Source organism: Amblyomma mixtum, chromosome 2 (assembly GCF_055824585.1).
Source record: "Amblyomma mixtum isolate Tamu chromosome 2, ASM5582458v1, whole genome shotgun sequence".
Classification (NCBI taxonomy): domain Eukaryota; kingdom Metazoa; phylum Arthropoda; class Arachnida; order Ixodida; family Ixodidae; genus Amblyomma; species Amblyomma mixtum.
Genome location: NC_143013.1, coordinates 145,221,807 through 145,347,182, shown reverse-complemented (window position 1 = coordinate 145,347,182; position 125,376 = coordinate 145,221,807). Strand labels below are relative to the sequence as shown.

Sequence of the window (125,376 nt, the reverse complement as noted above, 5' to 3'; positions counted from 1 at the left end):
GTCCTCCCTGCTGCTATCTATGGTATGCTGAATCACTGTGGTGTTGCGATGGACTAGCACGGCCGTGAAGACGCTCGATACGCCCCCTCGATCAATCTGTGGTGGTGTAAATGTCTTAAATCCCGGTAATTTCACCGAGCCGCTAGCCTCCTGCAAAGCTATAATGTCCGGCTTACTATCCATATTTTGTATGTGAAACTGCAGGTTCCCCCCTTGCGACGGAAGCACCTGCAGTTCCACTGCCAAACCTCAATTTGCTGGCGAGGGGCCATGGTAAGGCCCTAGGTTCACTAACATCGGCTCTTGGCCGACTACGGGAGGCAATCTAACCTCTAGCATAGCATTTAGCTGTTTAAACATGTCCATTAGCTGGGTCTGGAAACCCCGCATGTCATTGGTGAAGGCGTCAAGACGCTCCTCAATGTTGCCTAGTCTAGCTTCGATCCTGTCGACCCGGCCTTCCAACCTATCCTGTCTTTCTTCCAGTTTCCCTACTCTCTCCGCAAGGGCAAGCATGTCCCTCCTAAGACGAGTGACTTTAACTACTGGCTGCGGCGTGTCCGCCGCCGAAGTTTCTGCTACTCTCTTTGCATGAGCTCCCTCATCTGCCGGAGGTGGACTTTTGACCGTCCCCCGATTCTCCACTTTCTCCACTTCCATAGCTGTATTATCGTCCACGCGGGAAGCGTTCGCCTGTGCCGCTTGCTGTGGGGCCTGGGCCAACGGCGTCTGTACCCTTTCTACTCTGCCGGTTTTAAGCGCGCGTTCCATCTCTGCTATCCTAGCTTTCATCTTTTTGATAGGAGCTACAAAGGCAGGTGCTGCAGCAAGCCGAAACTATCAAAAACTTAGTCAAAAGTTATTGACAGTGACGTCAAAATGAGGAAACAATGTGACGTCGACGCTTGACGCAAAATTCACGCTACGAGGAATGAGCCAATTACAGCAGAGCGGCGCCCCGAAGCATTTGTCTTCACGACGAGGGACCGTGTGCTAAATGTTTTCTAAAAGAGTAAAGAAATGCACAGCGATAAAAATAATTATTATTTTATTTTGCCAAAAATTATGTTAAAAGCTGAAAAGTATCATGAAAAACAAGAAGCGCAAGAAGTTAGGCTATTAAATTTGCTAGTGGGTAACCTTTGCTGCCCCGGGGGTGCGCAGACGGCGGTAAAACGTCAAGCCGCTTTGCACGGAAACAGCTCTTCCAAGCCTTGATACTGTTTTCTAACGCGGCGTCGAAAATCAAGGTACTGTGCGCTTGATCTAAGTGCGGAAACATCGACGAAACCAACTTGTTAAGGTCTGTATTGTTCGGCTTTTACGATCGAGGACAAAAGTGTCAAAGCGTGCGAACCGTTGCAGTATGTGATGTGTGGTCGTCTGTTTCTTTTTCCTCGGCCGGGAAACAGAAGACCAGCACGAAGAGCGATTTGCAGGGGAAAATAAAGTTCCTTGCCAGCATAAGCATGTTTTATTTCTATGTAGCTGTGGCACAGAGGTGATGTCGGCTGCCGAAGCTGGCATGAAAGCCGCCGGTCGCAAATAATCGCCGTGCACACAGCACCCGCCGCTGCACCGACAGCGCACTCTCACGCACACTCTCACGCACTCACGCGCACTCTCACGCAGTTCGTCGCACAGCCACTCCGCAGTTTGCTTCTCCAGTCGAAAAAGGCGTCGAAACAGCTCGTCCGGCAAGCTAAACGCGTCTTCGTATGCCCTCCTTCGCCGTTTGCCCGCGCCGGCGCAGCCGCCATCGCGACATACACCGCTGCCGCCGCCGCCATTTTCTGTCAAATACACATCGGTCAAATTTTGACCGCCTCGAAGCGGTAGAAAAAAAAAACACGTCAAATTGCGCCTGCATAATTAGGTGTGCAACGTCACCACTTCTGTCTTGTCCGTGACGTAAACGACAGCCACCCATGACGCAAGAAAGCAACATGGCCGCCGGCCACGGCCGACCAATACGAGCGCGGCTACGGCGGGGTTAATTCACACTTTTTTGAGAAGTTTTTGACAAGTTGTTGATTTGACAGTTCCGTAATACGGTACTGCTCACATCTCTCACTCTCTCTCATCACCCCACGTACCTATAAGCACGATTGAGGCGTCCACTGACTCAGGGAGCGCTTATGCGCACTTCCTTTCCTTAAAATGGTCGGAGTGTAAAACGTGGTCAACGCCGACGCCAGTCAACACAACGAACACCGACGGCCTGTGGCTTCAGCGCCGCGTTTCTGACACAACGTTGTCAATGCCAACGCATGCAGCGCACACCTGTCACTACCGCCACTTAGCTTAAAACATGGTTGAGGCGTCCACTGTTCCAAGAGGGCAGTTATGCACCTTCCGTCTAGTTCAGGTGTCCACCGAGATGCGGACACCTCGCGCTCTCCTCACGCTACGTATACATCCTGCATGGCATAGCAGAGCTAAGCCACTGCCAATTTTGTAAAAATGGCGGGGGCTTAGCTTTGGTTAAGCCTGGTAGGCTGCTAAAGCAAAAGCGCTGCGCCTCCAACTGAAGGAACGCAGTGCGCCGCGTCTACACGTCACGCGTGGTTACCGGCCGCCGCTTCGCGACGACTCAAAGCGTCTTCGGTAATTTTTTTTACATTTTGTTTTTGATGCGGTTGCGACTGAGAGAAAGAAAACATAATCTACAGCTGGTATGATGTCACAGCGGCAGTAGCGCCACAGGTGCGCGGCGCGGCGTAACTGCAGCGGGGCTATCTGAAGGAGCGAGTTGGTCGCCCATATTCCTATATTCACTCCGCTGAAGGTCAAACGCAACTGCGGCCGGATCACGCGAAGGCTTGAAAATGCGAGTAGTATTGCTTTCGCAATAAAAATACGTGTGGACTCTGCCAATGTCTCCCACGCACTCGGGAGCACAGCGTGGAATCACTCCTGAGAGGTGTGAGGACTTCTTTAATAATATCCTAAAATATCCCTTTACCGCCCACCATACCTTTTTTTTTTCTGGGAATCTATGTCAGGTTGTCAAGAATTTCCTACGGCTCTCGGTTTTTCCTCGATGCTGATGTGCTATTAGAAGATTTAACAACTAGTTCTACTCATGAAAAGCGAGGGGGGAGGGGGGCGTCAAGCCAGTGAAAAACGTTTCGACAAACGGACTTCTTTTCGCCTGGATGTTAGCACTCACCCATAGCTAAGACTGTTCCACATGACAAGGAAAGCCCAGATTGGCTTTACGGGTGCTGTGGGAAAAGAGCGATAGGGCGCTGTACTATATCTTGACAGACTTTTCCTACAATAAGTTCGTACTTTGTCCAACAAAATCATGCGCTCAAGCTTTCGATTCCTTCCGCACAGGCCCCATTACTTTGTATCCGCGAAAGCACCCGCATTTTACGTAAATGGACTCATGACAGCTTATTGTAGAAAATAAGGGCGCATATAAGCGAGGCAGTTAGATACCGGAACGACTTTCAGTGTACTTTCTTGAGCGTGTAGAAAGTGGCGCAAAAGACCAAACCTCGTATTTGGAGACGGCGGCGGTATTTCACAGGAGGCGAAACGCAAAAGGTGGCTGTGTGACGTGCCTTGCCATATGAATTCTGTGCGTGTGCTGTGCACGATAAAGAACCCCAAGTACCCAACGTATTCCCCCCCCCCCCCCCCCCCCTTTACAGCAGCGCTCATCACGTTCTGATTGCTTTGGCTCGGTAACCTGCATGCGCCAATGAATGTTCTATGAGAAGAAAGGAAATACATTCTGCTGTGAGTCCACTTGAGTGACCACAGTAAATTTTCTGCAGTGACTTCGAAGAAGACTGTTTCACCTTAGCGCATAACTGAGCACGGAAGGACTTCATAGAAAGTTTTAATTTAAAAAGCGGCTCATTCGGCTACCATCTGCGTACATGTCAGCAGTTGCCGGCAACGCATGAAACAGTTAGTTGCACGGGTATCTGACGTGAGTGCCCATTACGCTGAGGTGTAGTGACAGATCATGCTTAGAAGCTCTCTTGAGCCTACCCTTCATCATCATCATCATCATTTATTTACCCTTAAGGGCCCCAGGGGGCATTACATAAGGGGGGTGTCGAACAGTAATCAAGTCACAAAGAACAAAGAACAAAGTTGGAACATAAACTTAGACACATGTAGATACAGTTGTGAACACTTCAAAAGAAAAACAAGCGAGTAAGTAGGTAAACACATGAAAAAGAAAGAAAAAAAAGAAAAGAAAAAGAAAAAGGCCTTCAACAGGAATCATTTGGGGAATAAATCAATTAACATCTGTTTAAATTTTAGGGAATTAACTTCATTCACAACACTGTCAGGAAGGACATTCCACTCGGCTATGGCAGCTGGCAAGAACGAGGAATTGAACGCATTGGTTGAACCATGAATGCGTTGAATACTACGGCAATTAAACAAACGTCGCGATGATCTTAAAGGGGGCAAAATTAGGCTCTCACGCAGTTGGGGAAAATTATAATAAAGTTTATGAAATAGACAGAGCCTTGCTATCTTACGACGGGATGCCAAGGAAGGTAAACCAACGGAGGATTTGATATTAGTAACACTCGATATTAGTAACACTCGGCAGAATTTGTGTCTGCAATTGAGTCATTGCATGATGCTGAGGTGTTCTTTGGTTTTATGCAACAGAGATGACCTTGAACGAAAATAAAGCTGTCAATTCTGCAAATGCAATAGCGTGGCTAGGCCAGGAACAAACCTACTGTGTAACAATGCTGTGAAACGAGAGCACTGACCATTACACGACTGTGACATACGAGTTCGGGCAAGTATACAAACTTCAATGATTAACGGATAGTGATAGCTTTTATAAAACGAGATGAGTTGATCGGACGATGAACCGGACGTAATTCTTGCTTGCAGCTGCATATTTTCATCCTCGGGAGAAGCCTTTGGTGCAGCTGAAAGGACCGAAAATTCACAAAGAGATAGAAAAATAAAAACCTATCACATTGCCGCAGCGTTAAAAACTCTTCACATACATGAGACTGCTTGGTTTCGAAGAAAACTTGAATTCCGCTTTTATGTCAGTAAGGTAATATTGACTTAAGGCCACTGAAAACGCTCTACCGAAGGGATCAGTTTCGGTTTTGTGTGTGTGTGTGTGTTTCCTCCTCAACACATACACCAAAAGCTTCTCCTATGTAATAAAATAAGCAGCTGAAAGCGACAGCTCGGTCTCTTTTGTCGTGTAGAATGCCTCTCTTTTTACCAAAACTAGCGTTATTTATTACAGTATGAAGGGCGAACTACACAGTAAACATACTCCATACGTACTGAGGTTAGCAGGCTTGTAAATGCAGAGCTTCATTCCACGCACCGTGGAGAGTAGGAACTCATCACACGGCCACATTCGCTGATTATCACTTCCAGAATTTGTGTCTGCAATTGAGTCATTGCATGATGCTGAGGTGTTCTTTGGTTTTATGCGAAGCATACTACTTTAGCTACCACTTCAGCCCTTCACCTTGGTTATGCGCCTCCAAATCACGTGATACATGACGTCACACCACGTGACACGATGACGTCACGACAGTGGAGAAACGGGGGCCCACCTCGCGCCGTCGCTGTGTTTGTGCGCCTCCAAATCACGTGACACGACGTCACACCACGTGACACGATGACGTCACGACAACGACGTCACACCACGTGACACGATGACGTCACGACAGTGGAGAAACGGGGGCCCACCTCGCGCCGTCGCTCTGGTTGTGCGCCTCCAAATCACGTGATACATGACGTCACACCACGTGACTTGATGACGTCACGACAGTGGAGAAACGGGGGCCCACCTCGCGCCGTCGCTGTGGTTGTGCGCCTCCAAATTACGCGACACGATGATGCTTCGCATTCTCCAGGCTTAACCAAGTTAAGCCTCAGCCATTTTTTTGTTTTTATATTTTTATAATTTTCTTTCGATGACTGAAATTTCCTATTGTATTGTATTTTATATAATCCACTTCTGCGCCTGAATGAAAGTGCAGTGTTGTCAAATAAGAAAAAAATGAATAAACATGAATATTAACGAATAGGAATGAGTGGAATGGGAATGAGTTTTGGGAATGAATATTGAATATTAAGTTTCAAAGTTTCAAAGTTTATTTCCCATCTAACACTGCAGATGGAGGAATCGTAGAAAAAAGAGTCTACAATCCTAATTATTGACAGGGAGGCAACACAAGAGTTTATACGTTTATAAAAAACAAGCACATCAAGGAAGCACCTGAGAATACACGAAACAGCAATATGTATACATAATGAAACTTAAACCATGTTATTCAAAAATAAATTATGTAGTTCACGACGTGAAAAAGAAAACAAATCGAGGTTAATGTGGATATACCTATTTAGAAGAGATGGAAGTGTGTACTGAAGGCATTCCCTACAAAGATTTAGTCGAGGTTTTGGCACTGTCCATTCTTCGCCACGTCTTGTTGGATAGACTGATTCTGTTTTCCTTAGTTCTGCTAAATTTTAAGATTTGTTACATTTTTCCTGATTTATGTTTTAAAAGTAACACTGAGGCGATATTTATACAGATTATGTGCTTTAATAACTCTGGAATGACAAAAGAAAGCTGCACTTGGATGTCGGAACGGTAAATTATATTTCGGAGATATCTTTTTTGCATTAAATGAATACGTTCAAGGTTAGTAAATGTTGTAGTGCCCCACACCAACTGGCAATAGTTTAAATGTGAGTTGAATATTGAATTGTATACCAGCATCTTTGTTTTTGTGGGAAGTATGTATTTTAGACGGCTTATAACACCAATGATTTCAGCTATTTTTTTTCAAGATATAATTGACATGATAATCCCATGACATGCTGGCAGGAAATATAACCCCAAGGCATTTAGACTGTTCAACAATTTCTACAGCCCGGGAGTTTAATATAATATTATCGTGCGGTGGGATAACTTTATTTTTCGGCCTAAATTTGACAGCTTTGGTCTTACTCTCGTTTATTTGCATCAGATTAACTGCAGACCAGACCTCAAGAGCTTTCATTGTGGCATTACATTGTTTGATAAGTTCATGAACATTTTCACTTGAAAAAATTACGCTCGTATCGTCGACATAGATGAAAAACTTTGTATTATCGCAAATGTTGACTATCGTTTAGGTAAATCTTGAAGAGTAGAGGCCCTAGCGTACTGCCTTGGGGGACACCGCAGAAGAGTGGTTTCGGTTCAGACGTTATACCATTTATGTACACCACTTGCTGTCTAAACGTCAAATAAGAACTTTACAGTGAGAGCGCTTTTCCTCGGATACCATACTAGTGTAATTTATTTGGTAAGATTTTATGATTTACAGGGCAAAAGCCTTAATGAAGTACACAAGTATACCAATGACAATAGCTTTGTTTTCAAGCCCTGAGTCACAATCTACCAAAAAGCAAGATCTTGAAACTTTTTAATAAATTAATATAAACGCACCTGCTTTCAAGCGGGCCATGTGCTTGAGCCTCCACAGGTTGTATGCCTATCCGGCTGCGCTCGAGCGCGAGTATTATCTCCGATTCTTAAGTGCCTACTTGAAAATTTCGCTTCCTCCCCTCCGCACAGCGCCCCACGAACGCTCTTGACAACTGCGCTCATGCCAGCACATATTCTTTTACTTCAATATATTCCTGCTAATACCATTACATTTTTTTAAGTGAAGGGATGAGCGCAAAAGACAAGGAGGTGAAACGACAAACAGGCGCTGAGACGCCATTGTCTTTTTCGCTCTTTCCTTCACTCTGCTTCATTGGCCAACTAGCCGGGCAAAAAGCCCTGTTAGATTACTACATCTTAGCCCTGAGTCGCAATCTACCAGGAAGCAAGATCTTGAAACTGTTTTTCCAACAAGGTTTTTGTAATAGTGAGGGTCTTTCTGCACAAAAACAGGAGCTCCGTTGGGGCTGGAGTGCGTTGTGAACCAAAGTTCCTTGTTCATCTAATGCAGTCAGAAAGCGTTGCGCGAGGGCTTCTAAGCCTAACGATCTCGTGGGAATGGGAGTACACACTGCCTAGAACATTTCACACGTCGTCATATGCCGTATGTAGGCCTGGTATAAGATGCTGTAATACCGCATATTTCCGTGCTGCACTAATACGGCCGGAGAAAGTCCCAGATGGTGAAAAGTACTGAAGTCGTTGTCGCATCATAACTACCGAGGAAGAAGAAACCTTGTGAGATTTTGGTGCTCGGTATCTGTATTATCCAACGATTTATACTAGCGTTCTGATCACACGAGAAAATGCAAATACTGATCCCTTTCTCAAAGTATGTCAGGCTCAACAGAAGTCACAAAGGTCCGCCGCGGTGACTAATCGGTTATGATGCTTGGCTGCCGACACCTGACACTCGGACACGATCCCAGCCGCGGGGCCGCACTTGTGTGGAGGCGAATGTACTGTGCCATGTCAGCGCACGTTAAATAACGCCAAATGATCAAACTTATCAGGAAGTCTCCACTACGGAATCAGCCATACCTTGAGTCGCTTTCCAAAGTTAAACCGCAAAATAAGTTAGCACTGACAATGACGATTGGTTATGCTAACGACGGGGCACAACCCATCGAAATTGTGCAGTTAGATGTCGACCTTTTAGCGATATGAAACGTCTTCCGCAAAGACAAACGAGAAACACAAGAAATCTGAGAGGTTAACGCAGTACGTACCCGGGTTGCAAATTGTTGCCCCAGCGTGCTTTTTAACACAGATGGCAACAACTCCACGCACGTGGTGTTCAAACCATGACACCGGTATACAGCGCAGTTCATATGAGCGCTGACAGAGGCGAAGTAAAGAAACACAAATTGATAGTACAACAGAGTGAGTGCATGGGCTGTATTATAGGCATGACGCCGTTATGTTAAGGGCCAATATAAGGAGCGAATTCCCTCAAATGAAACGGGTTGCACTAGAAAGTACCAAAGAGTTTACAAATTCTGAACTGCAAGCTGTAACTAAGATAATCCTTCTTTCTTCGACGCCACGCGTATGCATGACTTCGGCATTCCGAGGAAATAGAATATATCTCCGAGCAGCACTGTTTTTTTTTGTTGTATTCCAAATCCTGATCGTCACTATTTTACCGCAAGTAGTATACACAGTGAAAGTAGTATACACAGAGCGAGCGGGACGTCCAGCCCTCCTGCGCGATGAAAGCACAGAACCTCATCACTGTCCTCTCACGGGTGCGCGCACTGCTGCGCGCCCACAGGCGTGCCTTGAGACTGTACGGGATAAAGCCCAGAGAACTGTACGCCGCAAGCTTCTCGCGACGCGGCTTTGCGAAAGCGGCACTACACCGTGTCGCATTCACTACACGCGTCGCTGCGCGAAAATCCGTGACACGCCTTTCTTTCCCCAGACATACGCGGTCGGGATGCATTCGAAGCACCATCGCGAGCTGGCGGCGCAACAATTACGTGATAAAATCTCTCGTTATAAAAACCTCTCCCCCTAACATCACTTAAGTAGCGAGGCATGTCCCTGCTCGTTATAAGCATTCCTTTGCCCGTGCCCACGGGGGTATTTATTAATCCTCTGGTTTACATTATCCTTTTGGCTTTTCGCACTGCATCCAGTATGACACCGCCGGCTGATTGACGTTAGTGATCGAGAATGCAGTCCCGTTTTCTTCCCCTTCACTGTTTCACGTCGCGACCACTTCAAGGTGCTTCCGTTTTCCCTCCAGACGGTCAGTGCGCGTTTCAAAAAATGTAGGCCACACCAGATACAGCTATAAAAGGATGTAAAAACAAGAGAAATCTCAGGAGGGAGTGTTCAGCAACGCAGCCGACTTTCTGCTGCCAAGCTTTCTTCCTCTTCTTTCTTTTCTTTTTCCCTCTGGACACTCCAATGTTGGCCCAATGGCGCGTCACGCAGAACCGAATTTGTCCTTTAATTCGTCATGACTGAAGTTCAACCTTGTAATGCGGCGATCTCTGGGCACTTTTCGGGAACTTTTCTCATGTGTGTGTAAAGCTATCAAAAACGCGGGACTAACCACAGAGCGTTACTGGGAACTATTTAGAAGATAATTAAGTTAAAATAATTATAGAATTTAGGGACTTTCTCCGCAACATGTTCCATGTAATGCTCACGCATTCAAAGCGTCGCAGATGCTTGCCGAGGCATGAATTTTGAGCGAGGGGCATTTGGAGGGGCAATTTGAGTTCTGGTGCTAGTGCACTTTTTAGTCGAGGCACCTCAACAACGAAAGAACGCGGTCGTGCCCAGCGCATAGTCACGAAGCACCAAAACATACCGAAACTCAACTGGCCAGCCGTGAAGCCATCAAGTATTGGTCTTTTTGTTGCCAACATTTACGTTATCTTTTTGCGTCTTCTTTGTGTGATAAAAGACTTCTAAGGGTTTGAAAACAAATCTTACTTCGATAGTCACACGCGTAATCACGTAGAGTCTTTTTAAAAATATACAGCCCAAGAGGTTTGCGTGCAATTCGTGTAGCGCGACTCTTAAGCGCCTTTAACAGCCGTAAGCTCGAGGGCGTTGAGGACTTAACTTCCTCTCGCCTTCTTGACATTAAGGCTCCTGAGTTTGCAAGAGGAGCCGCGCTACTCAGAAGCAGGTCCCTTTTTTAATGTTTGTGTGTTCAATCTTCAAAGCTCCAAGCGCACGGCTTTATCACCCTGTTTGCGATGCAAGACCCGACCTGATTTATCTCGATTGATCGCACCCAGACGGAGACGATATTCTATATTGAAAAACACTGTAGCGCAGCAGAAGACGAAAACACTAAGAACATAAGCAAACATCACGGGCGCTAACTTCCCACAATTTTTATTCTTGGCGAGCAGCATATCTATAACAAAGTAAAAAGAGATGTAATCATTTGTGCAGACAGTGTCGAGTACTTAGAAATGCAATTTCTTCATCGCAGAGGCAAATGGACAGCGTGCGTACAGACATGCGACCTGAACTATTTATCCTTTCAGCTTGGATTGCCTCACGCGTTATACTTTCCCTGTTATACCCTTTAACAGCAGATTGTTCAAAAAGAGGCCTGCAATTCTGTCTCGCACGATAGACTGTGATCGACTAGTGTTCCTTATCGTCCGTCTCTGACGTTAGGAAAATTGGGAAAAACTGACAGCAAATCACATGGATGAACAACTAAACATCAGAATCCGTACGTCACGTGTGAGGAAGGTGTCAACTATCAGCTTCCCTTGTCCTGTGGGAGCAACTATATCGGTCAGACAGGAAGATGCTTAAACGAGCGCCTCATTAAACTCGCAACGTCAGGAACGGACGAGGAGAACACTAGACGATCACGTTCTCTCGTGCGAGTCAAAAAATGACGTCGCTTTTCGAATACTGTTATTATAGGGAAGACCAAGGACCCGCCGCGATGGCTCAGTGGTTACGGCACTGTGCTGCAGGCCCGAAAGACGCGGGTTCGATCCCGGCCACGGCGGCTGAATTTCTTGAAGGCGAAATTCTAGAGGCCTGTGTGCTGTGCGATCTCAGTGCACGTTAAAGAACCCCAGGTGGTCGAAATTTCCGGAGCCCTTCACTACGGCGTCTCTCATCGCCTCAGTCGCTTTGGGACGTTAAACCCCAATAAACCAAACTCAACCAAGACAAAGGAAAGGATACTCGTGAGATCATCGAAGCTGAAAAGATATAGTCCAGGTCGCATGTGTGTAAGTACACCTTCCATTTTCCTGTGCGATAAAGAACTTGTATTTCTAAGTAACCGACACAGTTCGCACTAATTATAACATGTCTTATTTTCTCGCGCATGAATATGCTGCTCGTGACGAATAAAATTTGAAGCAGCGCCCGTGGGGTTCGTTTCTGTTTGTGTTTTAGTCTTCTGCTGCGCTGTAGTGTTTTTGGAGACTATGAACCAACGATGTCAGAAAGCAACACTACTGAATTATGTGATTCCAGATTGCTGTAGTTACTTGGCTCTCATTATCTGGAAAGCTCGTTGTCAGCTTTAAATTGAGCGCGACCAAGAGCCACGGGCATTCGCTTGGCCGACTGCAGAGAACGCTTGTTGCTTTCGTCACCGACGAGTCATTCAGTTCTTTGTGAACGCAGTTGTGGCCAATAAACAGTTTTTTGAAAGCCTTGTTTTGCTGCATTCTCCACTGCCAGGACTGCCGTCAACACTACGTGATATTTGGTAGAGGTGCGGTTTACTGTCAATGTACTGACTCAGCAAGGCGTTACGCCAGTGCCCTGCGTGTCTCACCGGAGAACCTGTCTCCAGATCACCGAGCCGGCTGACGTCTGCAAGGGGCGCAACCTGAGTTTCAAATACCCTGCCGGAGCGCACCCGACAGTGAAAAGAAGCAGAAACGTACACCATGAGCTCGCCACAGACTTCAACCCTGATCATGCTGCAGCGGCCCTGGATACCGCCAACTGTGAACAGCCCCCCCAGGCGAAGATCCTGAGGAATGGTAGGGTCAATTGGGACGCGTGGAATCGTTCAACAATTAGTATGATGCGACGAAAATCGGACACGTCTTTTTCTCACTAAATGCTTCAGTACGTACGTGGTATGAAAACCACGAGTATTCCCTAAAGACATGGAGCTATTGAAGAAGGAATTTTGGAATGCATCCACGAGTGTCGTGAGGAAAAAAAGAACCAACGACTCCTCAAGTCGAGGGTCCACCTACGGAACGAGCCCTCCCTCGGTTGCGCCGAAGAAACGAATGCACCTCTTTTGGCGCGCCAACCCTGAAGAAATGAAAGCTCAGTTTTTAATGCGTGGCGTCAAGGAACAAATCTCTCCCAGCCTCGTCCGCCAGCTGCCGAAAGCCGTCGAGGAATTCACGCAACAAGCCTGCGCGATCGAGAACACTCTCGACGTCTAGACTCGGTGGTACAACCGCCCTGCTCATGTCTGTGCAAATCGTTCCGACACGATGACCACGCCCAGCGTCACCTTGCGGGAATTTATCCGCGAAATCGTCCACAAGGACCGACTGCTGCCATCTTCCCCACAGCCTCAAGCAGCGACGCTCATGAATGAAGTACGAGAAGTGCAAGAGTCCTTTGGCACCGCGACTCCGACGACCACACAAACACAGGCCATGACATACGCCGCCACGGTGCGCAGCCAAACGCGTCCTCCCACTCTGTGTGCCACGAGCCCATTGCACTGCCCCAAGGATGCCAGTCGACCAACCGCCCAAGTGTGCTCCAGCCTTTGCCAAGAAAAGCCAATCTCTTAAGGGTCCCCGACCAGCGCCGGCCGTTCTGCTTCCACTGCGGTGAACGCGGCCACATCTTCGGCACTGCCCCTACAGAAATATGAGCCTACGTCGCTTTTCAATTAATGTCGTACTACCTCACCCTGGCCAACGATCAAACGAAATTGACGACTACTTGCGGCGAGAAAATTACGTGTGGTCGACCCGCCAGACCCTCGGGACCTTCACCGTCCACATTACTTTTTGCTTCGTTTGGTGGTCGCTACGCACCGGCTCTTCGCGGAAGCTCCCCGCCCTAGTAGGGGAAACAAACAAAGCGACCTTCGGAGGCGAGATTGCTGACCAGCGAAACGGCGAAGACCCTCCACCGACCAAGCCGCATGACGACGCCGTACCCACTAGGCCATCGGCGCACACGAACTTGACCATGACGCCACCGGACTTCAGAATGACACCGCCACCCAAGAAAGCCCCGAGGGCACATCCTACCCACGGTTTATATGCCGAACGAAGCCGTGACTCCGAAGCCGTGACTACGAGCAGCGCAAGAGCCAGGGCATCCAACTTAGAAGGAGCTATCGACGGCCAAAAGTCACCGCTCTAGTCGACACAAGAAACGAATGCTGGGTGATAAGCGGAACATTCGCCGCGCAACTGAGGAAAAGTCACGACTGCCTGGGAAGGCACACAAATTCGCACTGCAGGAGGACACCTATTTACGTCATCGGGATGAGGCAAAACGCGAGTGGATATGAAAAGACACACCTATTCTGCGACCTTTGTATTTCTAAAGCAATATTGCTAACGTCATATTGGAATGGATTTTCTAAATGAGACTCAGGCCATCATTGACCTTCGATCCAAGCTGATCACGGTTTCGACGAACGAAGCCGTCCCATCGATGACAGCTATGGAGCTTCATGTTGCCCTCAGTGTCCTGGAAGAACAATTGAGGGTCCCAACCCATGTTCACCATAGGTGCCTCGGATACCAAGAAAATGGAAGCTCTCATCCAAGGGAACACGGAGCTGCTTATAGAGCGAAGAGTCGGCATCGCAAAGTTGGCGTCGCACATTTCCGCAATGGACAAGGTGAAGTCCAGCTGACAAAATTCTGCGGAGAATACCGGCAAGTCAACAATGGAACGATGATTGCTTTCTTAAACTGTCCGACGTTTGCAAGGCCTTCTCCCTCTGCGATTGAGTCCCAAAAGATTCACCTAAGGATGATTACAAATCCATCTTCGTCATTAACCCAGTGCTGTCCCGGAACAGACACGACCAGATACGCAGTCTACTTCCAAGTTACAGCGGGTCCTGTCGTCATCGCCGAAGGTCCGACTAACGCAGATTGCCAAACACCTCATCATAACCGACCAGTGCGCCCGACCTCTCCTCCTAATTCCCTACTGTGTGTCATCGCGAGAAGGACAAGCCATCCGGGACCCAATGGAAAAAACGCTTCGCGGTGGCATCATCCAGCCATCAAAGAGCCCTGGGCGGCATCGGTTGTTCTGGTGAGGGAGAAAGACGGGATACTTAGATTCTGAATCGATTACAGCCGGTTGAACAAAACAACGAAGAAGGATGTCTACCCCCTCTTCCGCATCGACGACACACTGAGCCGGCTCTGCAGTGCCAAGTATTTCTCATCGATAGACCTGAACAGCGGCCACTGGCAAACTGAAATACATGGAAGAGATCGTTAGAAGACCGTATTCATAACTCCGGATGGTCTCTTCGAGTACAAAGGGATATCATTTTGTCTCTGTTGCGCACCAGCAACGTTTATAGCCAGTAAAGGATACGGCACAGGTAGGCCCGAAGTGGCAAATATGTCTCGTATATTTGGATGACGTCATATTGTCTTTACTTTGAACTTTGATGACCACCTAGAAGGATTGAAGAGTATTGGAGGCAAAAAAATCGTACGGTATGAACTTGAAAGCAGAGAAGTGCCATCTGGGCTGTGAAAAACTACTGTTTCTAGGTAACATCTTTAGCAAAGACGGAGTACGCCCAGACCCACAGAAAACAGCTGCTATCGCGCGGTTTTCAGCGAATGGCCGACAATACTGGCTTGCGCAGATTCCTCGGACTGTGCGCTTGTTACCGACGATGTGTTAAGAACTTTTCGCGCATCGCCGAGCCTCGGACCCAACTGAGGAAGACAGACGTGCCATTTCAGTGGTAATTAAGCGCAGCAAACGGAAGCTTTCAAGGGATGTTAGTGTCGTTTACAGTTTCTTCCGGTCTTTGGGCACTTTGATGAAACGCTGACGCAGAAATTCACATCGACGCAAGCAGCGTGGACCTTAGCACCATCCTCGTTCATAAAAGTGACTCTCTGGAGAAATTAATCGCGTACGCCATCCGTTCCCTGTCGAAAGCCGAGGCTAAGTTTCCGATGACCGAGAAAGAGTGCCTTGCTATCATCAGGGATACGTGTGAATTCCGCCTCAATATGAATACGAACGACCATTCAAAGGGATCAGCAGTCATCACGCTCTGTGCTCCATTCTCAATTTGAATGACCCGTCTGGCCGCCTCTCTCGATGGAGCCCGAGCCTCCAGGAATTCAAGATTACCGTTGTCTACAAATATGGAAGCAAACACACCGATGCGGACTCTTGATCTCGAGCCGTTTTCCTTTTTTTCTCTCCACCTACGGGTAGGAAAATTATTATTGCCCTTGGGCCTTTTCTTTTATCTTCAAATTGGGTTAAGCCTGTTATACGTATGTGGTGCTAGCAGGGGCGTATTATTTTTTTTAATCTTTACAAGTTGCCCCAACCTAATATATGTCTATCTCAAGCCCCTGTCGACAAGCTGTCGAAAGATGACGATGACGCATTTTTGGAGCGGATGAACACCACCGACTTCGGGCAACACCATAGCTCAGCCTGTGGTCCTACAGCGTCTTGTAAAGTGTCTAGAAGGCAAGGCTTATTCACCCCCCAGCAGCATTCAAGGGTGGTTGGTCTACTTTCTGCCTAAAAAAATGGCGTCTTCATGAGAAAGAAGTTCGCAGCACTTCCTTATCCTTCCTAACAGTTTACGCAAATGAATTCTGCAGGCTTCGCACGATGAGCCAACAGCTGGCCATCTCAAGTTTTATCGCACCCTGCGCCGCATAAAGTATTACTAGCGACGATGATATACTGGTGTCGCGAGTTATATGAAAAAAAAATACCTAGATTACCAGCAGCAAAAGACACCCCCCCCCCCCCCCCCTCACCCGACCAGTGTGATTCTTGAATTTCACTGGATGACCGTCAAGGCCCCTTCATCAGATCGGCATGGACTAGCTTCCCCCTTTTCCGAAGTCAACTTCTGGAAACAAGTGGACCTTCGTAGCCACCGTCTCGCTTACCCGCTACGCTGAGGCAAAAGCCTTGCAGAGTTGAACAGCAGCAGAGGCCCCCAAATTTTCGTGGAATGCATACCTCTGCGACACGTTCCCCTCCCCCCCCCCCTCGCGGAAGTGCTCATCACGTACAGAGGAGCAGCGTGCATACGGGACTGACGCAAGCCATCCTGCACTACAGTCAAACGAGCCACAGGAGGAAAATTCCTTACCATACACAGTCCAACGGCCCTAACTGAGCGCCGTAACAAGAACATAGCAGACATGGTTGCCATGTATGTCGACACTGAACACAAGTCTTGGGACGGCATCCTGCCTGGCGCAGTCTTCGCGCACAGCATCGCCGTGCAAAAGACCGTCCAGATGACGGCTTTCAGATTCGTCCATGGCAGGGAGGCCACGACCAAGCTCGATGCCGTGCTGCCCCAACGCTACCAAAGAAGATAACCACGATGTTGCCCCCCCCCCCCCCCCCCCTGCTGGCCTTCCTGCTCATTAGAGACCAACAGCGCACCGGTGCCTGTCGCTACACCCTGCGCCCAAGACAAGCGGAGCACAAGCCGGCTGACCATGTTAGGGTTTTGAACCCTCAATTGTCGCCGTGAACTGAGCAAAAAGCTTTTGCGCCGCTACTTCGGCCCGAATAAAAACCTTCGTCGACTTGGAGAGCTTGGCTACGAAGTAGCTCATGACAATGTGATAGCGTCTCAGCGGCGCCATGCACAGCCAGAAGTTGTGCATGTTATGCGCCTAAAGCCTCATTATGCGCGCTCGTAGACAGTGTGGTTGCATTTTTCAAATGTAGGCTTTGCACTCCCTATTTATTTTTGGCCACATTTGTTTCCATTTCATGCTTACTCTACTCTCGGTTACGGGAAAGGCAGAGATTTTTGATGCAAGAGGCGACCAAATTTATCTCGATTGATCGCACTCATGCGGAGCGCATTATACGTTGTTTCAGACTATTGTTCGACGGCGAATCAGGAAGTCTTTGCTCCTATTTTTTATCAGGCAAAATAAGGTACATACTGGCCATTACAAATAAACGTACTATTCTTCGCACCTTAAACTGTTTTTCCACATTGTCCCTAAAGCGCTCCAGACATTTGTCCCATCGCCGCACTAAATTTGAAATGCCCTTTTGACGGAATTCGTCCGGCATACTACGGAACAACCGTCGGACCGCTGTCTTGGCTTCATCGTTGCACGTGAATCGCTATTCTGCCACCAACTTGTACAGTGTACAGTGTACTGAAAACCTGGAAATCGTTAGGCGCGAGGTACAGACTGTATGATGGATGGTCCAGACTCTCCCACTCAAATGATGGGAGCTTGCCAACCGTTCTGACTACCACATGTGGCCTCGCATTGTCGTGGAGGATAACCACGTTGTCTACGTCGAGAATTCCTCGGTGCTTTCTCCTGATGGCTGCCAGCAGACGTGACTGTGTGGAGCAATAACTACCGGCATTCATGGTTGCACCTTACCAGACGCGTTCCCCCTACGTGGTCTGCCTTTCCCTGTGGATTTTGGTGTGCGTTCGTCCCTTGCTCCATATAAAGCGAATCACACTTCGTTGATTGTACGACGTTGACGTGTTAAGCACAACCGTCATATTCAACAACTGACAGCAGCGCTGTGCTTTGAAGCTACCGGTACATAAGGCTGGGCCGGCCCAAAAAAGGTCCTCCGCTGGGAGTGGATATGCTGACTTCGCATTTACAGCCGGAATTTGGCTAAAAATGAAAGGCGCAAAGAAATTCTGATTCTCCCTCGCAGTTACTTTGGTCGCCTTATCTCGAATTAGTTGCAGGCTTTAAATTAAGCGTTCCCGAGAGCGGCGGGCATTCAGTTCGACGGCCGCTGAGCATTCTGGTTGCTTTTGCTGCCACCGAGACATTCAGCTCTTTGTGAACGCAGGTGTGGCCGATAAACAGTTTCTTTTGCATGCCGTCTTTTTCTATCTTCCTCACTGCTTGCACTGCAGTGAAAATATCGTTTGTTGCGGTACTGTGAAATAAATAAGCAAATCCAACTTGTCTACAGCAGTCAATACCTAAATAATACGCTTTATTGCATTCTTGGAGTTATTCTCTAGAATACCACCTATATTTAATATTTTTACTCTGACGCTATTAAGATGCTTTCTTGTTATACGGTAAGAAAAGAAAAATGGGCATGGCATGGGACTGATTTTCTTTTCTATTTTCTGACTTCTATCACGGTAACTGAGCGGTTACTTTGGAGACTTTCTAGGTGCTTTACGAATTGTTGAGGCAGCTGAAATCTTCGAAGTTGAAACGAGGGGGTTGAAGGGCGCCTTTCACTTGAGCGACCATAAACATGGTACAGGCAGGCATTACGCCTCTGGTGGCCCAAAGCGTGCTTGCTGTCAGTTTATTTTAGCTCTCAGTGCCTCATCGCGCTTTTATGATCACACCCAGTAAAGAGAACTTTCGAAATTTTTAAGGAAAGGTTTTTGCATATAGGGTGACCTCGGTTTATGCAGTAACTGTGGACACCACCTGGCCCAGTATTCACAGGTAAATTGGTGATGTAGTCTCACGGTCCTCCAAGGGCTATTGTTGCAATATTGCTGTTATGAAGTCACAGATACAGAAGAGGATGGCAGTTAGCTGCAGGTCAAAACTTACAACAGATGCGACCACGAGAAACACTCAGAAGTAAAAATGAATGCTTGCATATATCGCACTCTTTGGACGCAGTTGAGAACACTATCACCGATAAATTTCTTGCCCATATTAATTATCTGACACACATTAGCATGTGTCAGGCTTTGACCATTTTATAGAGAAATTTCTGCGATTGCTTCCAAGCACAACGTGGCTGAGCACAACAACGTGGCTTTAGCTTTCTCCCGCGCACCTTTGCCAAATAGAGCATTTTCACCAGAAGGAATCAACCGTTACCAAGATTCTTCCACGTTTGCATGACGAAATTTTTGTAGTACTGGAGATAATGTGTTTCTGAAAAGAAATTTTTATATCAAAAGTAGATATTCGTTTGTGGCCCTAAAATGAGTTTCTCGCATTACATTAAACTAGGCGTGGCTTTAACGACAGCTTCTGTAAAACGATTCAAATGCTGGATTTCACTGCGCCGTCGCTCCGTAAGTAGTGAACAGGTTTTCTACTGCAGTGTCCACTCGCTTGAGAGACCTATTCCAAGAGCAATATTTCTGTGCTGTTTGCCCCGTCTACTCCATCACGGCGCCCATAACTTCACGGCACGACTAGAGAGTCGGAAGCTGCATAAGTTTGAAACGTTGCAAAAAAACCGAGAACACTCTCGATTCGAAACTGCGCGCACTGAAAGCGTGACTAATTCACTAAGTCGCGCAATAAACATGGTGAGTCATTATTGCTACTGTGATACAAAAATGATATTTTATGGGTCCTGAACAAGTTCACCAGCCCAGCAGGAGAACATTCATAAACACCACAAAAATATTACGTTATCACAGATTATCACCACAGGTTGAAGTCTTTCCCGTTTACTGAACATTGCTTGACGAGACTCGGCGCTATTGCGGTGCCAGCGGAGCCTTTGATAAGCAGTATTTGGGCCACAGTAACAAAACCAGACCAGAGGCTATTTACAAGGCAAGGACCATGCTGAGGCCGAGCACATGACGTAGCACAAAATGCTGGGTCACGCCGTAAGTGTACAAGTGTCGTGGTTCATTTTTAAAGGTGCTGTGTATCCACTGGTCTCTTTCGCTGCATTTCCGCCTTTGCCACAACGAACCAGTACAAGGAACGCACTCCCGACGCACGCCTGGATGAACACAAGAACTATGTAGAGGTTGTCGTATGATCCGCCGTTATCCCGGTAGAAGCCTGGAACAATAGAACAAAAAGTTGTGCAAAATTCTAATCATTTGGTGACCAGAGGCTAAACATTTTTTCGGCATCAGAGTGGGAGGAAAAAGAAGGCGGCCAATATTCATAACTGTCTATTTCTTACGCTCTCTAATGCGCTTGTAATTTACTATGAGGCGGTGAGTGGAAAGAGAAGGAAGAGAACGATTTTGCACTTTGGTCACGCATGAGGCCCCTGGTTTCACTGTTAAAACTTTTAGTATAATCTGTGATTTCCTCCTCGTACGAGTGCAGCCCTAGCGCCCATTTCGGTTTCATGGTGGATGAGGAAGGAGCCAATCCCTCGAAGCTCTCGCAGCGATGTGGCGACAGTAGCAAGTCGATATAAGACCACGGTACTTTTGACGTGTAGGAAGGACCTGCGTCCTACTCAGAGTCTCTTGTGCAACATGATATGTTGCTCTTCGATTATAATTTTTATATAGCTCCTAAGAAATCTTGGACTCTAACGCTAATCGCGTTCTGTGGAAGGGGTGTTTAGTTTTTCAACGAACGTATAAGGCAAGAGTTAATGGAAACTTCACCTTCAAATTCACTCTGAAACCGCGCAAACTCTCTCCAGTCCAAAGTGAAAGAACAACCGCGATGCGAGACGGAAGGGCAGTACTGAATATCGTCCTGCGTCGCAGTTGTCATAGCACAGGGTTCTGGAAAACTTGGTTATAGTGGAGGTGTTATATTTGTGAACGTCCCGTGCGTTTGACTTCTGTCTTTATTCGTGCTTGTTTTCTCTTCTTCATAACCGCCGAGGTTGCTCAGTGGTTATAGTGTTCGGCTGCTGACCCGAAAGAAGCGAATTCGATTCCGGCCACGGCGGTCGAATTTCGATGTAGGCGAAATTCTAGAGGCCCGTGTACTGTGCGATGTCAATGCACGTTAAAGAGCCCCAGGTGGTCGATATTTCTGGAGCCGTTCAGTACAGCATTAACCAGAGTCGCTTTGGCACGTTAAACCCCTGTAAACTTAATTTCTAACATATTTAACTTTCAATTTTCCCACTACGCCTACAAAGCCTAAAGTTGATACACGGCATACGTACTATAATTAAATCCCGTCGTTTCTTATTTTTTCCCTTAAGAGCTGATATAATTGTATTGTGCATCCATCCATTCTCATGTAATTTACGTCATGGGCTCCTGGTTTAGCACTCGAGACATGATGTCTCCAATATTTTTTTAGATGCTTACAGTTAGAGTCGCAATGGCTCGAGGATTTTACAGCCCTTACATTGCAGCCCTACTATTAGTGTTTTAACTTGGTATGCATAACTAAGGTATAGGTTTAAACACTGACTTTTATAAGCGAATTTTCAGCATTCCTTAATCCACAGGCATCCCTAAAGATTGAATAGAACATGAGTCGTACGAAGTAATTTATTACTACGCTGTCAGCGCACCAACCTTCATAAATAGCGTTTCAGTCTTCAAGCTGGTTCTGTAACATGCTACTCCTAGTGGTAAGGTTGTTAAACACCTACAGCCTCAATGCTGCTATTGATGTTCTGAATAGTTATTGTAGAATATTCATGACTTAACTATTTATTTGTAAGAAACCTGTTATGTTCTGCTATTCTCATGTGAAAACTTTTTTTCCAATACTCTACAAAGGTGGATCAATTATCTATTATGCAGTTAAAGGCTTGCATTCTTTCCATCCCTTTTTGTCATAACCTTTAGTCTATGCCTTCCTTTTCAGCGAAAATCATTGTATCCTCTGTATACATTTATTCGTAATAGCTTGTGCTAGTATATAGCAGGTTAATTCTTTCTTCCAATTTTGAAAATTGTTCAAAATTATTTTTACTATTTGGAAAAAAAAAAAAACTTTCCGCTATGCTACGCTTGCTCACAGACACCCTCATTTTCTGTTTATTATGTTCAAGAACCTGGGCTAGTGCAGTATAAGGCTGTCACTTCCTCCTGTGTGTACCTTTTGATGCCCTTTCAAAAAAAAACAAATAAAACACGCTTCTAACTTCAAACTGCTAAGTGTAAATAGCTCGATTACAGGTTCGAAACGTTCAAAACTACAGAATCTAATTACGGGCAAATGGGGAGTCTAAAGTTGATTGATTGTAAAACATTTTATTCGCCGGAAAGAACTTAGTAAGAGGCCGCGTTAAGTGGTGGAGGGTCGCAGCCCTCGACGACTTTGTCAGCCCACTCCACCGCAAAAACTTGCGTTGTGGGGTTAGAGCTAGCCAGAACGGTCTCCCATGATCGACAGGGATTACTTGTGTTCTGTTTTTCATTTCATACTATGAGCTGGTCTGTGCATAGCGTTATCGCACACGTCTTGAAAGGGATAATAAGGGTCGTGTTTCCCGCTGTCAGCGTTGGAAAGCAAGCACAGCTAAAGAGCGCCTGTGAGAGTATTTCAGGTAATTTGCTACCGATATTTTAATTTTATGTAATTTGAAAGACGTTACCATTCATTTTTTTGTTTTTTTGGTAGGAGCCAGAAATACTGCCTTATCTGCAGACATTTTAACTCACAATAGCAAAGTAATGTAGAGTGCCATCTATTGTTTAACGGCTGTAAAATGATGTTACAGAACAACGAAACATTGCTGCCTGTATGTAGCCATGCTCCCTTGGAATGAATTTATCTTAATGTAATATATTGTTACGGATACTCACTAAATGGACGTTTTGAATGCGGAATAAAAAGGGGCTACTCAAATCAAATGACGAATGAATGATTACAGAAATAAAAAATAAGTGACCTGTTCGAATTGTGGACATAATCAGGCGGCCTGAAACTTAACAATGATCTATGAATGTAAAGTTGAGAACTGACAATTCCTCATATATGAGCGTTAAGAGATCAACGCTATCAGGTTATGCCGTTAAAGCGTAGCTTAAGTTCGATTTCGCCGATCTTTGTGACCGAGCTTCGAACGGAAGCCTAAGTGCTAGCGCCCCTAATTCGCATTTGGCCTGAAATGATTGATGTTGGAAATTCTTCAAAAGTTCAACAGGCATGTTGCGTTGTAATTTGCCGCTACTCCTTACACGGTGCCATCATTTGCTATTTATTGCATTTTGTCAAAAATATCTGCTTCAAAACTGCATACCCGCTCCATGGACGTTTTCAATTCTGAATAAAAAGGGACTACTGAAAGCCTCAAGTCACGGTCTTATTACCTTTATTATTTCAACATTGTATATTAATGACCTGCCTTGTAATATCACTTCGAACATTCGCATGCATACTCACGGTTGTGCTTTACACTTATTACGACATTATTCACTCTTCAGATTATTCTCGCACTAACGAATCATTTTTTAGCTTCTGTAGGGGGTGGGAAAGTTGGCAGATGAACATTAACTTCGGCAAAGCAGCTGTCATGACATTCAGTAATAGTTCCTCTCCTTTGATTTTCGATTATTCTTTTCATAATTACCCCTTCAAAGAGTGTATGAATAGAAGTATCTAGGAAATATTTTTACCTGCAACTTATCATGATTGAAACTCGTGGACTTCATTTTTAATAGAACTCTGAAAAAGTTAGGATACCTCAGAAGGACATTTACGCAGGCTTCGAAGGAAACCCGGCTACTAATTTGTAAGTCCCTAATCCGTCCAGTTCTTGACTACCCTTGTTCTGTGTTGAAACCCTACAAGGTAACAGAGATTAAGAAAACTGGGTCCATCCAAAGGACGGCCATCCGGAGAAAATCAGTTCGCTATATATTCAATAAATATCGCAGTGATATTTCACCCTCGTCTGCCATCAAAGCATTACAAATAACTTCCCTCGCAACTCGCCGGCAACTAGATTCGTTAAAATATTTGCACTGTGTCGTTCATTTGCACTACCTACTCTCACGCAACAGGTATGTCACGAGTGCCATACCACCTTCAACAAGAAGTTATCATAATCTTAACCTCTCACCCTCCTTTGCTCACGTTAATGTTTTTAAATGCAGTTTCTTTCCGCGTACCAATGACCAGAGGAATACATTGCCCGGTCTAGTGTGTTCCGTTCAAATAGACAGATGTATGCATGCCATAGTTGATTTTTAATCTCTTTATCTACTTTTTCCAATTTGTGTAGTGTTCTCTATGTTTTCAACTGTGCTGTTTTAATTTTTGCGGTCATGTCATATAGTTTTGACTGCATCTATGAGGTTTTATATATGCCGACTCATGCGATAGCCCGTGTAGGGGCTGCAGTATGTACAAATAAATAAAAGGTAATAAATTTGAGAACCCAGAAACTTACCTATGATCTTTGGGCAGTAAAGGGCGATTGGCGCGAAGATTGCGCCAGAGAGTCCAAGACTAAGCGTGAAAAGTGCGTCCGGAAGGTAGTCCGCCAGGAGCACGATTCTCAGGTTCACAATGGCTCCAGCGACGACACTAGTGGACGCCACTGCCAGCGAGTACTCGAGCGGCGACTTGGCACACGACAGCCAAAGAAGCGATGCTGCCAGCCAGAAATAACCTAGCCTAACGAGAGTCCACCGACTCACGTACCTCTTGTCCGCGATCGCGGGCACTGCGAGTGCACCAACCAATGATGCCGCTGAATAGAGCGCGATATTCCACTCTGCTTGAGCCCGTGATGCGCCTTTGTCCAAAGCGTAGTCTACGACGGTTTCCGCGAAGATGAACAGGGCGAAGCAAGCAGCCACAGAAGACAGTATGAGGCCTGCGAATGTCGAGTCTTTGAACAGAACGAAGAGGTGTGTGAGGTCTTGGAAAAACCTTGTGCTTGCGGTGGAGGTGTGTGGTTTAAGTAGCAGATGGGGCTTTTGATAACAGAGGTTTTTACTAGCTTCTGTTTGTTCAGGCACCGACCACGAATGGCATCGTACTGTTTTCTCTCTAGGTACCCCTTTGCCATCGCAGTAATTGGAATCAGAATTCGCATCAAGGGAAGGGTTGCCTTCGAAGAGTAGAACACGTCCGGCTCTGTCACCGTCAATCCTTGACAGCACTTCTTTGCACGTACGTTCCGACGCAGTCCTAATGCAGGAAGAGCGTGTGCAGTTGAAGATGCAAATACTCTTGTGGTCATCGTGTTCGTTCCGAACTTTAAGTCCGTGGTCTGCCGCTAGCCGCTGGAGCATGTAGCAGAAAAAGGTTGTCAACGTCGATGCAACAGCCAAGATCAGCAGCGTTGCATTGAATCCCCATGTTTTGTGAACCGCGGAAAGGACGTGCACGAAGGCGAACGAAGATACTGAACAGCCGGCGCACTTGAGCCCGTTGGCTACGCCCCGATATCGGTCAAAGTAGAGCATCAGTATCCTGTCCAAAGACACCAGCACCAGGCCAACGCCGCCACCTGCATAGAACCAGATAATGGTATCTGAACATTTGGTAGTATTGTAACGATTCTTGTCTTCATCCTGTAGGCGTAAGCTGCACTAAGGAAACTTGACATGAAAGAACTTTTAGATTGAAGAGAGCTATATGAGATGAGGGAACTGGGCTGATCAAGGGTGTATGATCTTCCCTCAGGGCTTGTTATATGCGACAAATATGCGACATTAACAGGAGGTGGAATCTGCATGCTCTGAAGAATAAAAACAGCTATGATATCATTAAAGTACGCAATATTAGTAGTCGCATGTATTATGGAGACCTCAACAGGACAGTCGCACTGCCTTCTACGAAAGCACGTAAGTACACTTTTCTGGTGACATTAAATATTGCTCTTTGATACAAAACACACAACGAAAATGTGCAGAAAGGTTAGCAATATCTTTGAAGCGGCGCTCGTTTACTAGAATCAAATTAGCCGCAACAACAAAAAGAGCAAATGCGGCTCATTTTCATTTTGCTTTTCGCGATTAATCATTTCAAATAGTTACCAAAGTCTCCTCCTACAATACGAAAAAAAACAATGCACAGAGTCTTTAAGATGCAAACGGGATGGTAATAGAACACCTCTCACCGCTTATCAGTTTTCCTCCTCTTATGCATTTGATTTCCCAGGGCCAAGAACCGTTTGCAAAACATACTTTTTTATTTTACGATTTTGTCAAATTATGCAGTGAGTTTCAAGGACCTGCCTTTGCTTGTTCTCGTTTTATCGCACACAGTAAATATGCACAACGAGATGGTGATCACTGAGGATCGAGATGACTGACTAAAGGACGATCATGTAAATTATTAGGAGCATTTCAGCTAATTCAGCGATCCATAGTTGAGAAAATGAGATTTATTAGGATCATACTGGGCTGTGCTTCCCACCTGCAATGCGAACCATAATGCCATCCGGCAGACAGATTCTGCTCGAATAGTGAATAAATGACGTTTTATTTCAAGAAAGAAAAATTAAAAAACAGCACCATGAGCTGAACTTACTTTGGTAGCTTCTGTATTGAGATCGGTTTTGGCGCATGCACTAAATTGTTTCTGAGTTCAAAAAATAACGGTTTCAGTGTTGTCGTATTCGATATAAGAGCGCTCAAAGGAAACATCACGCAGTGGTAGCACAATTGTGGTAGCACCTCGCTGTGAAACGTAAAGGAACAATGGCTCTACCAGGGATTTGAGACGCCTACCGCTGGTTGCGTCGTTGAGCGGCTCCGTAAGTGGGGCCAACTCGCAGTGGAGGTATGTTGATGTTAGGTTTGTACCCACTGTATACCTATGGGGCGGCTGGCCGGCAGCCCGCGGGGAAAAGAGTCAGTGGGCAGTAATTACCGAAAGTTTTAAAACTCCTCTATGAAATCACCAGCATTTAGTTCACATATGAATGTAGAATCAATTTACGATTGTCTTTGAGGACAGATGCGATGAATAACATTTTAGCTTCAACGCTTACAGCGGTAGCTACAAAGACTATTTAGTGCCATAGTCGTTAAGGCTTGTAGGGGTGTTTTAATACTATATAGAAGCTTCTGCAAGCTTCTATAGCCCAAGCTTCTCGTCATAAGGCAATGACACTTGGTATGGCACAGGGATCAGGTGAAAGCGCACGGAAATTTTAAGCTCATTAGGATGGCGCTTAAACAACATTGTGTGGTCCGCACGTTTGACGATCACAGAATTGGCGCATGAAGTTTGTGTCGCAGAAGAGGCTCGAAGGAAAGCACATTTTGAAGGAATCTGTGCTGTATGCTTTGAAACAATGCTAATAGGTCATAACGCGTGTGCATTTGTTTTTGCGAGGATGTCTTCGCTAGTGGGCCGGTGAACTTCAGGCAGTCTTGCCACTTGAACGGGTCTCCTTTCTGCTGGCTTTGCGACAAGAAGTTTCGATAAGGGAAAAGCAGCCAGAACTAATGCATCGCTTTAAATATTTCCATGTACTAATTCCAGCCCTTAATATTGTTGCGTCTTACCGTGCACGACACCAAACGTCACGCTCATCCAGAAGACGCTATCCGCTAAGGATGCCAGTGCAAGGCCAGCCCATACCAGCAGGCTGCCAGTGACCGCAATCTCGAAGACGTCCAGCCGTTGGCCGAGAAGAGCTACAGGAAACCCTGCATGGGCACGAGGAGTACACGGAGTGTGGCATTTAAATCGGCATCGCAGTGAGACGCTCATGAAGATTTATGGCATCGATTATTAGGGAAGATGTTTAAAGGCGCCCCTGCTTCAATACGTAATGGAGAAACAAGTCTTACTCTGAGATTCACGGAGAAATTACACTCTCAATACCTTTGTACAAACGATAATTCTACTGCCACTATAGCAGCCCTCCACATTAAAGCACTACTTTATGTTATTTGCAACGACGACCTTATCCACTTTTAAATAGAGAAGAAATTTTTACCGGGATTTGGAGTTCCATTCAATGAAACCACTCCAAGCGCAGCATTTTGTTACAAGACGTGGCCGCTTTCGAGCGAGGGTCAAAACAAGTGGGGCGGAATCGGGGCGCTCTATAGTGAGACAGGGTTGAAGCAGTACAGACGTAATCACTTCTTCTCCGCCGCAGTGCGTCAAGCGCTAAAGGATGTTAAAGAGCAATGGCTCCGTGATTGTGAAAGTCACTGAGGTATAGTGCGGTTCAGAAAAAAATTTGCAGTCGCCAAATTTTGCAACCAGGTGCGCTGCGTTCGCCCGCCACCTTTCAATGGCAGTGTAATCAGGGTGGATTGTAAGTAGTTAATGCTTCGATTTTGCCTCGTGTCCTCTACTAATCGATGCAAAACGGCATAGCCCATGTGCGCCTTTATACCTGGTAAAGAATGAAGATTTTGGTTTCATCTGTTCGTTGCGCTTCCCGTCTCCATCAAGCAATTATGAAGTGCTCAGAGCTGCGTGAACACGCCTGTGAACCGTGCCTAAACGGCAAGTACAACCGGGGGGGGGGGGGGGGGGGGGATATGAAGCTCAGAAAAACTTAGGGCTAAACATGACGTTTATTTAAGCCGATTGCACGTTTTACTGCCAACGTGCACTTTCCTAAAAATTAAAGCCCTCATGTTTATATTGCAAATTCACTGTGCTTTGAATTATTTTCCCAAACGGATTTCCGTGCCCAGCAGCCTATCAGGGAGGAGATTTGAGCTCTATAAAGATATAGCCGGCGTGCGTATGCATGGAAGAGACATTGCAGAAAAGACGGCTACCACAAAGCCGACGCCTGTTTAAGTTTAAATGCCATTGAAGCCGAGGTGCCACTTCGATCAGTTAATGAATAGTTAGCGCTGAGCTTAAGGAAAAGTTGCACCGCAAATTTCGAAACACTCTTCTGATATGCTGATGAGTGTAAAATAAAATAAACACATGAGGCGTTGAGGCGAAATCAGAGCGTAGTCGTCAATAGTTACCAGTGACTTGAATGTAACTAAAAGTGCAGTAAAGCTATACGTAAGATAGGAAGGGCAGCTTTCTCCCTACAGGACCCAATCAATGCTCTCATGTGCCAGTACCGCAAATGTAAGCCTTTTCGCGCAAGACAAGCGGCACGCTGATCACAGATCTGGGAGAGGGTTATCTGAAAAATGTTCCCTGTTTTAAAGGCGCAGTGAAGAGGAATCTGAACTCGTTTCCCTAATTAAATCAAATTAACGTCCGGCTCCCGCGTTTTTTTTTAATTCTCTCCGCACAGTGGGCGGAGTCGACCAACGCGTGGAGTGCCTTTCAGCCAGCTCCGTGGAGGCTTGCCGCTCTGCCATCGGCGGAGTAATACGTAGTAGCAAATAGTCCGCGCCTGTTTTTATTTCTGCATTCTTATTTTACGGCTATATTATCAGCGAATGAAACTATGTATTCACGGATACCTAAAGAAGAAAATAAAGTGAAAGCAAAGCCCCCACGGAGCTGGCTGAAAGGCAGTCCACGCGTTGGTCGACTCCGCCCACCTTACTGGGAGAATTAAAAAAAAAAGGCGGAAACCGGACGTTAATCCGATTTAATTAAGGAAATCGGCCTCACACAGGGCAATAAGTCGCAGTTTCTAAGAATGCTCGGAACGCGTAGATGGAGTTCCCGCGGCAAAAAGACTTGTTCAGATTCCTCTTCAGTGCACCTTTAAGTTATGTAGGTTGCGCACAACGCAGCCATGAAAGGGGGGAGCGGTCGTTTTGAGGAATCCGCCGGGTGTGGTAGTGCGAATAAGGTTGAGCTAGACGACGCAATAGAAGACCTTGCTTGTGTCTGCTTCATTCAGTAATCATCTCAACCCTTTACTAAGCTCCTGGCTTTTTCTTCCAGCTACTGTATTATTTTTACGCCTACCTTCCTGTCGCTGTTATTTTCATTTTTCGTGCTTTTAGATGTCTCTCTGTTACTTCGACCATACTTTAATTCTATGGTTCTGATATCGCTCATGTTTCTATTTTTAAGGTGATACTTGATTCAGCCTTGTTATGTTTCTGTGGTCTTCTTTTTAGACTCTGACTTTCTTCAGATATCCTCCTGAGCTCCTCCTTTTCTTCAAACGTGTTTTGTTGCTCAGATACAACATTTAATCCACTCGTGATTTAGAAACCTGTCCTTGAATCCGCATTCATTTCGTCACTTTTCCCTGGGGTGAAGATTTTAAAACTTTTTTCTTAACTTTTAGACTTTTCTGGTCGGTCATATATGGTGGTCAAGTCGGCGTGCAATGCTTTCACAGCGCGGATAGCTGGAGAAAGAAATGTCATACTCATACCTGTCTGACACATATCTCATACCCGTCTGTCATGGCTCACACCTGTCTGTCAATCATGATGACTGACTGCATTTATATTCTGTTTGATTTAACTTGTAGCCACTCCCTTATGTAAGGCCTCTGGTCCTGAGGGTGGATTAATAAATATATAAATAAATTAGTTTTTGACTATTCTTTCGCACTTTCCTTCAACTTGTGATATACAAAAGAGAGATCAGTGGCTGATTAATTCCGTAGCAAAAGAATATAACAAAAACTGTTATACAGAATAATTCACTCAGATTACGGCATTACGGAACTACGTTTCAGGTATATATAATAGTACACTGGGGGCTTCTTTTCTATCAAATAACCTTACAACCTTCTCTAAACTAATTGACACGCTTACAGGGGAAATTTCTGATGCCCCACATCTCAAAATGACTATGGCCAGCGGTGCGTGAGGAGCGCAAGGATCAAAGTGTGGAACTATCTCCCACAAATTACTCTCGTATTTTAGAAATAAAACACAAAGGCAGTGAAAAAAATTTAAGATTTTTGGCGCAGGTGTTTAACCTATGAGCTTATAATAGAAGCATCGATATAAGACGTACGTGTTTTGTGCCATAATTCTTTTGGTTAAGAAATATGCGATATGTGATGTAATTGCAGTGTTGAATTTCTATTGTCGCACTTTTTCCATGTACATGTACATGTACATGTCCCCTCTATTGGGCGGGTAAGAAATTTTATGGTCTGTTTGCATTTGTAATGCTTCCAACCTAGATACAATTCGCAAGTTTTCTTCTTCCGTTTTGTTCCATGAAATGAGTATCCACTAGTGACCATGCGTGTGCAGTCTTGCGACCTTCTTAATATTTATGTGCATAGATTCCAAATTAACCTCAAGCTATGGGCCCGATCAGCTTTGTACCTATAGGAGATAGCACACAGAAGTGAGAATAAAATAGAATTGAAGTGTTCCCCTAAAAGTTCTACTTTTGCTCTTAACCTCTTGTCCGAAACTTGATCCTTTATCGCCGTTGTCTGCTTTATAAGTTTTATTCCACGGCAGTTCCTAGAGTTCTCACTCCGCCCAAAAATATGCAAATTTTGCAGCCTTCAGGTTACACAGGTATATACCACTTAAATATATTTTGCTATATACAAATGAAGAGCCGATTTAATTTGTCGACTTCTGGGAGCTTGCTCTTCATTTTGGCTTTGTCAACTGGTTTGGTTTGGTTTATTGGGGTTTAACGTCCCAAAGCAACTCAGGCTATAAGGGACGCCGTAGTGAAGGGCTCCGGAAAATTCGACCACCTGGGGTTCTTTAACGTGCGCTGACATCGCACAGTACACGGGCCTCTAGAATTTCGCCTTCATCGAAATTCGGCCGCCGCGGCCGGGATCGAACTCGCGTCTTTCGGGCCAGCAGCCGTGCGCCATAACCCCTGAGCCACCGCGGCGGTGCCTTTATGTCTACTCTCAGGGGTGATACTACAACTTTTGCCTCATCCTGTGCTAAAAATTCAGCGTGGCAAACTTGCTCAGAAGTAAGAAATGCTACGTGTGCTTTGTTGCATTTGTGTGTGTGCCAGGGATAGGTATATTTGAAGTCCAAAGGATCAGTGAAGCCGGTGGTCCGCGCCTGTACTTGTCGTTTATACTTATATGCCACTGCTTGTTGATGGTAATTTAGGGCTGCAGGTTTTTGTTTCCTCTGCTTTCGTCTGCCGCACTCAACACTATGCCCCAACACGGTTCAAGTAGCGTGGCCATGGCGGGAACGAAAGAGAACGTCGCTCGTACGCACCTCCCAAGTGCGAGAACACCTCCAGGACGCTGAGCGGCCAGGCCGCGGCTTCTCGGCTGTTTCCGGCCAGGTCTTCCCGGAAGTGGACAAAGAAGAAGCCTAAATTGCGGATGGAGACCACCGCCACCAGCGCCGTCAGGCTGGCCAAGACTGCCACGTTCCAATGGCAATCCACATTGTCACGAAAGGTTTGGTTTTCTGTTTGTATTGCGTATTCTCGATGTGCTGAGCAGCAGCTGTCGTGAGGTAGCCGTCGCCGTGAGTCATGGTTCTCATCGACAGTCCTGTTACGGCGAGAAAATTGAAATAAAATGTTACTGCATGTTACTGGATGATTCTACTTGCAGCAGTGCCTTAGTGGCGTGCTCCAGAATAAATGCTACGAAATTACGTTCTCAACGAATGGTCGCATCGCATAGAACCGGGAATTTCTTTTAACCGCATCGAAATGTAGCAAGGGCGGCGACAGTGGCGTCTCATTCCCTTTTGCTTCGCAGTAGTACGCCTGTTAAAAGTTTCGTGTCATGGCGGCTCAAATTTCTTCAGAAGACCACCTTCATGTTTCCTGAGTACGAGGACAAGACCTCGCCAGCGCGTGATTTGGGTGTGTGAGTTAGGATTTAATCACGAGACGTCACCTCGCCCACCGCGTTTTGTCCCAGCTTGTGTTAGGGTGGAGTCACCTCCTTAAAATTTAAAATAAATAAAAGTGATCCACGTGTTTTTTCGTCAAAAACTGTGAATTCAGTTGAAGCGGTAACAAAGCCACTTAGCTACGAGCCACCAATGGCTGCCTCAGGTGCCTGCCTGAGGTACACTAGGGAGTGCAGAAGTGGGCGCGCACATGGGGTGATCAATCCTGCTTCAGTAAGTGCGCCGATAGCGAACATTCTTACTCGAGAAAAGAGGGTCTCCTTCTCACAGAACTCTGAAGGGAGAGTTCTGCGTGAAGCAAAGTGCCAACCACACATAAAAGGTGTGGCGCATTACGTCGCATTAGCATACTTGTAGAGTAACACCTGCTTGTTACTCTCGGAAGTGTAGGGCCGTTTTTTTAGACTCCTGTTTAATTACAATGGTATATACGGCTCGAGCATATGTGCTCTATTTGCAGCAACCCCGTTTTGACGGCAGGAGGGGAGCACAGGTTGCGAGCTGCATTATTAGATTGCGTTCAATCGTTGATCTCGAGTCGCTGCATTGAGCATTTCCTCGGGCATTATCGGCAGCTATGAGGGGATGCCTGCGTGACGTATGTCCTTCGACCCCGTCTATTTTCCTAAGGAAACGCGGTAGTCACGTATTCCATTCGCAGCTTTGGAGGACTTCATCTCTGAGAAGACGACGCCCTCTTCTTATGACCCAGTCCCTTTTACCATTTTATTGGTCCTCTCAGAAAAGTGTAAAAAACAACATAAAATAAATATATAGAGAGAGCCCAGACCAGCAGCACTTTGCCAAGCTTAAAGAGAATTCAACAAAACTTAAAAGAAGAAAATGCTCAAAACAAAATAAAAACAATTTAAAGGGTAAAGCATAGCCGTAAAAAAACATGGAATAACCAAAACCACAACACAGTCAAAGCCAAAGTCATGGTCACAATAAGACAGTCAAAGCACAGAGGACCCGCCACGACAAAAAGCAGGGAAGTGCAAAGAACAAAAACAAAAGAAGAGAAAACCAAAGCGGTCCCTAAGAGCCGTCGGCAGTTTCTCGGCTCTGTTAGGTAAGACACACTGGCGTTCACACTCCGGTGAGCATCGCACATATCAACAATGCATCACAAAGGGCGAGAGAATAGTAGCGCTTCGTTTTTGTTTTCTGTTCCGAAAACTGTCCATAATTTCAAAGTTCCGACTGGGTTGGCCTATTTTCGTTAAAAATTCATTCGTTGAGTTTTTGCGTCCAAGTTCGGCGCCTTCTATCTGTATCCAACTATGCTTCAATTGTGGTTATTAGGCAGAGGAGATTCACAAAGCTGGCAGTTTACCTCGAGTACTCAGACGCGCTTCTTGATTTCGTACTCAGCGGTAGTTTCTGGCCGCCTGTTGATCAAAAATGATAATTGCATGAACTTCTGCCTGAAGTGTAGGGAGCCAGCCCAGAAGCCCACAGCACACAACCTAGCCTCAGGAGCAAGCAGTTCTTTGCGCACCTAGTGCTCTTCCATGCCACCTGCGTGCTTAATGGCTTGAACAACGGCGCTCTATCGGAACCATACGTGGCGGGTGTCAGGTAACAGAGCTGAGTCGAGAGAAACTATACACAGGGCGCTATCAGCCGTAAGTGCGACTCTGCCAGTGACTGCTTCTCTGCACCATGTGACGCAGCTTGCTTCCTGGGAACTGCCTGTGCTCGTTCATGAGGCGGCGCCCCCAAGATTTGCGAACAGCCCTTATCACTTCTGGACTGTGGCATGGTCAACGACAGGAAGTTCAACGCCAGTATTTAGGCACTGGTGTCCGTGGGAGCACGAGAGCAGCTTTACGGCCACAATGGCTAACAGACCGCCTTTGTTTGCCATCCAGGTGCGTAATTGCATTCCTTTGTATGCTAAGAAAAGTGACAACCGATGCGTACTGCTGCTCCCGTGCCCACGGGTGTTTTTGAGCGTGTTGATTGGATGCTTCAACAGCTGCCTTTTGCTATTGTCGGGACATGTGGAAGTAAATCCAGGTCCTTCTCACACGCGTACCAAAATAATAACCGGTGATTCGAGCAAAGACGCCTCGACCGACGAGAGTAATCCTACAGCTAATGACATATTAACACAATCGGAACAAAACATAGAAATACTTCGTATCTTGAAGGAATTGCAGACACAGTAAGTCGCGCTTTCAGCCAGTAACGAAGATATAAAGGAAACCATGGAAGAACTACGGCGCGGACAGCAGAATATTGATTTAGCCCTCGCATATATAAATTCCAGACTTACGACAGTTGAACACTCACTTGAAGCAATTGACGAAGTAAAACAGGATTTCAACTGCACTGCTCTTGATATTCGCAAACAAAATAAACTGCTGCAGGCACGAATTCATGAATTAGAAGACCAGGACTGTAGAAATAGTTTAGTGTTTCATGATATTGCCGATGACAATGACCGTGAAACATAGGACGAAACGGAAAAAAAAACTTCTAAGCGTCCTGTCAAAATACGTTGACCCAGCCCTCTCGTCGAATGACATTGATAGGGCTCACCGCTTAGGACGGTATTGTGATTCTGGATGCCGTCTGGTGATTGTGAAATTCAACAGCTTCAAAACCAGAGAGAAAATTCTGAAATGCGAAAAAGACATCAAAGATGGTTTGTAGGGTTTAACGTCTCAAAGCGACTAAGGCTATGAGAGACGCCGTAGTGGAGGGCTCCGGAAATTTCGACCACCTGGGGTTCTTTAACGTGCACTGACATCGCACAGTACACGGGCCTCGAGAATTTCTCCTCCAAAGAAATTCTAGCCGCCGCGACCGGGATCGAACCCGCGTCCTTTGGGTCAGCAGCCGAGCACCATAACCGCTGAGCCACCGCGGCGGCAAAGGCATCAAAGAAGACGACATTTAAGTGACAGATGATTACTCGTTTTACCGCACACCAAGCACGGAAAAAACTGATTGGCTTCGCCAAATCTCTGTCCGGCTCTCCATCTTTTAAGCTAAAATACAATAAATTGGTCGTGAACAACAGGTCCTGCATGTATGACCCTCTAAACGATAAAACATTTGAGACTACCGCAGAACGCACCAAGCCGATAACCCAGCACATGCCTTCGTCTCACCCCGCTGCATCTAGTCCTTGTAAATCAGCATAACTGTTACCGAGGGGCAGTGACCGTTGTGTAAACGCAGCTCAAACATCAGTGTTATTAACTAATATCCGAAGTGCCATAAAAAGACGTACAGAACTCTCCACTGCCATAAGTGCGTGTTCCACTGACATCGTCGTCCTAACTGAAACTTAGCTGCATGAATACATACGTGACTGTGAGATATTCGATTCATCTAATCAGTTCCACTTCTATCGTTGTGGCAGGAAAGATCGGCAAGGCGGTGGCGTACTAATAGCAGTCAGTAAAAAAATAGAGTCATATTCTCTTCACACCACATCTAGCATCGAAACTATATGGGTATCTCTTCAACTAGGCTACCGCAGAATAATTTTGGGCGCATGCTATCGACCGCCTAATGCATCTCCTACATTTCTTGCAGAGCTTCATGATACCATTAATGTCATCGTAACGCGTTACCCTTCGTCATCTATCTTTCTGTTGGGTGATTCTAACTTTCCGGGCATTGACTGGTCCTCGGTGCAACCATCCTCATCCTCGACACTATGCAAGGAATTCACTAATTTATGCTCACTGTTTAATCTTACCCAAATTGTTACTCAGCCTACAAGAATTACTGAAGTTACAGCAAGTACATTAGACCTTGTACTAACAACGTGCCCAGAACTGTGTTCTGAAATAACCTACATGCCCCAGTTAAGCGACCATTCGTTGCTCAATTTCTCTGTGAACATTCCCATACAAAAAACTCCGAGTCACACTAAAATAATACGCATGTATCACCGCGCTGACTTCAACAAAATTAATAATGAACTAGGTTATTTCGTGGCCACCTTTTTCGCCGAATTCGACTCGCGATCAGTGAACGAAAACTGGCTCTTATTCAAGAACAAATCTTAGATCTCACCAGCCGTTTCATACCTACTCGCGTAATATCTTATCACCTGCATGCGCCATGGTATAACACGCATCTTAAGCGCTTGTCTAACCGTAAGAAACGCTTCTTCCGATCAGCTAAAAAATCACGCACTGAACATCATTGGTCTCGTTATCGCTCTGCAGCTTACACTTACAATTTTGCGGTCAAGAACGCTAAAGCAAATTACCTGCATAGCACCATCTAGCCCAAACAGAAGTTTTGTTAAATAATTATCCCTCAACTTGCTGATAATAACTTCCTCCCAATGTATCCTGCAGTCATCCATCCTGATGGTATAGTTAAAATAATTGACAACCTTAAGATATCCTCCAGTGCTGGTGTTGATTGCATTACTAAAAGTTCCTGAAAAGTACTCAAATGTATTCATCGCTCGCCTTAACTAAAATATTTCAGCAATCATTGGAGAACGGTGAACTACCGGCTGATTGCAAGATTGTTAAGGTGGTTCCTGTGTATAAATCTGGTAATGAACACTCGCCTCTTAACTACCGGCCCATATCTATTACCAGCATTTCATGTAAAATCTTACAGCACATTCTCTTTTCACATATTGTCACTTTCCTTGAATCAAACTCGTTTTTTCATCCTTCTCAGCATGGTTTTAGGAACTCCTATTCATGCTAAACACAGCTACTCTTATTCACACACAAACTTCACACAATTTTAGAACGTCGCTGGATCGCCGACTGCATCTTCCTAGATTTCGCGAAGGCATTTCATAAGGTTTCCCATCATCTTTTCTTACTAAAACTGCGCATCGTAGGATTAGACACTGGGCGCATTTGTTTTTCAGTCCCGGACCGTCCGGCACTATTTGCGGACTCGAGTCCGGTATTTGTTTTTCTCGGGCAGCCCGAAAGCTCCGCCCACCTGCTTGCATCGCCATAGCAACGCGTTCGTTTTTAGCCGATGGCAGTCCGCGGGCTGCTTGGGGCTGCTGAGAAGGCAGCAGACGATAGCTGCGCGCCGCGCTGGCAGCCATATTAAGTTAGACTCCGTGTGCATTTTGAGTGGTTTTCGTGTCCCTGGAGGTCGATATCATGCGTTAAACCTTCGTAGTGGCCGTGGCTTGCATCGTCTGCTAGCAGATGACAGCGTCCTTGTACGGTAACCGAGGGGGAGCCCGACTCTGGCGCCGTGTTCGAAAGCAGCCTATGGCAAGTAGGTCACGTGACCATGACGCTTTTCCTGTCCGAGCGGAAGCCGAGACCTGCCAGCAAGTAGTCCGGGACTGGAAAAACAAATGCGGCCACTAACATTTTAAAATGGCTCGAAGTTTTCCTTACTCATTGTTGCCGTCAACAATATTAATTGCGCTGTTCACCCTGTTCTTTCCGGTGTTCCCCAAGGCACAGTCTTGGGGCCCCTGCTTTTAGAGCGCAGCTCTTTGGCGTCCGTTCCTGGGTTTCGCGTCGTCGTCGGCGTTGTCGTCGGCCTCGTAACCAGCTCCGCCCCCCTTTCATCCCCCCAGCGCTAGCAGCGACCGACTGATACCGCTGGATGCCGCTGACTCCGCTAGAGAGTCAAGATAACGTGACTGCATAGAACACCGTCGCCGCCATGCAGAAAGAGGAGGAAAGGGTCCCCCCCCCCCCCCCCTGTTCTTGTGTGGCGGATAGGGTGCTCTTCAGTTGCCGACGCGCCGGTTATTTCACATAGGCCCCGGCACGTCAACGAATACGTGACCACCTTCCCACGGCTAGACCTGGTTCTTAGCGCTGCGGAAGCGAGGGTATCATATTGTTTGTGTCGGCATCGGCGGCGTTGTCCCTGAAACCAACTCCGCAGCTGTGGTTGACTCACTATCGGCGTCAGCGGCATCAGTCAGTCGCTGCTATCTCTTCCCTCCTCCCTTTATCGTGTTGTCCGCTTGCTGCGCGCGCTTCTGCCCCCATCGTTTGCCGCTGGGTGTACACGCCGCCCCCCTCCCCCCTCTTCCTGCGAAAAATAAAAAAAATTCTGTGATAGCGCATACATGTGTTGCTCGATTTCTTTGCCTCAATCTATCGAAAAGGTGAAACAGCTTATTTGCTGCGCTGAAATTTCGCATTAGGAAGTAACGTAATCGTCGGTAATTTTTTGTTCTATTTATCAACAATTTACCCAGCAATCTTTCTTCTTCTGTACATCTTTTTGCCGATGACGGCGTCCTTTTTCGGGAAATAACAAATGATAACGAGAAGCACATGATCGAATCTGACCTTAACGCTATCTCATCATGGTGCAAAACTTGGAATATGACTTTGAATGCTGAAAAGTGCGAACTTATGCGCATTTCTCGTGTTAATAGCGATTTTCCCGTATATACTGTTAATGGTGTGCTACTTGATCCAGTTACAAAATATAAGTACTTCGGAATGCACATTGCCACGTTGTAGTGACGGCAGTCCAGCGGTCACGAAAACACCAACAAGACTTGGAAACGAAGCTCTTTATTTGGGCTGGCTTGCGCCCGCAAAAGAACTGAATCACTCGGCGGCGGCGTGAGCAACAAACGTGCTCGTCAGTCGTCGAACTACGAATGCATGCTGCTCGCGGCATCGTTCAATATAAAGGCGGCAAGGAAACTTCGAGATGACAGGTCGAGATCATCTAGAGTAATCTGAAAACACGTAGATGCAGCTCTTCATGGCTGTGATCATTCGAGATTAGTCCGGTCGCTTCTCGCGTCACGAACAAAAATGATAACAACCCTTTCCTGCGGCCTTGCGTGAATGAACGGACACTACACTGATACGTGGCAATATTACGTCTAACCTGAGCTGGCATGCGCACATTGAGCACATCTCTGTGACATTTTATCTGATCACTGCTTAAGTAACGATGACATAGAAATGCTGCCAGTTAGGTGTGGCGGTCAAGCTTTTTGCGTTGTTTATCGTCCCCCACATGGCAATATAGCCAATTTTTTTGGCAGCTTCGAACACGAGTTATCTTTTCTTTCTGAAAACTTCTTGGCGTGCATCGGGGGCGATTTCAACATAGATATGAGCACAAGCAGTTCAGTGCAAGAGCGCATGTTAGTCACCATACAAACAGCTGGCTTCCAAAATGAAATCCGCGGACCTACACGCGTTACCTCACATTCTTCTTTTTCTTTGGATTTACTAATCACCAATCGCGAGGATGCGTCATTTGCCGGTCGTATTGAGATAGACATTAGCGACCATCTTCCTATCTTCGTCCGTCTTCAAAAAGAACCTTCCGCAAAGACAGCCTTGAAAGTCCGTCGACAGCTACTTTCCCAAAGCCGCCTTGACCATTTCAGGAACAGTATTTCACTTGTGAATTGGGATCCTGTTTTCCAGCACACAACACCCGATGAATCATACAGTGAGCTCCTTCGGCTCTTTCTCCTATTTATAATGAGTGTTTCCCTATCGCTGAGATAAAACCTTCAAAAAAAGCACGAAAGCCATGGATGACTGCTCGCTTGGTACGACTGGTAAAAAAGAAACACAAGCTCTTCGCGACTTTCATAAAAAGTAGAGCCCCCGCAGTGTTAGCCACTTATAAGTCGCTAAGGAACCGCTTAAACAGCGAAATTAAATCATCTAGGACTGCCTACTATAATAACTTGTTTAATGCGCATCTCTCAGACCGCCCGAAAGAAAAGTGTAGACGCCTAAATATTCTGCTAAATCGAAATATCCAACATCAGGACCTCGCGAGCCTAGTTATGCATGGCAAGGAAATCGCTGGGCCGTCCCTTGCAAATGCCTTCAACCAATATTTCACTGAAGTTGGATGCAGTCAGTACAATCCAGGTATGTCTAGATTTTTGGGCAACAGGCTAGACGAATCGATGTTTCTTGAACCAACCGACGAAGCTGAGGTTTACTCGGTGTGCAAAGGTTTAAAGAACACAAGTCTTGACCCAAGTAATATTCAAAGTTTACCTGTAAAATACGTACTACCTTTGATCGTGCCATGCCTTACACATATTTACAATACCGCGCTTCGCACAGGACGTTTTCCCGCTGCTATGCAGGTGGCCAAAGTTGTGGTTATTTATAAAAAAGGTGATAAAAACGTTCTAGGAAATTACAGGCCAATATCTGTACTACCATTTTTCTCCAAGGAGCTAGAGCGAATAATGCATCGACGTTACTATAATTTCCTACAGAAGCACTGTGTAATAGCCAACTGTCAGTATGGATTCACAAAGCATAGATCAACTGAGCATGCTCTGCTTGATTAAAAAGAATACATATTAAATAACTTCGAAGCTCAACACCTCACCTTAGGCGTCTTTGTAGACTTTAGCAAAGCATTCGATACACTGAATCACGAAACTCTGTTTAAAAAACTCGACCACTACGGTATACGTGGCCACGACCACTGCCTCATTCAATCGTATTTCAGTGCTCGTCGCCAGTATGTTGCTTTAAATCACTGCTCTTCGGACTTGTTAGCAATCACAAACGGCGTGCCCCAGGGCAGCCTTCTGGGGCCGCTCCTATTCAACATATATATTAATGACGTATGCAACATCAGTAACTTAGTTAAATACATCATATATGCTGACGACACCAGTCTATTTTTGTCCTCACCTGACATCCAAGAACTAACTAGCACCGCAAATACAGTTTTGTCATCATTATCTGAGTGGCCATCTTTGAACTCATTAAAAATAAACAAACTAAAAACTAAAGCTTTATTGTTCCATCCGAAGGAGCAGCATATAGGCAGTGTGCCACCACTCTATTTCGACAACGCCCCCATTGAGCACGTGGAAACCTTCACATTACTCGGAGTGGTATTTACTTCTACTATGTCGTGGGACGCTCATGTAAGCAAAGTGTGCCTATCCCTTTCCAGATATATTGGGATAATTTCGCGGAATAAACATATTTTGCCCACCAAGACTAAGCTGAATCTGTACTATGCGTTCTTTTATTCTTATGTATCGTATTGCTTCCTTGTATGGGGACAAACCACAGCATCTAACATCCAGAAGCTTCTAGTACTGCAAAAAAGAATACCTCGCGTAATTGCTTATGTACCGTATGATGCTCCGACACGTCCTATCTACCAGCAATACAGAATGATACCCGTAACAAGAATGTTCGATTGCAGGTTTGCATCCTTCTATAAAAAAATAATAGCCGAAGACGACACATTTTTTTCTAGCATTGTGACACTTACACCACATCGGACACCGTATATGACACGACAGCGTATCATCTATTCATTACCACGATGCAGAACAAACTATGGCTTTTCCACACTAAAATACATTCTTCCCAAATACTTGAACACGCCCTTTTACGACATGTTGCTCAGCATGTCTGTCTCGGCTATTCGAAATGTGTTTGCAAGCTAGGTCCCACAGTATGCGTACCCATGTATAGAATTCTATTGCATTGAACCGTAAATGTTGTGTAAAACCTTTATTCTGTTGTGCGGAAATACTACTTGTCCATGCAAAATAAAAACAAAGTTTCCTTTCATGCATTTATTTAAAAAAAAGTTTCTTTTTATGCACGTATTTAAAAAAAATGTTTCCTTTTATGCATATATTTACATGCCTTGTCTTTCCGTGTACCTTGCGTTGTTACCAGTGTATGAAGTAACCATCATAGTCGCTACCAAACTGCCTCTTTGTAGGGGTGGCGAGGCTTGTCAAGCGGTCGTAATGACTGCTTTTTTCTTGCCGCCCTCAGTTTTTGTAAAAAAAAAGCTGAAATAAAGTGAAAAAAAAAGCTAATCGCATGCTCGGATATCTGAGACGTAACTTTCACGCAGCCCCAACTAACATCAAACTTCTACTCTATACCACACTCATGCGTTCACAACTAGAATATGCGTCATCAATCTGGGACCCTGGTGTTAGGAGTTTGATCCACCAACTGGAGATGGTACAACACAAATCAGTGCGCTTTGTTCTCCCTCACTTCCGGCGTACGTCAAGCGTAACGGTTATGAAGGCTACATTGGGGCCTAACTTCACTTGCATCACGACGCAAAATTGCACGCCTGTTCCTTTTTCACAAAATATTTCGTCATGAGTGCATTCGCTGCGAATAACTTTTTCCCCCTTCATACATTTCACGCCGCACAGATCTCATACATAAGGTAGGCATTTCTACATGCAAAACTAAAACATTCTCGGATTCTTTTATTCCTCGCACGTCATATGACTGGAACCACCTTCCTTCGTCAGTTGCCACAATTCCTGACCCTGTATTGTTTCGGGCTGCTGTTACCGCTTTTATTGAATGATATATTGTGTTTACCACTTATTCTGACTTATTTATGTTTTGACAATTTATTGTTCTCTGCTGTTTGTATTTCGGTGTTATTATGTATTACCCACTCCCCTCTGTAATGCTTTGCCCTGAGGGTAAAATAAATAAATAAACAAATAAATAAATAAATAAATAAATAATCAATAAAGGTTAATAAGGCGGGATAGCGTGTATAGCGGCACGAGCGGCTGACGGTAGAAGTTTCTATGCGTTGCGGGGAACAAATTCATCGCCGCCTGGGCACTGCTGGTTGCATAAAACGTCCCGGTAAAGCATGCTTATTCTCTATAGTCGAAGGCGTTGCGCAAGACGACTACTTCGAGGCAATTTCGACCCGCTCAGTTTCGTAGCGGCAGCGTGGAGTGGTGCTTTGCTCGCGCGTCGGCTGCGCGTCATGTCGCTGTCGTCGGATGCGCCGTGGCAGTGCGACGAGTGACGTTGTGCCACGCGTGCGGCGGGGCTGAAACATTTGAACAGCTGTTGCTTGTGTATACATTCTGCGTCGTCTACCAAGCCGCGGCGGGGGTTAATGGCGGAACATTGGCTACAGGGGCTGCTACGAAACTCTGCAGCATTTCTGTGGGTTTGAGGCACATCGCGCATGCTCAGCAGGGTTATGGAGACCACGCGCGCGTCTTCGGGTACTCTGGAATGGTGTATTGGCTGCTTTAAGCTGCGCAGCCGGATTGTATAGTGACAGCGCACGTGGTGACAACGCTTAATTAGCCAAGCTGCCTGTCATCCCTCTCCGTCTGCTAAAACGTAGTGACATCAGTCAACAGAGATACGGCGCATTTACGAGTGCCGGTGTACGTATCTTATCTTCGTACGTAGATGCGAATACGCGTCCGCCACCTCAATCGCTCTTGTAGCTCTCCCATCGTTCACCTTTCGGTAGGCCGTTAACGGTCTGCATGCCGTGCGAAGGTAGTCAGAGCGGCGAGCACCCGTTCTTAGCTCCCCGTTTATACGACATGCACCACCACAACGAATTTTCCCGTTGGTCTCGACATGGGCAATTAAAATTTGCTCAAGGCTACTGGAGGAACAATGTATTGCGCTGAGAAAACGATCATTTCGACAGTTACTGTCTTAACGGCATTACAGCAATGTTATTCTAACGCAGGGCCGCAACTTTTCGTTTTCGGTACTCAGTACTTACGAACTGCATTGAAATCGTGTCAAGTATTATCCTATCGGTTGGAAAAAGAAACAAGATCTATGGGGTCGTCTTGCTTAGCACATCAGCCGCCCATTTTTTTTCGCGTATGAAAACACTGCTCGAAAACCCACGCGCCAGTAGAAGCGCTGATCACAAGAGCGGCGTCAGGTAAGCCACTCTAATTTAATCAGGCGGCGGAAAAATCTGTCCTAAAAAAATTCAGAGACCGAGAGGCTCTTAATGCGAGCAAAATAAATCTTGATCATGAGCAATTTGGGCCAGATTTTTACAAAACATCCGTGTGATGAAGTGTATCAACGCAAAACGCACATTACCTTTCGTCCTCGCCGAGCATAGCTGCCGGTCCTCGATGCGACTGCCAGCTGTCAAGCGGAGCTGTCGGCGCGCAGTTCCTACCTACGTCAAGCGCTGCGGCATTCGGCTTGCGCTCAGGGCGCCTCCTCGCAGAGGTGGAAATAAGCGCGCTGAAGCCATCTGGCGCGTCGGTGGTATCTCGACCACAATTCTTGCAGCTGTTGCGAGTGCTGTTCTAACCGATGCGTTCACGCTTGCAGGTCGCCGCTGTTTTATTCGCTATCCGTTCGCGATGCTTGCTTTAGCTGTTCACTGTCCGCCGCATCACGGAAGTTGCTTTCATAAAATTCTAATCGCTTCAATTGAAAAGCTGCGAAGAAACAGCACGCTGTCTGACCTTTCTTTCGCTAACAACAGATGCTCTCGCTGCTTGCAACAGATACGAGCGACACGCTACATAGAAGCGCTCAATCTCTATTGTTTGAAAAAAATGCTACACTTCGCACTAAGGTTTTTTGTGCGTCATGCGTGAGCTGAAAGTTTTCGCCGCAGCATTATTGGCACCAGAGACAGACGACCCCGATTATCGTGAGGCATAATTAAAGGCGAAAGATGGAGGATTTTTTCGTCATTCTCACCAGTGTTTAATTTCATGCGCTGTTTCTTCATTTTCGACTCGTTATACGCCGGTGAAAGAGCTCGCAAACTTCACCTGACAAACGCAGCAATCTAAATAACCGTGCGGTAGTCCAGGCACAAACACGGCTCGTGTGTGAGCTTTCTACGAGTTGGCTTCCGCATTCATTGATGCGTCGTGACCGTCATAAGGAGTTCGTTCGCTAGATGAGTTTCAGGCATAAATTGCAATTGAGGCACTTTTTATCACGAGTAGTGTGGCGACATTACCGGATTATGTCGTAGGTAAGATGAGGTCAGGCTGGCGTGGGACTCGGCCTACTTAGTGGGTGAACTTGTGCGCACCAAAAATGGAACGCTCAGCGGTTGCGATTTAGTGAGGTTTTTAAGAAGTTGAAAATTTCTATTTTTTTCTGCGCCGAGGAAGTGCGGTGGGCGGAAGAAGGCTTGAAAGTCTGCTGTTGTTGCGTACGTGCTTCTCGAGGTAGCGGGTTTGGCAAGCATTCTGCGATGCTCGTATTAAGAATGGAACTCTAAATTCTTAAAATAATATTGCTATGGGTACAGGCTTCGTCGACCGCAAGCAAGGCATTGGAAGCTGGGGAGCAATATGCCCTGAGGCAATCAACATCGCATTAAAAAAAACAAAAAAACGCCAACATGAAAAGAACAAATGCATGCAAAAAATAGTCGGCCATTCGCGATGCGCAAAAAATGAAAGAACATTCAGAAATATGTTCAGCGTCGGTGGGTGCCGCGACACTTCGTCATCTACACTGGTGCTAATCTCAGTTTTTGTCTGACTTTTCTTAGTCCTGCGGTGCTGCTTTTGTGTCACGTTCCTCTTACATCTTCCGTTGCGGACGTTTTCATTGTACAAGATTCAGGCTTCAATCTTTCTTCTGTGTCTGCTTGCGATAAAGCTTTTTTACAAGTTCGATATGCTCCAGCTCCATCAAAAAGACATTTTAATGAATTTCAGGTTTCAGGTTATAGGTTTATTCTTGAATTGATGAACACAAAAGTGCAGAAACCAAGTTAGTCGAGGGGGTTTCAGTGCTGTCAGGAGGACCCGCTGTAACGAACACTTAAGACAAAGCAGAAGTTACGAAAGAAGTTACGAAAGAAGTTACCGAAACTACTATGAATTGTCTGAGAAAGTTATTGGCTGTTATTAAAGCGCCATCGGAAAAATACATCAGTCCAGAAATATATTTAGCAAATGCAAAGAATGTAACAGAGGTGATGTAGAACTAAAGCAATTGACCATTTGCAGAAGCCTGTAAGTCGTCTTCTCTGCAAGGATTGTTTTCCAACCAAAAGATCTCGAACGCAAAGGGCACACGCACAATCTTCGAGCAAATGAAAACTCCGGATGGTAGCACTCTGCTTGCAGCAGAGTCCAGTTAGGAAAAGGAGGGACTCTGTCCGTTTTCACACTGCGGTGGGGAGTGGGTTGTTCCTTGGTCTGGCCAGGTGTGCGGGAGAGGGGGAGAGGAGGGAAGGGTGGAAGTTGGAGCCACGGTGTTATTGAGATGAAAATTTTTTGAATGTTTAGTCTTAGGTACCTCACTACTGCCGGCACAGGAACAAATGCCCATTTCTTCTATTTTGCTGCCTCGCCTCTACTGCAATGATACCGAATGTATCTTGACACACTTGCTGCCTCGTTTGGCCTTCCCGAACTGAAAGATAGTGATGTCGTTGCAATGCATTGTCTCCCCTGAAAAGCTGATAAAACCCCAGGGGTAATTGTTCGCTTCGCCCAGCAATCTCTGAGGGAACGGTGGTTCGAAAAACGCAAGCAACTAAAGGAGGAGAATTCATCGACGTACCCCCTTTGCCAAAAGTAACCGAGCAACAGTTTCTTGCTTCTCAACCGTATAATGGAGCCTTTACGGCAGCCCTAAAGACCGAACGGTGCCATAATGTAAGGACAAGGTCCCCTTTCCCTGTCTCTTTCCGTCAGCATCGAGTAGCAAAGACTCCGACAATCCATAAAGTTCGACGTCATGGGCTGACACAATTCCTTGGCGCCGTGACGGTGAGCGATGGTGGAGAGGGCCGCAACGCACACAAGGCTAGGCGCTCTTCGGGGTTTCCTTCTCCCCTGTTCTGCGACGCGCGCTGGCGAGATAGCGTCCGTGCGGTGCTGTTCATGCGTCGAATTTGCGCCGAATTTTGTGAAAATGGTCCTTTTGGTGTGTTAGAACAAATGAAGCCCTAGTGCTGGCAGCACGCATGTTGAACAGGAGCAGCGGCTGCAGCACTAGCCTAATCGGTAGTCCATACATTTGAATACTGTTGGAGCTGCGCATTTGTTGCGTAAAATATTTACTTTTCGAACGCCCTGCCGTACCATAAGTACAGTGAATAGAATTCTGTAATTGCTGGCCACTGGATACATGAACGTATCAACTATTATGGGAAGAGACCGGTAATCCAGAAATGTACTTTCTCCATTGTTGTTTACTTCCTTACCTGCATATATCATGACATCGCCATGACATCGACTGGGGCTGGGCACATGTGCTGCCCACCGAAAAGACGCTACGTCCTCGCCTGCACTTGGAATAATTAATCACCCAAACTACTAGTCACACCCTAAACCGCAACGATGGAAATCTGAACCCAGTCTACGCACGCTCCCTGCGCCCTCTTTTCAAGCATATTTAAAGCCACTCAGCTGCTTGCTTCAATTCAATGTGAAGAAGGCTCCCGGACAGGAGCCGAAACGTCTTGTTTTTGTTTTTTTCTTCTGTTCGGCGTTCTTGCTTCACCGTCGACGAGGCGAGTTTTTGTCCAACTCTCGACTTCATATTGAATTGTGTTCCCGGCAGAGCCACCGATAAATTTATGTTCGCTGAAGCGCACGTGTAAGGGTGTGCCTGCGTCGACAGCAGTTTCTCTTGTACCGCGGCTAGCACATGATAGCGCATTTGGAAACGCGGGGACAGATATTTGCAGTGTTGAGGAGGACACAACTGCACTGCTGCGCTATCGGGATCACCGTGCTTACTTAGAACCGTGTTGCGGCTGCATTTCTTTTCTTGTACATTTATGTGTTGTCTTGTTAGACGGTAATAGTGGTACTGTCTCTGCTGCATGTGGTGTGCTAGTCGTCCGACGATACCATGGATCACGAACCTCCATAGGATGGAGAAGCTTTCTTCATAGCAGAAGCCTTCTTCAAAGAGGCCGGCAGCTGGCATGGCTAATAAGTTTCAGCAGGCACTTTTCTCGTTCTGCTGTTCTTCTTTCTACGTATATCTATGCAAGCAACATGTGCAAAGCCAAAGCCCGAAAATTCAAATAACTTTAACGGATACGAGATTTCCTTCGAATGCAGTGGTCATACGAAAGGTCACGAGGAAATAAGCTAGCCGCGGACGGCACATGAGGGGTTAAATATAGAGATATTGGGAGAGGCCTTTGTATTGCAGTGGGAGTCGTCATACCGAGGATGGTTATGAAGAAGGCATGAAATGCTTTGGGGATAATCGAACATATGAAACGTAAACCGAGGAATGGTAAAGCAATAGAAAAGTAAAAGCCAACAGCCCGCATTGGGCATCTGTCAAACCAGACCTTTGGGTGATGATGACGATGATGTTTCGAACCCACAGTTGGGAACTAAGGAAGTTAAGAATGAATAGAGGGACACGCCGGAATCACGTTCGCGCCAGATCGTGCTTGATAGCCGGTGTGTTAACTATTGAGAAGAGACGTAAGATCATGCTCAAGAGCACTGCGTGCTTTAGAGCAGGATCAGTACTCCGTCCCAGTGGGAAGCCATCCTGTCTAGCAAAGACCTGGACGGCCAGCTCTCTCTCTCTCTGCTCCCACATATTCCGGTGGTTATCAGCAGACATGCTTTCGAAAAACCGTTAATGGTCAACCTCCTCCTGAACAACACGTACCTTTCCTGTCACCTTTTCAAGACTGTAGTTTTCTTTTTTGCTTGAGTACAAGTGTACTCGTGTACGTAGCCATGTGCAGTATGTAAACTTCGCACTGTATAGCTTATTAGTGGTCGCGCCTTAATACGAGTGTGCGGCATAGGGAAGTTTATCCCCCCTTCTCTTGGCGTACCCTTTATGTTACCTCATACAGTTTTGGCTATTGTGGTTTTCTTATAGCCCACTTTCACCCCGCCGCGGTGGCTCAGTGGTTGCGGCTCTCGGCTCTGCTGACCCGAAAGACGCGGGTTCGATCCCGGCTGTGGCGGCTGAAATTCGATGAAGGCGAAATTATAAAGGCCCGTGTGCTGTGCGATGTCAGTGCACTTTAAGGAACCCTAGGTGGTCGAAATTTCCGAAGTCCTTCACTACGGCGTCTCTCATAGCCTGAGTTGCTTTGGGACGCTAAACAACAACAAACCAACACACTATAGCCCACGTTTTCTCTTGTGCAAATGGCTGATGAGTCCTCAGTAAACTGTACCCTTATCCTGAACTATCATTGAAGAATATTGTGTTAACAGTCGATCTAAGGAACACTTGTCCTCCCACAGAACGAAAAGTGCAATCGCGAATGACAATATACGGCTACAGTTTCGGAGACTTCAGCAGTCTTTGCTAGTGCTTTACTTTTAATGATGGAGAACCGCCGCAGTTCAAGTAGCATAATAATTTACCCGAACTAGACGAATTGTATGTAACATACAAGGGAATTTGGGCTCCACTGCTCAAGCTACACACTTCATACCTTTTCATACTTTAAAAAAAATCTTTGATCACATGTATGCCTCCTGACGATTGTAATATAGCTAATATTACCTCAATTTTTAATGATGCAGACATTACTAATACTTTGTATTTTTGACCAGGAGGCCTAACCTTAGTGTGCCATAAGCTTTTAGCCCCCATTGTATCGAAATATGTTCGCCACTTTTTAACTTGCAACAAATTTTTAATGAGTACCAATGCGGGTTTCGGGAGAGGTGCGCTTGTCAACGGTGGCTCATCTACTGGGATGCGTGCACGATATTTTTAAAATAATTGATAGTAGGGACACACAGATGTTATTTTCTTACACTTAAAAAACGTTTTCGACCAGGTTAATCACCCAGAATTTCTAATAAGGGCAAAAACTATTTTGGGACATGACTGCAGAATTCAATGGGTGGATGACTTTCGAAGCGGTCGCAGGCAGTTTGTTGGCATTAGAAAAAAGACGTCCGATTGTTGCGAAGTTTGGTGAGATGTGCCACAGAGCCCCTCTTGGACCCCTCTTATTTTCTGATAATGCAACGTATCACTATAGTGGCCGTTAGTTGGCGCTCAAGGCCGCCGGAAAGGGGTGCTATTTTTTTTCGTTTGCAAAAAAAAAAAAAATAATAACACCCCTTTCCTGCGGCCTTGAGCGCGAACGAACGGCCACTATAGTGATACGTGGCAATATATATCAATAACTTGATCCGGTATTCGCCAGTAAAAGTACGGCTATTCGCAGACGAATATACAATCTATAATAAAATCATACCCTTTACTGATCAAGTTCAGCTAATTGGTTCTTTATTCCCAATCGAGAATTGGTGTACTCAGGGGCAGATGTCCTTAAACGCGCACAAGACAGTTCGCAGGACAATTACTGACAACTTTTAACCGCTGAACTATGTACAAACTTTACAAGGCATCCTCCTTTCTCATGTATAACTAAATAAAAGCATATCGGTGCGACCATAATTTCAAAACTTTTGCTGGACAAAACATGTTGGTTACATTGCCCGAAAGATTACGCTACACCAGATGTGTCCTAAACAGGCTTTCACAGACACAAAACTGACTGTGTACAAGTGACCCGTGCTTGCGGTTTCTGGCATAAAATGGTAACGTGTACAGTAGAAACATAAACAAGGTAGTTTAACCTCTCATATGTGCAATTATCGCTTTTTTGCAGTATCATGTGCATGTTAACCCTAGACTTTGTATAACATCTCGATATCTTTTTGATTCGTTTACTCCACCTCTTATTTTTGTAAATTTATGATAAAATGTAGCTGTGGCTTCAAGTATAGCAATTGATATCTTGTATAGAATTCTTTTGTCCTGCTGTCACTCTTGCCTGCCGCCGGCTTCCAGGCCTCGTCAAGTTGTTGCTACATCTTTTTGCCTGGGAGACCGTCAACATCGTGAAATGTTGAAAATAACGGTGAATTCAACTGAATTTATGCTTGTGGAACCCTTACTTGGATACCCATGTGAAATATGGGGCCCATGCCACAAAACGTCTCTCTCTATGCCTAAGAAGGCGCAGAGGTGGGGGCAATTACGGTCCAATTTCTCCCCATTCCGACTTTTGCATTAGGTGCCCCCCCCCCCCCCCCCCTTTTATGCCAAAGCGAATTTGCGTCTGATTTTTCACAGACCAAAAGCAAAAAATACTGTCTTATGCTATCATAAGTGGTTTAGTTCACGAGAAGAAAGAGCAGTACGTAAATGAAGTAAAGCACGTTAAGTCGCAATAGAAATACCAAGTACACCCGGCCAAATATTTAGCTGGCGTGCGTGGCGGCCGCGTTTTCCGTGCTCCTGGAGCACAGGCTCACTAAGCCCGTGCTTAGTATTGAGCATTGATCAAGTTTGCTTCATCCCAAAGCGCAGGTGCGCAGAAAAAGCGGCAGTTGCGCACGCCAGCTAAAGATTTGGCCGGCTGTACTTTCAAATAGAAAGGTTTTTAAAAGACTGTTTCTAATAGACCGTTTTTCCTGTCATGCGATCCGACCGGAATAGTTTTACAAACCAGGTTGTAAACGTACGAAGTCGAGAGCAGCTTTCTACCCTTGTTTCCAGATATTTATATCAATATTGCATCTAGGTGGCATACAGTATTTTAGTGACTGTATTGGCTGTACTGACCTTGTTTTGATTGTGCTGCCTCGTGTTTACCGTATAATGCTTGTACCCGCTCCTACCAATAGTATGTAAAAAGAAATGAATGAATGAATAAATAAATAAATAAATAAAAATCTCCGAATATGTTTTTTGCCGCAAACATCGTTGTCACTCCGTCACAGCGTCACAGCCGATGTGGCAAGCGTCTGTTCACCCTCCTTAATAGACCTCTTAATTCTTTATATGTTAAACCTACAGCTGCTCTGCCGTAGGGCTAGCCACATTTTCGTTCAGTCCAAACGCAAAAAGCACCGGTGTGCTGTCTTCCGGAGCCCGCCTCTACGGCACGCCCTTCCTTCCTTCCTTCCTTCCTTCCTTCCTTCCTTCCTTCCTTCCTTCCTTCCTTCCTTCCTTCCTTCCTTCCTTCCTTCCTTCCTTCCTTCCTTCCTTCCTTCCTTCCTTCCTTCCTTCTTTCCTTTCCTTCCTTCCTTTCCTTCCTTCCTTCCTTCCTTCCTTCCTTCCTTCCTTCCTTCCTTCCTTCCTTCCTTCCTTCCTTCCTTCCTTCCTTCCTTCCTTCCTTCCTGTTATGTATACCCACAACAACAACTCGGCTTCGCATCCTGTGGCGCCACCTCTACGTGGCCACCTCACTCCTAACAAGGCTCCACAGCCAGCGCCACCTACGTAACAGCAAAACAAGCACAAATCCTGAATAAACCTCAGTTCCTTTTCTGTTCACAACTGGGCTGGTCCGTGTCGTCAGTCTCTCCGACAATAACCAAACATAACATGGTGTCAGAATAACCTAGAACCCCGTAAACAAGGCCGGTGTGTTTCTGCAACCACCTCCTCAATTCGAGCCCGGCGACAACCCGCACCAGGCATGGAAGGACCGACCCGTATGGCTCCGAAATAGCCGCAACTGGGAAAAAGCCACCGTGGTAAACGTGGGCCCAGAGCCTAGAAGGTACACTGTGAAAACAGACACCAGAGGCATCTTCGTAAGAAATCTGATCCACCTGCGACCTCGAACGGCGGAACGTCCTACTGCCCAAACTTCGCCAGAAGACTACGAGGTAATCGATTCAAGCACTCCTCAACAGAACCCAGAATATCCGGTCCTTCCTCCCCAACCACTTCAAGTACCTCCTCGCCCACCTCATACTACTCGATCAGGAAGAAGGATCAAGCCTCCTGCACGTTATCCAAGCGCAATCAGTGACTTCAGATAACCAGGATATTCCGTGTGCAACCTTCTCAATTTTCGTTAAAGAAGGGCGTGTTATGTATACCCACAACAACAACTCGGCTTCGCATCCTGTGGCGCCACCTCTACGTGAACACCTCACTCCTAACAAGGCTCCACAGCCAGCGCCACCTACGTAACAGCAAACCAAGCTCAAATCCTGAATAAACCTCAGTTCCTTTTCTGTTCACAACTGGGCTGGTCCGTGTCGTCAGTCTCTCCGACAATAACCAAACATAACACTTCCTTCCTTCCTTCCTTCCTTCCTTCCTTCCTTCCTTCCTTCCTTCCTTCCTTCCTTCCTTCCTTCCTTCCTTCCTTCCTTCCTTCCTTCCTCCCTTCCTTCCTTCCTTCCTTCCTTCTCTCCTTCTCGCTCTCGTCCTTTCTCTCTCTCTCCTTTCTTCCTTCATTTATTTCCTTTTTTCTTCTCTCTCTCTTCCTTTCTCTGTTTCTTCTTTCTTCCTTTCTTTCCTTCCTTCCTTCTTTCTTTCTTTCTTTCTTTCAATCTTTCTTTTTTCCTTTCCTCTTCCTGTTTTCTATTTTGTTCAATATTTTTAGTCTTAAGCCGAAAGCCTTTAATGGCTCATTCTCCCGTCTGTCCGGCGTTTCATCCAGCGCCTGGCGTAACTCATGGACGAGCATAGCTGCTAAAGGTGACGTCATCTATGATGGGTATCCACCGAGATATACGAGACAGATACTGCGTCATTTCCTTTCCTGAAATACAATTTCCATTTTCTTCATTACGACACCTTTTTCCATCCTTATTTCACCCCCCCCCCCCCGACACCTCTTACGACACCTCTTTCCCTTTCATCTTTCACCCCCTCTTCCCCCCCCCATCCCGGCTTCCTCTACTGTGCTGTTCGGGTGTCCACCGAGATGACAGCGAATTACTGCGCCATTTCTTCTCCTCAAAAATGCGTTGCGTTCAAAGGTAGTTTTCAACGGGCAAGGCATCGCGCCGAACGGGCGATGGCGTTCCGTGAACTCCCTGGCAGCGTTGCAACACGCTGGTGCTTTCGACTCCGGAAGGCGAAGCTTATTAATTGCTAATTAGTAATTACTTAGTACTTCGCCAGTAATCAAATGTGACGTCATTCAGTAGTGACGTCACCAGTGCCACAGAGGCAGTCAAAGTGGTGTGGAAATCGCTTTCGCCTCTACGCACTATAGACGGTCAAAATGCCCCCGAATTTTTTGTTCGCGCCCCTCCTTCACGGCGCGATCCAAGTGTCCACCGAGAATTTAGATAGCTACTGCGCCCTGTCAGTTTTCACTAGCCCTGGTTGGTAACACAATTGCTTAGGTATCAACCTTTCGACCAGGGTTGCTCTTTTTTTTTCTTTGTACCTTCCAACTGCCTTTATGCCCTGAGGTAATAAAGAACATTGCCACAAAAAGACGAAGATGCGGGCGGTGCTTCGGGATGGAGCGTGCAACATAAGCCCGAAGCAATGAAAAATATCATATTTCATCTGTAATCATGTCGTCTTGTTGCTTGGCTTGCCACGTTGCATCATTTGATGTGATGTGCTGGGGGTATCCCCAGCACATCACATCAAATGACCAAGTCGTCATCTTGGTCGCTGGAGCATCGCCGCCCTCTGCTCGAGGAGACCAGATCTATGCCTCCGGCTTAAGCCCAGCTCGACTTGACCGGAACCAACCAGTCAATTTTCCCCGCCCGTCCCCAGCCCCGCACACAAGACACTACGACCAGTTCGAGACGCGCTATTACCCGACGACTACAAGAACCAAGACGGCACACTCGCCCAGGCTGTCCGCCGAGTACATAAACCTTTACCTACGGCTCTGGACTACCGACCGCTGGACCTGAAGCTCCGGGGGCAACCGTTCATCAGATCATCTCATTCATTTTGATGGCAATCCTTTCTTGAAACTTCTATTCGATCTGGACAAACTTACCGTCACCTAACCCTTCAGTGTTAAAGGAATCAGTCACGACGTTCGCTCGGTGGCCCCGGACAATGTTACATAGAAGACGAAGAAGCGAGCAGTGGCGCGGGACGGATCGGTCGCGCTAGGCCCGCAGCGATAAAAAAAATCATAGTACATCTGTCATAATGTGGTCGTGTTCCTTGACTTGCCACGTCGCATCATTATGGTTTAAACGAGAGTTCGTTACTTCCTTATGCTTTCATGAGAGGTGTTTCGCGTAGCTTTCGCCCTCACGATTCCATTCCGCTCCGAGTGGCACTTCCGGCTTAAAACATTCTTATCCGCCGACGTGGTCGAGGGTGGGTGCTGTTAATGGTATGCTCCTGAAAGGCTAGAAACTCGTTATCGCTCAAAGCCATCTGGAAGGGCAGTTAACTTGCGTACAAGTTATCATCACTTGCGTAGGTGTTAAAAACTTACACGTTATTAAGAAATGCATGTACGATCACCACTACTACAAGCAGAGTTGTGATATGAAAGGCCAATATTCAGGAGCAAAGCAGTGATGGAGATTTATTTTTGTTTCTTTCATTTGATCGACGTACTTCATCTTCAATGTCGGAAGCAGGGCTGTTAAAGTGTTTCCGCAATTTACAACTAGAGAAAGCGTGGCCTTTCGGCTGACATTTTAGTCGAAAGTTTTGATCAGAAAGTTGCCTCTGTTTCAAATGTCTCAGTGCTGACAGTTTTATTGTTTCAGTGGGCGGGCAAACTCATCTAACTCTTGAAAACGGAATCTTCGAACCTTAGAACAGGATAAAAGAGTTTCGATTCGATGGGCTACAATTACAAGAGAACGTCCACACAGAGCGAAATTAACAGGGATCGATGGAGAAACGGAATCCACTAGTCAACGATTCGACAACAGGTTATCTTTTTTGACAGGACAATGCACTCATTATTGGCAAGAGCTAACTAGGTAGATTTTACTGCGAAAGTCACGGGACGGCAGGACTAGTGCCCTCTTGCAACTTATCTGCGTACTAATAAACTAGATTAGCAGCAAGAATCAAGTTAATTAGGGCCTTAAATACGAGGCGGAAGAGTGGGGATGGGGAGAGGTTGGGGTGGGGTCGGCTTAAAGGTGCCGAACGTTGACGTAGTAAAGATGCTATCCAGACAAGGGGAACTGCGACTGGTGGCAAGGTAAATGGGAAGTCGGGTTTACCTGACAAATATAGGTTAAAGAAATGCAGCAGAACAGCGGAGCAATTACGGGGAGAGTAAATGCAAGAAAAGGGGTAGCAGACACAAGAGGACCGGGAAAGAACTGCGCAGAAAAGCGTGCCTCCTCTCAACGAATGCCAACGAATGCCAACGAATGTGTCATCCCCTTTTTTCCTGTGTGTGTGTGTCTTTTGCGCCATTCTGAACTACAATCATGAACCAACTAGCCCCAAAGCAAGTTCTTCTGAATGCCAAAAATATTAGCAAGAAAAAATAGCGGAGGAGGTGTGCGGAGGGAACGCATTCTCGAAGAGATGATAGTTTGGGCACAGCAGATGATAAAAATAAAATAATGAAGAAGGAGAGATAACAAAAATATACGAAGCGAAGTTCTGTTATTGATGGTGTAGCGGGTTTCTCTTCTTTAATATACCTTTTACGCTGGCTGTGGCCGGCTCCAAAAACGTAAGAAAGGATTACGGCGGCGACAGTTTGTTTTGCTGACGTTTCTCCCTGTTCGTTGCGATGTTTTCATCCTGTGGAATAACGGAATAGTAATGTCTCCGAATTCTTTGTGTCTTGCATATTATCTCTTGTAATTGGGGCTGATTGGAGAATAAGTAGTTTAACTTTCTCAAAGTCAACATCACGTGAAGTAAAAGTTTATGAAACTACATTTGAAGTCCCGTCTCTCTGATGGATTGTTTCATACAGAAGTGCTGTAGCGTTACATAACATTACAAGGCACAACTAAAAGTCATCAGGTCTAAGATGAAGTCGCTGCCTGTGTTTCTAACAGAAGTCCCAATTTGCAAATATTAGGCGGTCTTGCATGTGGATCGAGAGTACCAACCTACTAACACCAGCGGTATCTTACTGAGACTAAGGAATATCACGAGATTGCTGAAGTTCGCGTTGCGCGTAGATGTGGCATTTGGTGTTTCAGAAAATATTTATCAAGTACATCGCTCTTATTAGCTTTGGCTATTATTTTCTCAGAATATTCTTTTCTTTAGGACGGGAATTATGTTCGACAGGCATTGTTTTTTCCTTCGCCGTAGTTTGTTCTAGTGTGCCATTGTGTTTATTTCATATTTTTCGGGTCAACCTAACCTCTCCTTTATCAAGCAACATGTCGCAGTGCCCCTTGCCCGGACAACAGCTTTACCATGTCCATGTTCGAAACCTAGCTACATCTCCATCCACCAACCCATCTATCACCGGTCATCGTGCTCAGAGGTAAGGTCCTATATCAGCCTTGCCAATGATGAAAGCGCTGCCTAGCCGAAGAGAAGTTCTCTTGTGGAAACTTTGGATGGCAGACTTAGGCTCTCCCTGCATCACCGAAAATTTTTATGAGAAAGCATTACACGTCCCATTAAAACAAAATCCGGTGTCCGTCGACGCCCATGGCACGAAATTCTACATTGATGTCAGCATGTTCTGTCATGACGTCAGGAGTAGACCATGAGAGAGTAACACATACAGCAAATAAAAATTAATGAAATTTTTTCCGAAGGTGCAGGGAATTGAATGAAACAAATTCAGACTGCGAGGTGAGCAGGCAACCACAAAACAGCGTTGGTTCTGGGCGAATAAAGGATAACCTAGTAATATGCGCTTCCTTACGAGTGTGTGATAATGAGTATCATTTGAAAGAAGGGAAATGTTTAATGAACCTCGCAACAGAGAATGCTTTCGCATTCGAAGCATGTAAGTTCCCCACGTAATCTTGTTTGCTGGTGTCAAGAGTCCCATCTGCCTGTCTCCTGTCTGCAAAGGGAAGCCCTGCTTTTTTTTTTTTTACGGTGAAGACATGCGGCGTTTAGGAGCTTGAATATCATGTCGACAGCGACAAATGTACGGCACTGCTGCTCCGGAAGACGATGGAGAGGAAACAATTCCTGCTGCTGGAGTGAGCGTAGACTGCGGGGCTGTTCTGATTAGTGGGAAGCAACCCCTGCTCATCATGGCTGCTCTGCATCAAAGCTCCAAGAAGCTTCGACCAATTGTTTTTTGCGGTCCATATAACGCTAATAACTTCTGAACAGAGAACATATTTGCGAAAAGCAGCCTAGCATGCCCAAGAAATAAATTACATTCATTGGTCTCTAAAGTAAGGTAGCCTAGATATTGGTGCATTAATTTCTTTAAAGCAAATGTTTTCGAGACGCTACCTGCGAGCACAACCGAGGCTTGGCGCCATGGTTGAAACATTGCGCGTTCGCACCAATTCGGAGCCTCACACAAGTAGCAAATAGAAGATGAAACCTGTGATACATGCATTTTTCGAATCCACAAATCCGTATTATATGCACTTATAGCTTGCTCTTATGTATAATTTGTGATATAATTCTCAGCCCATTTACGCGATTACATCAAACTACATGCTTCGGTCCCTAACGAAGAACATAGTTGTCCGAAATAATCAGACCATATATGCACAAGAATGACTGTGCCCACTTACCAGGATGCGTTGGGCTGCCTGAGACTCTCCAAACGTCATTATAGTTCGAAACACGGACATGGGCTGTCCTCGCAACGACCGACAATAAGGTTCGCGGCCTGCACAAGGTGCAGCGCGGGTTATTGTGGGTAGCCCACACAGCCCATTTGCCTCTGTGTTTGCAACAACAATTTCGGTGGGTTTCTAGGGTCAGGATGACTTTGAAAAAAATATAGTGCCGGATATTACGCCTTGAGGGTACAATAGGGACGTTTGGGATGTGTGTGCCTAAAACATCTACATCGGCGCCATGTGGGGGCCATGAGGGCTGGCCCCAATTGGGCTCGCCCCTTTAAAATTGGTGCGATGCCGATTTCGGAGGGGCTAACTGAGTTTAAAATCTTACGTTCGCCTTCAGTGGCTACCATATCTCACCAATATAGGACTGGTGGGGGATCTCGGTGTGTGCTACTGACATCAAGCAATGTAGGGCCAATGCGAACAGCCCCACAAAGGCTACTTGCATCGGTCCCAGATAGGAACTCTCGGGCGTGTGCGGGCAGTTCACTGGGGGCCGACTGGGGCCCGCGTTGCAAGCCCCACATTGGTCTCACCCGGGCCGATATCAGCAACCCACATTGCACCTATAGGGAGCCTCTTACTTCATTGCCCACATTGTGCAACATGGGACGGGACGCAACGTAAAAACAACACGGGCCCACAATCATCTCGCATCAGTCTCGTCTTACAATTATTCAAGGTAATAAGTGGTCGAAAATTTCACGCAAACACAGGCAGTGAAAGGACAGGACGGGGCGTAGGCTTTGGAGTCGTCAGTGCACTCGTACCTTGATGAATGGCTGTAGAGTTAGGTCAAGTTCGGAAAAAGGCCTTATGTCACTCCCATTTCGCCTGTAGATCGGCAGAAGGCTTTTGCGGAAAACTGGAACCTGACATTGCGGAGAAATGAGGGCGCTCATTCGCAGCAGTCACTTTCCCAAAACACAATGCTCAATAACGAAGACATCGATCACGCGAGGTGTATGTGTGACAAGCACCCCCGCGAGGTAGTCGCCTTGTGTCATTTGTCCCAATGAAAAGGCATTTCATATTTAAAGGGTGCAAGACGAGCATACCATGCAAATATCTCTTTTCGCAGTGCTTCGCATCCGTTCCTTGTCTTCCCTCTTTCTGTTTTCATGGGAACCACTTAAAGAAACAACTGCAACAGGCTGCGTTACGTGAAATCCCAGAAGAAAATAAAAATGAGGTTGTTCAGTTTAAAAGCCATGAGGCCCAGCTGAAAGAGGCAAGGCATGCGAGTAAACTTCCTCTTTCGGTTAAAAAAGGTGTCCAGTCCGCAAAGGAATATCGTTCGTTCCATTTAAAATGTAACCCAAATTTCAGCTACCACTTGTCTGGAAAGAATGTAGTGTGTGTTGAGCCGAGCCTGCGAAAGGTATTTTTTCTAATAGTGTGTCGTATGTTATGATAGAAAATCTGTAATCTTTTTTTTTTTTTGCCGCCTAGTTTGGTTTGGTTAATGGGGTTTAATGTCCCAAAACGACTGAGGCTACGAGAGACGCCGTAGTAAAGAGCTCCGAAAATTTCGACCACCTGGGGTTCTTTAACGTGCACTGACATCGCACAGCACACGGGCCTCTAGAATTTCGCCTTCAAGAAATTCAGCCGCCGTGGCCGGGAACGAACCCGCGTCTTTCGGGTCAGCAGCCGAGCCCCGTAACCACTGAGGCAGCGCGGCGAGGCTTTGGCACTTAGTGATGTTCAGCATAGCACAACAATTACTTTACTTCGGCGTTTTCCGACCCCATTCAAAGCTGACTTCTCACATTTTCTAGTTCTGGATAAGCTCTTGTAAACTATCGGCTGAATTGCGTGGCGCTAAAAATGCGGCTGCAGCTCCATTCTTCGGTTTGTTAGGATTTGGGATCGCGACAGGGTGCACTAATGTAAGCCGGGCCATTGAACTGCTAGGCAGTGCACATATGCCTGCACATAATGCACATAGGCATGAACATAAACATGATAACTGCAGCGCATTTTCTGTTGCGATTTACGCGTTACGCAATGTGCTGCCTGCGAAAAAATATTTCTTCATTTAACGGAAACGCAACATAAGTTTCTTATCTGATATTGGGTCTTGAGATATGCTACCCACGAGATTTTTGTCTTCATACGAAACAACAGACGCTTGTTTCCAGTTCTCGAAAAGAGAGCAGGTATTTATTGAAAAAGTTACCTAATTTATTTTAACATCGCTGTGATTCTGATTTGCTGTGCATATGAAAACCCGGGAGGAGCACGCGAAATGCTTTACAGAACTAAGACCTGCCCTCCTACTTTATCCAGCCTGCTGGTTCATTCGCCATCTCAGAGTGCAGATAATTTTCGCCTATATTTCCGCAAAGTAGCATGAAAGGTGTTCTGCGCTTCGACGTCGAGCCGATGTCGTTCACAAGCTTTCCGGTGTCTTATCCCAGAGGTTCGGGCATGAAAGGCTGGACACGAGCAGCATCCCACCGTCGACGGGCATCGTGATTCCGGTGACAAAGGAGGCGTCGTCCGAGGCCAGGAAGGCGATGCAGCGGGCTACTTCCTCCGGCTCCCCCACTCGACCCAATGCGTGCGCTGCTCCTGCCATCCTCTGAAGACGCTGCAGTGATGTGCAGATCACGGCTCGCATGAATCACAAAACTTATTTCCGAGGGCACTGAAAATTTCGCCCTGAGTTTCATATTTTACGCGGCCGAAAGACTGCACGCATGTGCGCGTACAAGCGTGTAAACCACAGAAAGAAAATTACATAAATTCTTCTGCCGATATAGTTCGGCGCTGGCTACAAAACGCTAGAGCGCATAATTCAAAATCGTACACATCAAAGCTTTTCGTCATAGCTTCATTGTTAAATGCGAGCTCTTCATAGGTTATGACGAATTTAAAATTAGAGCTTTGGTTAAGCCTGCGAGGTTGCGAAAGCGAGCGCAGCGCCTCTAACAAAAGGAAGGCGGCGCGCCGCGTCTAAAGAAGGAACGCAGTGCTCCGCGTCAAGATGGTCACGCGTGGCTACCGGCCGCCGCTGCGCGACGACTCGACTTGGTAACCCATCTCTCACCCTTGTATGACGTCACTATATGACGTCAGTAGGCATGGCATGACGTCAGAGGTCATTCTAATTGTCACGCGTGGCTACCGGCCGTAGCTGCGCGACGACTCGACTTGGTAGCCCATCTCTCACCCTGGTGTGACGTCACGCTATGACGTCACTAGGTATGGCTTGACGTCAGAGGTCATTCTAAATGTCACGCTTGGCTACCGGCCTCCGCTGCGCGACGACTCGACTTGGTAGCCCTTCTCTCATCCTGGTATGACGTCAGAGGTCATTCTAAAGGTCAAACGTGGCTACCGGCCACCGCTACGCGAAAGGCTGTTCATGAGCGTAGTATTGCTTTTATTAATAGTATTGGAACAATCATGGCGCTGAAGAGACAAACAGTGAGTCGGGCTCCTCCACATGAAGAGAATAAAGAGCTCAACAAATATCCCTAATTGAGGACCACGACTACTAAAAGAGCTAAAAAAACGTATTCATACATAGTACCCAATTTTATACTTTGCACAGAGAAGAGAAATATAGGCAGTAAATGCTGACAAAGAAAGATTAACATGGGAAAAACTAGAGCCAAATGAGAAAACACGACCGGTATCGACTGGCAATTAAGAAAGTAGTCGGATGGCTTCTGAGAAAGTTGGACGAAGACATGGCTTAAAATGAAAATCACGCCCGCCGGAGAATTGTGACTCGAGGGAGACAACGGAAGAGAGAAAGCAGAAAGACATGGCGACACTTTTACCTTTCCTGAAGACTACAGTTAGCATACATTGAACGAACGCTTCTCATTGATGCAGAGGTAGAGCGCCTGGCTCGCGACCTAGAGCAGTGGTCTTTCTCCACCACTGTTTTCTTTTCAGTATAAGTGGATCAAAACGTGTAACACTCATAAACCACGGGCGGCCCTCGTGCCCCTGATGTCGTATAGAGGAGCAGCAGTTAAGCGACCTGCCACCACCCCGAAAGGTGGCTGTTTCAAACAGCCAATGGGGTTTTTATTTATTTATTATGCGGAGCATATTAACGTAGGTTTCGGGCCTTCGCGCGACGCCCGGCGGTGGCCACCATTGACCTTGAAGTGAGATCACATGATGTGACGTCACGTGATGACGTCACACCGGCTGCAGATGGGGCCTCATATTAGGGTCCCTAGAAATACTTGCTAGTCTGCCGTCCGCGCGGAGCTCCCCTCGGAACCAGTTGGCTGCGCCTCGGATGAATGCGCAGGGGGAGCTGCACGCAATCGGAACGCTGTGCCTGCAGCGGCCGCCGTGCTGAGCCTGCCGTGGCTATGGAAGTATTGCGCGCTGCTTCTTGGTGGCGAGCACGGAATGCTGTTTTTTTTTTGCAGTACTGGTGTTTGGTGGCAAACTTCAGCCAAGACGATCTTTAAAACCTATTTAGCATGGTTCGGTAGCCGTCAGGAGCAATAATGACGAATGCCGCACTGTGTTCGGTTGCTGTTAATGCACTCGGATTTTGCAATCTTGTGAACCGAAAATCATCGGGAAACTGCACCAGAAGTGGTCACTTCATTAGTTTTGGTGCCTAAGGAACAGCCATACAGCTAGAATACGTTGGCTATTCTCGACAGCCTAATTGATAAAGTAGCGATCAAGGATGCAGAAACTGCATTGGTCTCTTGTGCTCCACGTATACATCTGACTTCAGCTCCTGTGTGACAGGAAAAAGCCACGAGATGTTAATTTATTATATATCAGGCTACATAGGTAGAAAATCAGTGAAGAAAGCCAGTGTGTAGACTGTGTCAGCCTTGACGACTGAAAAAGCAGCGTCTACAGCAAATGATCAAGCTGCAGCTTTCACTGCAAACTTTTATAATGGTGCCTTGCTGTATCCCTCTGGCCCCTTGAAGAAAATGTTTCACCGTCCTTGAAGACAGCTTCATCGCGCTTATTTTAGCTTTAATAAGTTGCACGGTAAGAGCATTAATTGCTGACTTCGCTGATTTTTTACATATCTACAGAGGGCAAAACGCTTGTCTAGAACATGTTCTTGGTGTGTTTCCGGTTGAACACGCGATACCTAGTGATTACATTTGGTTAAAAATGGTTTGGATGTAAGCATGGGCAGTCAAACTCATTCATCGTCATTTTTTGCCTTCTTCAGCGCAGCGGCTTTGGGAGCTGCGGAACACACAGCTGGGTCGTTCTAGCCATATGTTTTCCTTCTGTACGTTTTCTGCCTCTAGCCAGCGTGAAACATGGGCGTGGAATTGCTAATGGCGTAATCAAATTCTACATTCTGGTTCACCTGCACTTCACGAAGTCAATGTTCAAAGGGCTACCAAGAAGGAGCAGCTGCAACTTTTAAAGATGAGATGATGCCAGTAGGTAGTGCAAACAAAAATGTGATCAGCCTGACACTGAGTGCAAAATTGACGGAAATAAATGTGTTTAACAAAGGTTTTTATTTGGTATCATACGTGAGTTATTCTTAGGTATATTTTCCCTGACAGTACGTCTGATCTACATTGCATGCGCTAATAATGCTATTTTACCAAGCACGGAATTCAAAGAAACTACTTAGAATGCATGCTTGTGTTCATTACTTAGGTAACTCGGTTGCCTAAGCACTAAGGAATGCATGCCCGCAGTTCGCCTAAAGCACGTTGCGATTTACAGGGCTCGGGTTTTCATCTTGCATGCTTTAATTGTGCCTGCATCTAGAAGATTCCAGTGTTCAGTCTGTGTTTTAACTTCCGTCTGTGTTCTAAGTCCGTAGAAGTTGAGATCAGATTACCGCGCTGTAAACAGCGCTCTGTTGCAAACACACAGTCGTGGGGTTTAGAATCCCAGGGTAGTGTCTTGATGCAAAGTATTTTTATTTATTAAGTTATCTCAGAAGACGGTATGACGATACGGCACGGTAGCAGTATTCAGAGAGGAGAATAGGGTATAAAAATGAGCGGGTTTGTTTCGCCTTCGACTCATGAGTACGCGCACAAAATTCATTCGCAAAAAAAAAAACGGTTGCGTCGCTGCATCGTTAACTGAAGCGTGCATTGAAATACCACTACTAATCTAAAATTAAACGAAAAAAAGAGTGTTAATCGCATGCGGAAAGTGTCTGATAACGCGCAGTCAATTCGTTTCGCGGGGCGAAACGCGCGCGTCAACTGCAGACGCCGTGGCCGGCACGGCACACCGGGGCTTTACACACCGGTTGCTCGCAGCGCCACCGCGGCGATCATCCAGCTGCTGCCCCCGCCGCAGCCGGCGGACGCCAGACTAGCAAGTATTTCTAGGGACCCTACTCATATCGCGCCGTCGGACGTCGCCCGGCGGAGTCCTCCACGCTTCGGTTCGCGCCGTCGCACGCGACGCGGCGGCGGCGCCACCATCGCTGCATCACGTGATATGTGACGTCACGCCAGGGATGAGGCGGCGCGCGCCCGCAGTCGCGTCAGTCTCTGTGCCCGCAACCGCGCCAGCGTCTTTGAGTCGGGCGTGTATGCGGTCAAGATGCCTCCAAACACTGAGGACATGCTTCGCATCCACTGGGCTTAATCTTGATAAGCCTCCAATTTTTTATCTTTTACCCACAGCGCCATTTGGCATTACAGTGGGGGGGGGGGGGGGGGTTGATACAGTTACACAGCGCATAAATGCAGGTAAATACAAAAAAAGAGAAAGAACAGCCCAAGCATTCACAAAGTAAGCAAAGAATAACAACATTGACGCAATGCGCATCTATGTACAGAATTTGGGGTGCAAGAAAGTCAACTGTGTTGTTCACCCAATAAACGTGTATTTTAGGAGAAAGCACCAACGCAAAGACATGCATATATAAAAAAAAACTTCAAACGTGTATTTCACTCAGGTATACTGCGCATTGACAGGAAGACACAGGTATACACAGTGGAACGCACGAAACGAGGAAGGAGCGCACAGATAACGACGCACCGTCTAGCTATGAAATGACGTGACATTGTTCAAAGCGGAATGTTTTTGAGACCCAGACTGCTCTTCCCGAGCTCTCGTAAGGCTCATTGAGCACAGATAGTTCTTAAAGAGGCTGTCTATCTCTCGAACATGTCCTCAAGCAAGAAGGTCATGTGACCCCTTCTTTAATTGCCACCACCCCACTGTGGCAGATTAGCCACCCGCGTTTTTGTAACATATGTGGGTGGACGCACAACGGCCCTTCTCGAGGACGGGACGACTAATGTTATCCCTTTGAAACTACGATATTATTAAAATTTGCACAAGCTGCCGCCCTATAGCGTTACCTTATGCTTCGTCTAGAGGGCCGAGGCAAAAGATTCATTCATTCATTCATTCATTCATTCATTCATTCATTCATTCATTCATTCATTCATTCATTCATTCATTCATTCGTTCTTTCATTTCAATGAATATTCACATACATACATGCAAATGTTGAGCTAATATACGAAGCTAGCATAGGCCTGTTAGTTGGACCAAGATATTAAACGAACCCGGCTGAGCTGAAAAATAATTAAAAGGTCCTTGAAAAGGGTGAGGTTGCCCTTAATACGCTTGCATTATGTAGAGTACGCGGCACCTAGTATGCATGCCTCGTACTGGACCTCAAAAACCAACCGATCGTTAACAATATCTTAAAAATTCGACCTGCAGTGCCGAGTTTTCGACCGAACCCGCGCGCAACGTGTCGTGCCGCGCTCATTACTTCACCAACGAAGGGATGCCATTGGTTCGCCGGGGTGCCTCTTTCTGATCTCACGCAGCTCAGAAGTGCAAGATGCCGGGCTAGTTGGTATTGCATGATGAAATAAAAGCAGCGCAAGGAACGGGACGAAACACTGGCCGCGGCCTCAAGCTTCGCACCCTCCCCCCTTCTTCCTCCCGCGAACGTTGGCAGCCGGCGGAGGGACAGAGTGGGTGGGGCAGGGGGAGGCGCCGACATGTCAGCGTGCCAAAAGTGACGAGAGGATAGTGAAAGGCGCGGAGACGCGTAAATTCAAATTTTGACGGGAGATAACTCAGCTCGCAAAAAACGCATGAAGAAAATTCTTCCTAGAGGATAATTGTGAAGCAGCGTCCTTTAACATCCTAGGCATACCGCAACTTTATTGGGAGCCCGTTCACAGCCCCTTTAACAACCCACTCAGGATAGAGAGCCGTCGCGGTGACTCAGTGGTTATGGAGCTCGGCTGCTATCCCGAAAAACGCGGGTGTGATCCAGGCCACGGCGGTCGCATTTCGATGGTGGAGAAATGCTGGAGGCTCGTACACTATGCGATGTCTGTGCACTTTATAGAAACCCAGGTGGTAGCAATAATCTGGAGCCATCTACTACAACGTCACATTGGCAAAGCGAATGACCTCTTTTAATGTGACCGAAATCTATAATGAAATGCGGTGTTTCTAAAATTGGTCAGTGTTTTGACTTTGAAATATTTCTCCCAAATTAGGAATGTGTATGCTCAATACTGTTTGCCGATGTACTATGCAAAAAATTTTAATTAATTGTTTCAGAAAAATAAAACGGTGTTGATATCAGCTTTCAGCAGCACAGACATATTTGCCACCGATAAGAGTTACTGAGCTGCGCCTTTGTCCCACACAGCTTTCTGAGATTTTATCTTTCCTGTTTAAACAATTTCGGCTCTCTCACTAAACTGACTCATACCAAGCCACCATACGGTATGTAGAGCAGGCCATGAAGTTTAGCAAATAATTTTATGCAGCGAATGCTTTCTCTAAATAGGAAATGTTCGTTGAGGCGAATGAGTGGCTTGACCCAAAAGAATATACGCGCGGAAACGGACAAGTGTCCATTGTAAAGCCACTTATTTTAGAGTACCTTAATTATGGCATTTTATTTCAAGCCTGTAATGGCCTTTAATGTTTAGGAGCCTCCTAAGCGTCACTCTGTAGCCACCTACCTCCCTGTGCTCCTCATCACTCGCGCTGGGATCCTTTATGATGTTCGTCGCGATCATACCAGGACTGAAAGAGAAAAAAAATCGTGTAGAAGAAAAATTTTAGACTGCAGATTAGGGGTCTCTCTCCGAGAAAAAGCGAGTCGCAATCGTAACGAATTCCCCCCCCCACACACACACACACACTTGCAGGTTAAACAATTGAGGCAAAACCTCTGCCGTCTCATAAAAGCCGCGAGAAAACCTCAACATGAAAGCACTGAACTTACATCTGCAACACGCCATTTTTGTTCTACGCAAGTGTGAACGTTAAACTCTTGCGCACCTCCCACCCACAGGCAGCTACTCATACTGAAGGAACATTTTTTTTCTCGATGATTCTATAGAAGGATGCCTAACACACCATCCAGCTTCATTCATTATGCAAATGTGCACGGCAAACTGGCCAACAGTAGACGTCGTGGTTACAAACGAACAGTTCTGTGTCGCCAAACAATAGCCTAAGATAGGTCTTTGTACATTTTGCGCAATGTTCGACCACATTCGACGACGACGGTGCTTTCGATGCTTTAAATGAATTCACTGTTCCCTAAGGCTCACATGCCGAATCGTTTAGCATGCATAAGTGAGTCGACGCGATAAAAGGAGCTTGTAGTGGACTTTGAATTCACAGGCAAAGAACTCAGTGACATTTTATTTGACATGGATTCTGGCCCCTTAAGCAGTCCAGATCGAATTCCCGCAGCAGTGGTCGCATTTGGATAGCAGGCGACAAGAAAACACGGCCGTGCGCTGTAGTATTCCTGTGCAGTGCACGTTACAAGCCCAGGTGGTGTAATTTACTCCGGAACCTGCTCAACGGTGTCTCTCATAGCCCCTGGGTAGCTTCCAGACTTTAAAACGTCCCTTAGCGTGTTAGGGAGAGGATGGGCCGATGATTATTGATATTCACAAAGTCACCATGGTTTCACTGAGGTTTCCCGAAAAGCCTGAGGTTTTCCGTTCCTTGTTCATCTTGTGAATATCAGGAGCCAGCTGCCCACCCTCTCTCAAATATGGACTCCTTGATATGCTGGGATGTTTTAAGTAAACAAGCACAGTGCGTAGACCGGGTAACGATGACAGTCTCTGCAAAATACTAGAACCATGAGCAACATGAAAAGAAGTGAAAACAGAAATCTAAGATCTTTCGCACTTTCTTACCACAAAGCGAACCTCGTCATCCTTTGCCCTGGATTGCTGTAGCGCGGAAAGACGTACTACTGGGGACAAACTCTCCCAGATGCAAACTCGGGAACAAAAGCAGATAGCTCAGTTATTTGGCAGTTGCTTAAAGCCGCACATGCGGAAGTGATTGTCGAAATCATGCGCTTCAGTGTGGTGCGATGAAAGAAGATGTGCTTTGGCAGGCGTGACACCTATTGATCTAGATCGTTTTTCCGCGTCCTGGACAGTTTCGTCCCCTATAATACTTCCTATGACATCATGTGCTATTTCCGATACAAGCGCGCTTTTTCGTCGCGCGTTACGTTTTCGCGAACGCATACACGCGCCAATAAAGAAAGCGCATTAATGTGATGTCTTTTCCCAGTTAATCTATGCTGCCGAGTGTTTTTCGTGCTTTTTCTCTTTGTACAACCTCCATCTTGTTCATTATCTTGCCATTCAGAGCTCTCTTCGGCGAACCGTCTTTAAGGAATGTCAACCCATCAGCCGTTTCAAGACCTCTGCTCGCGCTTGCTGCCATCCTTCTTTCGCTGCAGCTTTGATGACCGCGCTTAGTGGGAAGCTTGACGCAAGGAGGCACTGCTCCCACGCGCCAGATATGTACAGCCTTTGTCAAAAGTTTCGAGCCCAAGGTTTTGCATCAAAGTCGATTAGGGGAGCCCCTGGGCCTTTTCGTGGAAGTCCTACCCATCGGAGGGTGCCAGATCAGATCGCTCTTACCTTCAGGAGACCTGGATCGCTGGGGATGCATTAAGAGCCACAGCAAGTGGTTCGGAAGTAAACCTCTTCGGCTCAAATTTTTTGACAGTCGCTCTACAAGGAGAGACTCATTAATTATAGACTAGCGCATTTTTTCAAGGCCGACTGATCAGCGCAGTTTGTTGCCACTATATGGTAAGTTTGTGTGATAAAAATATACGCACTCAAACCTCCTCAGAACGCTCGTAGTTGACAGCTATTTATTGTAATAAACGCACTTCATTGGTTTTCTATGGCAGTGTTAACTACATGATGCCAGCGCTGGAGAAACTTAAAAGCAAGGCTAGAAGGAGCAGCGCGAAAAGAGAAGTACAAACACAAAAGCTAACAGGACAAATGTCGAATTACTAACATTTTACTGGGAGTGACGAGCAGGTCTTTAATTGCGTTCATGTATTGAATTTGCCTTTGTATTATTCCTTTTTTACTCGTTTTGGTTAAAACTGCCTCGTGTAGCATAGTCAGCACGCTTAACACGAACGCTCGAGTACGCGTCTTCTACTGACATTAGCGCCACGGAGGGTCGGCCGCTGGGTATGAGACAATATTAGGGTGGAAGCAGGGCACGAGCTGTCTTCACTCGGCGCAAAAACACTGTGTAGCCTGGTCTCGGACTCAGCGCCCAGATCTCTGGTGTTGTAATATCAGTGGAGGACACGCGATCTAGCGTTCCTGTTAAGCGTGCTGACGACGGTATGCTGTTAAGCTTGCGCAGTTGGAGACAACTTACGTTCCGTTCTGTTATACTTGTTATAAATGTTTTGGTTCTGTTATCTTTTACTCTTGACTTTATGATACGTTTTCTTTCCTGTTAAATTTTGCTTTCGAATTTACACTTCGTTTTCCACACTGCCCTGGCTGGCGTTTTTAATTTTGCGACTTTTCACTCTTTTCTACTTTTCTACTGAGCTTGGTATTGGCTCCCCGGGCCTGCTGACTGTTGAATTGTTGTTGTACACGTGCCAAAAGTTTGATAGGCTACTGATGAATGATATTTGGATATGAGGATTTCTTTGCTTTGTGTGCTGTTAATGGCTTTCTGGTGTCACGTGGGTCCTTGCTTGCATTTAAAAACCTGCTCGTCACTCTTAACATATTGTTGGTAGTTGGGCGCCTGTCCTGTTACCTCCTGTGCTTTTCCTCGTCTTTTCAACTGTTCTCTCTAGCCGTGCAACAAGTCCAACAGGACCAAACTACAACTCTACTTCATTTAAAACAAAGATTTTTCTACGCATCTAATTTCTACCCACCTACGCATTTCCACCTATGTGTCCACAACAGTATCTCACGATTTTTCGCAGTTGCTTTGAAAATCGAAGTGATGTACAAGAAAACTGGACTTGTGGCATGGACAAGAGATGCCGGGATAAAAATTCGCATTAAAGAGTTTATTTAGGCTTTGCCTCGCTAGTCAATTAGCTAATATCTTTCTAAAGGATCCAGCATGCATGCATTCAAGTGATTCAGTGTTTTAGATTAACATGTTAAATCTTTTGTCTCACCTTCATCTTCAATCTTTTTTCTCTGACAGTAGCAGACGCGGTTGAAATTTTGTGGCAGTACCTCGCAGTGGCATGCCGTGCAAGCAGGTACGTTTTTGGGGTGGTTGCCTGATGGAATCCCAGCATTAAATTCTCTAACTGCGTTGGGCTCAGCGCTTCTCTTTAACTGTCCATACAAAAAGGCTGAATGCTGTTTCTTCGTTGGGGGCACACGCAGCGACTGGAGTCGAACCAAGATTTGCCACGAATTGGCCAAGGATGATACCTCGGGCCGCGCTGGCATCCAGAGAACGCCGCTCGAAACGCTATGCCCAAGCGTGTGGTGGTTTGCAGATACGTTTCGCCCTGAATCGCTACATCCGTGGCCGGAGGCTACTGCAGGAAATGAACACCCTTATTTGGTTAATCACATTACCAGGGTGCAGAAAAGGCGCATGGAAGGGTTCTGGCAAATATCTATAACGACTGAACAGCGACGAATGTCTTTCAAAAGCAAAAGGATAAAATGCCAATAAGTAAGAATATAAGACAAAAACAGAACCTCTCCGGTATTATTCCAGTAGTATTCAGCGCATGTTTACAGGAGGTATTCAGGCAAGTTGGTTGGAAAGAACTAGAGATAACCATTAATGGACAATAGCTAAGTGATCTGCAGTTCGCTAATGACGTCGCCTTGCTAAGTAACTCAGGGAACGAACTGCGAGGCCTGATCCAGAGCCTGGAAAAGGAGAGCAGAGAGCTGCGTCTAAAATTATTATGCAGAAAACTAAAGTAAATCTCAGCAGCACAGAATATAACAGGAGCATAAAATATTGAATGAGAGGTAAGAAATTCAAGCTACTACAACTACAGGCCAGATAGTTACCGCTGACCCGGACCTCGAGGGTAAAATAACTGGGATAATAAGGGTTGGAGCGCATTTGGCTGGCACCCTCAGGTGATGCATAGCAGTTTGCCAATCTCCACCAAGACTAAGAAGGTACGTAACACCTGTATACTACAGGTACTCACCCATGGAGAAGGAAGGTAGCGGCTAACCAAAAAGGTTCCAACTTAAACTGAGGACAACGCAGCGAGATAAGGAACGGTAAATGATAGGAGTAACGGTCTCAAAAAGTTCCACCAGGACTCAAATTTGGACTCTAGATGATGACAACAGGAGTTGGCTATTGACTGTTATAGGTGATTGTGTTTACAGCTATGTAGATCAGTCAGGAGTTAGGTATCTGCCTGATTTGAGGACAGTTTTCAGCATTAAGTGCTGCTACGTAGGAGCGATTGCCGACAGAATTTTCTAGGCTAACCCCACCAGTAGCTGCAACAACCTTAACCTCTCTGAAGAGAAAACAAGTGAGCATACAGGGTAAGGGGAGAAACATCTGTTAATGACATTCCATTCAAAACCAAAAGGCAGTGGATATGGGCAGGACATGTAATGCCAAGTCAATATAAGCAACTGTCGTTAGGGGTAACGGGCTGGATTCCGAGAAAAGGCAAGCTAGAAAAAAAGCCTAGCATGCACTCTGGGGGGGGGGGGGGGGGGGGGTCTATTTGGAGCATGGTTTTGGAAAAAGATGCGTAAAACAGACCATACAGGAGGAAGACAGACGAAAGAAGCGCTTGTTTAGGAAAATAGATGCACAAATGCGTACGAGGGCGGGGGGAATTAACTCCATGATGTCTACTCTTAAGGATACGTACTTGAATACCCAGACTGATTTTGCTTTGCCGCCGGAGTATCAGGAGAAAGAGAACCTAGATCCTAACATGAATATCACAGAATCCGGAGTCAGGGATATCTTTAACGTGAAAACTGCTGCTGCGGCAGGTGAGGACCGTGTTACTAACACTACGCTACGAAATATGGACAACCACTCAGTAATGGAGACCTGTGATGTTTCAATTGATATCGGAAGGAGAGTTTTCTTCATCCAATCTGGAATGTTTAGTTGCAAACCTGGCAATAAAATGAGACTGGGAACCCTCCACCCCGTCTTCCTCACCTACTGCCTTGGTAAAGTAATGGGCCACTTCGCAAAATTTGGCGCATTTGTCAAAAAAAAGAAACAAGAATAGCGCCGCCTGGACGCATCTAGCAAGCGCGCGTCGTAAAACACGCGAAAGAGAAAACCCCGGAGAGCGACTAGTAATGTGTGGGAGCAGCTGCCCTCTCCACCACCGCTTGCCGGTGCGACGCCAGGGGGATTGCATAAGCCCATGACGTCGAACCTTGCGGAATGTCGGAGACGCTTCTGCTCGATGCTGACTCTGAGGGCCTAGCCTTGCGTGTGTTAAGAGATGCCCTCCCCTTCTTCAATGGCGTGTTGGTGGCGGCGCCAGACCAGAAAGGTCTGGACGCTCCTCGAAGCCCGTCTCACCGTTTGACTAATGGGGACGCGCGCCCGGCGCAAGAAGGATTCTGCACAGCCGTTACTGTGTGTATGTGCGCGCCTGCCTTGGCCCGCAGAACAAACAGACGTGGACCGCGCCTATATACGAATGGCGTTTGCAGCTGTCACCCAGCCCGAGCCGTCGTTTAACTTCAGTAAAGCGCATCCGCTCGACTCCCGGGACGACTCCACTCGCCCAGCCGCGGTTCAACGTGGCACCGCGCACCAGACTGCGGGACGGCACCGTCGTGAACCTCCGGTCGTCGGACTGTCGCAGTGCCTGGTGAACAAATTGTGTTTTGTTTGTTTTCCTCTCTCTCTCTTGTTTTAGTGCACTTTAGGTGCAATAATTCATTTGTATTGTAATCTTTCTCGAGCACAACTTTGCACGAGTTGCTTTGTTTTGTTAATCACTTTGTACGTGCTTGTACCAGTGTTTGTGAAATCATCTGTATCATCTGTTTGCTGCATAAACTTTGTTTTGTTTGTGAACCTTTGGCTCCAACCCATTCACTGGCTTGCGACCGGCGAAAGCTGGGCACCAAACGACCAAAAACCTCTTGTCACTTGGTAGCTGATCTCTGACTAAGCTTGCCGCGCTGAGTCGAGCATCTCCTTTGAGTCCCGAGACCACTACCCCCACACCCTATAAGGGTGTCTGTGAACGCACGCTAAAGTGCGCGAAGTGGTGACCGCCACGTCATCCTAAATAGGTCAGACATATATCCGGAAACTGAGACCCATATGTGTCATACTATGGTCGGCTGTAGACCGGGTCTGTCTGCAGGAGGTATCGTGTGGCAGCTAAAAAATCACATCCTACAACAGGGGCCAGTTAAGGCCGCTCAGACTATACTTGGGCGGGAGGTTAGTACAGCCTTCGATAATTTTTCGCTTGGAGCTGTACTCATTAATCTGGTAGACAAAAATTTAGGGACCAGTACCTGTAGCTACCTTTCCAATTTCCTGGAAAACACACTGCAGAGAACCACCTGGGAGAATTCAAAAGCTGGAGCATCAGTCTTGGTACGAGAGGCACTGCGCAAAGAACAATTCTATCTCCCTTTCTTTTCAACTTGACCATGCGAAATCTGCCCCACCTATTGGATAGCATCCCGCAAATTAAACACTTAATCTATGCAGATGATATCAAGAGCTGGACAAACATCGGATTGGGCGGAGAAATTTGTGAGGCCCGCTGAGCGCAGCAGAGGTTGTTCAGTTTTTTGTGCAACAAACCAGCTTCACCTGCTCGACTAAGAAATCTGAGCACCTGATTATTCTCGGCCGAACAAAAAAAAAGTAAAAAAAGGACCGCACAGAGAGAGAGAGCGTAAACGTCACTGTGGCTGGGAATCCGACGCTGGAAGTCCCGTCTGTTAGGGTGTTAGGTAGGCTTATCCAGCGTAGCACGTACAATGGCGAAGCCATCAAAAGATTACAGACGGCCGCACGCCAAATTGCCGGACTCCTCAGGAGAGTGGCCACAAAGCATCGTCGGATGAAGGGGAAGGGTTAATTCATGGTAGCCCAAGCTTTTCTGGTTAGTCGAATCACTTTCTGCTGCCCACAGTATCACCATGATCGTAACGAGCAGTAATCTATGCACATTGTCATACATACGGCGCACAAATCTGTTCTCGGACTTGCCAGCACTCAAAATTTGCCAGCACTCAAAAGCTTTTCGGGCTACAATTATACAAGGTGTTTCATGTAAGTCTTTTACGCAATTTTTAAAAGGAGGCTGTCTTAGAACAGCGATTTTTCGTCCTTGTAGTGTCAGCGTTGAAGTACATCACAATAAAGCTAAAGCGTGCTTACTATCAGACTGATAAAGTAATTGAATGCTTAACTTTTAACATTTACGCTTAATGTACTTAGTAATTGAGAGGCGTGTAGCTCGTCTATAAGTATTATTCAAATCAAATTTTAGAATTTAGACAACGCGGTTCCCCTCGAACGAGCTGTGCACGAACAAATTTGGCAAATTTGACGCGTTAGGTGCCCCGGAGAGGTTGCTTTGTCTGCAAGTTTCTCGAAAGCGCACGTATTTTGGCACGATGTTGGTAAAATTTGTTGCGTCGCAGTGGCGATAGTAACCACTTTTTCGAAATTCTAAAAACCGATGTGGATATTACTTACGGTGGGCTACAAGCCTCTCAATAAGCTAAGAGCCTTACGGTAATAGTTAAAAAGTTGTCTATAAAATATTAATTAACCACTCTGCTAGTCAGCATGCCTTAGATCTATTCTGATGTAATTCACCGCCGACAATACTACGCTGAAAAATCTCTTCCTAACTCACAAGCCTATCTTTAAAAGAATTGTGTATAGACTTAGGTGAAACATTTTGTATAATACCCTAGATGAACTGACTGAGGCCCAGAAGTCATCACAGGTTAAAAGGCTCTCTCGTACTGAAGCTCAAAGACACATACTAAGCAAACTCAACATTAATCATGTGATGAAATTCGAAGGACGAACGAAACTTCCGGTCGTCTTCCGGCATCATTTAATCGTAAAACTACTATCTAAGAATACGCTTCGAGGCAGACACGACGGGAGACGAACGGCGAAAGCTGATGCGTTGAAAGTCGAATATGAGTGCAACCCACATGCAGTGTACGTAGATGCAGCCAAGCAAACCTACCGCAAGTTCACATTGTGTCCAGTGACCAGCGAAGGAATAATAATTAACACGGCTGTGGTTAAACAGCCTCAGTTGTTGAAGCTGAAGAGGTTGCGTGGCGCTAGCCATCACGGATACATGGACGCACACCGTCTTGACTACAAGCGGGCCATTATGAATTTATCTATAGGCGCGGTAGGCAAAACGGTGGGGTTGCCCTTCACTACATTTAATAGAATTCGTATGTGTCCCAGTTCATTGAGGGAATCCAATGAACGATGACGGAGATCGGATATCCTAAGATCTCACAAACCGGGAGATCAGCCCCTCAGACTCGGACACTCCGGTTGAATCACTTACCACGTGATATGACATAACTAACTACTTTAAGGAAAGAAGATGGATTTATCTGCCTCCGCATGCGGAACTTAGCAAAGCACAGGCCACGATGCCAAGTAGGACCCAGGCAGATCCGTTCTGAGCCCCTCCAGGTTATCATTTATTAAGAACGGGGAGTATAACCCAGCATGCCTAAACTTCAAGGAATGGGCAACCAAAGATCACATATTACAGGCATATGAGGTAAAGGCGCCACCTCGTATGCTCCTGCCAGCTCCCTCCGAAGAGAGCTGGAATCAACTGCTGCTGAAGTAGAAGAAGACCACACAGGAAGCAGTTGCTAGCTAACAACAACTAACTGGGCCTAGGAGGTCACCCCTGTTTTGGGGGTCACACTGAGGAAGTGAGGCCCATGATCTACAAATACTTCGGAATGAAGGTAATTCTCTTCGTCTCTGTGTGGTCATGTGTACGACCGGGCACGTGCATTTCAGTTTGATTGAGGGCATGAGAACAAATCATATTCGCATGATATATGTCTCAAGGAGGCACGTCATAGCGATGGGGAACGAGGAATGCTTTGTGCACGTAAGTACCGCGTGAAGCTTTTGGGTATCTCCGTTCGCGTTTCGCTTCAGAAATGTTCTCTAATAAGGAGCGATCTGAAAATCTTCAGCGCTGCCATAGGCTAAAATGTTTCATTCTGAAAAGAAAAATAAGTGCGTGCGCAACCGCTCTGTTGATGATAAAAAAATAAAAATTCAAGCCCTTGCTGCAGCCTTCACCGGTCTTTGTAGACCATTGCCTCGCAATCCAATTATTAATGTGTTTCTGCAACCTCAATAAACTATACAGGAATAAGAAGAATACTAGAAATTATCTTTTGAAATCAAGGTCTTAAATCACAGCTGGAAGTAACAAGCGAAAAACTTTATGAACCAATTAGTTTTTTTATTTCTCAAGCTAATATAGCGGTAATTGCGTATCAAAAGTATATCGTGGCGTGAAAAGAGATTTGAGAACTCCGAGCTGCGAGTATATTATTACATGTTCGGCTGTAGTCGTCGCTAGAAATCGGCCTCCCAAATGAAAACGTAATTTGACTTACTTGATAGCGTTCACACGGACTCCGTACGAGGCATTCTCTGAAACAGTAAAAACACGGCGCTACAGGTTGCATCGGCCAGTAAATGCACTGGCGGCTACTTGCATACGTCACGAGCTGCACATCACGCTGCCACTGGGAGGTTATAAAGAGCGATACACTCTGCAAAAGGCAGCGTCGCTGCGTACTATCTTCGGTTTTGAGCACGAACACGCCGCGAATTCCTTCATAATATTGTTCAAGATCATTTGACATATTTCAGTATTTTTGTTATTCGCCGCATACACTGTGGACCAATGTAAAATGTTACGCATCTTCTTTCCCTCTCTCTTATGTAATGTCCAAACCTATAGGCCTTTCAAGGTGAATAACCGAAGATGATGACAATCAGAAGCAACAGGTCCTTGGTACTACTGGCGCCATAACGCTGAAAATATACGCCACGACTTTTACAACAGCAATTGCTAGTGTTCTAACTCCCCGGATTAAGAACAGTAATTGCTTGGAGAAAAATAATTGCTCTGTCATCGTCATCATCAGTATTACTATGACCACTGCAGGGCAAAGGCCTCTCCAGTGTCTTTTAAAAAAACCCTGTCCTGAGCCAGCTCCTGCCATCGCATGCTCGCAGAGTTCTAAATCTCATCCACAAACTCAATTTTCTGCCGCCTCCTGCTACGCTTGCCTCCTCTTAGAATCCGCTCAGTTACCCTTGAGGACCATCGGTCATCTTGCCTTCGCATTACATGCCCTGCCCAAGCCCATTTCATCCTCTTGATTTCGACTAGGATGTCATTTACCCGGTTTGGTTCCCTAAGCTGAAGCCTTTCTTTAGCCCCCACGTTTCTTCCTCGTAGGTGAGTACCAGCAAGATAAGCTGCTGCATACTATTCTCTTGAGTGATATTAATAGACTGCCATTCACGATATGAGATAACCTGTCAAATGCTCTCCACCCCATTCTCAATCTTGCAGTCATTTCACGCGCGTGATCCGGATCTGCGGTCACTAGCTGCCCTAAGTAAATATTTCCTTACCACTTCAAGCACCTCGTCTCGCTAGGGCTTCTAAACTGCTGTTGTCTTCCGAGACTGCGGAACATTACTTTGGTTTCCTGCATACTAACTTTAGACCCACCTTTTTGCTCTACATGTCTGACTCAGTCCACATGGTTTGTAGGCAAACTCCTGAGTGACTTAGCAAGGCAACTGCACAATGCCAGACCCCAAATCTGTCGCATGTTTCGCTCTAGCGCTCTCTCTTTTTGGGCTCTGATTGTTCAGTTGCGGGTCCATAACTTCCAACACCCAGCTCGAGTGCTCCACAGCATCGCCTCGGCGCATGATTCCTCCCCAAGCTGAGGGGTTCGATTAGGTTGAGAGCCTTGGGTACTCACCGAAAGCGGCGCATCGTGTGAGCTGGTCCAGGGCGGCTTTGGTCAGGCCATAAGGGGTGGTTTTTGGCAACTGCCCATAGTGTAGAAGAAAATATTCAGCGAAAATAGGAAAATAACCAACGAACACAAGTTTTCACAATCACGGATGTTTTCTCGGATGTACCGTCCGCCGAAAGCAATGCTGCAGTATGAGGTTAATTAAATGATCCGATATTTCTGCGGCAAGATTAGTTTTACCGCCACAGAATAAATTGCCACAGACAATTAAGACTGCTTACGTGTGAGAAGGTGAAAGCCCGCCCGCTCAGTTTATGAACGCAGTCGCCGCGTGCTGCGGCGTGATGGGCAGAGCGAATCGCGTTGTCACGCATCCGCCAACGTTCTACCTCAACACGACTGTTCGAAGCCGCCACCGCGGCGCCGCTGCACCCGTTCTGCTCCACGCGCTGCGGCGTGATATAATAAGATGCCACTCAGACCTCAATCCTGCCTCTTAGCGCGATGCCGCGCTAGCTTAGTGAAAGCAGTCGCTGCCCTATCGCTGACAGCGCGGTCCTTCTCCACCAGTTGCGGTATCAGGTTGCATTCCGATGCATCGACCATCTGCATGAGGACGCCATCTTTTGCGGGTATCATCGAGTGTTATCACACACATACGAATACGAGCTTTCGCTCAGTGAGGCATATAATGCTTTCGCGTTAAATCTGCATTGGAAAGAAGGATTTCGGTGCACGCAGGTCTCTTGATCGCCTCACAACCTCACTGCACTAAAGTGTTTCTGTTCCTAAGGCCCAGAACACTGGCGGCCCGGCCGGTGCCCGTTGTGTGCACGGCGGCTGGTCCGAGTGCGGCATTATCACCACTCTTCCCAGGTTTTGAGGTACCCTAGGCCCGGCAGGGGTGGGTCCGCCGAGCCGAGGGAGAGTTTGTGGAGGAAAGCCGTCACCCATTACCCAATGCAAGGTCCTGAAAATTTTTAACACGGGGCATGTAATTTGAAACATCAAAATGCTGATGCGCCTGACAGAAATATGGAAACAGCTCATTCATCAGCTGCGATGTACTTTGTTGTTTGTTAAAGGGATACTGAGGCGGTTTTCGAATCAGCTAACCTTCTAGGGTTTTGAAGTACTGTCATTGCTGATCACGTCTGTGAAATTATTTTTTCGATTTTGGCTAAAACAGTGGCGCAATCACCAATTAAAAATGCGATGTTTAAATTTCCCGCGCCCCGCGCGAGCGCAGGAGAGGGGAACAGCGGAGAGGGAAACCTCGTCCATGTCGGCCAGCGTGACGTCATGTTGAGGAGCCGGGGATGCTTCGGCGCACCCGAGCGCGCTTTCAGCGCGCGTTGTTTCTCGTGCTGCATGCGTTGTTCCTCGTACTGCGTGCGTTGTGACGTACAAAGCGTGTCAGCTGACCTTGAGAATCAGATTCAACAGGCACTACTCTGCGTTCGTGTCCACGAACAACTACGGCCGCGACTGTGTCGTCTTCCACTGTTTTCCGCAAGATCACAAGCTCGCAGCGCAACCGCTCGCTTCTGTGACGAAGAATTCAAGCCGACTAAAGCAAGCTTACTCTGCTCGAAACACTTTCGTAAGAGCTGCTACAGGCAGAGCTTGTCCTAGTGTGATCTCTGAAGATTTCTGTCGAAAAGCCGCGGCTGAACCATGACACAGTTCCATTGATTTCCTCGCGCATAAGAGGCGTGTCACCATTCCGAAGAAGCGCGCGCCTCTTTTAAAAGTAGAAACATGCTCACTTAGCCCCTGAAGAAACCTTATAGAGGCTTAAGCATGTGTCGCTCTCCTCAGCTTAGGTGCGGCCAGACCACCTGAGACGTGCTCAGCAAGGCTCGGTTAGTGATTTTATACTCGGTTCGACGTGTCCAAGCAAGTAAGCAAGCAAGCAGAGCAAAGCACAATAAAGCAAAGCAAGTAAGCATCGAAGCTCTTCATATGCGGCATCTCGTTTAATCCTAGCTAAGCAATTAAAATGAAAGCGTTCGACGTTGATTTCGGATGCAAATTTATGAGAGAAATGAATGTCAACCGAGTTTTTGCAAAAAAACGCCGCAACCTTACTCGGTTTCTTCATCAAGTTGTGGCAGCGGGCGAGTTGCCGCTAGCTTGGCTTTTAAACACACATATAGTTGGCAACTACTTCACTGAACCTAAACTGCAAATCTAGGAAGGGCGAACGTTTCCGAGGCAGCGATTAATATTTTCTGGCATCTACTGAACGCGCCAGGAGTGAAGCGTATTTCTGCGCGTATTTGGCTTGGTTTCCAGCACACCATGATTGCGTCACTATCTTGTGGTCACATGCTTCGCAGTGCTTGGCCACTGCGCTTCGCTAATTTTGACACCAACTTTGTGCTCCTTCATCGTTTCCTTGAAATACTTTCTTGCCCCAACCTGCAACGCCGGGTACTGAGAACAGGATTTTTTGTACACAGTGCTTTGGGCCTTTTCTTTAGGATGACGCTCTTCCGGGCGAGCCAGGAGGCGTCCGGTGGTGGTAATTGACTTGAGCATTGTTCGCACCCCTTCCTTTCCGAGAATACGAGCCGAGGTTGTGCTGGCACCTTTTACGCATGGTCTGCATCGCGTCTTTGACGCTGGCGTATGCTTGTGCTAGGCATAGAATTTTTTGCTTGTGTCTTTTTTGGTTTCAGGCGATACGTGGAATGAGCAAACTGTAGTATCCTTTTCTTCGGTGGTCAGTAAAAAAAAAATACTCGCCGTATTCGCTTTTACAACGACACGGAAAGCTGCGATCTGCCCTCAACGCAGCGCCGGCTCCGCATCGGCAGCTTCTCCAGTCCTCAAAGTGACGTCACGACCTCTCTTGACCAATCACGGGCGGCGGCGCGCCGCGCGGCGTGCCCCGCGGCACAGGCCGCATATTTCGGCTAAAAAAGGCAATTCGCGCTTGTTTTTGCCTTATTTGGATGCGATATTCCAGTATACAGCATGAAAAACTATAGGATGCCGCTGCCAGCCCGATTTTCAGAAAAAGTGCTTCAGTCTCCCTTTAACGTGACTACTTGTTTCGGCAATGTAGTCCTTACTCGTCCCGTTCTATGAACTTCTAGTGGAACTTGCTGGAGCTCCTTCGGGGCACAGGTGAAACAGGTGAAGTAATTGGTCCTTAAGCATCATGAGTTAATAAGATACATGTTGCATTTAGAAAACATTTTCGAAGAGGTGCGGAGCCTACGTGCCTGAATGCACGCCTTAGAAGTGGTTAACACTTCCTTGCATGCAGTGGCCAGTATACCATTGTAGTCGCGCCTTGCTAAGCGCTGTATGCTGTGTACCTCTACCGCTGAGCGACAAAAATACACTTGTAGTGCAGTGCGTCCAACACGGGCAAAGCGAGGTATCCAGTGAGTTTGCCAAAATCACAAAGGCTGCCATAATTTCCTGACCAAAGCTGCTGGGTTTACAATTGGCGATCAAAGCTAATCATTGAAAGACAGCCGGAATATCATTTGTAAAAACAAAAATTGGTCGACTTGCGCGGTAAGGTAGAATGCGTATTAGGTGCTCTACCACTTCGGTTTTCACTTCGGTTCCGCTGTTCACGTATGGAAGTTGTTAGGGTAGCGATATTAGTTCAATGCAAATATTGGCGAAATTCGGCACTGTGTGGTTTAAAATCATAGGTGCTTCGGAGTTCTCATGCCACTCCTGGCGCAGTGGTTGAGCGAAGAGTTACCTTTGGCAACCAATGTTTAAAGAAACTGCCACTTGCTACGATGGGAAATGTTCATGGCGTCTGTGTGCATATACAGGGTCTGCAATATTGGGGGCCGGGTTTTAAAAAATTCCTATGTAAAATCTACTGCCCCATTCGAGCTGAAATAACGTTCACAAAGTAGCAAAATATGGTCTACGTTACCTGATAAGTGGTTCAAAATCGGTACTTGCTTAGATTTTCCGGAATGAAGGCAAAACTGCTCTTAGCGGCGTGCACAATTTTCGCAGAAGCGAGTCGAGATGCTGCGTTGACATGGTGCGCCATCTGTCGAGTGGCGAGGCAACCAGCATTCCACCAAACACCATCCGAGGGGTGTGATATATCTACCATCTACACATTGCTGAAACGGCTTGCTTACTCTCGTTCTCCTTGTCCGTCATATGTCGGCGGATTCCTCACAAAACACGAACACCTGTCCACTCCGCCATGCCTATTGCTTCCCATCCGAACCTTCTTTCGCTTTCACTCCTTACAACAGGGGTAGCTTTATCTGATGCTTGGTTGGTTGGTTGGTTTATGGAGTTTAACGTCCCAAAGCGACTAAGGCTATGAGAGACGCCGTGGTGGAGGGCTCCGGAAATTTCGACCACCTGGGGTTCTTTAACGTGCACTGACATCGCACAGTACACGGGCCTCTAGAATTTCTCCCCCAAAGAAATTGAACCGCCTCGGCCGGGATCGAACCCGCGTCTTTCGGGTCAGCAGCCGAGCACCATAACCACTGAGCCACAAGGCCGCTCGTATAACGCCACGCCACACTGGCTAAGCTGCCTCAACAAAAACAAAAATATCAACGTCTCACTCACCACAAGCAGTGAAGTGACACTTGAGACGTTCACGATGCAACCTACAGCAAATCATACAGAAACATGTTGCTCTGAACGGAAAAATAATTCGCAGGACAGACAGAAAGCTTCACAGCGCGAAATGAATGACGGGGGGCAGGGAAGCGAAGATGTTCTGACAAGTATTTCACTAATAGAAGCTGCGTTCGTCTTGACAAGGAACAGACGAAGAAGCAAGAGTCATCTCAAGCCAGCCTAGCTTTAAGTGTTTCCTTCATTCTCCTTCATGTGTTATGGTACCTCTCCAGAGGTCTGCATTTTAAGGTGCGCGCCGGTTGTGCTCGCGTTCGCGTAGAATCTCGGGAAGATCTTCCGCCTATTGTCTCAGGCGATTCATCTTCTCAGCCGAGGTTTCGGTGGATGAGAGACACAGCACTCGCACGCCATGCGCGTGACGCCAGTAGCTCACGAAGACGAGGAGATAGCGCTTTTTCTACGCTTTCGAATTAATCTCTTTTTTTCTCTCTCTTTCTCTCTCTCTTTCTCTCTATTCCAAACTAATACCTTTTCCAAACTAATACCCTGCTCTCCTTGTGGTAGACTCCCCCGGTGTTGCGCTCCCGTGTGCTTTTCTTTTGCCTCTAGTATGTACAGGTGAATAGCAACCTTTACCTTCCGATCCTTGACCGATCCCCCAGTGTGGATAGGTGCCATCTTTTGAAAGCCTAACAACAACAACAACAACAACAACAACACTTACATCCTGGCCCAGGTAGCACCTAGGCAACGCTGGCGGGTCTTCGAAATTTGCACCCTAGAGGTTGGGAACGAACCCTGGCCGCTCAGCGAAGAAGCTGCGCCCTCGCTGCGAGAGCAGCCGCCGTTTATCAAGCAACGGCGAAGTTTTCTAGAAGACGTTATTTGTGGCGTATCTCTGGCACAACGATAGACATAGCGCTGCTTTGCACACATTTTAAAGTCTGTATTTGGAGAGCATACTCTAAGTAAACAACAGCGCACCAGAAGAAGCACAGACAGAAAGAAGTAACTCGCTCTGTCTGTGTTTTATTCTGGTGCGCTGCTCATTACTTATGGCAAACCATCTAGCTCACTCTTTTGCTTTACGGAAAGCATAATATCCCGTGACCGCCTGGCGTCCTATTAAATGTGAGCGAGGGGAGGAGAAAGCTGTAAATGTGTATCAATAAGTTCACGTTGATGATGTGTGCTTTTGATATAGTTTTCTCGGAAATATAATTATTCAGACGTTGGCACGAACTATGCTCATTAACCATTAACTAAACACCAATTTCTCTTTTCCTTTCATTTTTCATTCTTGGCCTCTCTTCGTGCTCGTCATCTAATTTTAACGGCTGCAACAACGGCCACTTTGTAACTTATATTCATAGATCCCTGGGAGTCGTCATTACAATCCTGGCGCAGCGGTGGCGCGATGAAACGATACGCCACTGCCCTGTGATGGCAACACATGCTCCACCAATGGCAGCAGCTGCCATCGTATGTGTGTCCAAGTTTGCTTTTCCAGGGAAACCTCTCGTGACCGGTCATTAATTTAACTGCCGCCCGCCACGGTGGCCTGGTTGTGATGACGCTATAAGGTGACGTGACTTACGTGACCCTCCTAGGTTGCTTCTCTGGCAACTTTCGCGGATTCAATCTGTTAAGGGCTTCAGTCCGCTTACTGCTCATTCCACTTCCTCCGCGACATGCTCCCTGTAAAGCTCTCGCATTAGGCTTGGCGCTTGGGGTGCCCCTCGCAGTGTTCGTGTCTTAAGGTGCAGTCATTTTGCGGCACTTTTGTTAGCTTCTTTTCCTGCGCGGCTTGCTTTCTCGCTTTTAGGGCTGTTCATCCCCCCCCGCCTCCCACTTGCGTTCAGCAAAGTCAGCTTTACCTAAGGGGCAGCGCGCTCAGCGTCAACAGCTGCTTTCTAGATGCGGTGCCCCATTGCACTCGGCTGTTCTTCATCGGCCTTCGCATCTTTTGCGCCTTAGTGTGCATCTACCAAAAACTATTGTTAGACACCGAAATGCAACAAGCTATATAGCAATGGGAGCTAACTCAGGCTGTCATATGACATGCAGATATTAAAACATCTCAGACACGCCTGAGTATTGCTTATCACTTTTGGCTTTCCTCTTGAATAAATTAAACCAAGAGTCAACGAAAGCAAACAGCATGGGAAATTTTTATTTAAATTTGTGGCGTTCATAAATTTGGTGTTAATAAGCTCCTTATTTTTAAAGATACTCGATTAGAAAGCAGAAGAAAAATAGCCACATGTCACCGGTGGGATCTGAACGCGCGGCGTACGAATTTCGGTTTGTTTCACTACTGCTTTCCAATAAGTTATCTTTAAAAATATTCGCCTTATTAACCTCCAATTCATGAACACCACAAATTTAAAAAAAAATCTCCTACGCTCCTTGGTATCGGTGATTGCTGGCTTCCGTCATGTACGTAATAACGAGCCCCTCTTATCCATACCCTTGTCTGCTCCTGAATGAAGGGTTAATATATTTCCAAGCAAGTACGCGGAAATTGAGTTTCGTAATGTCGGACAGGATGCGTGCACTGCTGGGTGTCCAGGGAAGAACTCGTGTCTCGAACGCACCTTTGCTTTCGCGTAGAAAGGGCAGCGCTTTTCGAATCATCAACAGCGGCCCTCGCAGGTTGGTCTTCCATGTTCTGTCAAAATCTTCCAATGAAGCGCTGTCTGTTTCCCCTGGCGCGAACAACGCAGCATTGTTCACCTGCGTGAAATAGAAAACACTGCCTCAGAATGCCAACATGTAATCCTATTAAAGGATAGTCGAAGTCTACAGTCATGGAAAAAAATTGTTTCTAGTTAGATAAGAGCTAGATTACAAAGACACAAAAGTGCGATTATAAGCGCCGAATCGGGTTACGATTTATAACCTCTAGGCAGGGGTAACACTTAGGCATATTTTTCCTTCAATATCAAATCTATCATTGAGCATAACATGGGCTAAATATGTTTTTGTAAGCTGGACAGATGATCGCTGCTAATTAATGAGGATATATCGCACATCGCAGTCAGGTCACCTTAGAATATTGCAATATTACCATCTGCCCTTCTCTTGATTTGTAAACCAGTGCGTAAAGATGTAATCTACGAAATCAGTCGTTGCCTGAATATATTTTTCTTTTCTAGTGGAGTTGCTGGGCCCGTCAAGCTCTGCTTGTGGTTGGTTGATTGACTCTCTGCTAATGACGCGCATATCCACGCTACCAAATTTTACCTTGCTACAGTTATGGCTCATATCAAACACGAACTTCATTTATCGCTGCTAATCTTGTTTCAATGTGCAACGACTAAGCAGGCAATAAATGAAATTAGTAAATGCTTATCATAGTTAGGACTTCTCAGAGATATACACTACTAAGACAGACACATATCTACATACTGGGACGTATCAAAGAGGAAATAATGCAGCGTAAAATTATTCAATAATAACGTCAATGCCTTTAAGATTGATTGATTTAAGATTGATTGATTCAACAACAGTGTGTTCAGTGATTGCAAGCCTTCCGCTCAATCGCTTGGGCGTGCAAGGAATATCGTCGCTAATGCACAGCAGGATGCGGCGGCTAAAGCACGGTTGTGGTGTGCCAGTCAAAGTTCATAAGGGATCGATCTTTGCATCCTTAGTTTTTTTAGAGCCGGCTTGCCACACTCAGATGGTTTAACGAATATATCTAATAAGAGGTGGACGGCTATATGCTCCTTGCTGTTCGAGGCATTTTGTAACGGTGAATGTGGCAGCCTTCAGCTCGTATTTGTTATATAGTTTAATGCATCTTTAGTGAGCCATGGCCACGAGAACCTCGCGATCCAATGCTGTTCACAGCCAGTGCGTTGCGGCTGCCTGCGTGTGTGCGAAGCTGCTTGCTTGAACCTTGGTGCCTCTGTAGCCTCAAAACGGCACTTTAAGAGTTAAAGGAGCTCAGTAATGTGGCACTTTGGTCCTGTTGGTTAGTCAACATAGAAGCGTTCAGCTTCTGTTATGAAGCTGTCAGCTTCTGAAGTAAGGAAGCTAGGGACGCGTTTCGAGGGCTTAATGTGTTGCCCCATATTTTAATTTTTTTTTCATTCGCCGTTGTCCTGCTGATACAGAATGGGCAAACAGGCTCTCTAAACGTTGATGTGCTTCCTTACTACGAAATGTCAAAAGACTGCAGCAAATTTTCGAGTTCCATTACTCCCGGTTCCCACTGATGACTACATCGTTGCGCCTATTCTTGTCCTCCAGGTAACCCGTAACGTTACTCTACCCCATACCATCACCACTATGGAGGTCAACGCTCTGCCTCGGCCATTTTTGAACTTTGGTTCTACTCGTCAAGTGCTCGCGTCCGGCATATGTGTGCTTACGGCACCACTTTCGCCATTCAGGAGCCCTGCGCCAGCATCCCGCTCTTTCAACGGGCGCATTCACGACAGCGATGGTCACCGGTCTCCACCGCTACCAAACAACCAAGCTTCGGTACTGTCTAGAATATTTTTCAGACATTTTTGAAACCAATAACACGGTGCTCGGCCAAGCTCTCGCTATGGCACACTGCATCGACTACACCAATGCCCATCCGATCTAGCACCGACCATACCGTGTCTCCAACGCTGAGCGACTGGTGATTAACACCAATCCACCAAAATTCTTGATAAGAACGTTATCAGACCTTCCCACTGTCTGTGGCTCTCTCCAGTCGTACTTGGGAAGGATAAAGATGGCTCATGGCCTTTTTCATTGATTATAGCCCCCGAAAAAAAATCATTAAAAAGGATGTGTACGCCCTGGAGGGAATTGACAACGCCCTTGGCTGTCTCTGTGATGTCGAATGCTTCATCGCCACTGTTCTTCGATTCCGCTAGAAGAAAATTTCAGTGGATGACAACAACCTGAAAAGACCGTGGTTGGGACTCCTGATGGGCTTTATGAATTTAGAGTTGTGCCTTTCGGAGTGTGCAATGCGCCTTCGAGCGCATGATGGACGCCATTTTTTAAGCTTTTAAGTGCTCCATGGGTCCCTACTGTTCGACGGCATCTATTCGACCGCCATTCCCTCTCACCTCGCTGACCTTACCAAGATTCCCTCGCACTTCCGTCATGCCGGTCTGCAGCTCAACTCTCGTATATGACGCTTTTCGCGATGTCAGATAACCATCTCAGGCCATGTCGTCTACTTCACGGGGGTTCATCTTCATCCAGATAACATCGGAGGCGAGAGGGACACCCCCACCCCCTTCATACTATGCTATGCTCTTGCAACTACGCCAGGAGATCTCTGGGTTCGTTGAAGGTTTCGGAGACCTAGCCCGCCCCCTCACTGACCTCCTCAGAAAGACATCAATTCTGAAGACATGACCAAGAACAAGCATTTTCCAATCTGATCTCCACGCTTACCACGACGCCAGCTTTGGCATACTTGGATGTATCAGCCCCCACTGAAGCTTATGCTGAAACCAATTGGAATGCAATGGGCGGTGCCCTCTCTCAGCGGCAATCCGGACACGACCGCGGCATCGTCTACGCCCACCGGCTCCTCTCTACCTCAGAGGGCAATTACTTCATCACTGAATGTGAGCACTCAGACATTTTGTGGCTGTTGGAAAATTTCGCTGCTGCGTATCCGGCTGCCCTTTCCCAGTTGTCACCGACCACGATGAGCCGTGCCAACTCTCAACTCTTCCTGAAAGACACTCCGGGCCAGTTTGGTCGTTGGTCATTTCGCCTGCGATCACTCGGTGCTCGAGAGTATAGTGGTATGTACAATGATGCACAGTGCCTCTCCTGTTACAGCGCTGACGTCTGTGACAATCCTGGCACCGACGGCGACGCCGGCCCCTATTTCGCTCTCTGATTTTGCTAACAGGGGCGAAGAACCTCAACGCGATGCAGCACAGCGCGCAGTTATCGAACTCCTCTACTCCACCCTATCTGACCCTCCGATGCGCCGTTTTGTGCTCCGTTATGATAATTTATGCCGCAGAATTCGTAACCGGTAGCCCCGACCCCCTGTCGTCGTGCCTAATTCCTTCGCACTCCTGTACTCCAAGAGCTCCTCGATCTCTCCTCAGTTGATCATCTGCTTGTCTCTCATACGTACGACCGCCTACACCGTCGATTCGTTTGGCCCTGCCTCTACCGCTCTGTACGCCGCTCTGTTTGAGCCTGCTGCCAGTGCCAGCGACAGAATCGCTCTACCACTCTCTAAGCGAACATGCTCTAACCTATCGGCGTCCCATCCGAGAGGAAGAGAAAAAAGAACTTGATTTTATTATTATTATTTTATATTTTTATTATTACATTTGTTTTCCCACCCCAACCTGTCTACTGCGTCGGCTTAGGTCCTTTCGGCGCCTTACCTGCGTTCATTTCCGGAAAGAGATGGTTTGCAGCTACCACGGATAATGCTGACCGCTATGCCTTCATGCTGGCACTCCCCACCAGTACTGCTACTGATGTTTCCGGCTTCTAAACAACCTCATCTACGTCATTGTGTTCCACGCCAACTTCTCACTGACTGGGTCGGTGCTTTGTCTCCGAAGTTGTCGATGGCATTATCGGTACCTGCTCCACTACACATGAACTGACCATCGCATATCATCGCCACGCAGCGAGCGTGTGGGAGCAAAGCAACGTCATCAGCGGTAATATTGGAGCAAGCCCTTGCCAGCAAGCGCCGCGAACGTGAAGGCACCTCGCGACCACGCTCCTGCTCCCGAGCCGTTTGCGGCCGCCTGGTTACTTTTGAAAAAGTCGGCACTTTTCACTGGATCATTGTGACTGGGATATAGCTCTTCCCTACGTTACATTTTGCGTAGAACTCATCGCGCCGTGGCATTGCTGGCTTCTCAACATGTCCTCCGTTGTACGGCAGAGAGGCCCATTTGCCTCTTGAAACAATGCTTGCGACCCCTGCTGCACCGTGTACTCAATACGGCCACGAAGCGATTTCCCGTGCCACCCATGCCCACCAACTAGAGCGCTTTCGGCTACCAGCCTCGCAGGCCTCCAAAAAGGAATCCTACTACCACCGCCACTGCATCCTCTGTCTCTGCTCTGGGTCCCTCGTATTGCCTTGGTAGCTATTTCGCTGCATTAGGCTCTCCAAAAAACTTCAGTCCCGTTATGTTGGCCGTGTGCTGCGCCAGTTCAGTGCAGTCACCTACGAGGTCAAGAGCCCGTCAAAATCGGCGTGATGTAGTGCAGGTCGACAGGTGAGCCCTGTCTCTCGCACTGCCCTGAAACACCCTAAACCTGCGTCTAGACGATGTTCTTGCTGCAAAGGTGTCCGTGAAAAGGATAATACACATGACGACGACGTGAACAAAGTGTACAGGCAGCGCCCGTGCCCGTACTCTGTCTATGACTTCTGCTGTGTGAGCTCTCGTTGGTTTGTGGGCTATGCCCTGGTCGTCTCTGCGTCTTCCTCGCCTTGAGCCATATTACCGTATCACTGTTCACAAGCGGGAAATTGAACTACGAAATTTTCATCTTTGGAGCCAACGACACTACCTTGTCGCTATATTGATGTTTTTCGTTTTCTGCTTTATTGCCTTATAAAGACATATTAGAGCGAGAAAACTGCTACTAAACAAAATTGGTTTTAAAATAACAAATTGCGACGAGGACGATAAGACAAATTAGAAAGCTGGCGTGGACACTTCATGCTTTTGCTTTCCTGGAGAGCGAGCCCGAGTAGCTCTTTATATCAAGGCTGTGGCGAGAACGGCCGTGATGAGTGATCGTCACAGTTCCATGAAACCTCGTTTAAAACTCCTGTAGAGATTTCTGTAAAGGTGCCTGTAGATATACAACCTCTTTAAAAAACAAGTACACTGCTGCTGCATTCTTCTTGAATCTACTTGACTGCAATGAGAAAAAATCAATTCGGCCCGAGGGAATGGTGTGCACTAAAACTGTCTGCCCGAGAGAAACGCAGTACTCTCTCCTGAAGGTGACCTGAAAAGGAAGTTGGGGACCGTGCCTGCCACACGAACATTTGGCTCTCTGCTTTCAAATCAGCATAGAGTAGCCGAATGCTTGGATGGAAGAAATTCCGATGCGCATTCTAGCATAATTTCAGCCTCCTTGCATGAGGCATGTAGCCATCAGATTTAATTGCGTTCTGGGCCTCTTGTCTTTGATATGTGTACGTTACACCTCTATTTGTGACCCACCATTGTCATACCACCACCATTAGATTCTCGCTGAGCTTTGTAGGAGTGTGAATAAATTAAGAACAACAACAAACCGACGAACCGCGAAATACTTAAATTTTACGGCACTCAACCTTAAGTTCACGAAATGTTTAATAAATACTTCATTCCGCGTTACTTGCGCGTGCAAGAAACTTTTTTCATGACCTATTTGCGTTGTGTGCCGCAGCGCGAACTGAGAAGTCTTGAAGTGTAGCGGTCGGCGAGCGGTCCGACGAGAATAAATGTTTTAAGAATATTATACCAATATTAGTTCAACATTTCGGTAAATTTATAGTATATGAGTATTATTATTCACTTCTGTGTTATGAGCCGAACTTATATAAAGCAGACATTACAAAAAAAATTGTTTTCTACATCACTATCTTTACCTGGCCTGGCTGCTTAATGCTGAATGCTGCCGCCACTTTTCTAGCAAGTGGCGGCACTGGCAAATTCTTTTAAGAAGAATGTTTATGATCCGACATTTGCGCGCTTTTTGTGCAGAACAGGAAGCTTGGCACGCTGATGTTCCTCTACTCTGCTCACGAAGGCTCAATGGCTATGGTGCTCGGCTGCTGACCCAAAAAACGCGGGTTCGATCCCGGCCGCGGCGGCTAGAATTTCTTTGGAAGAGAAATTCTAGAGGCCCGTGTACTGTGCGATGTCAGTGCACGTTAAAGAATCCCAGGTGGTCGAAATTTCCGGAGCCCTTCACTACGGTGTCTCTCATAGCCTTAGTCGCTTTGGGACGTTAAACCCCATAAACCAACCAACAAACCAACCATCTACTCTGCTCACGCATTCTGTAGCTGCATCGGTCCTATCAGGCTGAGAAATAACAGATTGCCAATACTTTGATAAAGCATTCGCGATTTAACGTTGATAACTCAAATATCACTTTACATAAATGCTGTAGTCAGCTCCTGTGAGTCAAGGCACAAAAATATATTAAAGCGAAAGCATTTCTTGTCTGATGAGTGGCGTGTACAGGACCTGTTAGCAGACAGCGTCATTAGAGCGTGTCCAGATGAAATGTCAATCATCCATTATAGGAGTAATTAATAGAATAGTTGGATAATAATTGTGTAATTCGCAGGAATGATTAAGTTACCAACATTACTAGCTAAATAGCCAATAAATTATTATGAAGCGGTAAACAATTAGTGAATTGGCGAATTCCTTCACAGATTCATCGGTAATTTAATTTAATTTATGAATTACCTACTGCATTGGTTAATCATTCAATTACATTTTCTAATAAACTGGTTAGTACTTTGCTGTACTTACTAGACGCTTTAGCAACGAGACCCACGTCTTCGGACGTGGTCGAACTGAAGCTAGAGCGGAAACATGACTTAGGGCAGAGGCATTAAGAAACGAACACGCCGCAATATAATCGGTTGCAGTAGGTGAAATGCTCCCGCATTATTGCTCCTAAGCAGACTTTAATGCACCCCTGCATCATTTTACACTTTTCAAAGGCGGCAGAGCATACACTCAACATGCTCTCAGGTTATTTTTTGTTACAGCCAACTCCAAACATTGAATAGGTCGGCAATGGTCTTAATTAAGCTCCTTTCATCGCTTCAAGCCGACCCTGCATCTTACATGCCTGCTTTCGCCATCATTCCTTGTGCAGAAAGCTTCAAAACATGAGACACAATTCGATGTTCCTAAACATGCTGCACCCCGTGAGGACAAGGCGCCAATCTAGTTCAAAGTAAAAAAAATGTGGCCTGCTCCGCTGGCACAAGCGATGTGTTTCCTTTGGTGCGCAACCATTACAATGAGTCTATTTCTTTTTTGTCTTTTTTTGTTTAATGTCACAAAGGAATCAGGCTACTAGGGACGCCGTACTAGAGGGCTCCAGGAAATTTCGACCGCCTGGAGTTCTTTAACCTGCTGTGACATCGCTCAGGAGACGGGCCTCTATCATGTCACTTTCATCGACAAAAGACCGCCGCGGCCTGAATCGAAACCCCGCCTTTCGGGTCAACATGGGAGCGACACAACCACTGAGCCACTGCGGCAGCTACAGTGAGTAGGCGGTGCGAATATTATCTGCACAGTTTGGTAGTGAAGTAGATTTTTACTGAAAGAAATCAGTCCTCTTCTCAAATGTTATGAAGTTACTAAAGCTTTTGCCGCTTCTGATTTTGTGAAGACTTCAATGTGACCTTCAACGATTAGTATGTAATTTAGTCGGAACTTTTTCCAAACAAAAACTGCTTTTCTTCAAGCTGAAAAGCACTGTTTGCAATTCAAAGTGGTGAGACTTCTGCTTATTAACATCGTTAAATTTCAGAAAAGGTGCGTAACAGGCAGGTTTTAGAATAGTCTTCTCGGCAGCAACGCAATGTGAACAGAATATTGAGGGTAAAAGAAAGTAAACAATCTAAACTCACATTCCGAAATCGCCTACTTAATAACGTGTTTTCTTATATCTCTCATATTGGTCTGCTTGGTTTCTGCGCCAATGTTTATTTTCTGCAGTCACTTCCTTTCGAAGACGGTTTCTCTAGTGTGCAATAATATCAGATGCAAATACCTCGAAGGTAGTGAACATATTTTGCTCGATGGCAAATGCTTTAGGTGCATGCCGCGCATGCCGTTTCATTCTTTCTAATTATCACCGAACAAGCAGTGTAACCGCCATGAAATCAAGTTTGTCCCTACCACTTCTTTCCCACCGCAGATCAATAGCCTCATTGTGTCTTTTTCACAAAATTTACCACAACAGCCTTCTCAATCCTAAGTTACTGTCAAGACCATGTTACATATCAGCACGCGTTGATCACCGTCATAAAGTTGGAATCCCATCTTGTCACACCAAATGTTTTCATGACTCATTCATACCCCGAACTTCCGTCAGCTGGAATCACCTTCCCCACGACATCGCAGGTATTTCTAATAACAATGCATTTCGTAAAGTCCTTAATGTTTCTTTCTGAGTATCTGTCGTTTATTACTGTATAAAAATTGACTTTCACTGTCTACACACTGTTTTAACATATCCCCACTGCATTCTAACCTCATTGCCTTCCTGTGTTTTCACTTTTTATGTATTCCTGGTTTATTTTGGTTTTCTCCCCTTGTTTTTGCTGCTTAGGCTCAATTTTTATGTATCCCCACTCCCCTCTGTAATGCCTTCGGGCCCTGAGGGTACAATAAATAAATAAATAAATAAATAAATAAATAAAAATAAATAAATGAAGCTACCAACGATAATGCATGACTGAGGAATGCAATCTTCGCTGTTTTTTTCCTGACCCAAAAAAGCCGACTTTGGCTTACAGTGGTACGGGCTGCACGGGTTTTAAACATGCCAAATCTGGTGTTTCGCAATGAAAGCCGCAGTAATAAAAGGGTCCGAATGATTTTCTACACCGGCTATTGCTGAACGTGCGCTGACATTGAACAGCGCAATCTCAAGCAGTACTCGCTGTTGGGCCTGTTGGTTTGTTGCCATGTTGGCAGGAAACAGCGCAAGTATGAAGAGAACACAAGAAGGAGGAGGACGGCAGCCACCCGTCCTGTCCTCTTTTTTATTTCTTTTTGAGGCAATTGTCATTTTTCGCCAGCGTTGAAATGCGGCCGCCGCAGGGCAATTCAATCTATCGTCTCGTGACAGCCACCAAGCCACTGCGGCGGGTGGGGTTGGTTACAGTGCGATGAGCAAAAGTGAAAAAAAAAGCTGTTTTAGTTCCTGTCAAGTTTCTAACAGCTACTGTATGAAGTTTTTTAAAATCTTAAATGGTTCTAAATGTTTCCACACTGATGCAAAGCTATTGGCGGACAAGTACTCACCAGAATATCGAGTTTTCCAAAGTACTTAACAGTTTCGTCAACAGCAGCTGCAATGTCCTCTTCAACCGTAACGTCGCCAGGAACGGCCAATACCTGTTCGGGATTCATTAGCAAAAAGTTACAAAACAAGTCACCTGTTTATAAGCTTCGTCAGGGGGCCACATGCACAGTCAGAGATTTAAAATGCGTTATTCTACAGCCCACGTGCTTCACTGAACCTACAGAAAAAATGGAAATCAAAAGTGTTGCTTTTAAAGCTTATTATAAAATCTGCTGTCTGTCGGCAGACGCATATAAGGCCGAGCTATGCCAAGTCATTCTGTTCTTAGTAAGCAGTAACTGAAACCAGCGTTTCAGGGCATTACCTTTTTAACAAAAATATAAGCGATACTGCTAAAGTCGACCTGTCCGTAAAATTTGCAGTCTATGTCGATGATACAAGTCTTTCACTCGATGTGAAATAAAGAGAAACGGAGAGCACAGATAAAGAATCATAAATTTAGTGCAAACAAAATTAGTAATTTTTTTACTGAGAAAGGAGGAACCATACATTAGTTGCCAGCCATCATTAGTAGTGATGAGTATCAAGCCTCTACACGCACTGTTCCGTGCCGCAAAATATGCCATGCGATCGGAATATTGACAATGGTGACACGAATGCGAAGGTTAATAAGGTTATTGTGCCGGAAACAGCAACTGCTACTTATATATGATAGGCTCGCTTAGATTTCTTTCTTTATATCGAATAGTGCTTTTTGATGCTGGGAACAAGGTTGAAAAGAAATGTGTCTAAAGTAACGAAACTTCGAGATATGCTACGCAAAATGCTTATAGTCCCTCTGCTGATAGCTCTGTATTCGTGCCAAAAAAGATCACCTTGATCACCTTAACAATTTTTTAGGAATATGGCCGACTTAAAATACGCAGTATGAAAAAAACATTCCCTCGTAATAGGCAAGTTATAAGGGGCAATCTAGCGACTATCACTCAGATTAATTTTTTTTCTCAAACGCAAGGTCCTCACCTATCAAAGGCTTGATGTGGCGTTGAGAACCACAGCAGGACAAGTTCCGATATAATATTTCCTTAAGCTAGTCTTCTTTTATAAATATTAGATTGCTTTTCAGATTCAAAATAAAGTTAGTAAAGAATCATTGTGCCAATTTATGAGCACCACTACTGGCCGCCGCAGATGTGACATGCACATGTGACATACAGCTCAATATGGCAGTGCCAGTACTCAGTGTCAGTACTTAGTGTCAATATGGCTGAGCCCTGAATGACAAACTGTAAAAGGTGCATCTTTTGCAGGCAAAAACACCCGGGATACAGAGTGCGCTTCATGGCTAAGTATGCCTAGATTTTTTCATCGACGTCGCCGCCAGTCTCTGGCATCCGCATCACGCGGCAGTATATTGCCAAGAGATGGAATTTCCGCGGAAACGGAAACGGAAATAGGAACGAAAATGGAAACGGAAAAATTACCGCCAACTTAACTATGGAACGCGTTAAACTATTACTTGCAAATGGTGCGATCGTTTTTGGTGAAGAAAAAGGTGGCTGCTTTGCTGACGCCATCAGAAATGGAATTCCCGAAACACTTCAGCATTCAAATCACCGACGGAAAAAAGGGCGAGCTGCGTCATTTTTAAGATACTTGATTGTCAGAGTTTTCCGACCAGCCAGAGGAAGGATACCAAGCCTGCGTCCCGTGACGTGAAGACTGTCAAATTTCGAGACGGAACAGCGGTGACGGCAGCTGGTAGCTCTCCAGCTCTATCTTCGATTACATTTTGTCGCATGCATCCAGACTGTCATGCTCAGTGACTTTCAGAGAGCTAACGCGATTCAATAATAGGTTCGTTTTTCAGTTAAGTTTTCATTACATTCTTCAGTAGTGTTTCCTTCGTTGTCTAGCATGGGTCACTCGAGTACGGTCCTTGGGATCGACAAATTGGTGTACTATGCAGGTGTCTTTAGATGCACTCTCGTTGGTGTTTAAGCGTGATACCGATATACATTTTGAGAACTCCTTTGTTTTAGACTTTACTTTGTTTTCATTGCGACCGAGTACCTTTGACATACAGCATTAGTTTACAAATTAAGATTCACGTCGGATTTCTGAAGGAAGTCCAGCAAGGCCCGGTGGTGCGGACCGAAACTGTGGTCTTCTAGGTACGGCGGTCGACCGGGGGGCGCAACGCATCAGAACAGGTATTTATGTTGGAAGGTTTGCTGAGAGGGGCAATCCCAGAGTACGTGTCTAGTGACGGCCTCGCAGACCGGAAGGGAAAGGAGTGGCTGGAGTGGCCGAAGGGGGCATGGTACTCTACCGGCCACGATCAGGTTACTGCTGTGGAAAAGGCAGCGCTGAACCGTAACCTTCGAAGGAAGAGCTCTTCGCAGCACGCAATGGCGCGAGGGATGTCGGTACCACACGGTGGAAGAAGTGCTGGCGTTGCGCGCTGTAGGTTTCCTTGGGGCCGATTGTAGGGAACGTGGAGGTGTTCGGCTGAGACTTGTGCTGAATGCTCATAGCACTCTTGGCACAGTTGCCACTATATGAGCCTTGCGTCTGATGGAATTGAAAGGGCGAGTCATCTGTGCTCTCTGTCCCTAAGACCCCCTTTCTACACCCAATTTTTCAAACTAGGTAGTGCGTGCATTAAGTAATTGAGGTATTTTTTATCCTTTATTCGTCCCAAGATGAGGCCTCAGAGGGTTCCTTCCACGGAGAGTTTGTGCCCTACTCACAAAGTCAGGCGAACCACCTCACTGTCATGGTGCTGTCAAAAATTAAATACCCGCAGAATTCACAGCCCAGGATGTGAGCAACAATTCATGCATTTATATTTGGAATCTCAAGGTAAAATACTTCAGAACTGCGCTCATTGTCTTAAAGTGCAACTTTAATGTAGCGTTGCGTACCAGGCGAAACACGTGAAGCCTGTTTGCTTAGAGAATTATGTTAGCAGAACAAAGTGTGACTTAAAGGTGCTTTGATGTGCTTGGATACGAAAAGCTGCAGCTGCTAGGATACTTTACGTTACGCATTCAGTCTCGTCCCGTGGCCTTTGATGCCTGTGGAAATTCAGAACATGGCGCGTGGTTCCTACCGCATCTTTAGAGCCACTCTGCTCTCGGCAGGCCTCGGCCACGCTCTGCAGGTCCGGTTCCTTCCTGGCCATCAGCGACAGCTGGCAGCCCAGGGCGGCGAAGTGCAGCGCAGTTGCTCTTCCGATGCCCATCGAAGCGCCTTGGAGGAACAAAGCCAATCATTATGCACGGTGTCATTCTTACTAATGAGATCATATTTTAACAGCAACTGTAAAGATCGGTGCATGTTTAGAGGAAAAGGGTGCTTAAGTTTGTTTTATGCGACGATCGCAAATAATTCCGCACAAAACTCTCCAGTCTTTTCCATGATGTGTAAGTATTTCATCTGTATTATCATCAACATGGGCGTCCGGAGGGGGTGGCAAGGGGGGGCGGTTGCACCCCCCTGGAAAATCACTCACTCGAACCGTGAGTGATGGCCGCACACCAGGGGCGGTGGTACGCTCAGTCAAAAGGGTAAAAGCAGCCCCGCATGGTCACATCTGCGAAATGCCGCGTCCGGGCGTGCGTCGTTCCGCCGTTTTCAAACCACGCCATCGTTAGCTCTACTGAAGGGCGACCTGTTCCAGACATACAGCGGCACCGGCGAGCATGTGTTTCGAGCCGCCTTGAGATGGGTGTCTGTTTCTTTGATCTCTAGAGAGATAGCGACACGGAGGCAGACAGTGCACGGGGCATCTTGTTTTCGCCTATGTCGTTACGCCGGTCACCGATGAATTCTTAAGGAGGGAAGGACAAATCAGCCGTGTCCACCCCCGCTTTGTCGGGCTGCTCAGGGGCAAGCGGGCGATGAGTTGGCGCCGCCGCCGCTCGCTGTCTCCTCCAATCCACGTGTAGCGCAGTTCGGTAGAAGCGCCGCTTTCAGAATCTCCGGCAAAGGGGATTAGCTGCTTTTGTTCACGGCGACGCAGTCTCCCGAGGCGCCCCCACACCAGCGTTCTTTGCGTCTTCTGTGAAAACCAGCGCCTTTGGTCAACGCAGCCCGATGGCGCCTGCCTGGCTCGCCTGTCACCTCTGGCTGGGCCTCAAATCACAACAGCGCCCATGTACTGTGCGTGTCAGTGCATGGTAAAGAGACCCAGGTGGTCGACATTACCCGGAACTCTGTACTACTCCATCCCTCATAGCCTGAGTCGTTTTGGGGCTCTGAACCCCATAAAAACACAAAAACAAATTTTCCGACCGGAGTGGCGAGTGTCCCTTCCCCTCGGAAGTTGCGCGGCGTTCCTTTCACCCCCAAAGTGCGCATTCGGGGATACTGCGGCAAGTAAGCCCTCGCACGTGTGCGCGCCTCTGTGTTTGTGCTTGGGTGTTTTTAGTGGCCGGTTGTCAGCGAAGCTGAGAACAACCAAGACAGCGGACGAGAAAACGACGAGCGGCGAGCAGTGTGTGTGGGGTTGCTCGACTGTGCGGATGCGCAAGCAAGATGGAGCGAGGTGTATGAAGCTGCGAGCGTGCATTTATCTTGTAAATAAGTTTTCGTTGTATATATAGTCATCTTTTGTTTTCAACGTACGCGTTCAACAGTTTTTCCAATCAATGTGTATGATGAGTGTGCACCGAGAGCGTGTAATGAAGCACAGAAGTGAATTTATCACACGTGTAATTACGCAATTCGCCCAGAAAAATCCGAGGCGCCTACAGTTGCTGTTCAAGGAAGACTGACTGAGTGACTGTAGTTGCGTGTTTGCGAACATATTGTGCTGTGTGCTGGTCATCAATCCGGGTGAGTCGAGAACCCGTATGCAGGAAGACTGAGCACTCTTCTCCACGAAGTGATATAGCATCTTTTTGCATTTTTTATTAATTTTAGTTGTTTCTTCGTTGATAAACTCCAATGTACCTCTCCTAGCCGCGCTTTAATTTGCTGTTTGTAATTTTTCTTTCATGTGTGCATTTTGTTTAATTTTTATTTATATATAAATAAATAAATTTACTCCGCAAATAGCGCCTTTTTGCTACGAACATACCCCCCCCCCCCCCCCCCCCGGGGCACCAACGGGGCCCCCCCCTGCAAAAAATTCTGCGGACGCCCTTGAATTTCATCAATCATTCATTGCCGTTCAACTTTGCTTGCCGCCGCACGTGCGTTTCTTGCTTTTTCCGCATCATCCCACGAATACCTTGATGCTTTTATTTATTTATTTTTCTTGTCTGTTATAATTTGTAGTGATTGTGTTAATTGTGCCTGCCTTCATAATGCTTGTATTTACCCCAACTGTAGCCCCTCCTTTTGTAATGCCCTCGGGCCTTTAAGGATGAAATAAATGAACTGAAGTTACCACGCCTGTTGAAATTATTCAACTTGGACGATGGCGTGAAACGATCCATTGTGCAGCAACCAGGCGCCTTCTGAACATGTAAAACCATTATGTACGATTTAGAAGAGCTGTACTACAATTTCGGGTTCGGTTATGTGTTCAGCCAATGAGGGAGCGTTTTTAAATTTACCTTTCAACGCAGTGCTGTCGCGGCAATCACGGCAGCCAAATTGCTGCCCTCGAATCGCACAGACGCTGCTTAGCAACGGCGGTGTTCCCGCGATTTCGCAGCATATACACTTTTTTTGTAGATGAAAATGACAGCTTTATATTAAAACATGGCGTTCACTCGTCCTATTTTAGTCCGCAGAGAGGCTACTACTCTGTGCTCCAGAGTACTGACAGTTGCCTGTCTGTAAGACGGGTTGTTTCTGTAGCCGTGGAGATATGGGGCTTTCCGAGCCTGCCTGAAGGCTCATAACGAGTAATATATTACTCCGAACCACCAGCAGTGAAGCGGATGTAGTTTTTTCAAAGACGTCCAGTGGAGCGATTTCGCAGCAGCATTACAGTGTAGCCCATAGGGGCTTAGCGTGAGCTATTGATTTTTTTCGGTGATTGGAACATTTAGCATGAGGAGTTCTGGAATTTTCAAGATTCCCCTGTGGCATAGTAACGAATAAAATATGCATATTTTCATTAGCATTACGACTCCCATTACAGGAAAAAGTTTCCGGCGCTAGCGTTGTTTTTGACATGTGAAGCCTCCGTTGGCAGAAGGAAAGTAGAGGAATTGAAATTCCCCTCTCCACATTTGAAGCCGATCAGAGAGTGTTGCAGGGGGAGAGAAAAAAGGAAGGCTGGATGGGAGGCGACGCCAGGCTAGAGGGACAACTTTGCAGCTGCATTACGGTCGCCAATCACAGTCGAGGGGTTGGAAGAATGAAGTGCGGTTTGGCAAATCACTCTGTGATTGCAGAACCGGATCGAGAGAGCGGAAGCTCTGGCACGGTCTGAGCCAGCAGGCGCCAGCGGCTGCTTCGGCCGGGAAGAACACTGATGCTGACGCATGCTTACCGTATGAATCACATTGGTCATCGGTAAATATTTAAATGTTTTATTATATTATTTTTTGAAGAGATATATTGATTCGGACGATAGAGACTTCTTTCTTGTGTGTTGCAGGTATTGGCACTAGAATCCTTTTATTATGTCTTACAACCAACTAGCTTAGCGGCTAACTCTTTTGACTGTATTTATTGCTGGGAATTTTCATGCGAATTTCTCAAATCTTGCTAATAAATGTTTTTTTTCTTCGTAAGCAATGCATGTCCAGTTTTTTTCTTTATATGATCAAACTCTGATCTCTACACTCTGATGCACTGCACTCAAGCCAAATGTTTAAATTTATCGGTTAATAAATTTTTCCTACCATACTTAAATCGCCTTTTTTAAAACAGTAAAGAAATATTTTGAAGGCGCTGCATACATGTCAGTACAGTGCGAAATTAGAGCGTTTTCATCGAAGGTGCAGAGGCAAGCAATCACCTATATTTTTTTAGGCAAATTTTGCACTATTTATAAAATTATTAGGCTGTTTTTTTTGTTGTCAGCAAGAGAAAGAATGCAGCACATAGTATTACTCAAGAGATTGCTCCTGATAGCTTGTCGTCCATAGTTTTCAAGGTGAAATGTTTTGTCATCCATAATAATATGGCTGGTCTTGCGGTTCTAGCCTACCTATTATAAATCAAGAAAATGGATTCCCTGAATCCTCGAATCCTGAGAAAGCAAATGTTGGTTTCCAATTTCCGATTATCGCAACGCATTGCAGGGAGTACCACTCATTCCCGTAAATTAATTATGAATGGTCCTTTCCACTGCAAAAGCAGGCTATTTATCTTTCTTGAGGAGCGTATAAAATATTTATACCAACTATGCAATTTTAGTGTAAACACGCAGAGCGGCGTCTGAAGGTGCTAATCCTTTTTTCGAGCGGGGGTCTACAGTTCAACAGATCATGATGAACTGATGTGGATCTCACTGGAGCAAGCAAATTGTACAGGTGGCGAACCTGAGGTTGTACGGACTAGCCTGAATTGTACTGGAATTTTGAATTAGACAGCAGCAAATCCGATTAAAAGGAGATGAAGTAATGAACAGTCATGCATGCGAAAGAAGGGGTTTAACTTTCGGGGCGGTTTTGTGAAAGACTTGCCATGTATCAAGCCGAGGGCGAGCCTTCATGAGGGTTTCCTCACACTCGCTTCATGAGGGCATCAATCGGTGAGGTGAGGGAGAGGGATGATTAACGCGCAAAAATTAGTAAGCTCGAGTTGAGGGAGGGCAGAGTTGGTGAGGGTGAGGGAGAAAAAGACAAACTTGTTGATGGTGAGGGTATGTCACAAAGTTCGTGGCCATGCTTGCTTCAGTCTCCCGTCTGGGCAGCAGCTAATTCCAAAACACGCACGGACGAAGGGAGGATGACTAAATGAAAAGAATTAAACAAGAATTGTATTTTAGCGGCAGGTGTACAGACGCCTCTTTTCTGTTTTCTGTTCCGTTCTGTTGAACCCACAGTGGACGGACCTCCTTGGGCCTCAAGATGTCACTACAAGCTCTCCCCCCCCTCCTCCTCCTCCCCGACGGCGTGGTGGCGAGTGTTTCAAAGAACAGGGTCTTTGGTAGCTCGGTGTCAAAACCCTCGACACCCTGCTGATTAGCTCCTCGTAAGAGAGCCAGAGCACTCGTGTTAGATCGCCAAAAGTGCAGAGGCTGTTTTTTTTTACTTGGGGCTCCCATTTCTTCATCATTTAATTTTGTGTTATTCAAGAAAAGGGCAAATGAGCTTTACGCTTAGCTTAAGGTCTATCGCCTTGAGCAATTCATGAACTGGAGTGCATCCTATGTAATAAGAATGTTCTTCACAGCTGAACTAAAATATGATTGTGGGCTTCACATTACCGTGCCTCAAAATGGAGTATGGCAGAAATCAATTGTGACGTAGATTAAAAGCAGTTACGTTTGCTCCAAGAGGTTGACCAGTTTTCGGTCAAGAACTTCTTGGAGACTCAGCGCCATCCTTTTCGATCGACGTGAAAGACTTGCTTTACTCTGCATCATGAGGAATAGAGTATAAGTTTACGCTGTTATTCGTCTTTCTTTCTCTTTCTTAACTCGCTGCTGCTAGTTCTTTGTTCTGTCATCTTATTAGGTCCCGTCTCCATGCTTCGCCAAATGAACTTCTCGAATTAGCTGAGAAAACTAATTTAACTAAACACTTGATTACAGCAATAAATATGTACAGTGCAGTTAAAATGCCAAAGCAGCATAGAAGAGAACAACTGAGCTCGGCAGAACTTGGACTTAACACAGTTCGTCGTCCTAAGCGAGCATGCGGGAGCAAGTCCGTCTCCTACCGAGCTCCAACCTCAAACGGAAAAAAACCAGTCACACAAGACGACGGACAAGAAGAGTGTGCACACCACAACGACAGTCGTTGTGGTGTGTACATTATTCTTGTCCGTCGTCTTGTGCGACTGGTTTTTTTCCGTTTACAATGTACCAACTGGCCCGCATTTCAACCCTTCCTACCTCAACTGCCGCCCGCTCAGAGCCCGCGGCCTTCGCTGGGTTTCTTCCACAGCGAGAATTATCAGTTCAGCGATCCCATACTTCCACAGTTTCGGGGAATGCATGTACCGCAGACAGCCTGGGATGCCGACGCACCTCGGCCTCGGTCCGCAATGTTAGCAAACCCATTCCCGCGGAGAAGCGCAAATTTACAAGTGGCCCCCCGAGGCTTGTAAAAAAAAACTAAAAGGAAACCCAGATACCGAACGGAGGCGTCGGTGTGGTTCGCCGAAGGCGTCCGGAGCCCTGTGCGCTAAGTGTAGGGCACGGTGTAAGAAATATATTTCTTACACCGTGGTGTAGGGTGCCTCGATGCCAGCGCCGCCGTTCAGGGTGGTGCCATCCTTTGATCGCTCCAACGCCGCCTCTCTCTCTGTGCGGCGCCATTTTGAATCACAGCGGTCGGTCTGGCTGGTCTCAGTTGCTTGGTGCAAGCAGCTGAGCTCTCGTTTTTCGATACCCAGTGGCTGCGGACAATCGCTGGTGGCTTTATTTGTTTGACAGTGCTCTGCCGCATGACTGAGGGCTTGTCAAGTCCACCGAGGCAGCATGACGGGTTGTTGTGTGCCAACGCGTAAAGGCCTACGCTGTTTTCGCTCCCCCCGAGACTCCGAGCGAAGGAAAAAATGTGAAGCTCAACTAAAGCGGGATCAGCGCTAGAGCACATTTTTTTAAGTGTTACACCCCACTGTGCTTTTTTACCACTCTGTGTCGTTCTGCTATTTCGTGGTTTGCATCTTTTTTTTCATACTTTGTTTTCATGTTTGAGGCGAAGGTTACACCACACTGTGCACAAAATTTTCCCCCTAAGTCTTGTTGACTTATTTTGTGGCTTGAACCTTTTTTCATGCCTTGCTTTTATGTTTTCCTTTAAGGTTACACCCCACGATACATGCCTCACTTTTCTGTCCCAATGTCTTGCTTACTTATATTGTAGTTCGTGCCTTTTAATGACCTGCAATTACTGTTGGCGTTAAATGAATAATATGTATTGTCTTTTGCTTTGTTCTCTGTGCCCTCTGTAAGAGGGTAGGCTGGAAAGCTATGTTACATATTGGTCTTCATCAGAAATAAAGATCAACTTTTAGGTAGGAGTTATTTTTCGAACAGCCTAACCCATCAGCACACAATTTTGTAGACAGAATAGGAAATACACGGATAGCCAACGTTAAAACGCGCGTTTTTTTTAATAAAACCCTCTGTGGTCGAAAGCGTGACTTTTCAATGTCAATTAATTCGATTTCGAATTTAAAATTTGCAGTATTACTGCAGTTTTTTAATGACTAAAATCCACCCTTATTTTAGCAGGTTAACATGCATGGTTTATTGATGAATACTGATTGGCTTGAATAAAATAAAAATGAAAAAAATGTGTAGAATTGTGTTTCACAAACTGAAGAATCGCAGGAAAGCAACCGGTGCGTATGTCCATGGCGCAAGCGAAGTGTGCATGCGAGCGCACGCAAGAACATTCGGTGGTTGTGCGCCCCTCATAAAAATGAAACGAGTGAGAAACTTCCAGTAATCCTTTATGCTATCGCCAACGAGGGGCGATTCGTTTTCTTTGGCCTCGAGAAAGAAAACGCAGGAGCAGTGGCAACGTCGGTATACGGCGGCATCATTTGGAATACCAGCGCCCGCCCCATAAGCAGATGTAATTGCGCCCTTGTGAGCAATAAACGGGCGAGCAACTCGCAGTTACCCTTTGAAAGATTAGAAAGCAGACAGACATCAGTGCTTGCGAGTCGAAGAAACGGAAACAGCACGCGCGACGATAGCAAAACCAGCCGCAGCGCTCGGGCGGCTGACGACACGCGGGCGTTAACAGAACGTGGGAATTAAAATCCAAAATATCGTGGAAAAAATAGAGGCAGCAATTTCTTCTACCCGCATGGAGCAGCAGCACCTGCCCGGCAACAGATCTTAAATATTAGCGCGTTTTTCACACCAACAGACGGAACAGTAAATGTTAAACATCGATCACGTGGGGCTGTAAAATTAAGTCATGCAATTACGTCTTCGACCCTCGGATGTTAAAATGGCTATTATGGGTGAAAAGATACGCAGTGCGATGTTGATGAAAAAGACTGTTCTAGTCAAAAGCACTCTCACGTCCGCCGAGAGTAGGAGTGGCGTCTTTACATACACCAGCACAGCTGATCCCGTGTGATTCAATATGGCGGCGCCCGCGATGTTGTCTCCACCCTGAACGGCGGCGCTGGCATCGAGGCACCTTACGCTAAGTGATGCTCGAAGCGCCGTCTACGAAAACACATGGTGCTTCCCATGTCAATGCCAGAGTACAGTGAACTAGAAGTATTGGGTAGTGGAAAAAGCGGAGGGGTGGGCGCACTGGCCGCGTGAAGCCGCGAGCGCAGACTGCCGCTAGGGGCGCTGGCGTGCTCTTCCCGAGGACATGCCCGAGGAGACCGCGCGAGATCCTGACGTTTCTGCATAGCCGATAGTGCCTTGTCGCATCGTTCTTCGCGGTTGGTGCTACGAGTCAGCGTGTTGTGCTTTGCAGATTTCCACAAGTGAAGTTATCGAAAGCGCCGAGTGTGACCATTTCTCTCTTCCATTTTGGATCATGGAAAAGAAGAGGAAGAAAGTTGATACGCATTGCTATGCGCCCGGATTCAAGAGCGGGTATCCCGGTTTTCGAGAAGCAGACGGGCGCACATTGTCGCTTTTTGGAGTACCTAAAGACAATGACCGGCGGAAACAATGGGAGAGGAACCTTCACCGCAAAGATAAGCCACTCTCCGAGACGTCAGCCGTATGCGAGAGGCACTTTGAAGCGCATTTTATTTTGCGCGACTATGTGCATTTTATTAATGGTCAGGAGGTAAGAATACCTCGTGGTAAACCTACGCTAACCGACGACGCGGTGCCCACGCTCCTGCCCGATTTGCCGTCCTATCTCTCAAAGGAAATGCGCCAGAAAAGACCGGAGAGAAAACGCGTTGCTGTGTGCCCAACAGCACGCACAAAGAAGGCGCGGTTGTCTCGTTCTGATGTCCACGAGTCGACGCCGGCAGGTGTTATTTCAGATGACAACGACAGCCTCGATGTGACAGTAGCCGAGCATGCTGATCTCCAAACGATCGCAAACAGTGTGAGCGTCCCAAATAGGTGGTCAAGAATTGACGCAGCGGACTTCGATGGAGTTCTCTTTGCCACGACAAGCGTGAGCAGAAATCCATTTGCGCTTTTTCACGAAAGAGTGTTGATGTTCACAAGTGACTGCGCAAACGCTGTTACCGCCCACTTTTACTTACATGGCAAAGAAATCAAGGATGTTACTGTACGATCGGTAAAGGAGGCGGAAGAGATGTTTAAAGACGCAGATACTGCTATTCCCTGCAAGGGTGCAATGGACCGAGAAGAGTTTGAGAACAACCACAGTAGGCACATCACATGCCACCTCAAGCAATCTGTTGACATTGCACAAGGCACTGTTTTCAGCCGATCTTGCTCGGGACTAGTAAGCAAAGAAGGTAAGCACTCGTTCACTAGTAAGAAATCAATTAGCACTGTGACAGTGTGCAATTGATCTTTTTCGTCTGTGGAGTAACGCATGCTTTGAAACATTTGAAAAAAAACCACTCTCAACTTTCTTGTAGGGCAGCTGCCATTCATGTCCAAACTTCACCTGTCTTTAAGGCTCATCATTTATATCAGCAATACCCATGAATATCACATCATAAAGCCATTCTGCCTATCCAAGTACAAACTAGGAATATACTCTCACAAGCTGTTTACAGCACTAACAGGGAACTGCCCATTCGAATTCAACAATGTTGCCTGTGATTTTCATTATTAAAGGTTGTAAGTGAAATATATGTTTGGATTGTAAAAATGATGTTCCAATGCCACAAGAAAATATAAAATCTTGGCTTGTGGCCTTGTCTGCTGTGTCATTTTATTTTTTGAGTATTGTAGTGGACGGTGCGTAACTGTTCTGAAACAGAATGACTAGCCCCTTCTAATTTTTTCTTTGTGTTTTAGGTGCCACCTGTGGGCCATGACGCTATCTAAGGAAAAGCCTACAATCAAGACAGTGCCGGCTCAAGGCAAGAAAGCCTCTGAAGAGGAATATTTCAAAGCACTTGAAGCTTGCCCGGCAAAGGACGAAGCGTCTGGGCTCACATGTGAGCACCCTTCAACAGATGGTTTCCAAGATGAAAACTGAAAGCTCAAAAATCAGTAAAGAAGCCCTTGAGAACAAACTTCAAACACTGTCATCAAAACAGAAAGAGGCTGCTATTCATATGTTTGCAGCAGCTAAACGTAAAGGCATGCAGGAAATGAGCTATACAAAGAGCTGGGTCTTAGAATGCATAATTATGAAGATGAAAGGCCCCAAACTCTATGAGCACATGCGCAAGCAAAATATTCTTGCTCTCCCAACAAGAACAACATTGTCCAATTACTTAAAATCTTATAGGACCGGATTTGGATTTAACACCAAAATTTTCAGAGTACTCAAGGAAAAAACAAGCACGATGGATCCTTTTAAAAGGCATGGTGGATTGCTTGTTGATGAGATGAAGCTTTCAGAAAACCTTGCAGTTACATCCGGTGCACTGATTGAAGGATTTGTCGACCTAGGCCAGTTTACACCAAGAACTGATAAGCACGTTATATGTGACCATGGGATGGTCATTTGTTTTGTGCCATTTGTTGGGAAGTGGACACAGATCCTGGCTGTATTTGCCACTCATGGAAATCTAAAAGGCAGCTTGCTTGCAAAAATTATGACAGAGGCAGTTATCCTGGCAGAAAATGCAGGATTATTTGTCGACTTCATCACAAGTGATGGGGCGACCTGGAATAGAAACATGTGGTCTTTGATGGGCATTGGAGCATCTCCTTCACTCACAAAGTGCAAAGTGCAGCATCCAGTTGATGCAAGCCGCTCACTTCATTTTGTGTCTGACTTTCCGCACCTCATCAAGTGTCTGAGAAATGGGCTCATGAAGAGTAGCTTCAACACACCAGCAGGCGAGGTAACATAGCTCAACTTTTTCTTTGCATTTCACCTTTTGCTAGCAGCTCTTCTTTACATGCATAGGTTTGTATTAGTGTAAGGTAAAACCATCGATTATTTTGTCTGTATGTTTCTGCTACAGGTCTCCCTCCGTCCACTGCGTAAGGCACTAGAGCTTGACGGCTGCAATGTCACTCTCCAAGCCATGCCGGGAATAACAAGTCGCCATACCAACCCGAATAATTTTGAGAAGATGAGAGTGACTTACGCGTTCCAACTGTTCAGTGACAAGGTGCTGAGTGGCCTTCGACTCTATGATACGGAGCTGGAACGCTACTGTGGAAGCATTCAAGCAGTACTCATCTTCTTTGGGTAAGTTTAAGCTCGCAACTTTTTCTTAGGCGGAACCATCTCATACCTGTAAAAATTACATCGCTGTTTATTTGGGTATAAAGTAGATATAAGAAAATAAATGCCTTCTTTGTGCTTTATTGTTGCAGGATGATCCGAGACGTCATCGAAATAATGACATCCAGATTCCCCAGCCAAGCCCTGCGGCCAGATTCAGCTTCAGAAGAAAAGCTGCTCTCGTTTTTGACGTACATCACCGAATGGGAGCTCCATGCAGGGGGTCGAGGCGGCTTCCTTTCTGCTTCTACTGCAGTTGGCTTGAGAGTAACGGTCGCAAGCACTCTCTCTTTGCTGACTTATCTGACAAAGAATGTTAAGTTCAAGTACCTGCATTAACACTTCTTCTTGGGCGAGTTGGTGCATACTTGAGTTGGTGCATACTTGAGTTGGTGCATACTTGATACTTGAGGAGTGGTCTATGCTATCCCCTTAACGTGTGGGAAGACCTATGTCGGCCAGACTGGGCGTTGCATCAACGAGCGCTTGGGGGAACATGCCCGAAATTTATCAGATTTAAAGGATAAATATGCACATTTGGTAGCGCATATTATGGGGTGCGACGGATGCGAGGCACGATTCAGTCAGACTAAGATTCTTGGCAAAAGCGCAGATAAGAAGGCACGTGAATGTCTGGAGGCTTTTCACATAAGAAAACTTGGCAACAGGTGTGTCAGCACCCCATCTGTTTCACTTTTTTCATCCGAGTTCGAATTCTTAGATGCCGCCCTTAAATAATCTTTGTTAACTTTTTTGTTTTTGTTTTGGTTACCGCCTGCTCATGTGTGCTCGCTGTGATGGTCGCTTTGAAATCTTTACCTTTCCTGCCCTCCTCCCTCTTTTTCAGTGAAACTTCGCCATATAAAGGCGCTGCCTGGTTTCAATAAAATTAGTTGTGAGTTAGCGCTTTGTGTCTCGTCCTTGTCTTTTCGTGGTTTGCATGCTCTGGCGCTATATTCTTCAAATCAAGTACCTGATGACTTCAAAGCTCAGTCAGGACCCAATCGAAAATCTGTTCGGTATAGTGAGGCAGTCAAGTGGCTGCAATACCCACCCGACATCCCAGCAGTTTGCAATTACTGTATCCTGTTTAAGTTTTTACGGACTTGCGAGATCAGTTAGCAGTGGAAATGCTGAGCCTGGTATTCTCACAGCCCTCCTTGAGCCAGGCATGATTGAAGGCTCCAATACAGGCAAGACTGATATGGTTGAGAGCATTCTTAATGATCAGGACATTCCTAGCACACATCAAGAGCAGATCCCTGTACTAGACCACACTTCATATGTGTCTGCAAGAAGCGACGATCGGCTAATTTTCTACATTTGTGGTTATGTGGCCAGAAAGTTTCTGCCGAAGTTAGAGTGTGGTGAATGTCACAAATTGCTTCTTACTCAGAAGGAGGATGTGAGTCGTCTTGATGCAGCTCAATACACCAGGCTACGTGACAATGGTGGCCTTCTGTGCCGAACCGGATGGCTTTTTAGGTTTATTCGAAGGTTGGAAAACCTTTTCACCACCACATTCAGCACACAAGAGCTGCATCATGAGAGCGTGATGGATGTTCTCGTTCTTATTAAGAGCAATCAGCAAGACAGGATAGGATGCGGCAGCCATGCACAATCATTGACAGCGCAGGTTGTAGCTTTTTATGTTACCACAAGGCTGCACTTCTTTGTGAAGTCCCTAAACCGGTCCAAAAATAAGAGTCGGGATACTTCAAAATATTTGAAGTTGAGCCGCTGCACATAAGTATGCATATTGTATTGTGTACACTTTGCCATGGAGCTCTTCTCTTGCAGTATTTTTTTAATTTTTATTGAGACTTTGAAAAAACATCTGTCTGCAGGAGGCTCATCCTTCCTAAATGCGCATGTTCATCGCGTGCTTCAATCATGTTGCTGGAGAAATATAGCATTATGCATGATTTTGGGCCATCGACCTGTTCTATTTCCAACATGCCTCGGATCTGGTTCAGCAGAGCAAAAAAGAAAACATCAATGTAATTTCAAAGCGCGGTTTGCCGCTGCAAAAAAATATGCGGGACGAACGGCGATAATTACGAAAAAAAAAGTTACAAGTAAATGCAAAGCGCTGCATACTCTGGTCTCCGAATCCTGATAATGTTTACATTAATGTTACACTGACATATTCTGCCTGAAGAAAAATTTAAAGCGGAGTTATAAAAGCCCGCGCCGCCGATCTCCTCACTGCGTATTGCTCGCGAACCGCGTCAGCCGCTCGCCGCAGCTGTGCTCGGGAAGTGAGCGCGCGCGCCACCTGGCGAGCTTCTACACAATATGCTTCGCGCCGCGGCCGCCGCTTTTTCCACTACCCAATACTTCTAGTTCACTGTAGCCATAGCAAGCCAGACAAAAGCAATAGTACACTTATGCTCACTCTACGTGAAGTGCGACTTCACCCGCGGAAAGCAACATATCAAAATACGGGTGACGAAAGTGCCGGCTGTCTCGCCTAAGGAGTCTGGGCCCCACTCCGTACAACAAAGAAAAAGCAAACAAAAGTACTCCCCCGCCCGATGCCACATGCCGTCCCGGCGGCACGGCTCGGAGTTGCTACAGCACGAAACACGACTCCGAACGCCAAATAAAGGACAAACAAACGTTCCGCGTGGAAGACGACCGGCGTGCCGGTGAGCCGGCTTGGGGTGCAACTATAAAATAGCACAAGAAAAAGAAACGCGTGTAAGCGGGTGCGCACGATGACCTTACACGCCCCTTCGAAGATCGTTGCAACAGCGCACAATTTGCACATGATAATTAACAGGTTAAATATTGTAATTAACACTACCCTAATTCCCAGAGTGCAGCTGTTCCCGAAAACAATGAGGCGCCGCGTTAGTCGCGACGTGCGACAGCCGCCACGTCCAAGGCGTATCACATGGTACCGCGCAGATGCGTCTGACATGAAAACGACCACTAAATTGGTCCCTATACCAGGTCTCGGAAACCACAGATGGCGATGGCGGCTATTGTCTTTGGTTCCAGCCACCAACGCCAAAGCCTATGCCAGGCTTGGGTCCAATCCCTGCGCTTCATAGAATAACTGATTCTGTTGCGGTCTTGTTTCCTCGGATAGTATATCGTTTACTGCCTCGAGTAGCTCCTCTGTTCTCAGATCTGTCTCGGTGTATGCCAACGACTGAGACTGTTGGACCTCGCAATTGACTGCATACAAAGTGTTGACCGCCTTACTCTAGTGTCGGGCATTTCGCAAGCGCTGCTTCGTGCCCGTGCTGCTTCGTGCCCGTGCTTCGTACGGCCCAGAGGAGAGCAAGCAGTCTGCGTCTTTCGACGCCAGCTCCTTCGTTACGACCCATAGCAGCTGCGCAGCTCCTCTTAACCTGCGAGCTGTGACCTGCTGCTATGACAAGTGGCGCCCGAGCTAGTTTCACAACTACTTTAGCAGCAAACGCGGCAACGAGCATGATGTTGCCTAGGTCCTCCGTCAGATTGCTAGGTGTTTGCGCCCTCTTTAATCACTCTTATTTCGGCACCCGTGTCGATTAGCGCTCTCACAACCACGTCACCGCATATCAAGTCAATGTACTTTAGCGAAGTACTTAAGTGCAGGCTGGCTCCACTCTGGACTGAACATCAACACTAACTCTCCGTTCGGCAGTATCCGCGGCTCCGCCACCACAGCTGTCACGACGTTATATTCGGCCTGCGCAACCCTGTTCACGCTTTTCTGCTAGGAACTTCCAGCTCCCTGGTTCTCAGAACGAGATCGCGCAAAATGTAGGCCGTTGCAAATGAAGCATGCCAAGGATTTAGAAGGAGGCGGCTATTCCCGAGAAAATGAGGCAGACTTTTGCGAAGACGATGGTTGGTGGACCCCGGAAGGGCATTCAGCAGCAAATATTAGCTTCTTTCCTGAGCCTTTTTCCTCGCAATCCTCCACGCCTCCGCTAGGTTGGATACTTCGTGAGGTTAACCCACTGTCGCCTTCGTCTCGCTTCATATATTTGTAGGCCTCGGTGCTCGTGGCCTCGTGGTAGAGCGCCCGCCTCGGCTTCGGGAGGCGGTGGGTTCAACTCCCGCCACCGGCCGGGTACACACCGGTTTTCTCAAAATGGGTACAAGCTATGGCTCGGCCTGGTGCTCGGCTTCTTAGGGCTACATTGCTTGGGAAAGGAGCCTGCGCCTTCAAATCCCGTCACTGTGGGCAAAGAGACGTGTGTACATAATTGACAAGGTCAAAGCGAACGAAAAGTCGTGTGAACAAAGCGAAAAAGATGCAGGAAGCTTGTTAGAAAGGGCCACAAATTGGGCTTATGCCGCACGAGGCGGACTTATGGTTGCTTGGCAGGGGAACTTATCACTCATCCGCCAAGGCAACTGTTTGGTCTAAGACCCTTTTCCCAAGCATTTCACCCTAGAAGAGCCGAGCACCAGGCCACGGGAAATCTTGTACCCATTAAAGAAGCCGGTGGGTACCCGGCGGCACTGGGGATCGAACCCAGCACCCAGCACCGAATGCGAGGCGGATGCTCTACCACAAGGCCACGCTTCGGTTTGTCTGTCATGTTCAGTGCAGCGAGATCCTTGAGCGTTTTGGTTCCTCGCCCGACATGTAAAAAGCACAGTGCTTTCAGTTCTCTACACAAAATGTTGTCAGGTCTTGTTTAGCACCGGCACCGCATTGTGGAACTGCCTCAGGTGGTCACATGGAGACCGTAGGAGATCGGACAAAATGATCTTTTTGACCTGATCATAGCTGTCGAGCCCTTCGGTAGAGAGCTACGAGAAAAAGGCTGGAATTATAAAAGAGATAAACGTAAATATCTTTTAACCTCGTTAGGCACCATATACGAGCGAAAAATTCCCTCAAGTAACACCGACACTTCCGGATTTGTCGGAATTGGGGTCAGCAAACTCGTTAGACGCTTAGCGAAATACGCCAGTGTCTCTTCGCGCATTTGCCGTCAACCAGTTTGCGAGCACTGTGTTGAACCGGTTTGCAGCTCCATCTGCCGGGTTCTTTATCGCTCGATAAGCAGCGTGGTTTTCCTGAACTCCAATTCCATCTCGAGCCGCCGCATGGGCGCATCTGAAGCTGCTGCATTACCTGCCCCCTTCGCTGCTCCCGTCACACTTTCTGTTCCCGTCAATTTATCTATACTCGACTCTGTGCTGTGTCTCTTACTCTCGTCCGTACTCATTTTTGCCACCACTGCACCCCTACGCAGTACGAAGCAAAATGCCAGTGGCTCGCCTTAACGCCTCAACTCCGCGTCAGTGGGTTCCGAGGACCAGAAAAGGACTTTACTACAGGAGTAGCATGCCCTGTCCCTTCAGACACCCACCCGGGAGAGTTCAGGCACAGTCCCGTCCTCTGTCGTCCGTAGCTGTCGTTGCTTTCCGCTGCTGCTGCTCGGCAAACGCCAAAGTACACCCCTAGTCCATCAGCGGCCGAAGTGCCTATTGCGGTATAATTGCACCGCTGGCTCGATCCGCTGACCGTTCAGCTGGAACTGTGCGGCTGCTGTAACGCTAGTCCATCAGCGCTGATGTGTCGGTCCACTGACACACAAACAGCCGGTTGTGCCTTCCGCCGACCGCTGCGCTGAGAGTCGAAGCCTGTTGCGACGTGAGTCGCACGGCGCTGGTCTGTCTTTCCCTTGACGTGCTCAGCACCGCTGTCTCGGTCCGTTGGCCGCAATTCTGGGCTTCTTTTGTTGCTGCGGCGCTAGTACTTCAGCGGTCGATGTGCTTGTCCCTCGGGCTGATAAGCACAGCTGGCTCGGTCCGTTGGCCGCAATTCTGGGCTTCTTTTGTTGCTGCGGCGCTAGTACTTCAGCGGTCGATGTGCTTGTCCCTCGGGCTGATAAGCACCGCTGTCTCGGTCCGTTGGCCGCAATTCTGGGCTTCTTTTGTTGCTGCGGCGCTAGTACTTCAGCGGTCGATGTGCTTGTCCCTCGGGCTGATAAGCACAGCTGGCTCGGTCCATTGGCGCCTAGGCTGTAAATCTTCAGCTGCTGGATTCTTTACGGCGGGGTAGCGTCTCAGGCACAGTCCATCGACCCATACGTGTTCGTTCCCGAGAAGACTGAAGTTCGCAAGTCTGGCAGGAAACGGCGATCCTATCGGCTCCGCCAGTAAAAATTTATGCTGTCATTCATGTTTGTCTTTATTTTACTCCTTGTTGCTGGCTCTTTCTCGTTTCTTCATATTAGGTCGCGTCTCCGTGCTTCGCCAAATGAACCTCTACAATTGGCTTGATTAACTGAGAAAACTGATTTAATTACACACTTGATTACAATAAGAAAGAAGTGCAGTGCCGTTAAAATGAGTACCGCAGCAAAGAAGTCAATAACTGAGCTGGGGCGTCCTTGGACTTAGGACACTAAGTAGTCTTTCCTCCTATGCGTGAGAAAGTCCGTCTCCTACCAAGCTCCGATCTCAACTGGCACCCGCTCAGCGCTCGCAGCCGTCGCTGGGTTTCTTCCGCAGAAAGAATTATCAGTTCAGTGCTCCCACAGTCACAAAGAAACTTTCCCACAGTTTCGGGGAATGCATGTACCACAGATGGGGCCGGGATGATAACGCGCCCGGGCCCCGGACCGCAATGTTAGGACACCCACTCGAGCGGAGAAACGCAAATTTACAAGTGGCCCCGTGGCCCGTTAAAAAAAAGTAAAAGCAAACCCAGACATCTAACAGACGCGCGGGTGTGATTCACCGAAGGCGTCCGTTGCCACGTGTGCGAAGTGATGCCCGGAGCTTCGTCTACGGAAAAACACGGCGCTTCCCACGTCAGTGCCAGAACAAGACCCGACAAAAACAATACTACACTCATGCTCACTCCATGAGAAATGCGACTTCGCCCGCGGAAAGCAACACATAAGAATACGGGTTATAAACGCGCGGATCGTACCGCCTAAGGTATCTGGGCCCCACTGCGTACAACAAACAAAAGACAAATAAAAGTTCCCCTCCAAAGCGAATGGCGGCATTCCCTTTAAAGCTCTCATTCAGAATCCTTGACCGAAGGTTGGTCTTTCATTCCGCCCCTGTTTGCTCGGTCTACGATTCAACACAGGGGAAACCTTTTCTATCGTAAAGTGATGGTCATAAGTTCCCAGGTCAGATGGTCTGCTTTCGAGCGCTATTGTCGGGCAGTTTCGATGCCTTCGAGGCCAAAAATCTTATATGAAAGGTAGGAGAAGTATCATTCTCACCTCTGCCACATGGTGTTCTCGCCTCAGAGCAGACCACGTGGCCTGGGAACTTTTGACCAAAGCTGAACCATTATGATAGCTCGCTCGAAACTAGGCAAACGAAGCACTGTCGAAGTGTGATTTCTGAATCCCACTAGGAGACCCTGCATCCACTCCATGTAGTTCAACTCCAGCCAACAAGCTGAGCGATTGATAGCCGACGGGTTTCATAAACTTAAAAGCTGTGGTCCCGCGCCGAAAATAAAGAAAAAGCTCACTTCCAAGGACCAGTCGCGATCTGCTCCTCCCGAAAAAAGAAAGAAAAAAAAGCGCACCACCATTTCTTATTAAGAAGGCCTCAAAAATTAACAGCGCCAAATGCCACCACGTGAGTGCCCCCTCGATCACCTTCATCGAAAAGTAGAAGGCTACCTTTCACTAACGGGGATGGTCATCGAACATAGGTTTTTTTTCCCCTTCCAACGACCTCATTCGCCGAGGTTATTCCGTTTCCACGTTTGTGTTCTTTCGGGCTTCCCCCTCCCCACACCCCATATCTTTTCAACATTTCTTTTCAATTTTTCCGCTTCATCGACGTCAACCACTTCGGAGACAATACTCGTTCAAGAAAAAGAAAACCTTCGGCTCGCCCTGCGAGCACTTCTCTCAACGTGTGGCTTCGACCTCCCAAGCGGCCTTGCGTGCTGGGAAGAGTTCTTGCTTCGAAGGTTACAGATCCGTGTTGCCCTCACCTCAGTTGTAACCTGGTCGTGGATGCCAGACTATCATACCCCTTGCAGTGACTCCTGCCCCTTCTATTTCGCTGTGACGTGCGAGGCGGACACTAAGCAATTCCTTAGAACCAGATGCTCTTTGCGTGCTATCAGGCCGAAGCACCTGCTTCGGAGTGGACCACCCCCATGCCACCCCTCAAAAGTAGAAGCGATTTTTGGGCCGCACCAGCGGATGTTGCAGAGCTTTCTTCGAGAGTCGAATGTGTGCCCATATTTGTAAATAATTCTTTACGTCAGCAGGGACACTCGCACCATAAAGAAAGAAAAGCAATACTTAATTAGCCACAGTTTTCTCCCAGCTTTTGTACGTTCACCGCATCTCTGCTTCCCGATTGTGATAACGCTCTGCTTGGCGCGCGTTCGTTTGCGTCCTCTCCACTGTACTCAATGACAGATTTCGCTGTTTACGCCTTCGATGTTTCCCGAAAGAAAGATATTTCCTTAGGGCCGTTTTTCTCGGCTGACCTTTGAGAAAAAGCACCGCTCGTGCGGGGTTTGGTCTGGTGCTTTTGTCGTTTGTTTTGTTCTGTGCAACACACACTCCAAAGTTATGAAGTGTGCATCGATGAGCAAGTTGGCACGATTAACTACCGCTGTGTCTTTTCGACTGACAGCTGGAAGAATTTGGAGGCTGCAATCTTTCCGGCACTCACATCCGATTGGCTGCTTAGTGAAATGCAACTATAATGAAATGCAACTTGAATGTTAAAATTGGCCGATTGAGCGAAAGGAAGGATTGTTGAACCATTTCCTTCCTGATTAATGTCGAAAACAGCGCCGATTGTGAGCTTGAAGATGAGGCAGGGATGAAGAAATGTGGTGCGGGCGGGTCAGGACAGGCAGATTTACGAGATGAGGGTGAGGTAGGACCAGAGAATTGTGCAAAGTGATGGCGAGGGTGAAGGAGAGCCAACCATTTATTTGTGGAGGTGAGGAAGGAACGGCGAAAATGAGGGCATTTGCCCACCTCTATAAAGAGAAATTCGAACCACACTCACTCAATGACGAGTGTAGGTTTCGCCGACATTGCTACAGCTTTATCGAGGGGTTAAGCGACAGAATGTGCCGCTATATCTAGGGTACTATGGTATTTCGTGCTTTTTGCTTTGTGGCGAGTTGGTCCATGCTCAATTCTGACTAATGTGAGGTCGAAATATTTCAGCTCTAAAGAAGCTTCAAAGGCGTGCTGAGTAGACTGTGCTTATGCTGCCGATCATGGCGCGTAACATTCTGGTGAATGTTGCATGTAAAGCAACGTGCAGCAGATAGCAACAGATCCAACAGACATTTTACAGTGCTGTTAGAGTAAAATGACGTCCACGAGATTGAACTCGGCTGTACTCTATTAATATATGATGAATGCTTACTTCTGCCATTTCGCAAGACTTGAATTCTCAATTAGCTCTTATGATAGCGTTACTTTCACTCACACCTCTATTGGCCGCCGCGGTGGCTCAGTGGTTATGGTGCTCGACTGCTGACCCGAAAGACGCGGGTTCAAACCCGGCCGCTGCGGCTGAATTTCTATGGTGGAGAAATTCTAGACGCCCGTGTACTGTGCGGCGCCAGTGCACGTTAAAGAACCCCAGGTGGTCGAAATTTCCGGAGCCCTTCACTACGGCGTCTCATAGCCTCAGTCGCTTCGGCACGTTAAAGCCCATAAAACCAAACGAAACCAAACTAACACCTCTCACATATGTTATGCAATCGTGAGTTATGTACGGTGGACGGTGCATAAACGAAAAACCACGCTTGCCTTCTAGCCTGAAAATTCAACATTTATTTACTAAGTACACTGGTTGCGTGCTTACTAACCACAGTGTTATCCCTTTTATTTTTTTACGCCTGGCTGTGCTGCGTGTAATTACGTGTACAGGCTAATATAACTGAATTTTTATAAAATTGCCACGCTTATTATAGACATTCTACTGGCACCCCCGTGCGGTCTGTCTTCGTCCTTTGCCTCGCACCGGACTTCGTCGTCTTCTGCTTCCCTCTAGTGTCGGTCGGCTGTGCTCTGGTCGGTGCTCTTACCAACTACTGTTCTGCCAGTAAGAACGCTCTACCGGCGTCTGGTGACATTTTCGCGGAGTTGCTGGGTGTCGATTCATGTACGAAGAGATCCCAGGAACCTCCAGCGCTCAGCCACACCCCTGGACACGACACCTGTCCATAAGACTAGCCGCCGCTTGAGAGGCTTAGCCCCGGAATACAGTCATCCCACCGCGCCACTCCGCACGATGACCTCCACGGCGGCCAGCCAGACCATCCAGCTTTCTGTGAGTTCGCAACCGCTACATCTCCATACTCCTCGTACACCCGCGTCGTTTAATGGCGAGAAGTTTAAGGATGTGGATGACTAGTTCACGGGTACGATAGGGTCGCTGAATTCAATCTGTGGGACGAGGACCGCAAGCTTCGAGACGTCTATTTTGCCCTCCAGGATGCGGCGAAGACGTGGTTCGAAATCCGCGAGTCCGCCATCCACACCAGGCGAAATTTCCAGCTGCAGTTGCTGGTTAGGTTCAGCAGCAACGAACGGAAGGAGCGTGGTGAATTGGCCCTGTAATCCAGAGCTCAGCAGCCAAATGAGAGCGTGGCGATGTTCGTGGAGGACATGACCTGGCTTTTCAACCGCGCTAATCCTTCGATGTCAGAAGCGAAGAAGATGCGCCATCTGATGCGGGGAGTGAAAGAGCAGTTGGTCGTCGGGCTCGTGCGTGATCTTCCGGCTACAGTCGCCGATTTTGCAAGGGAAGCGGGAGGCATGGAGCGCGCCCTGCAACAGCGGATTGCGCACTACGGCCGTCCCGCAAACATCAGTGCTGTAGAGTGGCACATGCCGAAGCCCGGGGACGAGAATTCCACCCTCCGTGAGCTCATCGGGAGTAACGTCCGCGAAGAGCTGCAGAAGCTTCGCTCTGTTGAGCAGCCTCCTAGTGACGCCGCCATTTCGGATGCTGTTCGTAACGAGATACGCCCTACGGTGCAGCCCGTTTCACCTCCTCAACCGCCTGCACCGTTTGTGATGACATACAGCAAGGCATTGCGCAGCCCTGCGCCACCACCACCGGCGTTCTACTCTCCGGCCCCTACTGCACAGTCCCACCTATTCCCGTATACGATAGCGCTGCCAGACGACCGCCCACTCCTCACGAAGGCAAACATATGGCGCACGCCGAACAGGCCCTGGTGCTTTTACTGCGGCGAAGCAGGTCACATACGTCGTAACTGTCTGTACCGCCGGATTGGCCTGCGCGACTTTTCGCCATACGCACCCCGGCCACGCTATGATGAATGAACCCGCGACGTCGACCAGTACCTGGCGGCCAACGTCCCGCCTGCGCCCACTGCCCGACGTCAGTCCAAGTCACCGTTGCCTCGACGGTTGTCTTCACCAACCCGCCAGTCGTACGTCCGGAAGACCACCGGCCCGCCCCAGGAAAACTGAGGACGGCGACCCCTGGGAGTAGGGCCGCCGCCACTAGACATACTGACCAACATCTTCCGCTGACCGACGTTAGCATGCGGCCCGACCTCCGACTACACGTCCCGACGACCTTTCGACGCACAGAGACGCCTTCGGTTGACGCTTCAATTGGACAGCCCGAACGACCCCTACGTCCGACGACCTTTCCACGAGCAGAGACGCCTTCACTTGACGCCCCAACTCGACACCGAGATTGACCCTCTGGTCCGACCTCCTCCACAAAGCCTTTTCCTGAAGGTGACCAAGCTACGGCTGAAATTCCGATCGTCGTTGATGGCCTCAACGTGACTGCTCTCGTAGATACTGGCACCGATTTCTCCGTCATGAGTCGTCGTCTGGCAACTGTCCTGAGGAAAGTTCTAACACGCTGGCCTGGAGCCCACATCCGGACAGCTGAATGCCATATGGTGACACCGCTTGGCGTCTGCACCGCCAGAATCGAGATTCGCATTGTAACCTTCCCTGGCTGTTTCGCTGTGCTGGCTCAGTGCTCGAAGGGCCTACTCCTCGGGCTTGATTTTCTTCGAGAACATGGTGTTATAACCAACCTCCGCGAACTTCTCGTGACGTTCTCAACTCAGTGTGCCGATAACATTGCCGCCTGTAACACTGCCGTCCTGGAGACAGCCTGGTCTACCCCATTCCAGCTTGTATACGGCCGGAAGCCTTGACAACACTTGACGCAATGCTCCCGCACGTTTCAGACGAAGACAACCTGGACGTTGCCGCCTACCCTCATCGCGCAGAGGAAGCACCAAGACTTGCGCGGCTTCGCATTAATGACCAGCACCATAACGACGCCCAACGCTACAATCTGCGTCGACGAGACACGCATTACAAGCCAGGTGATCGTGTTTGGATATGGACGCCGTCGCCGTCGTGGATTGAGTGAAAAGTTGCTGCGACGCTACTTTGGCCCGTACAGTGTTCTCCGCCGTATCGGTGACCTAGACTATGAAGTCATCTCCGATGAAACGACAACATCTCAGCGACGACGCACACGCTCAGAAGTCGCGCATGTCGTGCGTCTTAAACCTTATTATGAACGCTAAAGGACAGGAAGTTTGCATTATGCATGTTTATTTTCACTTCAAAAATCATCGAGGTGATGCTTCTTTGGGAGGGGGGTAATGCCACGTATCATTGTAGTGCCCGTTCGTACGAGCCGCAGGAACGAGGAGTTGTCATTTTTGTTCGTGACGCGAGAAATGACCGGACTAATCTCGATTCATCAGAGTCATGAAGAACTGCATCTACGTTTTTCCAGATTACGGTAGTTGATTTTTACCTGTTATCTCGAAGTTCCCTTGCTGGCTTTAAACTGAGCGATGCAATGAGCGGCGGGCATTCGTAGTTCGACTACTGACGAGCACGTTTGTTGCTTACGCCGCTGCTGAGCTGTTTAGTTCTTTTGCGAACGGAAGCCAGCCCCAAATAAAGAGCTTCGTTTGCAAGTCTTCTTGGTGTCTTCTTGACCGCTGGACTGCCGTCACTACAACGTGCCACTATGAATCTGCTATCACTTCACATTACCATGGGCAATTTCACGTAAAGTTTCACTCCTCTCTGGCGTTAAGTATTGCAGTCGCCATCCAGCGTGCTGCGTTTCAGAGAAGAACGCTGGGATCATTTATCAGGTCTATACAAAAAAATACTTGATTTTCCACACAAACACACTATGTCTTCAATCAACGCCAATGAGTGATTCGTTCTTGAGTAGCAATCTCAAATAATCATACTGATAAATTTTACAGCGCATCATCAGCTTTGGCCAAAGCGCGCTTTAGCACAAGGTATTTTCTTCTGCAAAAATAAGGTTAGAGACCCATTTGCCAAGCACTTTATTCCACGCCAAAGAAGCCGAGCGCCAGTCCAAGAGACCCTTTGTGCTTGTACGCGTGTATCACCGCCGACTACTTTTTTCATTTATCTTATTGATATTGCGATCATTTACAAGAATTTAGCAGGGTGGGCATACAATATAAAAGCAAACAGGCGATGGAAAAAATAAACACGCTATTAAGATGTTAAAATAAAATTATAAATCAATTATACAAAAGAAGAAATCAAGAAACAGAAATGGAAAATACACGATACAAATGCAACAACAGTATCATGTGATGGAAACGGTATAAGGAAACTAAAGATTGCCTTCAAACATTTTTAGTGACGATTGTGATACTGCATTATTACTGAGACTATTCCAGTTTGTAATCGTTCTAGGGAGATAGGAATACTTATAGGAGTTAATTTTTGCATTTAATGGTATCACTGAAAAACCGTGCCGATGCCTTGTGTTATAACCACATGAGTACGATAAAATGTGGGAGGTGTCAATATTGTATTCGCCTTGGATTAATTGAAAAGGGAATTTCCCCGCCTCGGTGGTTCAGTGGTTACGGCGCTTGGCTGCTGACCCGAAAGACGCGGGTTCGATCCCAGCCGCGGCGGCCGAATTTCGATGGAGGCGAAATTGTGGAGGCCCGTGTGCTGTGCGATGTCAGTGCGGATTAAAGAAACGCAGGTGGTCGAAATTTCTGGAGCCCATCACTACGGCCTCCCTCATAGTCTCAGTTGCTTTGGGACGTTAAACCCCAATAACCAACCAATCAAAAAAGATTTCAAACGACAGATGCGGCTTCTATGGGGGAGTGGAAGCAAACCACTTTGATTAAGTAGATGATTGGTAGATGTACGACCATATGAATTGTAAATAAACCGTGCTGCTTTTTTCTGAACTCGGTCTAATTTAGCAGTGTTAGTTTTTGTGAAGGGATCCCAGATTATGACGGCATATTCTATAATTGGGCGAATAATGGTATTATATGCGAGCAAACGTACACTGGGGGGGCGTGAGCTTCAAAGCACGTCGAAGGAAAAAGAGCTTGCGAAGGGCGTTAGCAGTGACCTTATCAACATACTTTGTCCAGGAGAGGTAATTGGAAGTATGAAGCCCTAGATATTTGTAGCTGTTTACTTCTGAAAGGTAATTATTATTAGCAGTACAGTTAAATAGGAGAGGGGTTTTTTTCTGTCTTATGCGCATGAACACTGTTTTATCGTAGTTGACACAAACTTGCCATCACTCACACCAAGATAATTCCTTCGCAAAATTCTCATTTAACCTGACTTGATCCTTGGTAGCAGTTATTCTTTCATACAACACACAATCATCAGTGTACAGTCTGACTGAAACCGAGATATTGGATACAATGTCGTTGGTATAAAATCAAAAAAAGATGTGGCCCAAGAACGGATCCCTGGGGAACTACAGAATTAACAGAAAAAATAGGGGAAGAAGAATTATTTAATGCCGCAAACTGGCGGCGTTTCTTAAGGTAAGCTGAAATCCGTGCGAGTAGTGTGTCATTTTTTATTACATAACCTAGTTTGTGAAGAAGTTTATTATGCGAAACTGTGTCGAATGCTTTTTTA

The 125,376-nt window shown here is 46.7% G+C and overlaps 3 protein-coding genes across 4 annotated transcripts; 1 reads left to right on the top strand and 2 right to left on the bottom strand.

The window, feature by feature from the left end:
* Window positions 1-19,967: 19,967 nt before the first annotated feature.
* On the bottom strand, window positions 19,968-45,123 carry LOC149361155 (monocarboxylate transporter 9-like). Of its 2 annotated transcripts, XM_089572594.1 has the most exons (6): window positions 44,822-45,123; window positions 35,550-35,627; window positions 32,349-32,632; window positions 27,786-27,929; window positions 24,710-25,777; window positions 19,968-20,439 (listed from the first exon to the last, which is right to left on the bottom strand). In XM_089572594.1, exons 1-6 carry the CDS (start codon window positions 44,839-44,841, stop codon window positions 20,252-20,254), a joined length of 1,782 nt encoding a protein of 593 aa, XP_089428720.1. In that variant the 5' UTR covers window positions 44,842-45,123; the 3' UTR covers window positions 19,968-20,251. The 2 variants fall into 2 exon arrangements, with proteins under 2 accessions (XP_089428720.1, XP_089428721.1); XM_089572595.1 differs by lacking the exon at window positions 35,550-35,627 and having other exon boundaries at window positions 44,822-45,121.
* Window positions 41,848-42,461, top strand: LOC149361156 (uncharacterized). The gene has a single exon (XM_089569457.1). The coding sequence runs from the start codon at window positions 41,848-41,850 to the stop codon at window positions 42,397-42,399; it is 552 nt and encodes a 183-aa protein (XP_089425583.1). The 3' UTR covers window positions 42,400-42,461.
* Window positions 45,124-61,306: 16,183 nt separating the features above from the next.
* LOC149361154 (uncharacterized) lies at window positions 61,307-99,270 on the bottom strand. Its single transcript, XM_089569456.1, has 8 exons — window positions 99,184-99,270; window positions 96,068-96,160; window positions 86,648-86,786; window positions 84,036-84,076; window positions 79,461-79,530; window positions 78,069-78,105; window positions 68,118-68,181; window positions 61,307-61,768 (listed from the first exon to the last, which is right to left on the bottom strand). The coding sequence occupies exons 1-8, from the start codon at window positions 99,253-99,255 to the stop codon at window positions 61,568-61,570; spliced, it is 717 nt and encodes a 238-aa protein (XP_089425582.1). The 5' UTR covers window positions 99,256-99,270; the 3' UTR covers window positions 61,307-61,567.
* Between the last annotated feature and the right edge of the window lie 26,106 nt (window positions 99,271-125,376).

Bases quoted from the DNA above. Each gene is read 5' to 3' on its own strand.
- LOC149361155 (XM_089572594.1), bottom strand. From the start codon at position 44,841: ATGCTCGGCGAGGACGAAAG. The intron at 32,633-35,549 runs GTGAGCCCTATC...TCGCCGTAACAG, and splicing joins TCACAATACCGTCCTAAGCG to GACTGTCGATGAGAACCATG. The intron at 25,778-27,785 runs GTAAGACGCAAC...GGTTCTATGCAG, and splicing joins GACGTTTGGTGTCGTGCACG to GTGGCGGCGTTGGCCTGGTG.
- LOC149361156 (XM_089569457.1), top strand. From the start codon at position 41,848: ATGTCGTGGGACGCTCATGTAAGCAAAGTGTGCCTATCCCTTTCCAGA.
- LOC149361154 (XM_089569456.1), bottom strand. From the start codon at position 99,255: ATGGCCAGGAAGGAACCGGACCTGCAGAGCGTGGCCGAGGCCTGCCGA. The intron at 79,531-84,035 runs GTGAGTGAGACG...CACTATGGGCAG, and splicing joins GTGTCACTTCACTGCTTGTG to TTGCCAAAAACCACCCCTTA. The intron at 78,106-79,460 runs GTGAGTACCCAA...TTACTGTTTCAG, and splicing joins CACACGATGCGCCGCTTTCG to AGAATGCCTCGTACGGAGTC.